The sequence below is a fragment of the Manacus vitellinus genome, unplaced genomic scaffold, assembly GCF_001715985.3.
Source record: "Manacus vitellinus isolate BGI_N305 unplaced genomic scaffold, ASM171598v3 scaffold_3_pilon, whole genome shotgun sequence".
NCBI lineage: Eukaryota > Metazoa > Chordata > Aves > Passeriformes > Pipridae > Manacus > Manacus vitellinus.
In genome coordinates, this window is record NW_021940535.1 from 23974687 (window position 1) to 24110801 (window position 136115).

General features: G+C 40.7%; 2 protein-coding genes across 2 annotated transcripts in view; both read left to right on the forward strand.

Moving 5' to 3' along the window:
• Nucleotides 1–21112, forward strand: part of LOC115307664 (rap guanine nucleotide exchange factor 5-like) — an 85686-nt gene extending 64574 nt beyond the window's left edge. The window contains exons 9-10 of the mRNA XM_029961773.1: nucleotides 1878–2003; nucleotides 20951–21112. Of these exons, the coding sequence (XP_029817633.1) occupies nucleotides 1878–2003; nucleotides 20951–21085 (261 nt within the window). The 3' untranslated portion in view covers nucleotides 21086–21112. The remainder of the gene's footprint in view (nucleotides 1–1877; nucleotides 2004–20950) is intronic.
• Nucleotides 21113–29199: 8087 nt separating this feature from the next.
• LOC103754588 (rap guanine nucleotide exchange factor 5) lies at nucleotides 29200–91720 on the forward strand. Its single transcript, XM_029961810.1, has 16 exons — nucleotides 29200–29413; nucleotides 57779–57857; nucleotides 59817–59961; nucleotides 61514–61611; nucleotides 62377–62407; nucleotides 63348–63426; nucleotides 66399–66548; nucleotides 69134–69231; nucleotides 70980–71102; nucleotides 72222–72400; nucleotides 75719–75809; nucleotides 78465–78515; nucleotides 79558–79645; nucleotides 83002–83066; nucleotides 87614–87668; nucleotides 91005–91720. The coding sequence occupies exons 2-16, from the start codon at nucleotides 57820–57822 to the stop codon at nucleotides 91121–91123; spliced, it is 1410 nt and encodes a 469-aa protein (XP_029817670.1). The 5' UTR covers nucleotides 29200–29413; nucleotides 57779–57819; the 3' UTR covers nucleotides 91124–91720.
• The last annotated feature ends 44395 nt before the right edge of the window (nucleotides 91721–136115 follow it).

Here is a 136115-nt window from a genome sequence, read left to right on the forward strand (position 1 = left end):
AGCTCCCTGAAAGGAGGTTGAAGCCAGGTGGAGGTTGGTCTCTTCTCCCAGGCAACTGTCAGTAAGACAAGAGGGTCTTAAGCTTGTCCAGGGGAGGCTTAGGTTAGATATTAGAAAGAAATTTTTTACAGAGAGGGTAATCAGGCATTGGAATGGGCTGCCCAGGGAAGTGGTGGATTCTCCATCCCTGGAGGTTTTTAAGATGAGACTGGATGTGGCACTTAGTGCCGTGGTCTGGTAACCACGGCGGTTTTGGATCAAGGCTTGGACTTGATGATCTCAGAGGTCTTTTCCAACCTGGCTGATTCTATGATTCTATTCTGTGATTCTATGATTAGGCAATGCAATTCCTTCTGTTCTCAGTGGGTTTCTGACCTTCAAACCAGTCACATGGGAAAACTGGGTTCCTCAGGAGGCTGGATTCAGGAAGAGCAGAGGACATGCAGGGTACAGGCTGTATAGGCTGTATCTGAAATCCTTTCCTTCACCAGAGCTGAAGTATAGATACAGGCTTGTGAGGAGATGTCTTCATCCAGACTGGAAGAATGTAGGCATGTACAAATTTATTTCAATGAATTCAGTAAGGATGACTCTTTGTACTTGGTTGTGAAGCCTATTTTTTCCATCAGTGTTAAAGCACTTATTCGTAAACTGGATTTGTTTTCTTCTTCAACTGAAGAAGTCTTAACCCCCACTTCCCTCTTCCTTGGAGAAACCAGCAGTCTGTTTGAGTGGGCACTCTCATACCTTCATGGGCAGGAATTTCTCAAGGCCAAAGAATTGGAGCCTGCATGGCACTATGGGTTAGCAGTCGGGGCATCCGTAGCTTTTAGGCCTGACTCACAAGATGTGTTGTGAATTTTGGAGTAGATAGCTATTCGTTTAAACTCAAGATGAATAGTAGCAAGAAAATGGTGAAGGAAGTGGGGAAAATTGTTTATTTGCAGATTGTCTTTGAAGTCTAATACCGTAGCTGTGCCATATGATGGGCCCTCCCAAAGCATATGCTGTTCCCACAGGAAACACCTGGGCTAATAAAAGCTGTGTGGTATCATCGCACCAGGTCTCAGTTATGCAGAGGCTGTTATCTATAAGCAAAGCATGGACAGTGCTATTAGCCACTGACTTTTCAGGGAGCAATTTAGCCCATATCAACTAACTTTGCAAAGGGTCTCTGTTACGCCTGCGTGCAAGCATGAATCCATCTTTATATATATATATATGGCATTTTTAGAAAACAACCAGTGCTCAATGTTTTGGCAAAACACTACAAGCATAACTTGAATAACTGTCAGAATATTAGCCAAAAAAATAACTTTTAAAGCAAATATAATTTTTTTCCCTAAACAAAATCAAGAGAGACTGATTTGTTATTTACGGAATAAATAAAAGTGACACAACTTATCTTTTGAGTCTTGCATACGTGAAAAATGGTTGGGGTGGGAGCAGAGGGAGTTGTAGCCTGTTATTTTTAGGGTTGCCTTTTGTTGCACTTCAGTCTTTTTCCAGAGCTGTTCCTGGCTAACTTTCCCATGAGTTTTTAACCTCTTGCTCTTGTTCTCTTATGTAACAGGAAACAGGCTGACAGGAACAAATAAAACACAGCATATCTGATAGTTGCACTCAGAGGAGCGGTTGATTTAGTTAGCCCTGCCTTCTTCCCTCCAAAGTAGATACATTTGGAGATTCAGATGTGCCTCCACTCCTCTCCAGTTGTTTCCTGGGAAGCAGCGGCTTGTTTGTGTTCAGCAAGCAGCACTGAAGTACCGCAAATATGAGAAAACAGATGCATTTCTTTTAAGGTTGAAATTTGTGGCGGTGTCATGTCCTGGGATTGTGGATTTAAGTATTTGTTTGCTCTTTCTCCCACCCTTAAGGCAGGAGTTTTATGCAAGCTTCAGGGAAGAGATGACATCGGACGGATTGAGCTGGTCCAGAAGCTGGCGAGAGAGAACTGCCAGTTTTTGCAGGCGGATAGAAAATCACTGGAGAAGGCAGAACAAGTAAGACATTTCTTGTTTGGTTTTTTTTTGTTTTCTTCTGACTGGGGAGGGAGATTTAGGTCACAAAACTGAAATAGCAAAGCTGATGGTCAGAATCCAGGGCACACATTATTCATGGAGCTGTAACTGCTCTCCTCTGGCATTTACATTTCTCTGAAGTGCGTTCAGGTCAATAATTGTCAACGCACTTAAATTATTATGTTGTCATTAGCTGTCAGTTGCTGTTATTAATATCTTAGACACATAGGATGTAGCAGATGACTTCAGGATGCTTTTTACCAAATTGTTGGGTTTTAGGGCATATTTAAATAATGTATAAGGTATATGAGTACATCAAGTACTTACTTTAAATTGTCTTAAAATTACTTTATTGCTGGTATATTTGGATGTAAGTATTGGCCGGAACTTTTCAGTGTGAATTAAAAAGAATGGTCTGGATAGGGAATTCAATGTTGTTTTTTTTCTTTTAAATTGTGTTTTCAATCAAAAGTTACACTGAAGAAAGCAGCATTCCATTGAATGCTTCTGAAAGTATTTATTCAGATGTTAATAACTGGATTGAAAATGCACTGAAACTTGACTGCTCTGCTTATAGCATGTCTCCTAATATTGTTCTCTTAGTAAAGATTTCTATTCTGATTGCATATTAATCTAAAGCTGCAGAGGATAATAACAGCAAGAAACAAAAAAAATCCCACCTAGTCCTCGTGTCTCTTGCCATTTTGTGTATATAATTTATTCCATATTCTGTTCACTGGACAGGAGAAAAAAGGCACGTGCTTTAGAAAAGAAATACTTTTCAGCTCATCTGCAAGCTCATTCCTACTGAAATAAAGCTGCACAAAGGAAAAGAGAATGATGAAATCTTATTTCAGAGCTTCATGCTGTTCTGTTCAGCAACGTATAAGGTCTGGTTTGGTGTAGTTAAATATGTAATTGTATCAGTAGGTGTGCAGAAGCAAGAAAGGTCATTAGCCAGGCTAAGTCCTCTAGATTGAATTGTTCCTCAGCTGACCCACTAGTCATGGACATCTGGCAGAATTTCCATATATCTTTAAACTCTATCTACAAAGCACAATTAAAGGTTTAGGTACTTAAATAAAGAAGATTTTTAAACCAGGGAATGTTTCTGTTGTGTTTCAGGATTTGGAAGCAAGATTACAGATACGTGGGCATAGAGGAGAGGGGAATGTCGGGACTGATACTCCAAAAATTCAGTGGATCTTTTTGCTGCTTAGTCCAGTCATTGCAAAGGGTGCTGTGGTGTCAGCTGCAGTTCTGTAGCTGCACAGATTACAGTACAGTTCCAAAAATGGAAAGGAAAAAAGCACTCAGCTTTTCTTCTCCTTTTGAAAAGTGTGGTACTTAGCAATTGCTGCTATTTAGGAGATGAGTGACTTCAGTTTAGCAGGAGCTAGAGCAATCTGCTCATATCCATCCTGAGCAGTATAATGCAGCAGTTACTGCTCTGAGGCAAGGATATGCCTTTAGACTTTGAGGATATGCTTTTAGAGGTGACAGCAAAGAGAAATGTTGTCTGAGAGACTGCAGAAGCCCAGGTCATTCCTCATCTGCCCTTTATTTCTGGGTAGGGAATGTCTTACAGCTAGTGCAGGCAATAATAAATCACGGTGTGCTTCCTCTCCCAGTCTACAATTTACTGGTTATTGTAGGGTGAGAGTGTCTCTTCCCTTCAGTCCAGGCAGCCCATGCCCAGATCTAAGAGAGATCTACAGTCCACAGTGTGGATGTATTTGCTAAGCCCCCAGCTAGACTATTGATTTCATTAGGAATAGTCTCCAAGAAGGCACTTATGAACATGGGTAAGGCTTGTCATAGCTTCTCAGTTTAGCTGACTCAGGTAAGTAGCTTTCCCTGGGAAAAATGCACACATTGCTGTGGAGGGGCGGTGGATTGCATACGTTCAGGAAGCTGTGAGCTTCCATCCCTTCCTCTCCCTCCCTTCCTCCCATGTGGTCTGAGAGCTGATCCGACGCACGTGCAGGTGTCAGGATTTGACTGGCTGGGCAGAGTTCACTGTTCCAGGCAGCGATTCCCCCTCCTTTCAAAGGAGAAAAGCAGCAGGCTGAATTGTAGTGAGTACTGCTTGGACCAGGGCTTTCAGACCTTCCCATCTCATCCTGCTGCTACAAAAGTGATGGCAGATTCATTGGCATTGGCTTACTACCCAGTCCCTTGGGCTCACTGTAAATGTTAGAGGAACAACATGTTCAGGGTGTGGTGTTCTTATTATGTGTTACATGTCCATGTGCTACACGTCTTTTTTTATTATTTTTAAAAGCATAGCTTACCTTGCTTTCTTAGAAACACGGGGTGATGGGCACTCAATGTAGGAGTGAAATGGGTATGCTCTGCATGTTTTCCACAGGACCCTCATTTCTCAGCAAGTACTCTTGCGCTAAAGCTTTCACCAGCTTTCCCTCCTGGGGAGCTCAAACTGTGTTTTCTTGGATGATCTGTCCTCCTCAAAGGGATGGCATGCAGTCTGTAAATCAGATGCCTGAACACCCTGCCAGGTTGCTCTCCCTGCACTTGGAGAGCTTGCTAGCTGGATTGGCCTCCTGGCAGCCCACGTCGAAAGCAGAAATGCTGCTGGTTTGCAGGGCTGTGTGTTTCTTTCAGCCTGGGCCAGTGTCACTGTTCAAAGCTGGGGGCTTTATAACCTGCCTGGAAGTAAAGCTGCTCTTTCCGAGATGACCAATGGGGAATTTTGCCTAAAGCAGAGTTCTAGGTTGTCCTCCTCTAGAATTATGAAAAAACCCCAAAACCCCAGCTTGAATGTGCATATGCATAATTCCTCTCTACATATACTCTGTCCCAGGCATGTGATGGGAAATGGAGTAGGGGCTCCCTTGGTGCTACCCACTGTGTTTCTAAAGTAGGTCTCTTCAGATTAGTACAACCTCACATGGATTTCCAACATCAGTAGCAAAAATAAATGTAGTTTAATTGGGTTTTGATGATTCTTGTACTTTCCCGTAAAGACGGAAGTGTTCTCAGCCTAATCACAGAATTTGATACTAACTACCCCAATAACTCTTTTTCCTGTACAGTGAATGAGGTGTGGAGTGTGATGGGGAGCTAGACTGGATGACTAAGAGAACTGATGAGCTCTCCTGCCATTCAAGTATATAGTCATTATCTTAATCTGAGTTTGAGGACAGAAGTCAGTGATTCACTTAGCCAAGGTTGATGACATGTGGATGCAGAAGAGATTTTTGGGCAGATAAAGTAGCTAAAAGTATTCTTTAAGGTGTGGTTGTTGGAGGTCTGTGGTCCACAGAGGGCAGGCGAGGCATGGATTGATTTGGATTGATAGTTCAGAAGGAGATGAAAAATAATTATTTTTTCCCAGAAAAAGCAGATGGTCTGGAAGAGGGAAAATACGTGACAGCTGGGTGGTTCACTGGAGAAAAGCTCAGTTTGGAACTATTGTGGGTGAGAGAAGGGATTCCTTTAGTCTGGCTGTGTTCTGGAGGGTGTAAAATTGGGGTGTGTGTACATGATGTACATGCATATATTTTTACTTCATACTTTAAGTACCCTTATCAGAAAGTCCATACTGCTTTTGTTTCAGTTTTCTGGTGTGCTCTCATTTCTCTTCAGATTTGTGGTCTGAATGAAAAAAAGAGCTTTGAAAAAGTCATATAATTTAAAAAGTTCTGTGCTCAAACTCTGTTATATGTGAGCTGCTTAATTGATTTTGGCACTGGAAGCTGACAATGACCAGGTTAGACTGGTATATTGGAACTGGTGTTTCTCAGTAGCTCACAGTGCCAACTTCTTCTGTGGTGAATATAGTGTTTGCAAAGTGCTCTAATCATATTGGTACTGTCAGACTCATAAAGAAAAACAAAAACTAAATTACAGTGATTTTTCCCCCCCATTCCTGCTTGATAATGTGTTAGAATAAGGTGCTTAATTAAGGCACTGAACCTACCCTAGGTGTTAGGTTTCCTAAACCTCAGCTTTGCTAGGGAGTAGAAAGTAAATAGTACTAAATAAGATTCTAAATAGGAAGGTAAGCTTCTTCTCTTGCTGTTGAATTCCTACAATGAGATACAATGTACTGACAAATAAAGAAAACGAGATGGTTGTCTAAAACACACAGAAATTATTTTAGTATCAAATGTGGGCTAGAGTAAAAATAACTGTGCAAGCTTGCAATTCTAATTTTATCATTGCATGCAAATCACACACATAAGTCTAGGGAAAAGTAAAACTGGATATTTGTATTTTTATGTAATTTAAGTATTTCATTCCCTTTCAAAAGTTGCTTTGACAGAAAATAGATGAAAAATCTGTATTGAAATATTCAGCTATAAAATGCGCCTGCTTTTTTTGAGAAGTTTGCTTATTAGTAGCATTAATTATAATATAGAAAGCAAGTTCCGTATGTAAAGCCATTTGAAGTAATTTATCATAGCTTTTTTTCCTCCAGCATACTTTTGAGATGCATTTGAGGCACATTTGCACTAAACCATAGTTTTTGAAACTCCTCTTAAGCAACTACAACTCAATTGAATAATGTATTTATAGTAGATGTGAAACTGTTTGTACAGTGTTTCCAGTTATTATTTCAATGAAGTGTTGCACTCATTAAGAAAATCACATCTGTTTATAGTGTCATTGTCTTAGTAGAGTTGGAAAAGTGCTTTTCATCCCAGCAACATGGGGAGAATATTCTTTAGATTATATTATCATTTTCATGGTCAGATCAACTGAATAAGCTGTCTACAAATTGACGGTAATGTTCAAAGGAAATTTAAGATTCTCTAAGGTGCTCATAAGAGAACTAAAGAATATTAATTTCTTTATTCAACTATATAAATTATGTTCTAGGCTGAGGCTTTTCCAGTACTTCCCTGCATTGGGGAGGGGAACATTTCCTAAATCCACCCTGTAATCCCTTTACAGATTAATGTATATATTAATTAGAATTACCTACTGTTTGAAAGTATATATGTACATACAGCTTGAGTGTATTGATTCTGTGAGAGTTCAATATGAAAGAGATATATTATAGGAGGCAGGTATGTTTTCAGTAGGACAACAGATACTGAAGAACAGTTTTGTTAATTTACTGGGTACTAACTTTTGTAATCAGTGGTCTCATTAAGAAGACAGATGATTTGCTCATTGAAGCAGGTTAGTGGTTGAGCTGAAGCTGTTAAAAGGCTTACAACAACAGAAGATTAACGACTTAGAGCCTTGGGTTGTATAGATTACTCACGACCAAGGAATTTCATAAGGAAATTCCAGCTGTGACACACCAAGGTTATTTTAGGGTGCATCTACCTGTCCAACTGGAGACAAGAATGAATGTCAGGACATGTCCAGAGCTGCTGTTTTTGTTAGCTTTTGTTAGACAAAGCTGTGGCACTATACTGATATGCTGTTGGATTGATGGTCAATAATCAGGGCTCTGATGGAAAAATATTCTTTAAAACATTGATATCAAATGACATCTGAATACAGGCAGTGACTGAAATTTTACTTTCTAAAAAATTCATCACTTTTGTTGTATCTGCTCCATCTGGGACAGATCTATTGTGTATCTTGAGTGCAGATTTGCTGCTTTTCACTCTTGGCCACTACTCTACATCTCGGGCAGAACTGTGAATCAAGTGGACACAACTATACACAGTTTAGCACAACTAAACAACTACACACAACTATAGCACAACTACAACACAGTTTTGCAGGAACTTTCATGGCTTGAATATCTATGAAGTGGTATAGATGTCTAAAGTCTTTTAAGCAGAATGGGTTTAGCTTGTTAGCCCAGGAGTTTGCTAGTTCTCTTAATACCTCTTAGATCTGCCAGTATTAGCAGAGAGAGCTGTACCAGGGTAAGATGAGAGTTGGCAATTTTGTTTAAGTCTTCAACTACAAGCCAAGAAAAAAAATGAATCTATCAATGAGGCTGTCAGTTTATATCTCTGTATTGAGTAAGAGTGACTAAGAGGTATGTACATGCTTGCTGCGGAGGTAAGCTGAAGTTCAAGACTCTGGTCTGAATGAGGGGAACAGGGACTTGAATCTAGTTCTGTCTTGTTCTGGAGAGAGTGTCCTATTCCAGATGGTCGATCTTTCATCTGCTGGAATGAATGCATAGCCCAAGGTGATCACCTGTTCTTTGTAAGCCAACCTCTTTATCTTCTGAGAAGAAAAGACTTCTGCAGGTCCTAGGCTTTTTTTTTTTTTGGGTGCAGAACAGGCACAGGCATCTTTTTGAAATGGAAAAAGTTTCCCAGAGTTATGGCTCCTTCTGCTCAGATGTAGGACTGGGATCATTTGCACGCTAGCAAAAGCTTCGTTTCAGTCTTTTGCAGCACTTCTATTAAAATAATGAGAAAAGTATTTTTATTTGCTATATACTTTTCAGAGGACTTACTATTCCCTTTGTTAAGTCTAATGTGGCCAGAGTTTTGGAGGAGAACGTCCTCTTGTCAGGGATGCAAAACAGTGGTGAAATTATATGGTCCTTCTCCCTGTAAAATAAAAGCTCTGCAGTCATGCTTGTGCTCACATGATATGTTGTGAGCTTAGTGTAGGAACACATTTACTGGAAACCTCCCTGTTTTCCTTTGAGTCAAGTTACATATTCCCACAATACTTTCCTCCAGATGCTTGACCTAGTGTTTGAAAGAAAAGAAAGCCTAATTTGCTCCTCTTTGATTTATTCAGTAACATTAAACTACTTTGTATAGAAGGAAATTCCACATACACATTTTGCACGCTGGGCTTTCTTTGGTGTGGAATGGTGACTCATTCTTGTATGGGACAATACCTTAGCTCCTGGGCTGAAAGGGGTAAAAAGGGCACATGGTATTTAGCAAGCTAAAACCTGAGACCCAGAACTTTGAATTTTTATTTTTGACTCCATTGGTTTTTTTAATAAATAACCTTCTTCAAATCTTGCTGCTTCTCTGCACCTTTGTTTACCAGGTATAAAATGGGGTCTTCAACATGTGGGACCTTGAAGGGTGCCATAAAACCTGCAGTGGTTAATGAATGTTGATGAATTGCTTTGGTATCCCTTTTAGGTGATTTGGGGATCCCAAGGAAGCTGGAAGTGGGTTGGACTTTGAACTGCTGAGGGCCAGGGAGATATTTTTTTAAATTCTTAGCATAGCTGAGGCAAGGCCAAGCGGTTTCAGTCACTATGCAGCCTCTGGGTCCTTGGGCATTGCTACAGTGGCTGTACTGCCCCAAATGCTTGTCCCCAGCCCTGGGCTGTCCCATGTAGTGCAGCTTTATGAAGAGATACAGGGAATAATGAAGCTGAAAAATAAAATAAATACACCTTTCTTGTGGGGTTATTTTCCAACTGGTTCAGTTTCCTTCACATTATGGGGATATGGATATGGGGTGAGAATGAGATATGGTGTGAGGGATGACCCATGCAGGCTCCTGATGAAATACAGCCATCCTCCTTCATTCACAAAAGCCTTGTGACTTACAAAATCCAGAAACTGAACTGTGTCAAATGAAATTTCCTTGCATTTTTTCGGCAGCCAGTATTTTAATCTAGGTCCTGTGCTTCACCATGTGGCTTCATGAAGGCATGCATGCACAAAGAAGGGTGTGAATGATGAGTGGAGGTCAGCATCCAGGAGCAGGGAAGAGGACAGGAGTGCTGTTTTTCATGGGAAGTTGGACTACACAGTTCTGGTGTGGTGGTACTCTAGTCCTGGGAACTCTGAGTAATAAAGGTGCCTAGATCTCTCTGTCAAGTTAGGGAATTTGTTACCTAAATTCAGGAAGATTAAAAAGAAAAGTTGATAATACTCTGAATATGTATCATGCAAAAGTATATTTTTTCTGAATTCTGAAATTCAAGAGAAGTAATTTTGTCCTTCACCTTTCAGTAGTGCAGATCTTTTAAGTAATTAATTGTTTTACTAGACTCTTCTCTTAGAATTGAAAACAATCAAGGATATCTGGCTTTGGCTTGTACTGTGGACCTGGCTGAGGAGAAACATACAAAACAACTGGAAAATTTTTTGATAAACTAGAAGCTGATGGCTGTCCACTACAGCATCCTCTTTGGAAGTTGTCTGAGATTTGGTAGCTGGCCCAGAGGTCAGTCATGTTAAAAGGATTCAGTGCAAAATGAAGATTTGGGCCAGTAACACAGAAGATACATGGTTAGTGTTATTACATAGGTGAACATATTTCTACATGTCAAGCTTTGCTCTTGTTTGGAGTAGAAACTACAGTGGAGCAAATTCTTTAGTACCATCTGCTTTCTATGCTAAGGTCAGCGTGGTTCCAATGGCAGGATGCTCTGAAGTCAATGAGGCCTGCGTTAGGACCTCACTGGACTAAATGCTGCCAGCATTTGTTGGTATTTGTTCCTGCAGGCATGCTCTGGAGACCACCTGGAGCATGCTGGTGTGAAGACTTAGCCTTTTCCTTATGTTCAGCTGTCTTTCCTGTACCAGAGTGGGGCTATCTGCAGTGAGGGCTTTTTGGAAAAAGGGCAGCTGTAAAGTGTTTATCTCTTCCTCCATTGCTGAAGCCACATCCACAGCAGGAATGTATTTCTTGTAGGCTTCTTCCCCCCGCCCCCCCCAGGATTTATTTATTTTAATCATGAGACATCTCTAAAATCTCAAAAAATTGTCCTTTTGCTATGGCCATTCTGTCACTCACTGTGCCTGCTTTTCAAAATTTAATTCAGCTCCTGCTGATGTTAATAGATATTTTTTTGTGAGAGCAGGGTATAGCCCTTAGGGTCTAATACTTTTGTCACACTGTAGCCATGGAAGGTGGTGGCATTTTGCAAGATGTGCTTGACACATGGTCACCCGTGGAGAACGCTGATTTGGTAGCAGTTAATACACCACTCGCATTCATTTTTCTTGGTTGTATGTGGCAGCTCAAAGAGCAAAGGAATGAAAACCCAGGTGATTAGTGGTATTTTTGCTGACTGTCTTCCTCTGAATCAAAGCAGGTATTCCCCTCTCCTTCCTCGATTAGTGTTCCTACTGCTGTGTGCAGCACCTCCTATGTTCTAATTCACAGCACATGAAAATGAGGTCTCAAGTGCATATGCATGGATTTTGTTTTAACTACCTAGTGAAAAGTTTTAATTAGATGTTTCATGTGGAAACATGAAACAGGGTTTGAAATTAGCAATGACCTTGTGGCCTTCCTTGAATATATTTTCTACTACCATGTGGCAGGCAGTTCCCGGTTCTTTCTGTCACTGGCTGGAACGTGAGCATCCAAGCAGGGAAGGCTCTGACATGGGGGAGCAGCAGCAGCTGCTGGTTGCAGGAAAAAGTACTTTAGCCTCATTTGGTGACTGGGAAAATAATAGGATGACCTAACTCAGGAAGAGCATGAATAGTAGCTGGTATTTCCTTTAACAGCTTGCTGAAGGTCAAATCTTCGATGGATTTCCAAGCTCTGAACCAGAATAAGCCCTGAACAGGGGGTGATGCTGAACTACATAGCCCTGTTTGATCAAGGGAAGAGCCTACAGCTCACATGCCTTTGTAGGTTGCTGTGTGTCAGCTCTGTCCCCTGGCTGATGCTGCTGTCTCACCTGGAGTGGCTGGACTGAGAGCACCATCCCTTATTTCATCTCCATTTTCCCTGGGAGGTGAGGGGAGTAGACCTGTGTGTGGTATATCAGGAGCAGCATTTCTACTTAATCTGGTGCTAGGAGAAACAAAGGAAAACCTGCTCTTTTTAGTAGAGGAGGAGACAAGCACAGAATGCAAACGTGCATCAGCTTTATAGGTTGGTTCCAATATCACAGTGTCTATTCTGTTTTTAGAGGCACTAATATTTGTTCAGTGAATACAATAACAGTTGAGGCCTTTTTACAAAATACTTTTGATATTGCAAGTAGGGGATTATTCACCACAGAAAAATTTAAAACATATATGTGGATACAAATACAGCTGTTAAATTGATTTGCTGTTTATAATATATACTGTTTGGCCACACTTAGCAAGTTAATAGAGACCTGATGTGTTCAGGGTCAGAGAAGACACTAATCAGAGCTGACTGAAGAGACAATAATTTTGGTTCTCATATGCAAAGCCTGGTTGTTCAAGCTTTGAGCTAAAAACCAGACATATTCAGGTCTGGGCTTCCTTGTGTGGATGGCAAACAGCTGGAAAGTGTACCAACACTCTGGCTTTGTCTCCTCATGTGAGAAACCTGAATCTTTTAAGTGAAATCCACACATAAGTTCAGTCTGTCTAAATAATATGCAGTACCTATATTGAGCTAATAATTTGGCTATATTGATTTCTTTTCTGTTTCTTAGATTTGATGAAGTTGTGTAAAAGAAGCATGTGGCTTCTAAACAGAACTCTATTTGCAGTGAGTTCTTTACTCCTATTTCATGCAGAGGCAGAAGAAGTAGATTAAACCTGGGCAGAAGATTTTCCTGCCTGCTTTATCATTGGCATCACAAGATTCTTCCAGTAGAGTTTGAGCAGTGCCCAGTGCCCCACTGGGAACCTATCAAATCCTGCACATTGTAGGGGATGGCCTCCTGCATCTGGGGCCTTTCTCAGGATTTCACCAAGGACATGGCAGAATCCTTCTCCACCAAGGAAGTTCTGGCACTAATGGTCCACCAGTTCTGTTTCTGTAGATATATCTGCCTATGTGTGCATATGCTGTATTTATTTATTCATTAAACAGACTGCAAATCTTGCTAAAAGCAAAGATGATCACTTACAAGGACTACTTATGGAACCTTTTTTCACTCTGAAGAAAGAACCAGTCATTTACACACAGTCTCAGTTGTTAACGTAAAGAAGGTGCTTTCTCCTGGTGACCCATCTGTTCTGACACTCCTTTCCTTCTCCTCCTCTTTTCAGATTGCATCAGGTTTTCATCTAGCAGATTCTGAAAAGTTTCAACCTCCTTTTCAGTTGTTCAGATTAAAACCTAAGTCTTGGTCATCACATTCGAGACCTATACAAACTTCTGTGCCCCTACCTTGGGGACGTCAGGCTGTGAATGTCACCTTTCCCCCTCTCCATCTAGTGCCTGCTGACAGAAAAAGCAATAGATGCAGGCTGTCTGCTCCCTGGCTTATCTTGCAGGTAACTCCATGTAGGTACACACTACCTGCCTTTCTGAAGAGGAGGGGTGAGTGGTGAAGCTGAGGTGTCAGATGGGGGCTCAGGAGCTCCCCATCCTGCACGGGCTTCCTCCAAGACCTTGGGTTAATGACCAAACATATGTGTCTCAGATCCTTGTTTGTATATGGAAGTGCCACTTCCCTGTTTTCAGGAGCACTGTGAACGTTGGCTCTCAGGATGCTTTCCCACACTGATGTGGCGTTTGAGTAGTCAGAGTGCACTGGCTGGCTGAGTGATACTATAGATAGGTTGAAGCAGCTTCCCATTTTATGTCTGAACACCTAAACCACATGAAAGTGGCTTCAGGTGGCAGATTTTTGTTGTGGGACACCCAAGTCAGGTACTTTCTTAAAAATGGCCCCTATCAATTTTTTTTTTTCAGAGTGTCAGCTACAGTTTTAGTTTCAGGAGACCTCTAAAAATCTGCCTCTCTTATTTCATTTTAGAAATTTCCTTGTAGAAACGTGTGCAGAAACTGAAGGAACATGTTCCAATTTTACAAAAGAGCTGTGGGTATATGTGCTAATTTGTGTGGGATCCGCAGCCATCCTTAGAACAGAGTTGCTCTGTTCTTGCACTGGGTGGCCGTATGCTCCCTGTAATTCATCTGTTCGCACTCTCCCACCCTCAGCTGTCACACAGACACACATATGTATATGTACAGATATGACTGTCTCTTCCCTGGTGCAAAACTTAGTTTTGTACTGTGTAGAGAAAAAGGCTACAGTTTCACTACACCATTTTCCTTTTCAACTGTTGTAGCAATGCACTCAAATTCTATCTCATATTTACTGGTTCATCAATTGACACATACTGTTTTCATTGCAGTGACATATAAATAGTAAATATTTGCATTAGACAAAAGCCATACAATAAATCATGCATATAACTGTTGTTTTAAAATGTATTAGTTTTTAATCCATGTGATGTTCAATATGTATTAAGGATCTCCTAAGAATAGAAACAGAAAAAAAATAGCAATTTACTCACTTAATTATGTTAGAAATTCATGTCTTACCTGCTGTAAGAAGAAATAAAGGTTTAGCATTCCAGTAAAAGTATCAAAAAGCTGTAAAAGTTGCTTGACCATGATAATGTGAAAATTGACTACAAAATCATAGGCATTTGCAATTTTCCTTGCAATTCATTAATGCTGCAGTTTCCAGTGTTCCAGTGCTCTCGTGCGTGGAAAAGATCTGCATCAAATGGTTGGATGCCCAGCCTGTTTGAAAAAAATCCTATTGATTAAGGTCTAATAATACTTCCCATCCTGGAGATTCTTCATTTGTGCAATTTTGCGAATGCAGCAGAACATGCAATAACAATATGTCCATATTGCTTTTGCGTTTATGACAAATACTTTGCTCCAATCCTTTTACTTTTCTTTCCCCATGCACAGGTTAAGTGCTTGCTATGGCAAAACTTCTTCATTTTTCTACCTTAGACAATATATTTAATGAACTTTATCTGTATTGCATTGTTAAGGGCAAGGAGCTAGGAGCTAGTTCTAGTTAGACAAGGGCTTTTACGAAAATGAAATCCTCAAAGAGTTGCTTCATCATGGGAAATCACTGCCAAATGTCATGTGAGCTCTTGCTTTCCTGGCACACACAATATAGAGAAACATTTTCATTTTTAGCATCTTGACATTCAACTTTTTGACTTCTAATGCTCCACTTTTTAGTATATGAATTTTTTAATTTCCCATTAAAATGCATTGTTATGAATTTGCTTATATTGAAATAACAATTGAGATAATATAGAGATATAGATAATTAGAGGCTTAGATCATGTTGTACAGAAGCATCTTAATAAGATCAAATAAAAGCTGTCTTTTATTTTTAGCATAGTCTAATGTTTAATAATCTAAAGCTTAAAATCTGATGAATTGGCAGTGATTTTGTGATTTGATATTCAGAAAGAATGCATCCTGAATACCAAATGAATGAAAGTTACTGTGGACTATAATTGCTACATTTTTTCTTTTGACCTTGAAAACTGTGTTAGCTTAGTGTTTTTACACTGTTAACCTTGAAACACATTACTTGGAAAAACAGTGCTGAATGTTAGCAGGGCTTTTACTTGAGTTATCATAGGGGAGCAGTTTGAAGTTTATGGAGAGAAATTGTCTTCAAAATCTTCAAATAGCCTGAAAGTTTTGGTGATGACAACCCTTTAAATTATCATTATCCTAAAAATGTCCTGTGCTAGTGAAGCCTCATATAGCTAAAAGGAAAAGTGACTGCAGAAAGGAGTGTAAGTAATACCAGGAGGATGGGGATGCCTAAGAAGCTGCTTACCGATCCCTTCTGTTGCCGTGCAAACATGTCCTCACAAAATATCCTTGGTGCAGCATCATTTTGGTAGGTCAGGTAATCAGCTATGTGTAAAGATCATACTTTTTATGTCAAGTAAACGCTCATGAGCCCAAATCTTATCCCCCTCTTTTCTAGTTGTTAGCAGGCAGCCAATGCACCAGTACAGAGTAAGGGTATATGAAAAACATGCTTTGCACAGGGAGATTTTTCTCTGGAATAGACAGAGGTATAAGTCAGAGACAACAGCCTAGTGTTTTCATTTTTTGTCTTTACTGAGTGGGTATTTACACTGTAAACTGCACATTCATTAGTTGCACTGGAAAAAAAATCCTAACAGATTTCAGGAAAGTTAGATTCTGATCATTTGTATTTTAAGGGAGCTGAAGAATATGTAAGCAACTTCTGCTTAGGATAATCTGAAAATATAATTAATTTTATGAAAAATCTAACAGAAACCTAATGTTTTAGATAGGATTTTAAAGACTTTGGTTTCACTCATCCCCTTCAAATCATTGTGGTCTCTGTTTCAGATTGCCTCCAATGCCTGTGTTAAAATTCAAGGCATCCATAAGGCACATATCCTCCTGACCTAGTGCTGTAGTTATGATGATGCATAAAATAAATCATTGCAATTACTGAGGCAGTCTCAAGCACTTAGTAACTCAGGCAATTGCTTCTTGAAACATGACTGAACTGAAGAAAGGATCATTAGTTATTTCCCTGGAGTACTTGGATATTATAACCCTCTCCACAGGGTTCTATTAAGGAGTTAAGGCCTGGCCATTTGTTCACACATCTCATTTTGTCTTTCTGTTACTCAAATGCTCTGTGACATCTGGTGAATTCCAGAGTGTCTCTCTTCTTCACCCATGGCATCTCCTTACCTGTCAAAGTTCAGGTCAAATAGCAAGTGGCCAACCATGTGGAAAGGAAGAGCCCAGCAATGACAAAGTAAACAGGTTTAAGAAGTCATTTCTGGAAGGACTTACGAGATAGGGTGAATTTATGAGACGCATGACATAAAAATAGTTTCCTGAGTAAGGAGAAAGAAGTTGGTTAGATGAGATCTCGAAGTTATACATGAAAAACAGTACAAACCTGCAGAAAGCTATATAAATCATTTAAAGCCATGAAGGTCAGGAAGGAATTAAAGCTGGAAACGGGGGAAGGGAGGCCAGGATCAGAGATATGGGAGAGTTTCCATATATCTTGGGTGGCATAATAGGTGTTGGCAGTGTCTAGATAGTCTGTACTATGCAATCTGAAAGTAATGGGATGTGATGAGAGGAAGAGAATGGGATCAGAAGATATGTGTCAGTGGACAGTTGTATCCCCCAGTGGAGCCTTTGTTGGCTGAAGAAACCCCTGGGCATACAAGGGTGTATCAGAAGCTGTCAAGTGGCATCACAGTGTGGCTCTCACTCTCTCTAGGTAACACCAGGTTGCTCAAGAGGTCAAGAAGGAGGAGATACTTTGAAGGAGGAAAAAGGGAGCGACCCAAGGGAGATTTTTGGGGAACCTGGTGTCGGTGCTGCTCCTCATGGTGAATTAAAGGGATAGGGAATGAGCCTTATGTGGGCATGATAGTGGGCTGAAGAAGAGCTAGAAAAGGGTAGCAGGGAAGTACAGTAAAAGCCCAATGACTGATGGATGGGCTGAGACTTTATGGATGGGACTGGCAGTAGAGCAATATGGTTTGAGGGGGTTGTTCTGGAGAGAGCTGTCCTCTCTCCTGGGGAGGAAGAGAGGCCCTCTCAGGGAGAGGTGGTGTGTTAGATGATAGTATCAGAGCCCAGCAAGACATGCAGCAGCCTGGTTCAGGGTTGATTCAAGGGTAGATCAGATGTCCTTGTTTTGGAGGCAGCAACATCCCTCAGAAGGGAGGGGCAGATGGCTGGAGGCAGTAACAGCTCCCACGGCCCCAGCAAGATGTGCTGCTGCATGTTTGGCAGCCTTCATGCTGTCAGGAAGGCTTTTTTTCCTAGTGCTGTTGTGAATGATCTTCTGATGCAAGGGTACAAAGTGAGTTTGAGAGGCACACTGTCATTTGCAAGGTTTCATGGTATTGATTGAGGCAAATCCTAGCAAAACATTCAACATTTGATCTTTTTTTTTCTCAATATTTCTTCCTATTCTAATGGTTAGATCTGGTTAAATCTCCCTGAGCAAAAATAACATTTTGGATTACTTCCATTAACTTTTTTGCAGAAGAGACAGTGAAATCTGGACTATGCCACACTTCTGCGCATGTTCCTCCCCAAAGGAACTGTTCCTTGTGGAGGAGACCACACAAGCACACAGATGAGTGTTTACTCAAGATGCCCTGCATCTCATTGCAGATACCATGTGATTTAACAGTTGCCATGGTAACGATGCATTTTTCATTCCATAACTTGAATAAATGTTGAGATTGTCCTTGGTTTAACTAACTTATCTTATCTCCCTTTTAAAGTTGGCCATGATTGTATTATCTAAAGAAAGCAGAGAGGAGACTCCCAACATTCATGCTGAATTTTTAGAGCATGTAGGCAGTTAAGAAGTAGGTACGTGACTCCATCTGGAACAAAATAAAAGTAAAGCAATATGTGATTATTTAAAATCATAAAATGGGAGAAATATTAAATTGTACTTCATTATATGGTGTCATTGTATATGTTTCTGTAATTTTTATTTTTTGTGACACTTTTCTTCAATACATGAAATTTTAATTAAATTTATCATTTTATAGGATTATTCTTTATGTAGGCATGCAACAAAGCACTTTTCTTCTTTTTCCTTACTGTAATCTTGCAATAAAATTTCTTTATTTCTTGTGTGCTATAACCATCACTTTTGAATTGTTGCTGAAAACAGCTGGTTGTTAACCCCTCTTTCCTACCTGCCTTATTCTTTAACGTTTTCCTTTTGCTAAACGTGGACAACAAATATTTTACCAAACCAAAAAATCCTGTAATTTTCTCCTGTGCGTGTAGTGTTAGAAAATAGCATCCATATAGAAGCAGCCTGATTTTTCTCATTTCTATAGTTGATTATTTGTTGACATCAGTGAGTATTTTGTCCTGCATGATAAATGCAGAATCAACTCTCCTGCTATTAGGTGGAAGAAGTAAGTTTTATTTTTCATTCTAACTCCTTTTTCCTTTCCTTTTTGGCAGCTTTATTGCATGTTCTATGCATTGCTATCTACCTAGGATCTGTTATCAAGACTGTGAGTGATTAGTGGCTTATCTATCTGTGAATGATTTAGATTCATGAATTAATTAGCAAGGAAAGAACCATTAGAAAGCGTTAATAGAAAGACTGGTGATCTCAGACTATTTTGGAGTGAGTTAAAACTGTCATCCAAACCCAAGAAAATTGGAGCCATTGTGATTCATGCTTTTTTCAAAAGAAATCGCTGCGTTATATCTAACTTAGCTGAAAACAACCACCAAGCCACAAGATATAAATTCTACTTTGTGACAACTACTGTTGGTCTATAAGTTAAATAAATTGTTTTGATTTTAAACATTAGCTTTGGATTTTTTTTTTACTCCTTTACTCAGTGCTTTTTCACACTAGCTGTTTGAAGACCGTGTTAAATGTCAGTGCATTTGAGAGAGTTTGATTCTGGACTTCTTGAGAACGAGATTGAGCTTTATATAGTATTCTCAGTTTTAAGGGTTTATCTTAAGCCTTTTGTGAGACCAGAACCAGCTCCTGACCTTTGCTGAGTACTTAGCTGCATCCTTCTGTGAGCATAATGCTTCCACAAAAAGATATATGCCTTACAGTGATAAATGTAATGAGCAGCACCTCAGTTTAATAGGCAAGTTTTAATCTTCCTAGTTTGTAATTATGACTTATAATGTGAATAGCATACATATTTTAATTTTATTTTTATTAGAGTGGTGGCATTGGCAGCACTGAGAGGTCCTATGGACATAAGTTAAGAGACAAAGGTTTCTCTAATAGACAGTAAGTGGATAAGTCAGTTTTTTTAAATAATGTTTTGCTACACACCAAGTATAAATTGGAGTGAAAGGTAAAGAAAGGAATCAGCAATCTTGTCTGTTTGACTTAGAAGTTGTATGCATCCAGAACTGGTAATTAGAGCAATATAAGGCTGACAGTGTCATATATTTACTGCCATCTGTCCTCAATTCCTTCAGGAGACCTTATTTATCGCTGCTTCCATTATAAAGGTTCTAAGGCCTTTGTACATGTGTCCTTACCAAGGTGAATATTAGTCTACATTAATAAATTAAATCCACTAATGTTAGTGAGCTGTATTCTGCAGTTTTCATTCTTGAGTGAAAGCTGTATGGGGGCTGCCAGAGAAATCAAGTTCCAGCCCTGTTAGATGTTAATCAAGTTGTTATCTATTTCCTCTTATATTCCAGTAATTTCTAGAATTTCACCCTTTTGATGTTAAGATTATTCTCAAGTATAACTTCTGTATATCTACACAATCATCTTCAATTTTATTTTCCCTGACCTATATGGTAATAGTAATATGGTTTTTCAGTCCTGGGGTATTTGGGTTAAGTCTGCAATCCTTCTTGAATCCTTGGCACTCCTCCCTCCCCTTCCTGGACAAAACATAAGTCCTGCAATTTTTATATCATCTCCCTCTTGCTTTTCACTGTAGTTAAGGCTTGACCTACTGTCACTGACATCATGGAAGACACTGTTTCAGTGTTTTCCAGTGTATCCCCCAGGTAACTGGAGTATTGAACTGTTGTTTCATCTACATACTCCTATTCTATTCTTTTCTATGCTATGCTATGCTATGCTATGCTATTAACAAAGGAGATACTTGCATCTAGTGTTTGCATTTTTGTCCTGTAGGAAACTTTACATTCTTGGGAAGAAAAAAGTTGCAATTCTGATTCTGGTGAAAATAATACAGTTGCAAAACTCTCTTAGGGCAGAAATACAGATTGAATTTTCCTGACACTTACCTTGAGACCTGGACCTCCAGGCCTGTGGAGCTCCTGGGTGGCAGGGGATGCAGAAGCCCTGCCAGCCTGGGGTGGGCAGTATGTCCAGGCAGTGGGGGAAGCCCAGCAGGCTGCTTTCTGTTCAAACTGACATGTTCTGGCATGGTTTCAGTGAATGTAGTAGTGAATCCGTATTTTTTCAGTAAAAGAAAAAAAGTTACATTGGAAAATTTGCAATCAGCTTCACATCCCACCACATTAATTGCAAGGCCACTGGAAGGGACGGTTGGCATCTGCCCCTTTTGTTCTACAGTCATGTTAATTTGCCCCGGTGTGGTGCAGGTTTTTCTAGAAATACAGATGCTCTGAGCCTGCAATTCTTCCATATACTGGTATTTTTCAAGTAAGTGCTTTCCTGCCAGCTGTGAGAGAATGATAACAATATTAATACCATCCTCACGTCTTTTCTCTCTCTCTCTCTCTCTCTCTCTCTCTCTCTCTCTCTCTCTCTCTCTCTCTCCACTCCCTCTTCCTTTTTTTTTCCTTCTGCTTTTGTACTGTTACAGAGAGAAGGCCTCCTCAGTTGTCCTTGCCAAGGTGGTAGCTCTCTGTCAGGCTGTCAAACTTACCCACTAATAGCTATGAAGAGTGTGTGCTCCAAGAAAAGGAAAACCAAAATGCATAGCCTTCAATTGTTTTAAGAAGACATTTTTCATTATCCAACAGAATCGTGGAGTGTTAAGGTTATGATAACGTTGCTTCAGTGGCTGTGATACCAGTAATGGGTTTTTTTACATTGTTTTAGAAAGTGTGCCCTTTTCCCTGTGTTAAAAGTATTACTTCCTTTCATTAAAGCCCTATCCTTAAAGTGTTCTCGCCCTAAATACATTTGGAGGAAATTTGGGGGCCAATCAGGGGTATGGTCCATTTGTTCTCCATTTAGGGCATTCTTGCAGCTAACCTGCTATGACATGGCCAACACTGTGTCTTCATCTGTACTGCAGCATGGCACTATCAAAGTGTGCCAAAGGAAGTGTAAACCAGGATTCCCATTTCAGTTGAGGATTTTATGCTTCTGTTGTTTTCCAAAGAACATTAAAGGTTTTTTCCTTTTTAACTGTAAACTTTCCGGTGGTTGTATTCAAAGGTCTTTTCCAACATAAATGATTCTATGATTCTGTGAAAAGCTGCATGAGGTTCCTCTTTTCTCACTTCCTTTGTCTTTCTGTAACTACACAAACTTTTTTCACGTTTTTAAGTGCCTGCACAATGAATCCCTAACCTCACTTGCCGTGGGACCCTTGCTTGGGAACCTCACACAACTGAGCTTTATTTTTTTGCCCTAGGACCTAACTGCAGCCTTTCTGCTCACATAGGGACCCGTATTTAGCAGTGCCCTATTCTCATGAGCGGTTTCTTTCTTCTTAGTAATAGGGAAAGCAGAAATAATCCTACTCTCAGCAGTTTTGGGATTACAGGCAAAAATTGAGTTCCTTGATGTATGACTGTGTAGGGATATTAATCTTTTCCCTGATGCCTGTTGTCTGTCATCTCTGTCTTACCAGCACTGTCCTTTTGACCCCTCTACAAGGATAACTCGTTATTAACGTTGCCTTTGCTGCGGATACTCAGTATGCAGATGACAGCACCAACAGTTTTTCTAAAAGGGCTTGTTCTGTGCATTATCAGATGCAATATTCAAAATTGGCTTCAGCAACAAAGGATTTTGATTCTTTATTCCATGTTGTGGCTTGTGCTCATTTCACCGCAATTTGCAAAGTTGATAAATGCAGGGAAGGTTGTGTTGAGCCGAATGTCGGCTTTTTGTTGTGCATCTCTGAGAGTGATAGCTCAGTGTGAGACCACTAGGAAGTTTCAGTACAATCCCTGGGTGCCTTTTGCTGAAGGAGGTGGTGGTCAAAAAATTTAGAGTGTTTTATGGTTTTACAGCCCAGTCAGAAGTTAGTGAGAAATCACTGTGTGAGGCATTAGTTGATTTTTGTTTCTACCAATATACTGTGAATTAGCCCATGTTTATGAAAGTGGATTTAACAACTGAAGAGAAAACCAAAAATATTAGAGTACAAAAACGAACTGGACAAAAGATGACATGAGAAAAAATAATAAAATATGTCTGTCCTATGAGCTGTATTTTATAGTGGAATAAAATAACACAGTCTTCTGTAAGATTTTTTTTTTATTCTTAAGAAAAGCTGCTCTTGATGGTCTTGCAGTCCTGTAAGGTAATTTTTCCCTTGAAATTTGGAAAAAGTGGTGATCATGCAACTACAAAACAGGCAGCTCACTGAAAACATTTTGTGTTGTGATATTTTAAATAGAGGTAGAGTAGTAAATATTTTTTTATTTTCATTTTTCTGAAATAAAAAGAGAGTAACCACTGCAGAAAAAAAATACCAGTCTCCTCTTTATATAGTTGGATTAAGCTGTGCTGGTGACTATGAAATGCTTTTGTCCTCTTGTAGTTGAAAGAAAATCAAACATCTTAATGCAGGTTTTGGTTTCTCTTGCAACGCTGTGAAATACAGTAACATATTCTGAGATGGATTATCCACAGAGATCAGAGATATTGTTGTCCATCTCCACGTTAATTGTGATCTGTTCCTTTCCATCTTCTTGTCAAATGAGGAGGAATAGCCTGCAAAGAATAGAGTAATTTTTGTATATCTGTTTGTACTTTGGTGACTTTAAATCTAATTTTGCCATTTCCACAATAATGGATTCCAGGGAAAAAGCATAGTGAAGTGTAAGCAGGTCTTTAGTCCTGATGGATGCAGTCTGGATGAGTATCTTATAGAAAGAGCTGTTAATAGAATGTTGCATTTTGTTAGTTTTTTTTAACTTTCTATCATGTTTGCAATATAAATATGTTTATATTTTATAGCCAGGGCTCATCTCTATTGCTAGCATTGGCAAATGTCTCACATCATAAGACTTAATTTTCCATTGCTTCTAAGAGTTGTTGCATCTTATCTGTTCATTCTGAAAGGTGTCTGCTTCAGCCTATTTAATTTTCTAATGAAAAATGAAGCCAACATGGTTCAGACGCAGCTAGGAGGGAAGTTAGGGGTAAATATGTTTTGCTATGTTAAAAAAATTTCTGGCAGCAGTTCTCTGAGAAGCTCTAATGCCCTTATATTTCTGAAGTAGGATCTGAAATCCCTTTGGGGAAGAGTCTTTGGTTTTTTGCCATCTTCATAAATATTTGCCCAAATCTGACCCAAGTTGGAGGCCAAAAAATGCAGTTTGTACAAGCTCTCTAAAGAGTTTCTAGAGCTTTGAGGTTAATAGTTGAAGGCTCTGTAAGCTCTGAGCATGCTTCAGCTTGAGCTGCAAAGGGTTTTCTTTACAGCTGTACCTCTTGGCTGTTACAACCAGATGTGCTTGTAGGATATAATGAGCCTGGATGGAGGTGTAACTATCACTTTTGGTGTGTCCAATCTAGTTCTCATTCTCTCAGTGTCACACCTCAGAGGCAGGTGCTTCCAGCCTTTGCAATCGGTACAGCAGGGTCCCAACAGACAAGCACCTTTTTTTCTTAGCTTGGACCCAGTCTCAGAATGAAGTTTTAACATAGGCTGAACAAGGCAGAGGTGTTTGGGCAAAGCAGCAAGACATAGCAAAAAAAACAAAAACCAAGAAACCCCCCAAAAATTAGAAGTGGTTTTTTTTAAGAAACTACATAAAGAATACCAGCCATTTTTTTCCAGGTTTTGGGCTTGACCTTTCTGTCTTCTTCATGTTCTTGTAATTCTTCTTTTGCATGGGTAATATACACCAGAGATTGATTATAACATCCAAGCAAAAAGACACCTGCCCAGCAAAACAATCAGTCTTTGGAAATGAGGATCTTGTTATTTTGAGGCTTTTGTCCAGCTTTGTCACCTATTGGAGCACTTTCCCTGCACAGCAGTGGAAGCTTCTCTACGCTTGTACTTCTGAGCCCTCTTCCCAACTCTGCTCATGTATTTTACACCATTTGCATGGAAATATTCGTGTGCACAGGGAAACTCCATGGATTCATTGAAGGGAGCAGTCTTCTCTTTAGAACACAAACAACCCTTAGAATCATTTTCCCATACCTCTCAAGGGCATGACCTGGCACCAGCATGAAAAGACATAGAGGCAGAAGTGATCAGCCTTATCTGATTGTGTTGAGTCAGTTTTACCAAATTATGCTATGAAAACAAAATGTTCCTGCCCTCCATAGCTCATAGATGAGGCAACTTCTTTGTTATTTGATGTGATTTTGAAGCAGTTAGCCTGTGTGCAGTTGGCTTTGTTGCATGTTGTCCAAAGAAGATTCTCTTTGCCTTTGCTTTGCTTGGTTGTTTGGCAGCAGGAAAATCTGTCTGCAGACTGGATTTTCCATGCTCCATTAAGTTTATAGGTGCCTTATAGGTTATCTCTTAGTTGTTGTATTACTTTTTTATCCATTGAAACCAGAAATATGGGAGTCTCTCTGGATGTGGGGTTTGCTGGATTAGCTCTGTGTCTGGTCTCTTTTTTAAAAAAAGCAGGTGAAGAGATATTGGACAAAAGTTCTGTCATTGGGAAATGCATAGTGTGCATTGGTGCTTAGGGGTGTTCCAACTTACGTACTTCAGTAATGGGTAAGACAGATAAAGAAATAAATCCTTGCACAGGTGTTCTGTCCTTTGAAGAAATTACGTGAAAATGTGTTTTCTTTTCAGTGAAGCAGGCTTATGAATATACTGTCTGTTGCAGACCATACTGGTTTTTTTTCTATTGGAAAGCTGTTGGAAAATACAACATTTTTCAATGCTATTTTGAGCAGTGGAGGTTTCTCATAGGAAGAGGAGAGGCAGTGCATTCTGGATGTCCATTCCTCTTTTAATTACTTAAAAGGCCAAACTCAAGAATTCAAGGAACACAGAAATATCCCTGACTGATACCAAAGTTACTGGTTGCTTTGGCCAGAGATTGGATTCTTCCCTGCCAATTGCAAATAACCCTGAAAGCTAATGCCTTCCATAAGGAAGCTGGCACGCTGTGGCTGTTTTCAACACTGCATATGTACCTCTGCTTTCTTACACCCCTGTGGTAATTCAGAGGGTCATATTCCTGCTCATGCAAAGCATAACTTCCACAAGTTGAGGCCCGCTAAGCAAGGACTTCCAGCTGTTTCATTCCTATAAGCATATAAATATTTATACCACCCCAGGGTTCCTTTCATGCTGAAAATAAAGGTAGCACTTGTCTTCTGTTAAAATATATTACCCAGGAGATAAATGGCTTACCTCAGTGTTAGGAAGATGGATGAGAGGAGTGGAAAATTGGCCATAATATTGGTTGGAAGATCCACAGAGTCCAGAGGGCCTTGCTGTTTACTTGAAACTCCTGCTGGGAACTGACATAGAGGTTGATAGTGCTGTGTTTAGCTATCAACAGATGATTAATTAAAAGCTGTAATAAATGTGAAATATAATGGTTGACAGATGCAGAGCTAGCTAAATTTCCTAGTGATGGGTAATGTGCACCAGGGATTGATTACAACATCCAAGCAGGATGTGAATGGTGCTTTTGAAGGGACAGCTGAGACAGGGAGAGTCTGCACAAGGCCACATGCAAAGTGAGACAGCGATTCAACTCTGTGGTGTCTCTGGTGCTCTGCCCCTTCCTGTACTACCTCTGTGAAAGCACAAGTCCAAATGTATTCTGATCCAGGCTACTGAGAGTCATTTCCTACCCTCTGCACTGGAGTGAAATAAATGTCAGATAGGCAGTGTGGGGGGCTCAAAGCTGAGGTGCTGGTGTAGCATCACCTGAGTGAACTGTGATTCTGCTGTTGATCTGGAGCGTGACCAGTGGTAGCCTCTCTGCCTCAATTCATCTGCCCAGCCATGAAATGAGAGAGGTGGTAAGGCTGAGCTGCTGTGACCCCGCGTGGCCAGCACAGGTTGCAGATGTAAGGGTCTGAAAAAGTGATGTGAGGCTTCATTATTAATTGAAAATGTGATGAGAATGTCTCGAGTCAGTGTGCTGACTTCTAGGGACTTAGCTAGGATGCTGCCTTGCTCTTCAGTACGCGCTGCTTATCACTTGGGGGCCCCTTGCATCCTCCTTCTCATCTGCTACTGTATTTAGATGGAGCATGCTGAGAGCAGCCTGGTTTTCTTACAGCAAGAATTAATTATTTCACAGACCATTCCAGATTCTGATAAATGAAGCGTGCCTTGATGTCATTTTAGAGTAATATCTGTAGTGAAATCAGAACTTGTGAAAATACATAGGACATGTCTTTGTGTTTTGCTTTGTTCAGGTTAGTTGTTGTGGTTTATGATATGACTAAAGGGCCTGACAACATAAAAATAACTTCTGCAGAAGTGGGAGTTTAATGAAATAATAATTATTCCCTTAAATTATTTTCAATATAAGATAGCAAAATTAAGAAATTCTCTATCCCTCTCCTTTTTTTCGCAAGTATTTATTATAGGTAATGAAAATCCAAATTGAACCCGACTGGCCTTAGTTTTGCACAATTTTTGTCTTTCCTGATAAAATAGGTTGATTTTTCTCTTCTTTGAAATTGCTAAAACAGGCAAGGACAAGAGGAAGAGCCTTATGAAAATCTCACCATTGGGGCACTTTATGCTGTTAATTCACAAAGAAGTACCCAAAAGGTTTTTTGAAAATGTTTCTGCTTAGTGAAATGCTGAAGGGGAAACACCATCATCCAGAACAACCATTGTTAATGTCCTTTCAGTGTGAGAGAGCTTTCACCCTCCCAGTGCTCCCTGTTGACTTGCTGCCAGCTGCTCATGTATGTAATGTATATGGGTGTGCTTAAAATCCATTCCCATCTATGTGGAAATAGATGGTTTGTACGAATACAGCACCATACATCACATATATGCTCCATATGTGCTGCAGTTTGGAATGTCAGTGAGCACAGGGCTATTTTAGAGGATGCCAGAGAAAGGAAAGAGAAATGGAGCAATTTATTTGTTTGGATAAATCTCTCTGTTACTGAATTGTTTTAATGCTGCGCCTGTTTCTTGTTCTTCCTCTCCTTCTCTTTTGCTGCTTCTTTCATTGCAGTTTTTCAAATATGTAGGCAACAAAAAACCATGGCCAGTGGAATGGAAGGTTACAATTATGTATCTGTATTCCTGTAATGCGGCTGCTCAGTAATGTCTCCTGGGAGTGTTACAATGAATAGCTGACATTAATTGGCTCAGTACCTGTACGTCTGACCTTGTAGAAATTTAGTAGATCAATTCTACATTGTTGTTTACTGATAAAGAAAACTTTTTCAGGGCAGAGACTGCGTCTTCACACGTCTGCCACAGTGACAACCAGAAGTAGCAGTCAGATTTACCGGGTCTTAGAATAAGAAATGAACGAATAGAAAAAGGAGTCATAAAGCGATTTCTCTCCCTTGTTTTGTCAAGACAGATCTGTTCCTCATCAATTTTTAGCCCACTTGAAGTCTTTCTCACTGCTGGACCTACTCTTGATGCACAAATGCTGTTTTCTGTCCTTTGAGTAGTACACCTATTTTGCTTTCATAGGTGTGTTTGACATACTGAACGATATAACTAAACCAGGTCAGAATTAGAGGAACAGCACCTGGATTTACTCGCACTGCAACAGCTGCCTCTTTTGTTTCGCTCACCCTCCGGTGACTAAATCTGCCAGGAGGATCTAGCAGAGCGCTGGGAGCCGCTATTTGGCAGCCGCCGTGTTTCAATGCGCCCTGCTCAGTCAGCAACAACCTCTCATCTCCCGCACTGCTCAGTCAGCTGGCTTTGGCTGCACTGGGGATGCGGGCTGCGTGTGCACAAATGGATGATGGTTCAGCTCCATTCTGTTTGAGGGAGCACGGAGGGAGAAAGTTAGTGCCCAAACTGCAGCTTAGCCAAGATTCACACCCGGGACAGTCACTGGGCTGACCTTTCTGTGAGGGTGTTTGTTTCCCGAGTTAAAAAGTTGTTGAAAAGAAGGGAGATCTGTACACGGAGTATTTTAGGAGATGCTCAGAGGAACACATTGCACGCCTGTTCCGCTGGTTTTATTGCCTTTATTGAAGTACAGAAGGTGTATTCTGCCCCTGTACTACTGGCGTGCTCGGGAGCACTTACCACTTTCAGACTATTGTTACCTGTCCTCTGCTTTATTTGATCGGAAGGGAATTAAAAAAGCCACCACGCTGGAGACACAGAAACCCGCACAGTCAAAGACCCTCTCCCATCCCCACTGGCTTCTGTGAATTAAAATCCAACACAGGGAGCCCAGTGCTGCTCACAAAGGGGAGCCCGTTCCTCCTCTCTGCCCCGCGGTGTAAAGAGCCCCCTCCCCAGTTTAGGCCTCCGGCAGCGGTTCCCCCCGGTTGGAGCCCGCGGCGGGACAGCAGCCGCAGCCCCAGCCCCGACCCCGGCGGGCACTGACCGCGCTTCTCTCTTGTCGCTTTTCCCCCCCTGCGACACGGAAGGCTGGACGATTGGGGCGGCGGCGAGAGCGGGCGCGGAGGCGGCCGGCGCGGCGCTGGTGCTGCGGAAGGTGTGGATTCCACGCAGCCCGGCCCCCGAGACGGCGCGGGACGTAGGGCTTTCCGCGGCTCCGGGCGTTGGCGGGGCTGGGCCGGCCGGCCGGGCTCGCGGCGGCGGCGGCGGCGGGGCGGGTGGCCCGCGGCCCGGCGGGCGATGGCCCCGGGGGGCGGCGCCTAGGGCACGGGGCCGCGGGGCGCGGCGGGCACGGCGGGGGAGCGGGGCCGCCATGGGCGCGGCAGGGTGCGGGTGCCTGGAGGCGCTGGGGGGTCGCGGCGGGGAGCGGCCGCTGCCCACCTTCGACGCTGCCTACTTTCAAGTACATCGACGAGGAGGACGAGGAGGATGAGTGGAGCAGCCGCTCGCAGTCCTCTACCGAGGATGACTCCGGGGACTCTCTGCTTTCTGACAGATACGTGGTGGTGTCGGGGACGCCGGAGAAGATTTTGGAGCATCTCCTCAGCGACCTGCACTTGGAAGCCGCCCAGGACAAAGAGACGGGTAAGGAGCAAGCCTGGCGGGGAGGCGGAGAAGGCCGGGGAGCGTGTGTCCCCGGTCCCGGGCGGGAATGGGGGAGAGGTGCCGGTGCTGGCAGAGCGGGGCGGGCCGAGGGTCGCTGCCGGGCACCGCCGGCCGCAAGGCCGCTGCCAGCCTGATGTGCAGCCCGGGGCGATGCGAGGAACCCGAGAGCGCGGCGCGGCAGCCGGGAGGTGGCGGAGCGAGGCGCCGGCCCCGGGGCAGGGGCACCGTCGTTACCGGAGCCGCTCGGCAGATGCGAGCACAGCAGCAACTGGGGCCGGTCTGCGTTCGGCTTTGGCTGCCGCCTGGGTAGCGCAAGCTGTGGCGGGCTCTGTACAGCACCCATGTCTCTGCAGGCAGGGCTGCCATCCCTCGTAGCCTGCAGCTATTGATCAGGATACTTGCAGTGCACCTCATCTACTGACAAGCTACTCGTATTGACACCACCCCAGTACTTTGACACAACTGCTTCATAGAAACGGCTTATAGCCCAGGGCACAGCATATCGCCCGATGAAGACTTGCATGTCTTCAATCAGAGAGTGTAGTTTATTCCAGCCTCGAGCAATTATTCTATAAGGTCGGGCTACTTGACATGCAGTTTAATTTTCAGCTGGATTTCTTGGCAGTATGCGCAGCCTGCTGTCACCAAGAGCTCATGGAGTTTATCAGAAGTGCCTGTAACCTGCAATTCATAGGTAGTTTTAATGAAAGCACCCAGGCTGGTGAGACTTTTGGAGGTCCCAAATACCGAAGAGGAGGGCAGATGGCTGTCTGTGGAGCTGTGCATTTGGTCGTCCCCAATAGGGTTAAAATGCATACTCCTGCTGCCTGTATATATCTTTCTCTACAAATGAGATTACTGAGAATAAACACACTTTAATCCTTTTAAGTGTCTGAAATTATAAATAACATCTGCGATTCCCAGAGGAACGTCTCAGAACAAGTCATTAGTTTAATGTGGGACAATAGGCATATTCCTAGTGCTGATGTGTCAATGCCCTGAAGAAACATATAGAGTGTCTGCTGGTGATATTATTACGGTGTTCCTACTGCCGCTTTTGTCTGCCTAGACATTAATATTTAGTGCTGAGAGAGGCTGTGGTTGTTTTCCTTTCACAGATGCACTCAAACTAGTTCGGAGTATAATTTACTTGAACCAGCTCATAGGTAGTGTAGTGAGGATCCTTCATTGGCCTTTTAAGGTCAAATATTGAATCCAGAATAAGTTTACCCATTAATGTTTATCACACACAGACTGGGGGACATCAGCTGCCAGTCTTTATATTCTGTTTCATCTTATTTTATAAGCTCACAATCTTGCTGGAAAACAGTGAGAATTTCACTGGTGATATTCATTATATTTTAGTGTTTGTAAATGCAAAGCCCTCCTGACATAAAGCATTAGATACATCCTCCCGTGTGCTGCCTATTCTTTTTTTCTCTTTGGTCTCTCTCCCTCCCAAAGGCTGTTCGTAAGCCTGGTCTTATTGTTAGTGAGAGGGGCTGGTAAACTGTTCTCAAAACAAATGCTAAACCACTGCCTGGTTGTCAGCAGATGGTAAAGTATTTAAAGGTTGATTAGCTTCCACTCACCTCTTCTGCCTTATCCTAACTCCTTTTAGAAAGAAACAATTAGGCTCTGCCCTGTAGCCAGGGTTAACTGGATCCCAGGGACAGAAAAAAGTAGCTGTGCCTTCATTTTTTTGCCATCACAGAGATGTGTGCTAAACCTTGCCCGGCAGCTCTTCACCCCCTCAAGGGTAGCTTCTCATGCCATTTTCTTCTGATTTTATTAATCTGGTAATATAGAACTTCATCAGAATAAAAGACTTTGGGAGTTATGTTTCCCAGTGGTTTATGAGGAGGAGGCTCCTGTAATGGTTTTTATCAGTTTGTTTTGCAGACTCAGTGACATTTGTCATGAGGAAGTATGGGATGTTGACTGTGCATATGTACCTCTTTGTGTGTGCACCTGACGGCATCCTTCTACCATCCTTGTGTGCTTGGATTTACTGGTTTTTGTATTTTTTTCTAGTTCCAATCTGGCCCATATTATATCAAGTTGCAGAGTTCCACAGGCTTTTATTTTAGCAGACCTAGCTTTGTGGAACAGAAAAGGACGATGTTGTACTCAGCTGCTGCTCCTGCTGTCTCTTTGCCAGTTCCAGGGTGAATTCCGTGGCCTCTCGCTTTCCCTGCAGCCCCCAATGCAGTTTGTTTATTTGTGTCTGTAAAGAACATGAGAAAGGGCTGTTCTTACATATGCTGACGCACAAGGGGCTGTTGTTCCGTTTGACCTTTTGCACTGTTTCCCAAGGAGGGATGCTCTGCATGTTATCATTCCCACCTTTTGTATACCAAATCATAACTGCAGCCCTCTATGGTTGTTAACAAAAAACTCCACTGTCCTGGGGCTAGCATGGTCATGGAGCTTCTTATAAACGCTGACATGACTGAATGATACACCATGCATTGCTTCCAGCTATCCTCCCTTTTCTAGCCCAAGTCAGCAGGTACTGCTTGCACTTGGAAGAGTAAAGGAAGCTTTGGGGCTGGTCTGGAATAAATTTAACTAGGGACCAGCCCAGGCCTTAAGACTTCCTACAACTGCTGCTAAACCTGTAGCAAGGTACCTTAAGCACTCAGTTTAATAAACTCTGCTATAATAAACAGGTAGGGACCCAACCTGAAGATTTGTGCCATTGCCTGTGACATGATAAAGCACTGTTATAGCAGCTGAGGACACTTGAAGAAGATGCTGCAATCTGCACAGCTAGACTAGTCTGTTGCTCAGGTGACTTCTGTAGGCAGGATGTCTTGAAAGCCTGAGGTTTGCAAGACTCTTTAGGCTTAACTCAATAGCTGTTTAATGACTGAGGGCTTTTTGTGATGACTGTGTCAGGGAGTATGTGCAAGATCTTGAGACATCAGCTTAAATTTGGGCTTGCCACTAACAAAGGGTTGCTAGCTTCCATCTCGAAGTAAGTTTTTGTCTCACTGAGTTACATATAATCGGTAATGTACCAATTCCCAAGAACACTGTTCTTGTTCCCTACCATGAGATGGATGGAAATTTTAAATTTCTGTAATGAACTACTTTTCTGAGTCATCTCTCAGGTTGTTGAAATCAGTGGGGAATGTCTACTGAGTGTGTATTTTAGAGTGCAGTTTGAAGTTTTGAGAACTGAACAGAGTGAGACACTTCAAATATGTCAATATCGAGGCAGAAAAGGCAAGGCATACCTCCTGGGCTAATCCTCATCAAGGATGGGGATTTGAACAAGTAATCTCCAAGAGGCCAAATCTTAGTGTCTTAAGATCTCTAATCCCTTCCCATTGACTACAACATTTCTTTCAGATTTTCTGCAAAATCTTTTATTTCTTGGGCGTTAGCAGCATTTTCTTCTCTGGATATTATTCTGATGTAGTCTTCGGAGTATATTCTGCCTGGTCTCTATTCAAACATACTGTGTTGGCATGTGGTGATTGCATTCAACATTTGGCAGCCTCTGGAATGACATAGTGATGATCACATTCACTGCTACTTCTCCAGGCCTGTCTGGATCCCTCAGATAGTTTCCTTCCATCCACTGGGCCACCTCTCTCAGGCAGCTTAAACAGAACACTGCTGAAGTAGAACATAATCTCCCTCGTTGCATCTGCTGGCACCACCTGTCTTTTATCTCCCTGCTGCGGGATTCATTTTAGAGAATGAGTAGAGAGAAGAAGAGATTGATTTGTGAAGGTCTTTGAGAGCAAGAAGCAGTGGGAAATGGAGATCTAGAGAAAGGAAATGAGGAATGGTATGGCTGGAGCAACGTGACAGTGTCAGTCTTAACTGATGTATCTTTGTAGTGGACTGGGTGAAAGGGATTGTGGCAAGGAGGAGGCATGATATTTTTGTTAGGCTGTTGCAGACATTAGGATGGCAAATGATGGAATGCCTGGAGAGGGATTAAGGGTACAGAAAAAGAACAAATTCTCATGATGTAGCTAGAAGAGGTACAGAATATGGTCTGGATATCTTCAGAATAGGAAAAGAAAGGAGTAATGACCTTTGTGTCATGCTGTGTCGCCTTATCTGGGACTGTGCATGATCCCTGGATTACTGGGAACTCTCCTCTGTCCCACAGAAGCAGTGTGGCAGCTTATGATCCTAGGTTTAGGATCATAACATAGGCCCCTCCCCCTAGGAGGGGCCTTCAGACCGTGTCCATTTGTCCTAGAAGTGCTAGGGTTACTAGTGTAAGGGTTACTTTTGTTTAGTACATTCTGTTTCTACACTTGCATCAATGACACTGCTTTGATGTTGGACCATGACACCTCTGTGGAACTGTACATAACCTTGTATGAGAATGGTACTATCTTACATGAACTGATCATAGTCAGCTGCTAAATGATGATGCAAAAAAAAATGGATATAGCTCTGCCTTTTCCAGGTGGCTGTATTTTATTTAATGATCCAAGAAAAAAAATCTGGTTGGTTTTTTTTTATCTTTTGTTTCTTAGCTATGATGGTTGTTGTTAGGTCTTTTGCTCACTACGCTATTTACTGATGATTAAAAGGTATTAAAAAATGTACTCCTGTGACTGACTGCCACATAGTCAATATAGGTGTATCTGATGCATGTGGACTGATGTCAACAGGAATAAATATTTGCTCAACACTTTGTGATCCTACCTTCCAGCTTTTAGGACAGATAGAACAAATGCCTGCTAACCCTTCCTCTTACCAGTCCTTTATAATGAAATGTTGTCGGTCATAATTTTGAGGGATTTTATAAACTTTCCCACAAAGTTTTAGGAAAATTTGGTGAACTGAGTGGGCTAAATGCATATTACTGCCGTGTCCATAGGAGTGGATCAAAAGTTTACTGGAGTACATGAGTGTAAGCATTGCAGAAAAGCTAAAATAATAATATATCTCAATGATCAATGTGAGAGAACCTGAGGAGGTTCTTGCAGAGGACCATTGCTTTGTGCAGTATGAGTCTAAGCTATCTCAAATTGGAGTGTCAGTAGAAGTAGGTTTAGAATAAATCAATAAAATAAATAGTAACAAATCACGAGGATCGCATATTATTCCCCAAAGACTTCTAAAGGAACTCTGATATGAAATTGCTGAACTCCTAACAGTGGTGTGTAATCTATCATATAAATCAGCTTGAGTGGCAGGGGAAGGTGGAAAATGTGATGCCAATTAAAAGAAATGGTTCTATTTGGGGAACATCTAAGTAATAAGGTTGTCATTTTACCAATACATTATTCCAGCATCAACTGGCGCTGTAGTCAAAAGAAGCAACTCAGCCTTTCCTGGCCACTCACTCTTGCCACTGTACTGGTACCTCTGTGCCTCTACAGCCTGTTGTGTGATTCTTAGCAGACCCAAGTACGGAGCTGGTTCTAGTTGATACTAACCTAGGAAATATTAAATCGTTAGTTTTAAGATGGATCAGTCTCCTGGTCCGCTTAATCTGTTAGTGACACAAAGTTTACCCCTGATTCAGATGGCAGCAGGAAGTGGGAAATGCACAGGTGAGGACAGCAGGAGAGAAGGACTGGTGTCTTTAGCAGCTGGACTTGCTTGCAGGAGTTTGATTAGATGCAAAATTCCAGCATGAAGTTATGCCTTTGTGCTGGGAAACTGGGTGGTAGTACAGTAAATGCAGAAGAAAGAAATGTATGCAGAAACATCGTACTGAGAAGAGAGAAATGTGGGGATTTTTTTTGCAGGCAGCTCAGATCTTTTGTATCCTGAAGAGCTGTTAAAGATATGAAGCAGTGTGAGGATATATACGGTCTGGTCTGCCTGTATCTTATATTTCCAAAGAGCTTTTGATAAAGTCCCTTGCCAAAAATCCTTAAAGAAACTTAAAGATTGTTTTGATAAGGAAGAAGATGCTTTTCAGGACTGATCATTACTTAAAAGAGAGAAAATTAAAGGTGAGAGTAAGTTGTTAGTGTTTAAAATGGAGGGAATTCGCCGTTGGAGACTGGGTTGTGGAATGAAAATCTGAGGTAACATGATGTTCTGATGTTATTAAACAGTTGAGACTCTTGTGATAAATAAAGCCTGGTTTCACCTTTGGTAGCCATGCAAGGTTATATTCTTGTACACCCTGTTATCCCCACCTCTGTCTGTTTGAGTTGTGATAGATCAGGAAGCTGATCCAACTCAAAAATAGCCTCATGAAAGTAGTAAGAATAGGGCAGTGTAGAACTGGGAAAATAAGTTGGGAGTGGGTCCCTGCAAACTAGCCCTGTGGCTGAAGAAAGATGAAAGGAATAAAAATCTGCATGACTGCAGGATAAAATTGCAGATGGGATCCAAGTTTGAAAAATGCAAAGTAATGCGTTTTCTACCATGGAGAAGAGGAAATCCTTATTATACATATTCAACAGAAGTGCCAAATTGGCTATTATCATGCAGAAAATAGGTCTTTGGAGGTAGTGTGGGTAGTTCTTGGAAATTTTTTGATCAGCATTGGTAAAAAAGCAAATGGTATTTGGGCTAATTAGGACAGAAGACAAGCAAGAACCATAGTTATAATATTGCATAAATGTGTAATATGGTACGTATAATGTGATTCCTTCTTCTCCCCCAGCTCAGAAAGGTTGAAAATGAAGTAAAGGGAAGCAGGGGTGATTAGAGTTATAGATTAAATACATCTAAGAATAAATAGTCTAGGTCTGGTCTTCATAGGAAGGCAACTTTGGTAAAGGAGGCATATAAGATCTATAGGACTGAATTGTGTGGGGAAGGTGACATGGAAAGATTGTTCATTGTTTCTTATAATATACCAAGTGTTTTGTAACACAGTGAAATTATTTGGTTTATAAATCTTGAAGAGAAGTAATTTTCTGATATAATGGACAGCTAAACTGTGAAAGTCATTGTTGTGAGGATTTTGGGGAGGCCAAAGATCGGAAGGGTTTAAAAACAAATTAGGCAAAATCCTGGCAAAAACTTCATCACTGCAGTAATGTCGATACAACTTCCCATTTGGAAAATCTGCACTGCCAGTTGCTGGAAGCTAAGAGGGTGTATCCTGGAAAGATAACTGTCTTTTTCTTAGTTTATTTCTTCCCCTGGGCATCCTCTTTTGGCTGCTGTCAAAGACCTGGTTCTTTTTTATTGGGGGTCTTTGATCTGACCTGGTCTATCACATGCAGCACATTGCAGTTTGAAAGGAATCAATCAGAATCCAAGATTATAATAAGATACTAGTTCTTTCAGGTAGGACAACTGAGTGAGTTATCAGTTCAGCTGGCAGCAGAGTGTGAAGAGTTTTCTGCTGAATGGCTTTGCAAATGACATTGTGGGACCTGAAGCTGGGATAAGAGAAGCAGGAGCTCTAGGGATATCATGAAGTTGGGACCAAAGCTGCCAGCGCTGAACTGGTTTCTGCTCAAATGGGAAGATCTGACATCCTGTAGTTTTCCGCCTGTACATTGCCGTGTAACCCCTTCTCCTCAGCTATACTTGGTTTGACCTTGTTCCAAGCAGGTTTAGGTATCTTAGTAGGAATCTCTTTTTTTCCTCTTTGATAGGATTATTTTCTGTCACAGTAGTGAGCTGAATCAGTTTGCAGAAGGAGCATCGTGTCTGGGTCTCGCTGCAGACAGTGTGTCACACGCTGCGGTGCCTAAGCTAATGGGAAATGCCAGTGAGGGGAATCTGTCTAAGGTGCAGTCTTGCATCAGGAGCTCAGACAGTTTTTCTGAGAAATGAGGATGCAGAGCCTGAAAAGGGTTTACTTGCACTTGGGCAATAAAACTTGTTTGGGCAAACTTTCGGAAAGGCAAAGTCTGGCAATGCTGCTCCTGAATTGTCTCACCATTATGTCCAATGACTGGGTAACCAGAGTCAGCACGGGGAATGATAAACATCCTTAGTGATCGGGACTGTGTCTTCATGATCAGGACTGACTCTGTAGATACTGATGGCATTTTTTCAGTTCATCACCACAAATACTTTTATGCTGTAGAAACACCTAGCAATTTAGACCCTTTCAGGGAGAGAAAGGAACTGAGGTAGCCATCAGACAAACACATGGTTTCGGGATGCCCAGCAGCACCTAGGCACCTAAATAAATGTTTTTGTACTCTGTGTAAGAATAGCTGGTAGAACCCAAGTGTTTAGTGTTTTGTGTTTGAGTAAAATTTGCAGAAGAAAAAGCTACCTATTCTATATGACAGTCAATTAGATCATAGTATTCTTAGTTTCTCAGTCCTTTCTCTGTAATTCTATGATATATTATAGCTAGTTTGTCACCTTTTGCTATGTGAGAAAGTGATGAGGAGCTGTCATGAAAGCCTGGTGTGAAACCATTTAGTATGAAGATGTGCATTGTAGATGATATCAGGGATTTTGATGATCTTAGTTGTTTAAGCAGAAAAGAATTGGAAAGTGTAGGTCTATCAGGAGAATATTTTTAGGGGTAAGAATAATTTTCTTTTCACAGTGGAAAAGGCTTTTAACTTTTTTTTTTTGAAGTCAAAAAAGGCAGAATGTGTTCATTTGTTGTACTGCAAAATAGGTTTGGGTCATATAAGCATTTTGATGAGGTACTTGGAAGATAAGACGTTATGATACTGGGAATTTGGTAAGGTTTCTGGAAACGTGACCTTAAAGAGGTTTAATCAGTTATTTGTAACATCCATTTTCCCTAATGATATTGGAAATATAGGTGATATGAATTATCAGATCAATGGATTAAGTATTTCAAATATATGAAATTATATGTGGTGGTAGATATATCTAAATTAACAGATAAATTACTGAGATTATAAAGATACATGTTGGTATATTTGAGAAGCATTTATATAGAACTTTTTTCAGAATGGTGCTTTCAATAATTCCTAATTGTCTGGTGCTGCTAAGCAAGGAAGTATATGAAAGGGATAAAAAATACTTGCAAGATATAAAAATGCTTGTATTTTAGTGGTGAAAGGAGTAGCAGAGTTGCCTCTTAGTTTCTACCTTAGTCTGAATCCTTTCCTAATCACTCAAGTGGGGCTGGTCAGTGTCAGATGTAGCAGAAATAACTTGTGTTCCCAGGTCAGAAGGTTGGGACTGAGGGCCATAAAGTCAAAGGGGAAAACTGAGTCACTGCACAGTGGTCATGCCAAAGAGATCGCTCTCATCAAGGGAGATGTCATCTTAGAAATATGCCAGCCACTTGGGTTGATTCCCCATCTGGCTCAAATGCTACGCTGGAGGTTGGGTCAGTTCCACAGCTGCAGGTCTGAAGAAAGAAGCAGGCCAGGTCCCTTCTGTTGCAACTGATGTCATACTGGCTCTAGTGAGCCATAAAGACATCAAAGACAAAGCAAGTCAACATCATCTTGGAAAAAACTCATAGCCAAATTCTGAAGTGAATCTAAACTGTGGTAACTCTTGCTGACTTCTGTCTACTAGAGATCCGTTCCCAAGTGTGAAATGTATGAAGGGAGAGGACAACCCCTACTGCGAAGGTGAAATAACTTCCAGATCCTCTCAGCCCCCAGATACAGCCCTGTCTTCATGTTTTCCCAGAATAAAACATATACAGTTATCTCAAAAGTGCTGTTTCTAGTAGATGAAAAGTGAGACCTGATTTGTAAGAGGGTAGCATAAGAGGAATAGCAACAGATGGTGTGTGGGCTGGCAGGGCAGTTATCTGTGAGAGTAGGAACTGGAAATGCAAAACTGAAATATCAGTGCTGCTGCTTCTTATGAAGTGTCCACATGTCCTACTCCTTCAGCTGGATCCACAGAGTACACTGTCCTTCAGAAACCCCAACCATAGAGCCTTTCACCACAGGTCCCCCATCTTTCCTGCCCGCTTATCATTCTTACTGCTTACTCATTGCTCTCCTTTCCTTCCTTCTAAAGGCTGATCTGCAAACTTAAAAAACTGGGCACTGTCTTCAATACTCTTTTTGTGTTCCTCTTCAATCACACAGGGATTCCCCACCTGCTGTTTTAAGTAGGTGTGTTTGTACATTAATGACTCCTGTGTTGCTGTTGGCACTTAATGCAATGGCTGTTAAGATGGGAACTTGTTCTCAGGACACAGCAAAGCAGTCTTTCCTAAAAGCAGAATCTGTAATGTTATAAAACTGGGAGATGGTGCTCTGAAATTCTTTTTTTTTTTTTTTTTTTTTTTTAGAAAGCCTTTATGTAGTGGGGAAGTTTTTATGTAAGAATACTGAAAACATAAAACTGAATCTTGGCATACTTGGTGCATCTCTGAGTCCAAGAATACAGTTCACACACTGTCTTTGGGGTTTGAGTTCCAGTGCTTCAAGTTGCTATAATACAATGATTTTTTTGTGAGATTAACATTTTCTGAGAAATATAAAGAGTGCCTTCATTCCCCGCCCACAGAGTGGAAGGATGGATTCACTGCAGACCTGTGCTTTGAGGTTGTGTATTAAGAATCTGAAAGAAATCTGCTCTTCAAAGCAGCTTTTTTCCCCCTTGTGAACTAAATTTACTCTCATGCTCTTAATTCCTCCTTCCCCCACAATCCTTCTTAACATGTCCTGAGTTCAAACAGTTTCACGATACTATGGAAGTAGCAGCCTTGGTTTTTTTGTGAGCAAGAGTGGGACTGGTTTTGGCTGTAGCCAAACTACAATTATTGTTTCTTTATTAAGCTCGCTGTCATACTGCCTGTTACTACCGTTAGGTGATACTTGGTTGTACAGTGTACTGATGCAGTCCTTTTCTTTCCCATTTTACTACTTTCTATAAATCCCTAAGCTCAGGGGTCACCTGGGGAGATTAAGAACAAAAAGCCACAACCCAAGACCTATTTGTGAACCATTAATTAGTATAGATTTCTGCCTATTTCCCAGTGGGTAGTGCCTGATGAGGGTTTTTGTGGGCTGTTAAGCTTTCCCTTAATAGCTGCAGACTTCGAGCTGCATTACTGCATCAAATGCCTCTGCTTGCTGTATAGCTGAATAAACACCATTGCTTGAGAAAGCCTGTCTGGGGCATTGGCAGACTGGTGCCAACACACTCTGAATTATCAGGTGCAGCAGAGCTCTGCTCTACCTTGCCCTAGTACTGGCTGCTACCTTCTCTAGCATGTCCGAGGAAATAAGAGGGGAAAGAGCAGATGTGACAACAGCTGCTGAAGGCCAGATTTGTTGTGTGCTGGAAGAGGTTTGCAGGGCATTCTGCTGTGGTTTGTGATATCTTGCTAGGTTTTGATTTTAGTGGGCAAGTCAGAAGATCAGCTTTTGGACGTAGGAATAGATGGTTGTAGTAGGAATACTTCAGTGAGAGAGGAGGGGCCTGTCTGAAAAGGAGATAATAGAGCAGAATGAGCTGAGCATAAATTCAGAAGACCTGTGTATTAATTGCAATTAGTAAACTCATAATGCAGGCTTTAAATTGCTGTTGCTTTTTTAGAGGGAAAGGTTTGATCTAGTTTGGTATAATTTTGAGGTACATAACACCTTTTAGGAGACTCTATGTGGTTGGCATTGGAGACAGTCCTGCTTGTTTTTTTAAAGTCAATTTTGATCCTTTCAGAGATTGAAGTAGGAGTGGAATTACAGCACTTTGACAGCCAAAGGTTTTTCATGAGATGTCAGTTACCCTCATGGAGTATAGCTGGCTCTGGCAGAAAGAGCTTTTCAGAATAGCATCAGTTACTGCAATAAAGTAAATTACTTGTCCTGTCTTTTAGACAAGGTGAAAACCACCAATGTGAGCTGTAGCTGTGGCAGCAACTCACATCACTATCTCCCAAGCCAGGCTGAGATTGTGAGATGACCTTGTCTTAGTTCAGAAGTGCTTGTGAGATCCTTCCAAAACCCAACCAGTACTCTCTCTCTGAAGTGAAAATGTAATGTTTTCAAGGACATTGAGAGCAAAAATATTCTAGGGTGAGAGTTTGGGGAAAATAGATGAATGTAAATAAAATGGCAGCATTGATGGATCTAATTTTGATGGTAGCTAATAATAAAAAACTTTGGCTTTCTTGTGGCAGCATTTGGCATGAACTGTGATTTTATTCCTTTGCTTGAACTTGAGGTTTTGATGGAGATATAAATTGCCAGAATCAGGAATGTAATCATGGAGAAATCATGCTGTCTGACTTGGGACTGCTAGAGGCTTTTATACCTCACATTTTATTGCTTTTCAGTTTCTTCCCTCTTTTTTTTTTCCTACACCCTGCATCCCCCTCCTGCCATTATCCTTCCTCTTCCCACTGCCCACAAGGTTCTACCAATTCCACAAGCAGCCTTTCTTTAACCCTCTCCACCCCCATTTCTTAGGATTTAGGGCTGGTTGACCTCTCTCTAGGAACCACTGCAGTTAAAAGCAGAAAGCCAGATCCCGGTTTTGTTCTTTTTCAGCCATGAATGTAGAGCCCTGGCATCAATACAATAATGAAACCCTTGTGTGGTTTCATTCCCTGTCCCACAGGAGCCTTGTCCATGGGATTTTGTTTGTTGTTACTGTTAGTACATCATGGGGGATACACAGCCACAAGCTGGAAGCAAACAAACAACAGTGAAAAGCAACCACAAACAAATAGCATTTGTCAGATCCTGGTTGTCAAAAGGTTTTCATTCAAAATCTTAAAGTGGCAGTGACCATGTAGCATTGCTCCAAAGTATGAAAACCACCAATAATGGGCAAATGCAAACATTTTGCCTATTAAGATGACTACAGCTTCTACTCTTAGTGTCTGTAGAGGTTAACTGCCTTCATTGCTGTCTGTAGAATTTAACTCTGTAACAGGAAGTGGGAAATTTCCATCCTGGTATGTGGCAGCAAGCAGTAGCAGAGAGGCAACAACTGTATGACTTAGCAATTAACACACACAGATGCACCCCACTTCCCAGCAGGTGAAACACATCCTCACCTCCACCTTCAGCTACGCAGGCATTGAACAAAGAGGCTGCTTAGAGGTGGCCAGGTAATTCTTAGGACAAACAGGTGCAGACCTCTGGCCTGCCAGAGCCCGGCCTGATTGCAAGGAGGCAGCCCTAGCCCTGCTGCAGCCTCCTTGCTGTCCTCTTCCCCGACCCAGAGAAAGGATGTCCCCCAGAGCAGGGCCACAGAAGCAAAGGGACATTGTCTGTTCCCTGCTTGCTCTCCTTGTTTCTGCACTGTAGGGCTCCTGGGCCACACACAGCTTGCAAACACCTAGAAGACACCATCTGTGCTGGGGCTACAGTGCTCTGTGCAGCAGGGATGCTTGGTGGGCAGGGAGCCCTCCCCCAGGGCAGTGTGAGATGCTGAGAAGCCATTGCCATCATGGGGCCTTCTGGAACCCCGAAGTTTACTGTGGGCAGAAGCCCAAAGCACACACAAGGAGATTTTGGGATGTGGTCATTAGGGAAACCTAGGCACGCTGGGCAAGCTAAGTCTAAACTTGGGCAAAGGAAGGTCTCTGCCAGCTGAAACTGGGCTTCTCCTTTTGCAAAGCCACAAGGAGACATTTTCCTGAGGTCTGTCCTGTTATGGTATCACTGGGTTGAGGGAAATTTTGTTAGGATCTCCAGCATGATGGCCCATCTCTCCAGGCAAACATCTCGTGGGTTACTTGTGCAGCTTATGTAAATATTTTGGACAGGTTTTTTTCTTTGATGTGTGAATACAGATCTTGTTAGTATTAATGAGAATCTAATCTCCCTGCTGGGGTGAGGGTTTTGACATGCAGATGGGCCATAGGGCATTTGATTTAACATCATAGTTTAAAGTATTGGAAATTTGTTCAGGGAATCGAGGTTAGTAAGATGTAATTTGGGAAGTTACAACTATGTTCTTGATTACAAAGAATGATAAATATTTAATAACAATTTTCTAAAAGCATCTGAAAAACATGAAAATGCCATCAACTTTCCAAGAAGCTGCTATACTGGGTTTTCTTGACAAATGGAGAGCGTTCAGATCCTCCTGGAGGGTATGGTCATGTAGATCTGGGATGAGGGAGTTTACAGCAAAGCAGTTGACCAAAGTGCTGCTGTTCATAGTGTTAGAAGAAAGCCAGGGGTCCTTTGAAGAATCACAGGGGTCCTTTGAACCCCTGTGATTTAGGGTAGTCCTGAGTATGAATCAGGCAAGTCCATCATTAGACCATACACAAACTTGGTTGAGGTGAATGTTTGGCAGGATTTTGTGTTCCCTAATGCAGAGAACATCAGCTCTGTATGATCAAGCTCCAAACTGAACAAAAAATTTAAAATGGAAAGTGATTGCACCACTTCCCCTGCTAATCTGTGAATCCAGAGATTCACAGCATTTGGCTTGACTATTCATGATCTATTTACTTTTTAAAATTCAGACATAGGCATGTGTGTGATGATTTATTCCTCCTTGTAATTGGATGCAGTGATTAAATGAGCTTGCGTATTATACTTCATTGTCCTTCTGGGATGTGGGTTACTGTGTGCTCAGCACAGCAGCTCCTAATGGAATTGATTCCAGCTTTTATAAATTTACTGTAATCAGTGATGTGTTTCTAAAAACTGATTTGGAAAATTGCTTTTAAATATACGTTTTATATATGAAGCATTCATCTAGCTGTAGGGTGGTATGCAATCCTCAGAGTCTTCCTTTAAGATGCTTTGTTACCTTCTCTGACAGGCACTCTTTAAGAAATATAAATATATGCTCACTATTTTGTAACCTGAAAGCTGTAGGAAGTGTTACACCTAGCAGAAGTGTTAACTGGGCTGCAGCCAAGGACAAGTGATTGCAGTTTGAGACTGTCATCACATAATTTATGATTTTCCATGGGTTAACCAGTGGTGATATAGAAAGGATACTGCTTCTTAGCAAGGAAAAAAACCCCTTTTTTAATAATTGCATTTAACAACTAATTGAATAAGCAAAGCAGTTTAATTAAAAAAAACTCAATCAAACAAACCCCAAATACCCTTTTGCAGAAAAAATGCAGAAAGGTAATGAATTGTCATTTTATATATAGAGAGAGTAATTCAGAAGCCACAGTGTTGTGCAAACACAGAGACAGTGATCTGCTCTGGGAATTTATAGTCCACTAAGAGAAAACTCAGCAACCTGGTGCAGCAGAGAGATGGGAACAGCACTGATAGGAAGCCTTGTTAGAGAAACAGGGTATGGACACAATTTGCAGAATTTTAAATAAGGAAGATATCTCAGTGATGCTAGTAGTCCCAGTGTTTGAGATTATATCCTTTAATAAAATAAAATAAAAAAACATTCCTGCCAGATGCAGCTTAAGGCACTATCACTGCATCTCCTTTGGCTGAGTTCTTTTATGTCTACAGCCATAGCTGTGCTTAATGGCAGCCCTTACTTCAGGTGCACCTGTGGAAGAGACACTATTGTCTCCCTGAAATAAAGGCTGCCAGCTGTGTCTGGAGAAAGTGTCAAATACCCTATGTTCTTGTGAGCAATGAGAGTAAGTTTACTCATTGCTTATAGGAACATAGAGTCTTTGACAATTTGCTGCTCTGTCTCAAATTTGGTTGAAATTTGTCAACAGATTCAAAGTTTACAGAGTTAAGGGAGAGCAAGATAGACAGTTGGACAGACAATTCAGTTGCAAAAGTCACTTTCCTTTGGGGAACAAGAAAGAAAAAGAAATGCTGAGGGAAAGTAGAAAGTATGCTGTTAGCCTATTTAATTTGAAGAGGATTTGAAAAATTGTTAGGGAAAGGCAATTTGTAGAGGGATCACCATCTGACTCACATTTGATGGTGTTGGCCAAATGCACTGGTATTGTCTGCATGGGACTGTGGAAAGGTGAGCAGAAAAGGAGTGAGGGCACTGGATTTGTGCACTCAGCCTTGGCAGGTACCTCCCACCTCTCCCGAGCCCATATCTGCCTCCTTTTCTTTGCACACTGAAAAAATAAAGCACATTTTATGAAAACTGTGTTGGCACTTATGGCCTAAAAGAGCTATAGAAATGAAAGATGGCAGTGAGCACTAGTCACAGCCAGATGCTGTTACATGTAGTGGTGAAACATGGTTGTGGAGCAGATAATCCAAGAGGCACAGTTTAACACATTGTCTTGTGCGTTATTACAGTTTGTGATTTTTACCTTTATCCTTAGTATTGCATCAGACTCATATACACTTGTACAGAAAGGTAAGGTTTACCTGTCAGCCAAGGAGATTCCTCTGTGCCCCAAGGAAATCCAGGAGACAGCTGGCTGTCTTGATGAAGAGCTAAAAACTGAACAAACAATTTCCATGAGATACAGATGCATCTCTTGCATTAAATGCTTTCCAGTGTGTGCACAAAAAGTACAGTATTTCATAAGACTTGTAAAAGAAAGATACAAAGGAAGAAAGGCATAATTTTGGACTGGTATAGTCCTGCAATCTAAGAGTTGTGTTTTGGATCTTTTTTTTTGGTGACTAAATCAATAAGGAATACTAAAAATCCAAAATAACGGGAAAAGTGAATATACACCTTTAGCAAATTACTCCAAAAGGCTTTCATCCAAAATTGCTTAATATCTCCTCTTTATTTAACTGAAATAAGTAAGGCCATCAACTACAATCCCTGAGTAATTACGGTACAGCTGAATCCAGGATCTAATGCTGAGGTCCCTAGTAAGTAAAAATAGTTTGAAAATTATCAAAATAAAGGTGTTCATTCTTAAAAGTCTAGCATTGAGCTACTGTGTATTGCAAGCAGCCAAAATGCACACAAACACAGTTGTGCTGCCATGGGGAAATATGGCCAAGAAGGTGTTTTACTCCCAAGCAGCTGAACTCTGGATAATATGTGTTCCTCATGTCTTACCCCTGAATAATCTTTAAACAGGGCAAGCAAGAAGCTTTGTTATTTCTTTCATTCAGCTGTCAGCGCAGGGTTGTACTGACAAACACAATAGTTTGAAGTTATTAGATGTTCTTAATACAGACTATGTGCAAGACATTTTTTATTACTGTCTTACATTAAGATGTAATAATAAGGGAAAAAGCTATCTTTAATTACATGTTAACCTGTCACTAGAATGATTTGAGTGTCTCAGTATAGCAAGTACAATTTCAGGTTTATAATTTAAGGACGTATATCATGTAAATAAGTCTACAATTAGTGTAACAATGTATTTTAACACCACTATCATGAAACTTATCAGGTTTTTTTTTTTTGGAACCCGTTCGCTGCAAGAGGAAGCAAAATGTAGCTGCCTTATGAGCGCTCTGATGCTCTTTGTTCTGGTTTTAAGCTGTGAAGCCATGCTTCACTGCCCTGGGTAGGGGGGAGGAAGGCAGGTGTGGAAATGTAAGATGCACGTATGGCCCTGTTTGGTTTTTGGATGTTGTGTCTCTTGTGCCATCCCTCTCCCAGCACAAGGAGGTCTCTGCTGTGTGTTACAGCTGTTTAGATAATGCATAAGTTATTTCAGAGTGTGCCCATCAGCCTGAAGTATTGTACACCGTGGGCAAAAAGCTGGAAGTGGCATCCTTCAGTGCAGCAGGGACACTGCAGTATGCTAATGTCTGTCTGGGTCTCCTGTGGGTTTGCAAGATGTATTCCCTCCTTCCCCATACCCCCTGCCCAGCAGGGCCTGTAACACATGGCAGCCATGCAGCTTCTTTGCTGGACCTTTTGCCTCCATGTGTCAGAAGATACTGGCAGGTGACTCTCTGCTTAGGAGGTTACATGACAGTGAGCCACAGCTGTGTATGTGCAAGACCCTAACCTAGTGTGTGTGACCCCATACACCAAAAATATCCCACCACTTGATCTTTCATGTGCTGAATGAAGTGCACAGTCTGTTCATTAGTCTAGTGCGTGCGATTCCCATCTTCTACAGACATTTGGACCAAATCCAACAGTTCTTGCTCAGATGAAAATACCATCATTCCCTTTATAGGCAGTTCTGCCAAATCTACAGAAGCCAGGAGTGTTTTGTCAGTGGAGGTTTTGTTGTGCTAGGCTTCCCTGAAGAGATGCTGTGATGTTTACTGCACATGTTCTAGTGCCACATGTTGGAGAGCTTGAACTGCTTAGCATATTTATGATAATTTGGCTCCCAGGGGCAAGCAAGATTCTCCTTATATCTGTTTCCCCAGGCTGAAACACAAAGAAATTTCCCCTTGTTGCTTTGTAGGGGGAAAATAATAGATTAAACCTTCTTGCTAAACACTTTTAAAAAACATACAACACAGATCCGTACATTTCTGTTCCCTTAAGGGACCAGTCCCTCTGGTCAGTATGGAAAGCAGTTAGGAGCAGGAGATGGGGATAACACTGCACACTGAAGTCTAGGCATTATATCTGACCTGCAGAGCTCTAGATGGTGCACTGCCATATATAGTTTGATCTGTCCTTTATCCATGTCATGTACCAGCATGGAATGTATTCTGGTCACTGTACTGACTACAGCATAGTCATAATCTGCTGGACTGGATATTGTCCAAATACACCGGATTTTGATGCCTGTAAGTAGGTACTGAAATTAAAAATGTTTAGTCATATATATATATATATATATATATATATATATATATGTTATTTTTATGTTGCTAACAGAAAATTTGGGTTCATGTTCTTAGAAATGTCTCTGAAAGGTAGGCTGTTTTAAAGCATTTCACTTTGATAATCCTGAAATTAAGAACTCACAATCTTTGAAGATGTGTTGATTTTTTATATTTATATATAATATTAGATTTGAAGATTACTGTTTCCTAGGAGTGGATTTTCCAGTTCAGCAATGAGAAGGACATGCTGAATTTGAAACTTGGCTATTCTTAAATGCCATATAAGTGTTGGACAGCAAAGACAAAAAGAGTAGAGATTAAATGCACATGCCTTAGTGTTAACTTTCTGAAAGTTGAATGTCTAATTTTTTAAAGTTCCCTTTTGACTCAAATGTCTGCTGAGCTGGTACACCTGGCAAAAGACTTGAGCAGCCATGGGCACCTTAGAGTACCCACTTGGTAGGACCAGGCTTGCAGTGGCAGAGGGGACAGATGATACAGCCCCTTTCTGTGTGCTGCTGTCTGTTGCTGGCTGTGTGCTGTGCTGCCACCAGGTAACAAAAGAAGGCACAGAGGCAGTGACAGCTCTGGGTGGCACCTGGAACTTGTGCCTTTGGGCTAGAGAGACTGCATCTCTTTGGGTGCTTGGGGAGGAGCATGATGGCAGAGATGCAAAGATGTTAGGTGCAAGACAGAAGCAGAAAAGTAGAAGCTTGCCTTGCACTTGTTCTTGCAACTTTCACTGAGCCACAATAGTGCCTGGGGTGCCAGGCAGCGTGCAGGCTGGAGTTGCAAACCCATGAGGGCAGATCACAGCGTGCTGTGCTAAGGCAGCTGGACTCCAGGCTGAAGGATGAAAGGGAACCATTAAATCTTTTATCCTCTGTCCTGCTGCTACAGGCAATCCTGGTCTGGCTGTCTTATTTTAAGCAATCAATGGAAAGAGAGGATGGGTTTTTCTCCTAAAGTACTTTGGGAGGTGCCTGATGCAAACAAGGAATGGCTGCCTTCTGCAGCAAGACTTGTGTGAGGACTTCACATTTCACATGTGCATTAAAATACCTCCATTTACTGTCAAGTTTTACTGCACGGAAAGCTTGAGTGTTTTAGTTACAGCAGTCAAAGGCACTTTTTTAACAAAAATTGTCAATATCTTAGGGTGACTGCTATAGGCAGCGTTTTCTAATGCTTCAAAATGTGTAAGGCGTAGAGGATTTGTTCAATAATTTCAAGTAACCCCAGCCATTATAGCTGCACATTAATCACCAGGTCTCCCTCCTACCTGGAGGAAAAAGGGAGCTTCAGATTTCTATGTGGAAAAATTAGTGTCTCATTAAAGCTGGACAAGTTTGACATTTGCTCTCTGCCTGTGGCTTCAGGGCTTTCTGTCCCTCAGACAAAATAAGAAACTGCTCCAATACATGTGATAGCAGCAACTGGAATGCAACTTTAGGAGGATCTTTGACCTTACCAGACAGACTGTGTTTGATTCATTTTGCAGATGTTAAAATACTGCCAGAAGTTTCTGGGAGATGACCTTAGAAATCATTCCTAGTTCTGACTTCTGTCCTCTAATAAAAAATGTGGTTGTACAAGTTAAATATCTTGCCCTTATGTATTTTCATTTTCTAACCTAATGGCAGAAATAAATGGCTTGCTCTTTAGTCCTTTTTGAATTGATTTTTCGGTGCTTTGGTGGTTAGGTGACATAACTACTATAATTGTTTTAATACATTAGCAGCAAATTATATATTGATGTTCTTTTTTTTCATTGACCTTTCTTTCTCAACATCATTTTCATTTTTTGCTTCATGCTGTGTCCATGGTGGCATAGCACTATTAGAGGATTTGATTTTGAATTAAGGGCTAATTCTGCAAGGTCCTGAGCACCATTGCTATCTGCTAAATGCAAGGGAGGTCTGGGACCGCTCAGCACCCTCTCAGACATGAGCAATATCTTGCTAGATCAGATAGTAATGATAGCAATTTGCATTTACTGTTTGTACTCTGAGATATCTCGACATTTTTAGTAAATTGCTGTGAAATTACAGATTATTGAGAAACTCCTATCTTTGAAAAGAGTTGCCATCAAATCGTTTTTCCGTTTCTGCAGAATAAGCAATTTTCTGATTACAATTAGAACTCACAGGACACAATGTGTTTGCATTGCTGAAAGGTTTCAGAGCATTGCATAGTATTATGTGAACCAAACCACACAAAGAATCTGCATGTAGCATTGTCTGCCTTGAGGTGTGGTTATAATTTTTCTCATTTTGCAGAAAGGAGTAAGAGGTGTGACAAGAATTTATTGAGCCTACAAGCCTTCAGCACCGAGAGGCTGAAAAACTTGAAAATGCTTTGCTGTAGCCGTCATTTTGTTTAATTTGAACTCAGTGACTGAATATTTAAAATAGCAAAAGTGTTTATTCCCTATAGAATAGTAAGCAATCAACATCCATTTTACTCATGCACAGGGAGCTCATCTGTCTGTTTGCCCAGCTGTAACCCCATCTCATAGGGCTGCTTTTCTTGATGATTGTGAGACATGCAAGTTTTAACTATTTCTGATCAGTATGGTGTTGCTAACCCCATCAGTGAATATTTTCTGCAAAAAAAAATGATTTCCAATATGTGTGATGAGGTCAGAGGTGCATTAGTATTATTGATCCCAGCTTTTCAGTCATAGATAGGAAGATAAAAATTCCAAAGGATTCAGTTGGTTTAGCTGTTTGGGTTTTTTTCCCCAAATATACTCTGAAGGATGAACCTCACAAAATAGATAGAAGTGGCTGGTCCTGAAAGGTAGGGATGATGCAGAGAGCAAATTTTGGGGTTGTTGGTGATTATTAAATTTGTAACTCTGGGTAATACTGGTAAGTGTATTAGCATAAGGGGATGTCAGGACCTGACCACATGGTCATCTCATCATCTTTGCCATAATCACAAATGGGAAATGGCATAGCTGAAGGGTTTTAGAATTTATTTTATATTGTTTAAAATACAGTTATTTCCCTCTTCATCTTTGTCAAAAATATGCTCCCCAAACACCAAAGAGACATCATTGTCACACAAAACAAAACTCAGAGTTTGCAGCGATGTTTGAAAAATGCCTGTGTAGCCCCCATTCGTATTTCATGCTGCTGGAGTTTCTACATGCTGACCATCAGTACATTGTACTCAGGTTCTAACATGCTGCAGAATGAAGAAGATCTCATGATCTCCTCCTATTTATTATATTTCTGAAAGGTAAATTGAGCAGGAAGGGCACTTAGTGATTTCCTTGGCTTGGAAAGCAGAGACTTTAGAGTGTCATATTTTTAATTCAGTGCATGAGTTTTCATCCTTTTACTGAGTTTAATTCTCTCATACACAGTGAAAATCACAACTGCTGTGTAACATGACTAAGGGTCGCCACTACAATGCCGAGAATAGTTTTAACCTATGAGTTAACTGAATTCCAGTGGCTTGTTCATTCAAGCAATTTTTTCTCCTTTTTTTTGTTGTTGTTTTGTTTTCATTTCAATCTCCATACATGTTTGGCCTCCACCAGCAAATCCTTGGAGAAGGCTGAATCACTACTTTGCATAAAATGGAAAAAGACTTGCATTCCAGTGCTTTATCTATATTTTCTTATAATCCGATTTAGTGTGGAATACAAGCCTGAAAAACCCTTAAATCTTTCTGTAATTCTTGCACAGCCATTCACAATGGATTTGTACTGTGCAAAGTCGAAGAGATTTGGGTTCAGAATGGTGATAAGTTTTAAAAAAAAAAGGAACAAACCCAAGATTACTTGTTTTTCTTTGCAGTTTAGCAGATTTCGCTATCAGTACCCTCTTCCCAACTAACAGTACATGAGAGACAGTCTGCAGATAAAGGAATATAGAGTCTGTATGCATGGAGTATATATGCTTATACTCCTCTGTATAGAGGAAGTTACCTTTTATAAACCACACAATTGTAAGAAAAAAGCTCAATATGTTGCATATTTTAAATCCTTTCTGTTGCCTTGTTTTGCATAGCTTCATTTTTTTTTCTTAACAATTAAATAAGCATGTACCAGACAGAACATGGAAACAGAAATGCTATAGAGTGGAAAGAACAGTGTCTGAAAAGTTGCTCTGTAAATGAAAAAGAGAATAGTTCTTGTCATTTTAGCAGTCACAGGTTGTCACTGAGAGTGGGGAGACTAGTTTGTCTTATCTGTCAGCAGGTTTGGTTTTCTGTTTAGTTTTTTGCTTGTTTGTTTGTTGGATTTTTGTTGTTAGCCATTGAGAAACAGCATACCAAAAACTATTCAGGATGTAATAGTGTGATCAGAAAACCAGGACAAACTGGAATTTGTCTTCAAGTTGTCTCTTCTTGTGGGTATAAAGGGATTAATGACTCAGGCATTAGGAATAATTATATCTGGCATAGCTGGACAGTGAGTCTAATATTAGCAATAGAGCAATAGGTGTATTCTGAATATAGTCTAAGCTGTTGGATGTGTTTGTAATGTAAATGTATATGCAGTATTGATTTAGCTGTGATGGTCTAAAGATGCTGGTTGATGCACATGCATGCTAGTAAATAATATCCAGACATACAAATTGCTGAGTGAGTAGTTAAAGAGATGTATCTATCTGTAACACTGGAATATTTCCCTACTTTTCCTTCTTTACTCATTCTATGTGATAGCTTTTTAAACATTTTCTTTTTAAAGCTGTCCTCAAATGTATTTAATCAAAAGAATTTAACTTTTAGTCCATTTGACAAAGGCATTTCCTTTAAATTAAGTCTCTTTTCGTGTTTACATTACAAGTTATTCATGTGAGGCTGCTCCACTGATGCCTTTTACCACCGTGGTAGTTAAGGAAAATGCTCAATTTTGAGAAGAGGTTACAGGTGTTGGACATGGCAATGTCCAACCGTGAAGTGTACCACCTGTCCTGATTTGTTAAATGTGTGCCATGGACAATTTCTCTTTCCATATCTGTATTAATTTCTGTCCTAAGCCTTAGTAATTGATACCTTGCCTAGAGAAGAGGGTGAAGAAAGGAGAAAAGAAACTATTGGAGAATAATATTTGGTGTGTAAACCCACGTAGGAAACCCATTCTTTCCTCCTGGCATTTACAATTGCACCATCACCTTGAGTTAGTATTTGAAGAGTTGTTTTCTTGGAGAGAAAGGGTATGATCTGGTTAGAGGGGTAAGTGGACACATGAAAAGCAGCAGGGAATACTCTTGATTTTTTTTTTAAGTAGGTGGGAACATATGATGTGTTGTTCATCCAAATATATTACCATTTACTGTCTCTGGGACCCTAGATCCTCCTGTCCCCCAAATACACCATTGTTGCTGTTGGCTATCATCACCCTATACATGCAACACAGTTCTTCTCACATAGATGTATTGCTGAGTCCTTTAGTTACCAGCTGAAAGCAAATGTTCCCTGGATATTTCACAGATGTGAGAACATCCCATATCTATATGCTGTGCTTTTCATCCCTCAGCCACCCTGAATGTGTTTTGCAGAAGAACTTGTACATCACAGAAAAGTGGGATGAGCAGTACTAACTGCTCCTGGTAAAGCTGGTGTCCATGATGCTTTATTTCACTTGGGGAAAGGAGGGGACACACATCCTGGGAGAAACTGTCTCAGCAGAAGCTGATGTATCTTGATTATTTAATAACAAACAAGCACAGTGCCTGCTTTTTTATTATTTTTATGCCTATGGAACTCGCACTCAATTGGTGTGGTGAGATTACTGCCTAAGGCTGCCCCCAAAGAACTGCAAGAGCAGGAGCCCATTGGACACATGCTGCTCTGTTGCATGTCTTAATGAAGCTTTAAAATGCTTGAAATTGTTTTTGAAATGAATTATTGCATGGCTGCAAGTTAACTGCATACTTTGTAATAATTGCTTAGCCAAATAAAGGAAAATTGTGAGGAACAAGGAAAAGTTAGATTGATGGCTAGAAGAAAAAGATTATATAAAAAAATCATAAAGAAGAGAAATTAAAAAAAAAACCCATAGCATCACAGACTTTTACACAAAGACTTTCCTTCCAAAAGGAGCTTTTCTTTTCCAGCAATTACTGTTCATTTTATTCTGCCTGTTTGCTGCAAATCCCAGAAAAACTTTTTCTATGGGAACAATAGGGAAAATGGTCACAAATTTAGGCAGAAACTGGAACACAGTGTAAAATTTAAAAGCAGGGCTATGCGTTTCACTGCCATTCTGAGTGGGGTTATGATGGACTGTAAATTATTAATGATTTGACTGGAATTGCCTTTTTTTAACTCTTAAATCAACTGTGACTAAACAGGAAAAAGCACAAAAAGCCTTCTGTGTGTAATTGTCAGCTCAACTTGTACATTTAGAGCCCTTCCTCATTCAAATTTACTGCTCTTAGTGGCCATTAGTAACAGAATGAATAATATGCTGTGAATAAATCCTCTCATGGTTACCCTTTCTCTCAGTAGATTAAGAGCAGAAATTATAATTTGTGGACATGTGTTAGTGTCCAAAAGCATCTGACAAGTGTGCAGTTGTTTGTTTTGAACAAATTATTTTTGAAAGATTAGTACACCCTTAAGTTTTGTATTCCTGCTATGGCATGAAAAACCATTCTGGCATGATTTTAAATTACGGGGTATTTAGGAAGAAAATACAGAAGGTAGTTACAGTGAACAGTAGGACTTTAGGGAAATACCTACAAGCTAGTGCAGGCATTTAAAAATACGAATATTATTGTAAAGTCTTTAGGTGACGTCTGGTAATAGATATTTAATCTAGCAAAAGCACTTTCATTGCTTACTTGTTAAAGTAATTTAACGGATGAGTGATGCTATTAATGGACCACATGTATAATCCAGACTTTTTTTGTTCAGAACATTCCTTTAGGGTTTAAATTTCTAAACAAGTTCAGAAGCAATTTGAAGAAATTTATCCTATATACAAGTCATGGGAAACATAATTTATGAACTTTTCTTAGCATTTCCACTGCATTTAGAGGATAAGAGAAACCACTATGTATACATGTGTGCAATTTCCAGTCAGCTGAGTGATATACCTTTTTTTGTTAGAAACTGTGACTGGAGGGATGTATGATTGAGCATGAGAGAGAGAGATGAACAGAGGGCTTAAAAACAATTGTAAGTTATCTGAACAAACATAAAATGTTAGGCTTCCCTTCACTATTTTTTGAGAGAATTGCATTAATAATGTCTGTAGCATAGTTCTTGCAAGAAGTTGTAGCAAAAAAGCAAAAAACCTCATATCATAGCAAAACCATCCTTTCTTTCCATCCTGACACTTTGGGATGCTGGAAGAATTGAAGAATTGAAGATAGACATCTGGAAAACAGATAATTGTGTAATAAAAATAAACCTATACATTGTTTTTTTATCACCTGTTAGTATGATCAAGTCATGCTATTTCGAACAATTGCAGAAGTTCATTGATAAGCATTGCAGTTTTGTTCAACTAGGACTTAATTTCTTTTCTGAACACATGGCTATGTATTGCTGAAACTCAGATATCACCTACATAGAGTAGCAAGTTAGGGAAATAATCTGTTGTAAATGTCTCTGACTTTGTGAGGATCACTGCTCAGTCACATGGTTCAAGAAAGAACTAAAATGTAGTTGTTGACTCCAAGCTCAGCTGTTTCCAAATAAATGTTTGTGAAACCTCCAACTTTAATAGTTGCATTGTATCATCCAAAAGACGTGCAACAGAATGAATAGATGACCTTTCAGATAGAGAACAAGCTGTTCACCATGTCTTTTCATTTACTGAGACAAAATACCCTTTTTATGCAGAGATAATACTTTCCATCACTTTTAACAATGTTGATGAAATATAAAGAATTTAATTGTTTTGTTTCTGAGTGAAAGGGGGATTTGCTATGCGTCTTTAGATCAGGACTCTTTCTAGACCAACTGTGTTAAATGCATTGATCTAGATAGATCTATTTTAATTTTTTAAAAAGACAATGGAGGTATTTTGAATCCCATGCTCACAGGGTGGTCTGTCATTAGCTATCCATCCATGTGATATCCGCATGATATCTGTTCTTTGAATGATTTATGGATGAATTCTTATTGCCATCCTGCACCACAGCTATAGGATCAATAATTTGCTGACAAGGAGATCCAAGGCAGCTGTAATGGAAATTGGTGTAAAGTATTGTGAAATTGCAGCCTTAGCATGAAAAGCTGCTGGGATGCCCTCGACTGCACACTCCTACACAAGCACTAACTTGGACTGGAACACATTGTAAACAAATAGTGAGTAAATCAAGATACAGAAATCAGGTCTCAGCCTCGTCTGTCCCGTATGAGGTGTGGTTTGGCCCTTAGTCTTTGTAGTTGTAAGTCCACCAGTTAAATCACAACTGAGTATAATTGGTGCTAGCTGGTACCAACTAGTTATACCGCTAGAGTGTTTTTGCTTTGCAACATAACCAGAATCACTTCTGTTATTGTTTAGCCTCTGTCCATGTTCCTATTCTTGTAGGGAAAAGCAAACATGTTCTCTTGTGTAAAGGAACACAGTGTGGTTGCTGAAATTAAAAGAAATACACAGAACAGGAACCCCTCAAAACTTGGAAATCTTACCATTTGGGGAAGAAAAAATAAAACCAAACAGAAACATTTTAAATTTGTGGTTAAAAAGACCAATATAATTGTCTGTTTGCAGAAAAGAAAGGATTTCGTCGTGTGAACCAGATATGGATTCACTCCTAGACCATGCATCATATCTGAGTAGTTTACTAAAATTGGAAGCAAATTTGTTTCAGAATTGTATAATAATTTCAGTTGGAAGGGATCTGTGAAAGCATTGGGTCCAACTTGTGCTGGAAATAGGTCCAGTAAGACCAGGATGCTTGGAGATTTGCACAAGCAAGCCCTGAATATACTGATGTTGGAGATTGTGCAGTTAACCTGTTGACCCTCCTCACAGAAGGAAAAGAGGAAATCCCGTGATCTAGACAAATTTTTCTTTGTTGCCATCTCTGATGGTTGCCCCTTGTCATTTTGTAGCACATCTCCAGGAAAAATCTGGCTCGGTTTTATCTCCACTCTGCCATTGGATTGTTGAAGATCACCATGAGATTACCCCTGCACCCTGGCATCCTAGACCAAACCCAGTGCTTTCAGCCTCCTGCTGTGTGCAGTCAATGCTTGGAAAAATCCTAAAAATAGTGTGACATGGGAATGAGGAATGAGAAACATACACTGACATCCAAACTGGCCATTCGTCCTGGCAATCTGAGGTGCTTACAGCTGCAGTGTGTAGGGATGGTCTATTAGCAAGTACCTTTATAACAACGATAGAAACCAGGTGAAGAAAAAGCCCTTCTGTAATGTGATTAAATGAACCTTAGAGAAAACTTCTCAACACTTAAGTGATGCCCACAAGACTAACCAGCTAAAGATTTGAATATATTTATTTCATGGTTCTCAACTACTTGCATAGATATTAATCACAGTACATGGCAATCACAGTTTTCTCTCTCCTACTACTAAAAGCTGTTCTTCTGAATTTACAGAACAAGTTAGTGTATGGAAAAGTTGCTTTTTGTACAGCTCAGCTAACTGGGATGGTGGTGTTTGCGATAAGGACTCTCTCTTACTGATCCCTGAACTGTGACTTATTTGTGCATACCTGTGCCTGTTGGGGCTTTGGGAGTTGAGAATGTGCATGTTAAATGAAGAGACTGATCTCTGCAGTGGCAACATATTGTTAACTTTTTGAAACTTAGTTTCATATATTCTGTATTCTTTGGACCTTATTTTTTTTTTTTCTTAGGGTTCCCAATTCCTGCCATGCACAGTAGCAGGAATAGATACTCTCTTCCTGCTCTCACTAATGTATTGCACCTTGGGCTTTTTTTGTCTTCCTCTGCAGAAACTCTGCTGGATGACTTCCTGCTCACATACACAGTCTTCATGACGACCGATGACTTGTGCCAGGCACTTCTGAGGCAATATCCTTTTACTGAGTGTTGTGGTCACTGGGGTCACACACTTTCTCCTAGTTTTATCTGTCGTTGTACCTTATATCAAAATTGCATGCCTGGTTTTGTTCTTTGCATAACATGATTGAGTCCTGCATGATTATTTTGAGGTTGCATGAAAAATTAGTAAGAAAAGAGAAAAATTGTCAAATATTTACTATAGCATGCTTAGAAAGTGGACTGCACTTGAGATTTTGACATCACAGCCCAAGAAATGCATGAACAAACTGGAGAAACTTCAGAAGAGAGCAATGGGAATTACCAGTATTCTAGAAAAAAGATCTACAAAGAAGACGTGAAAGAATCAGGATTGTTTTACTGAAAAAAGGGAATCTATATGTAACTGAGACAGTCTTTCAGGTACCTAAAGAGGAATAGAAGAATCTGTTCCCATATCAGTGCCAGATGGGACAAAAGGCGGTGAGAATAAATTGCTGTAAGACATTTTCATGTTAGATACTAGGAAATATTTTGGATTTTTTTTTTCCTTAAGAAAATAAATGGTGGAGTGGAAAATGTGTAAGACAGTAGAATCTTTTATATTGGAGAGTATTAAGAAGAAGAAACCAGAAAATATATTCCAGTGGTATATTTGAGCCTCTCTTAAGGTGGACTACTTGGGGTGGATTTGGATGGACTAATTTAGCTGATCTTTCAAAGTCTCTTTTTCTCCAGTCCAGTTTTCATAAGGTTTATGATACTTGGAATTTGACTCAAATCTATAGCTTCCCAGAGTTTAGGTTATATTGTATTCTTAACTCAAATGGGTTGAGGATGAAGAGATTCAAACTGGAAACATTAAATTCAAATTTGGATATGAGTTCCCCTAATTTGCACGTGCCTGTAACTAGGTATACACACACACGTACCCTTATTAAAATATTTAGAATTTGCATAGCTGGGGAATCAATAAACAGAAAATTCTTGCACTGAAGTCAAATATACAAAGATAAAGCTGCCTCTGAATAAACCTGTATTGAAGCAGATGCCTAACTCATAACAACGATGCAATTTTTGTTTTTGTTTAAAGATAAATAAACTTTTATAACTGTGATGAGGTAACATTAAAGTGGGGTTAAAACCTCTCCAAGTTATGTTCATTCTTAGAATACCTACAAAGAGAAAAAGTATTTTCCAATCTCTGCTCCTTTTATCATGCAATACAGGATGTAAGTCTTAACTCATTCTGAGATAGAATTATTTTCATGTATTTCCAATGATTTCCATAAGCTATGGAGCATTGCTTAAATAAACTTGTGGCTCTAAAATAAACTTTCTTTGCTTTTTTTCCCCCCTTCTTTACCTTTTGAGACGAAAACATCATCTTTTTACCTCTTAAATGAAAGAATAGAGAAGGGATAGGAACAATGTACAAGTGGGTATTGTCTGTCATTTGGCATTTCTGCTTTGTGAATAGAGAACAGTGGTAGAAATAGTTGTTCACTCTTTTTTTATTTTAATAGTGTTATTTTTGCAGATACTGTAATTTGTGCAGACAAAAAGAAACTGACTTCCTTTGCCTGGTTTTTTTGTTATTGTTAACGATGCATTGCCCTCTTTCCCACAGACACTCTCGTAGCTATCGATGTGCAGGACAAAGGTTCATTCTCAGTTCTGCAGAAAAGATATGACTCATCATTGTATAATTCCTTTTGAATTGATTTTATTTGTATAGAATCACCTCTCTAATTTGTAATGAAGAAAAATCCTGTTGGCACAGAGGATTAATTGTCACGTCTATTACTGAGAATTTCATTCCAAAAACTTGATGAAACTCCTGAAGCACCAGACAGGATAAAACATTTAAAACTGAGCAATGTACTGAAAAAAAATCTTTCATTAGCAAATGAGATGATTGCAAAGTCTTTGCCATCAGTTAATTTTAAAGTTTATGTGAGACCTTATTATTCATTCCTTAACCTACTGCACCTATTGTGCTAAGAACCACCAAGGGAAAGAAGATGACTCTGATGTGTCCTGTAGGAAGCGGAAAGTCTTGCATTTGGTATCTCAGTGGACTTCTCTCTACAAAGACTGGTTACATGAAGATGAGCATTTAAAACAGTTTTTAAAGGTATCGAAACACTTTCTGATGCACTTCAGCACTGTTTAATTACTTACTGTGTCTAAAAAGCCGCAGCAGAAAAATCTATAAAACATCTTTTCTCATACTTACATTTTTCCATGAAATCTATAATATAAAATGATTTGCATGTGGCTTCCTTAAATGCTTTAAAGATGGTCAGTTTGAACAGAAAATCTGTATTATCAATACATTCAATGTCAAAAACATTAACATATGAAACTTATAGAAATCCCATGATCTCTAGAAAATGGGAAAAGTTAAGAAGATAAGAAATAAAACTACAAAGATTTGGAGGTTCCTTGGACACACTGGTCATGTCTGTCAGAACAGGATCTACAGTCAGTATCCAGAGGATCACAGACTAAGAATTCTCAGGTCCCTGTAAGAAATGCTACTTTGATTGAGGAGTGAAATTGTATTCCACAGTGTTTTGCTGAGTGCACATGGAGAGCAGCACAAATTTATGTCTTTTAATAAATAAAATTTTGTCCTTACTTGTTAGCAAAGATATTCTGATATTTCTGTATAAATTCCAAAAGCTCTTGTAATTCCCTTGTAAATTTGCAAATAGCCCATTGTTGCTGACCAGCATCCATCTGGTTGTTGATTTTTTAAAAAATGTATTTTTTTTCCCTGCTGGTTAAAGATAAGAGTATTTTAGGAGACTTTGCAGGATCTTCCACTTTTCCTGATGAGGCTCTTTCTATGCAGATGGAGATCTTCCTAAGGGCCATGGAGGTGTGACTGTGCACTGTCACACAATTTCTCTTCTTGAAGCTTCTGTGCAATATTAATCAGCAGTAATGTTAACAATGGTTGCAGTTATACATGCAAAAACAGCGTCTAGGGTTGTAGGCTAAAATCATTCATGCAGAAATCTGTGAATATAGGAGTGTTAATTGGGCGATAGCAAACCTGATGACTCAGCTCATACATATTTGTCATTTTCTTAGAAGAGAAAGAGAAGGATCTGTGTGCAAATTCTGAAAAAGTGTAGAGAAAATATTTCCTACAATTTCAATCATGACAATGCCTTCCCCCAAAATTAGAAGAGGAGAGTTATTGGAGTTTGTGGAAAACATAACTCAATTTAAAATGTATGCAAATGTGAGGAAAGGTGACGTAAAACATTTACCATTTTAAAAGTCTTAATCCAAGGAACCTGTTTATTATCATTTTGGATAAGTGAAGATGGTGTGGTGTGTTGTCTTGCTTCAGAATGTGTTCTTCTGACCTAACCTAGATTTTATGTAACAACCACAAGTGGTGTTTTAAATTTTGCCATTTGTAGAGAAAAGAGGATAAACATTTTGGACTCTCACTTGGTGACAGTACTAAGAGTGTTTCTCCAAAGACAAGCTGAATATTGACCAGTCTGGAAATTTAAACAGGAACATTCTCTTCTTATGGGTTTTGCATAAATATAATGATGAAAGTTGTTTTAGTAGGCTAGTGCCTGAATTGATTTAGACTGCTGATGTGATGCCTTAGATTTATGTTTGAATTGTCAGACGTTTGCAGATACTGTTTTATTTTGTAGACAATATACAGAAATGTGCTAGATGATGTGTATGAATATCCCATTCTTGAGAAGGACCTGAAAGAATTTCAGAAGATACTTGGGATGCATCGCCGTCAGTAAGTATTGATTATATTTGTGATCAAGTCTCCTTTTATTTAGAGTGTAATTTATTTTTGTCACCATCTTGCTGTAATTTAGTAAAGTGATGAGTGATACAAGTAACACATTCATTTTTATGAATAATCTCTTTTTTAAACTAAAGATAAATTATTCAGTTTTCTCTGATGTTTGTTGGGCTTCACTTCCATCAATTTTATTTGCGATTACTTTCAAGAAGAGCAATACTTTGTGGAGAAGCTGGCAAAAATTCCCTCAGAAGCTGCAGTCTGTGTCTTCAGATGGTACCTTCATTTTCATTCTCTCTCTCTGCAGTTGGCAGTACTGAGAAGCAAATATCTTGTAATAGTCATCTCAGGGTTATTATTTTACTAATAATTATGGTATTTATAATAGATCTTTCCTTGGCATTTTTTTTCAACAAAGGAGTTTGTTTCCATGGTTTGACCATTGGGAAAGCAGAAGGATCTGTGTCCTTGAGGGTGACCCTGACTGCTTACCTTGGGGCCTGAGCTGTGTTTGTCTACTCCAACAGCTCGTGGGCTGACAGCATTGCTTTTCACTATATCAATTGTGCAAGTCAAAGAAAAGCTTTCTGGCTGAGCCAGATGCCTTTAGTTTTTTCTGAAGGAGCTCTGCAGCCCTTCTGCAGTGACCATTTAGTGTTAAAAACTTTCTGATGTTGTAAACTTTGTTATAGCTAAAACTTCCTTTTCCTAAGCTTTGGCTGGAAAGAATAATTTGGATTTTCCTTTTTGTTTCAGCACTGTAGATGAGTATTCACCTCATCGAAAGGTAATGCCAGCCTGATTGTTGCTGGTTGCTAGATAACTTACCATCTCACTTTCTTCCCCTTTGCCCACTTCCCTCTCTTTTCTTGGCTTCTTAACTGAAAATGACTAGTGGCCAAAAACATGACAGGACACATCAGTGAGGTTAGACCTGCAATGCTGCTTAAGGAACTTTTTTTCTTGTGAGTGCATCCTGGATATCAACTGTGTGAGCTAACCTGCAGTGGCTGTGGCAATGTTAGCATCTTAACGAGATGCTTTGAGATGTCTAAATTCAGGAGAGGTCCAGGAGTGTGTCCCCACCAAGCTGGAGAGATGTAGCAACCTGGGCAAACCAGGCTGAGCACAGGCACTGTCACACATCCATTGACATGGATGCCAGGTAAACAGAGCAAAGGGCAGACTTGTGACAGGGACAGAGAAAAAAGGAGGAACATGAATCTGTCCATTTAACTGAAGGAAGGAGATGCAGCCAAAGTTGGTGTACAAACTTCTCAGAGGTGAATTGCTGTGCTTGTCAATTTTACTGCACTGAGGCTGAAGTGTGTAATAAGCTTAAAATGTTACTGCAAAAATGTGGAAGGCAGAACATGAGATTGTAGTGAAATTGCTAAGTAGGCTGATTGGTACATGAGAAACATATATAAGAATAAGTGTATTAGAAACAGGCTTTGAACATGAGTACAGAAAATCTTGAATCGTGCAGGCTGCTTAGCCTTAGCATGTCCTGCTTCCTGCAAAATCTCCACCTTGGTCATTATTTAGTAAGGCAACTCCCAGTTTACTGGTCCAAGAAAGGGTGGGTGGATTTCCTATATGGGAACCTTTTGGCCAGACATATGGGTTGCATGCTGTGTTCTGTGAATTACTGCTTTGTAAAGGGCAGGGACGCAAAAAGTCACTGTTGTGATTTTTTTCTTTCTTTCTTTCCTACTCCCTCACAGAATAAAACCTTTTTCCACCAGTTCAGTGTAAAGGAGAACTGGCTGCAGCACAGAGGAACCATGAATGAAATAGAAGAGAGTGAGTATAAATGAAAAAGTGGAGGACAAACTCAAAAACTATGAAATTGTTTCTCAAGGGCCTCAATGTAAATATTTTTTAACTGACAGACAGCTTTTCTACTGGACCTTAGGGACACAAAAGAAGAAATATTATGGCTGTGTAAGTTTAACTTTCTGCCTCCTGCTTTGCAGTGGTAAACAGTGCTATGGTATCTCAAGGGGGTTTTGCTCTGTCTGGTTCCTCCAGCACCCCTGCTCCAGAGCTGTGTGCCTCCCAGGCTTGCTGGCAGCCCGTCCAGGTGTTATTTCTGCTCCATTTCATGCTCTCGGTCCCTTGACCTATATCTTGGTTGTGAAAGGTGCATGTATAAGCCTGTCACATGTAATGGGCCAGGATCTACTAACTCTGGGAACGTCCCTTAGTTCCTTCTCTCCTTGAAAACATCTCTGATTGGAGTGCAAGGTGCCACTTCACTTTAATGTCAGCCATTTCCATCCATCACTACTAATACTATAACACAGTGAGGCTGTCACCCTCCTGTAATGCCTGTATGAGGAAGAAGGCAGAGAGGAGAACACTCTGTACACGAGCAGGGAACAGGCAGAAGAACCTCCTACCTGGCAGTCTCACCCTTTGACAGTATATCTTTGTTTCCTACTGGGAACAAAACCCTGGAAGTTCACTTGAAGTTAGTATATTTTTAGTGCTCATTTGTAACAGAATAAAAACTGAACTCCTTCAATGCCAAGTCTTTCTGCACAGTGCGTGTTGCTGATAGATAATTCTCTTTTTCTGTTTCAAATATAGGGGGTTTTGAGGTTTATGTTATCAAGGCTGCTTCTAAAAATGTTATTTCTGGATGAGAACCCCCCCAGTCATTCTTCTTAAAAGTTGGACATATCTTTGGGGTGATTGGGAAGGAGAGTGTACTGGCTCCAGAGAGGGGACAGGCTGTGGGACTGGGGACAAGAAAGGCAGGGCCCAACAAAGCCAGTTGTGATGGGTTAAATTGCTTTTGTCTCAGTCCTCTGAGTCCTTGAGTCCTTGAGAACAGTCCTTGAGATCATGGACTATGATGGGAGTGAAGGAATGAAATAGCAAACATGAAGTTGGAGAAGGGAGAGACGGATGCTGAGGTTGGACGTCCAAGCCTGTGTGGTGGAGCACTGCCCGACCAATGGTGCTTGTGGAGGATGGGTGTGTCCAAGCCACACCATGCCACTTGACCAGAGGCATTTTATCCCCTAATGAAATCATTACCAGGGAGGCTTGCAGCCCATGGCCACTTCCTCCCACTCGCATTCCCTCCTTCTCACAGAGGAGCAGCATAAACTCCTGAAAAAGATGGCATGGTCCATCCCAATAGATACCACAGATAGAACTTTGGAAAGGTGTGAGGGGACAATCATTATGGTGGTTGTGCTCAAGGACCTGACCTGTGGGTTGATTTAGTTCAATATTGAAGAAAGGATAGATCAATAGCCCTTTTATAAATTAACATCGCTGTCATTGTCCCTTTGCAAATGAAAGAGAAGGACATTTCAAACAAATTAACTGTAAGCAAGTTGTGTCTCTTTCTGCATAGGAGTCCAAATATTCCTGTCAGATTTTTTAAAATTTATTTTTCTACCTAGTAATTTAAAGTGCAATTGGATGTCTCTGTCTTCATGAGTTGTATCCACTCTGAAGAGAGATTCTGCTGCAGGATGAGCATCCGATTTACTGTCACCAGAGACAAGCTAAAAGAGAATTATAAAATCAAATGACTTTTCTTCCCCAAGGATCAATGTTAAGTTCCTCCTTCATTCTCATCTTCGTTTTTGTTTTACTACAACAGAAAAAAAAGATATTTTTGAGGATGGAGTTCTTAACTGCTTCTGGCATGGCTTCCTTTAATGAAGGTACCCTGAAGCCATGAAGATTTGTAGGACAAGCAAAGAGCTGTTGCTCCATACATCTGTCAATAAAACTAATTTTAAAAAATACAGCATTTCTGGCGAAGAAAAGTTTTATCCTATACTGGCATGGTAGCAGACTGTTTACAATAAGAAGTGCTAGAGTAGAAGGAAATGGAAAGTTTAATTAAGCACCAAAGTGAGTATGAAACCAAGAGCTGTGCTGATTCTGATTAGCAGATGTTGTAATTTTTGAAATATTTATGCAAGTCTGCAGGTCTGTTTCTTCCCCTTTAAGCATGGCAGCTGTATTTCAAAGAACTAACTACAGCAAATTTGGCAAAATACATAATCCTAAAATTCTGGCAAGCAGAGAGAGAGTACTTCCCTTTTGTAGCAGAAAAAAAAACACTAGCTGAGCTGACCACTGTATTACTGCTAGGAATCTCCCTCTCAGAGCCAAACTAACTCATGGACCTCAGTGGAAGTGATGAGCCCGGGGATTTTCTGCAAACCAGTCGCTTTTATGTGTGCTGCAAGTGATTCAGGAAAAGAAGTGTCAGAATTAAATGCATTGCTGTTTGGGCAGCCTCTGCTGCTGCTACCATATTCTGGCAATGCAAGTAGTTTAGATGTGTAGACAGATAAGCTATGAGGAGTGGTTGAATACCGGGGAGCACTGTTCTTGCTAAGCCTCCTGTTCCAGGTGGAAGTGGAGGTCCAAAATAATTTCTGCAGCAGATATGAAATGTACTGAAAGGACAGTGTTTTATCTGAACTGAAAAGGAAGGGGGAAAAGATGGTGACAGCTGGGTTTACAAGGAAGATAGGCAGTGATGGAGGTTGTCTGTGACAAATCCTCACAGTAGGAGGTCTTAAATAGATATTGCTGTGGGAGTCTAGGTTTCCATCTGTTTGACTCTCTCATTTCCCAGGGAGAGGAGGTGGGAAGGGGAAAAATGGTGACGTTTATTCTTAGTTTCATGTCCTGCATCTCAGGGTGCAGCAGCTGCCCTTCCTGCAGCTGCAGCAGCCACACAGCTGAGGCATTGCCATGGTCGGGTCTGCTGAGCATGTCTTTCTTCCTTTGTGCAGTTTTCTGCCGTGTGTATATAACGGAGCACTCCTATGTCAGTGTGAAAGCTCAAGTATGCACTTCAGCTCAGGAGATACTGAAGATTGTGGCAGAAAAGATCCAGTACCCGGAGGAGGAGTTGGCACTGGTGACTGTCACGTTCTCTGGTGGTAAATAGCTTCCCTTCATCTGATTAATTACTTTTTAGTGCATCACGTAAGGGAGAGCTGACATTTTCTGATGCAAGGATGCAGCTGTTTCTGTATGGGCCCACAGCTGGATGACCATGATGAACAATGAGGAACTCCTTCCCAGAGACTTGTTTCCATGGCAACAGCTCATTCTTGGGTACCGTGGGATACGCATCTCCTGACTGGGAAAGGGAGTGTAAAGAACTCTGTCTCCAGCAGTATTGCAAGGTTTTATTTTTTCTCCACAGATGAATCTCCTACTTTGGTCTTTAAATTAATTTTGAAGGCAATGAGCATGGTTTGCTTTAAAAATATGAAAGGGAATAGCAAATACTGTATGCGTGTCTGTTTCCTCATTTACAGCATGAGTGACAAATATTATCCAGCAGAAAGGAGGAAGACATAGATTTGCATAGTTGAGATGCTGAGAGCAATCTCAGCAATATTTTGTAAGCAGTCTTGCTTACAACTGACATCTTTTACCTATTGTTTTAGTGTTAGTTGAACAGATGGACTTACTGTCTTTTTTAAGGAAGACTAGACTGATCATGGGCTGATACTAGGGACCAGAGAAACCCCCAAGATTTTCTTTGGTGATTGACAAGTCTCAATCTCATTGGACGTATTGTTTTACTTATTGTGGTGTCTTTCAGAAGCACTTTAAGTAGGTACATAGAAATGCGAAGCTGTATCTATAAAAGGGATTAGGAGTGTAGAATATCCTGACCATATTCTCAGCTAACATTAGCTGGTGTTGATCCCCTGAGACAAAGGATGCACCTTTAGATTTCTAGCACTCATTGCTACTTCTTTGTCAGTCTAGTTAAATGAAATACACTCAAATGCTGGCTTGTCCTGTTTATTTATTCAACTCAGAAGTGGAAGGTCACATTTTTCTCTCCCATGCTGAGCTCAATTAAATAATCATATTTTTGAGGGCACTGATGTGGGTGGCAGGGAGCTGGTGCCCTGCTCTGGGTATTGAGAGCCTTGGCATGGAGCAGCCATATGGGAGCATTACACATAGGTGTCGTGGTCAGCCAGGCTACATTATTTCCAGGCATACTCTTTTTACCCTCGTGTGTACCCAAACTTGCCTCCAGTGCATTTCCCAGCACTGCAAAATCACTGTGCTGCTGTTGTTTTTCAGGTCTTGCTCTCCTGTTCAAGAGCAGGGCAAGTTTTACTCTGATAGCAATAGATCTGGTGCTAACTGTTTGCTTAGCTAAAGAAAACCAACAATTCATAAATAATGAAACACACTATTATCTTTAGACCACATTGGTTCCTAGAAAACAATCATTAAAATGAAGGTACAGTTGGACTGTCATTTGTACATGACCACTGTAACCCCTAAAATGTTATTTAGTCACGTTGCCTGAATTAATTTGAAATGCAACAATTTCAGTCTCTTTCTTCTTATGAGTTGTGACTCCTGTGCTGTGAGTAACACTTTTTTTTTTTTCTTTGTTTTTTTGCTATTTGTGTGACTCAGAACTCTTGTCTTCTGTCCACTTAGAGGGTAGCAGTGTGAGCATTGGAGAACTCATTTTTTTTGTACTCCACTAATGGATGAGCAAGCTCTTTATTCGAAATTACCTTGAAAAGTATAATGGTAATTCAACATCAATGTATCTGTTTATCAATGTGAGCATGGATAAGAGGGCAAACTATATGAAATTGTGTTTGGCACTCAGACTCCTCCTAGTCCTACTGCTCCCTCATGGGCAATGGAAAGTCCAAGGTAGCTGTCAACATGTTTTTAGTGTTGATGGGTCTACCATGTGTCAGGTCTCCAGAGTATTATTTGGAGCCCTCAGGAGGAGACAGTTTTCCTAGGGCAGTTTTTAAGCAGTGTTTTGGGTTTTGCTTTATTTTCCCCCATATCTTTCTCCAGTGCATCCAAGATAGCCCAGAGCTAAATCAGTACTCTGAGGTGGAGAAAAAGAAGTCCTTTCTCTTTGCTATCAGTGTGGTGTGTCCGGCTCTTTTATTCACGTTTCCCACATTAATTATTCTGGGTCTAGAAGAATTTCTGTAAATACTGAGTTATAAAAGACTCTTCAGCTGTGCTCCGTGGGGTGAATTTAATGGTGTTGGTATCCTTTAAAGTTCTTTTCCTGTTGATGAGCTGTGGCTACTGCTGACATCTCCACCTCTGGTTTTGTCTGCCAGTGACATGCAACAGCTCAGTCTCTGGAGGCTGAGACACTCTGCTCAAAAAATTTACTATATTTACAGTAGATACACTGTGTTGCAATGAAATGTTCTATAAGGCACAGGAGGTTAGAGTAGATGATTTAAGGGTTTATTTCTGTTCTATCCTATGTGAAGTGCAGGTTGAAAGCAGAAGCAGGAAATTTTTGTGCTCTAGTCTATCAGAGACATCTTGCCTTTATTGTGACTGAACAGGGTGGAGGTGATGGCTCCCACTGGGACTGAATTTGATGCTGTTACCTTCTTAGAAATTGATGTGGCTTTACAAATATAATTGTACCTTTTTTCTCACTTATAGCTTTTACTGCTGTTCTGAAACTTTTGTGTTTTGTTTGCCGTTTTTACAGAAAAACAAGAACTACAACCAAATGACTTGGCTATCTCAAAATCTTTGGAGTCATCCAGTCGTATGTTTGTCTACCGAAAAGATCTAACTGATTCTTTGGTAAGGATCAGTATTCTATACTTCCCATTTTTTATTTGTCTGACTGCAAATTATGAATTTAGTATTCCTCTCAGAGGGCTTTTTCAATGCAGAATTTATTTCTTGCTTCCTTAGTAAAGCTTACTGTGCTGTTCTACACCTAAAAAAAAAAATCTGTCATTGACAGAAGGTTTTTGACTGAACAGTAATGGAATTTGTTCATCAGTTTCAAATAGACCAAAGCTTCTGTACAGCTTAAATCTTTCAATCTACATCAGCCTGGAAAAGCTGACCTGTGTTTGTACAGAAATGGATGGGATGAGGATTATTCAGGGCTCTTGTGACTTTTCCCCCCCACCCTGCCTTGTGCCTCTGTAACACTTAAAGTGGCTGGTACACAATCATACAAAGTGGTGGGCAAAGTCCATGGAATTACATGTAGAAATGGATGCTGTGTGAGTTCCACCAAAATTACTAGGTGTTAGTGTGACCCCAGTGTTGTGGCAGCTACATCGTCAGTCTGTGGCTGGCATATATTGCTGGTGGTGTGTCCTCTTCCTTCTGTCTGTCTGTCTCTCCATCCTCTCACTGGGGCTGGGGAGGGGAATGGACTGGGAGGAAGCAGGTCTCTTTCATCCTTCCCTCTATCTTCAGAAACAGGGATTGCAAACTCTCTCTCTGCTGTGATTTCCCAAAACCCTAGTGAGGCAGGCACAGTCAGACACTGAGAGAATTGCTCTTTCAATAGCTTTCTGCTAATTATGCAGACATTTCAAGGGAAGAGCAGGAACTGTATCACAACTGACTGTTATGTGTTGTCAGTAGCTCTAGGATCTGTGCATTCATCCTCAGGATGAGAAATGTCTATTTACATTTTGTTGGATCAATGTGCCCCGAAGAGCTGACATTCCGCTATCATTGTAATCTGTCATCCCCATTATCACCAGCGTTCAAGCCTCTTCTGAAAATGTGAATATTAAGGGAACGTTTCCAGTGCAGACAGGTGACAGCCAACCTAGTTTCATTAGCTACGTAATAAAAATTGCAAAACTTGCTGTAACTGTCAGAAATGTAGCACCAAAGTAATGGCTTAACCGATAAGAACAATTTTTCATGTTGGCAGATGGTTCGTGTGCCAAGTTTCAGCCTGATGAGGTTAAAAAACCCAAGAGAAATGCAAAACTTTGAAAATCCAAGCTAATAGTGGAAATGTCAAATGACCCTGAACACCAGTAGTACCACTGCTCTCCACATTAATACACTAAGTAACTTTGATGAATCAGGACACACAGTGTTTTTATTCTTTGTTGATTATATTTGGCATAGATTAATCATAAAATGTATGGATTTATGTTATTTGTAAAAGTGGATTGGAGGGCAAGTTGTGTGTATTTATTCTAAATCTGATGTGTTTGCAGAATGATTCTTTTATCTTATAATTCAAAATTTCCTGGTGTCTGAATTCAGATTTTATTTTCTGATGTTTTCAGGGATTTTACTTTCATTATGCAGTCTGCTTGGTCAGTGTTTTATATTCAAGGTTTAGAGAAAGAGGGAGAAGGAGAATGCCTTCCTCTCCAATAGCAAACCATTGATCCTATTGACCCATTTCCCAAGCTGTTTTTGATTAGTGGGAAAAAAAAACCCTTAAAGTGTACTTAGAGAAGATGACTTATTCGGCTCTGTTTGGTACCTTAGGCCAATAGCAATTTCATTGCAGAACTTTTGGCATTTCCTGAGGATTTTTTTGCTCTTGGCTGTTTATTTAGAATCCATTTGCTGAAAATGAGGAATTGCAGCAAAGGTCTGTGAGGATTTTGGGAATCAACACCTGGGATCTTGCATTAGAATTGACAAATTTTGACTGGAGCCTCTTCAATGCAATTCATGAGGTAAGAAGCACCTCATCCACTTCCAGGTATATTACTCTCATAACAACATGATTTGGCAGCTGTCAGTAGTGGTGGGTGGTCCAAGAGATGTGTTGCAATCCTTGATACTGAAGAAAATTGTCAAAGGTTTTTAACTTTCCCCTATTGGGGCATTTCATATATTCACTGATATACCTGGTGCATTTTATTGGATTTGCCTCAAGAGAGTAAAAGACCATGATTATTCTTCAAAAAACGATCTGTCTGAATATGTTGTATATGCAAAATGTCTTATGCACTTCATAGTGTTTCAGTACATACAGGACTCCACAAATAGTTGTCTTAGATACCACTTTATCCACAAAAGAATTGACAGTTTCAGCATTTTAGATGGTCATGTCACTGTTCTTGTTAGGCTTCAGTGAGATGAAAAATACTGGGCAGGCTTTACTGAGCTAATGGCCCACTTCAGGGCCCATTGGATTGTTTCAATGACTTCGATAGGTTTTGGTGTGAGCTGCTGAGTAAAATGCACAGTTAACAGTAAAAAATGTCACTTGAAAATATCATTCACTGAAAAGTATGTGGGTTTTCTGACAAAATGAATGGAAAATTCCCTTGCTTCTCATCAGATGCTTTCCATGATCTTTTATTTCAGGTTCTTTTATTCAGGTTAGACACTTCAAATTTGGAGCAGGCCAAATCTGGGGGTTTTTTGCACAGAAATGAATACCCCCACCTCTGTTGATGAAAAATTGGCTAATTTGGAAAAAAATTTGAATGGAAATTTTTCAGATTCTACAATGATCTGATATGGATACTTTTTCATACTGTAACAGAAGTAGTGAAATACAGAAAAAGATTGTTTATGTCTTATACCTGCCTGTAGCCAGAAGTGGAATTGCAGGAAATCTTACAAGAAAAGCGTATATTGCAGGACTTCCAGTCCACCTGCCATCTGTAATAGGTCTCTAGACTTTGCTAAGACAAACCTTAATCATTTGTGATTGGCTCATGGATAATGAAAAAATAGTCATTTGTGACCAGATCTTGTTTCAAAAACGTGCTTCTAAATAATTTATAGTTCATTTACATTTAAATTGTTTTTATATCCCTAATAATGCTGTCAATATCTTCCAGCAAGAGCTGATATACTTCACATTCAGCAGACAGGGCAATGCTGAAAACACTGAGAATCTCAGTCTTCTGCTTCAAAGATGCAACGAGGTCCAGCTTTGGGTTGCCACCGAGATACTCCTCTGTAACCAGCTCTGCAAACGTGTGCAGCTAGTCAAAAAGTTCATCAAGATTGCTGCCCAGTAAGTTACTAAAGTTGCAACAAAAATCCTTGAATCCACATGCTTTATTTGGGGAGGGGTAGGTGCAAAAGCAATGAAAGAAAACTAATTTGTCATCCTGTGTTTTGTTAGTGTAGTAAGCATACCTAGATAAAACAGTCCATAAATAACAATAGCAATCACTGGCCAAAACTAGACCTGGTAGAGTATATGCTGCTCAAAGCTTTCCCTGCAGTTCAGCTGCTGTATCTGCAGTGTCAACTGCAACATCCCTGGTGGTGCAGAGATAGCTCCTTTCTTAGCCGAGATAACCTGAGGACCATTTGGCAGAACTATTTGAGCTTCAAAACAGTCATTTACCAAAAACTACTTGGAAACCAAAAAAAACTGCTATCAACTTGAAAGCCCTACCTATAAACTTAACTGCAGTATGCTGGCTGCTACAAAGGGGCATTCCCTTCATAACCCTTCTAATCTTCTCTGGAATACTTCTATGTATTGGAGGGGTGGGTTTCCTTATTGATTAGATTTGACAGTCTGTTCTTCCACTGGTATTGAATAGTACTATACCTTGCAACAGAATACAAATATATACTATTCACAGAGAGTTCTTTTCTCTGTAATCACTCTGTCTTAGTAACCAAGGAAATGGAGCAATTTAACTATGTGCAACCATCCTCACTTCTCTCTCCACTTGCTGGACTTCTACAATATTTGAGTATGCATGTTCATGGAAAATGTATAATTTGTTCCCTTCATCAACTGGTTTGATTTAATTTGCAAGGCACTTACATACAAAGGACTGTTCTCTGCCGAAGCAGTGCCATTGGAGAAATTAATTCTTCTAATCTAATCTAGTGTAACTCATAAATGTGATCTGATTTAGTTTGCAAGTTGTATAGTATCCAGTAATATGTTCATTTTCTGCCATATCGATGGGCAAGTTTGATCCAATTACATCAAAAACCAATTGGTTCTGTGTGCCTTGCTTGCACCACAGTAGCATTAATTTGCATCCCAGGAAAAATTTCATGTCTGTCCCACATGAACAAGGACATATTTGTCACCAGACTAATATGTTGCTCTATTTGAATTGATTCCATCCGGTTATGTGAAAAGCCAAAGTTATGGATACTAGATACAGTTGTCAGTAAATGGTAGACAGGGTCTCCCAGTGTATAGCAGAAGCAGCCATCATTGTAGCATGTAGATGATAAAATGAGTGTGTAGTTTTCTTGAGATTTTTTTTTAATCAGAAAAGCTGCTTTCTAAAAGAACACATTATCATATCTCATCAGTTCTGGAAGAGCTGATGAAAGAGGAACAATTAGGGTGGAAGGATGGTGTGCTGAGCACAGGACTCTCATCCTGAGGCACAAGCCAAGCAGCCCTGCTGTTTTGTTTATGACTTAAGGCAGAGAGGTAGGGAGCTGTGAACAGCTTTGGCTGCTCCCTAATCTCTGCTCCTCCATTCAGCCAGGAAGCTTTGTCTATGATTTTCCTCCTGTCAGGAGAGCACCAGGACTAAGATTTCATGTTCAACATCTGTGTGTTTCGCTGTTCAGGAATGCCTGAAGAAAATGGAAGGCTTTTACTCGAGTGCGTCAATATATAAAAGGAAGACAAAGTTTTTGAAACACAAATACATATGCTTCTGTTGATGAGTAGTCTAAAAGAGAAAACAAATGATTCATTAAAGAAAATTAATTAGCATGTTATTAGAAATTAATATCCTGAGGAGTTACAGAAACAAGTCAATGTAGGGTCAGAATAAACAGATGACAACAGCAGCCTTCTTACTCCCCATGCAGTGTCTCACTGTAAAAGACATACCTTCTCTCTACAGCTTGCTGTGAGAACTGGGCCCACCCAACAGACAGTTTATGCAGGCTGCATTGGACACCTTCCTTGTTTTGAAATGAATTGTCTTTGGGAGCTGTGTGACTTTAATGATAAAAGGACTCTAAGCAACAAAGTTAGGATTAACTTTAAGACAGCTGAAGTGAAGTGAGAAATACACCATCTCAAGATAGTACACAGTGATAAGTGCAGGCTTTATAAAACTTGTAACAAGTGCTGGTGATTTTCCAGGCTAAGGCCTTGGCATGTACTTTTCCCTAATGATAAATCCCAGTGGAGACAGTGAATTCATTGGTACTTAAAATTATCCTAAAAGAGGATTCTCACTCTCACGTGCAAATGCGCATGTATATTTATAGTGGTCTTGAAAAATCTGCACGAGAAGGGGGGAATCTTTTTGTTTGAAAAGGACTCAATGCTTCAGGATTTCAAATTTCCTAATGGACTAGAAAATGGACTAGAAATAAGCATGGTCTAATTGTATATAGTAAAATGTCAAAGAATAGAGGTATCAAGCAAATTCCGTAGGGACCTGTACTGGAACCAGTACTAGCCACAACTAGTTTAGAGGGATATGTAAATTGAACATTAATCAGATTTTCAGACAATAAAAATGATGAAGGATTGCAAATGCACTGGAGGATAGGAAAAAAAAAGAATTATCTAAGGAGTCTAGTGGCATGTGCAAACAACAGTAGGATAAGATTTAATTTAGATAGATGCCAAGTAATTCAGCTATGGAATGCTAATACTGAGCTGAATAAATAAATGCATGATTGTAAAGAACAGTACTCTGACAGAGGTCCTTGGGTGATAATAGATGACAAATTAAAAGGACAAAATGTGATGGTGTTTCAAATAAATAATTTGCTGTTTGTTTTATGCTTGCATAAGAGAAAGGTGTAAGAACTTCGAGCCGAAACAGTAATTATGTTTCTCCTTCCCTTCCCACTGTCTCATTACATGAGAAAGTAGTGAAGAAGGAAACACATAAGTTAAAATAAATTACAAAGAATTCAATGAAGGATAATAACAATATGGAAAAGCAGATTGCAGGCCAAGACCACAAAGAGAAATCAAACGAACCAGTAATGTACAATTTACAGAAAAGATTAAAAAGGGGAGGAAAATATTTATTATACAACAGAATAGAGGTCAGGGAATTATTCTGTATGGTAAAGGACAGCTGGGAGTAACTTGAACATTGAAAAGGGAAAATTACTTTTGACAGCAAAGGGAAAAAAATAACCTGCCAACAACAGGGTTGATGAAACACTAGAATGTTTTCTAAAAAACTTCCTAGAGACCCCATCACCTAGACTGCAGGTGGTTATGAGAGGACATTTAATGACTTTGTTATGTGGAAGATGATTGTATGTTAGTGCTGAGGGTTGAAATGAGACTCAGTAACCTAGGATACCTGTGCATTCCATTTATCTCTGATTCTGAGTACAAAAAAATCATATTTTTATTCCTCAGCTGTAAAGCCCAAAGAAATCTGAATTCATTCTTCGCTATTGTTATGGGTCTCAACACTGCATCTGTCAGCCGGCTGTCTCAGACCTGGGAGGTAAGACACATCTTTATGTCTTTTAGACACCATCAAAACCATTTCTCACAAAGGTTGCATACTGGAGAATTACCTTCTCTTTCTAATTATTGGTTTTTCATGAGGAAATCAAACATGGAGTGAGTGTTGATGGAAAAAATTCTCTGTGAACTGAAAGCTTAGATATTAAAAAAAACCCTAAATGTGTCCTTCCAGAGTTTTAAATAAGAATAGAGCATGGAGATATTATCCTTTTAAAACAAAATAAGTAATGTAAATTATCTTAGCATTTTAAGTATGTGTCAAAAGTATATGCAAAACAGAAAGTCTTGCAAAGGTGGCTCCAAACAAACAATACTTTCTTATGGAATAATTTAATTTAAAAAATCCATTGATGTTGAAATAAACCTATATCAGCTAATTCTCCTATATCAGCTCTTTTGCAGCTGCTCATCTTGAACAACAAAGTTAGGAAATGGGCCATGAATAAGGAGCATACTGGAGAACAGAGATTATTTGCTAAAGAAACTACCATTACTAGACAGGACATGGGTGTGTTTAGAGGAGGATCCCACTGAGATCTGTATTTATATTGTGGCTTTTTCATTTCCATCCAAGTGGTATCCGTATTGAGTCACGGTATCCATATTGAGTCATAGTATCTGCAGGCTTACTGTGTATCTGCTGATGAACCAAAATTGGGAAAGGAGTAATTGAGTGTAATGGGATGAAGCCTTATCCCTCCTTCATGCCCCCAACACTACAAGTGGGCAGTGTTGAAAAAAAAATCAATCTGTAATACAAAGTGAAGAGAAGGGCTGTGATCTTCTGCCTCAAAGACACTCTTGAGCACCAAAGACTGAAGCCAAATAGAAACCTAACACTGTCCAGAGCAGAGTCTTCCCCTTTAGCTGAAACTATGCCTATGGAAACATAAGTCATATGTCTGTGGCTTCAACACACAGAGAAACAAGGACAGTGGCTGTTTACAGGAACTCAGATAGGCAAGTAAGAGCTAACTTTAAATAAGACATAAAGTAAAAGTTTTAGAGAAAAATACATACCTGAGAACGATGATACAGAAACTCCTTGTCTCTGATATATTTCTGAACCACCTCTCTAGGGAACATTTGCCCTGGCCTGCTGTTACAGGTCGCCTTCATCCCATTTCTCTGGGCTTTGGTAGAAGAGTGGAAGAGACCAAATATTGTATCAAAGGCACCGAGTGGCAACAGTATTGGTCTCTCCAGCACAGAGAAATGCAAAATTTGCTGTGTGCTGAGACCTCTGGAGCTCGTGCGCTACAGGTGGACTTCTCTCAGGAAGAACAGAATATGTTGCTTGTCGGAACAAAGAGTGCATCTGCATATGTATCATTGTAAATATGTCATGTTTCTGTGTGTAAAATATTTATGAAGTCATGCTTTTTTTTATTATTATTCATAAAAATTCATTGCACTGGAAATTTCAAAAGCAGAAGGTTATTTGCATTAGTAATGTGACTTCTAGAAAGTAGAGCAATGTTTATAAATTAATTATAATTACTTACACATGTAAATGAAACAACCTAAATTTAAGCAGCCATTAAGATACTAAATTATATTGGCTCCACACTTGAATTCTTAAACAAGTAGTATGCTCCCAAGCATTTTCTTCAACTTTTCTTTTTTACTGAAGAAAAGTTGACTGACTGAAGATATAAAAAAATGCAATTGCGATTCCATATGCAGTTATTTTAGCATTTTAGTCATACAGCACATCCACTTAACCTAATTGTTCTAAATCTCTTTTCTCTTGGTAGTGTTACTGGGGCTGTCAGGATCTCAGGACAAAGACTAGGCAGGATTTGTACTAAGAGGGGATATTTTTACTAGACTACCTAATATGGTTGGAAAAAAATAAACAGATTTTAAGGTACACACACCATTGTTCAAGTCCGAAATACTAGTTGCAAAATTCAAATTGTAGAACATTGTAGTGTGTAATAAGGTGAATCCGTTAAAACATCTTATAGAGAAAGGAAGTGGATGTTTGTGGAGTAGAGCAGGTGTTGGCATGTGGGGCAAGATGGTACTTTGTGTCTGGGCTCCCTTAGAAAGTGCTTTATGCACCTCCCTGTGAGATTAGGATGAGATACCAGAGGTAATCAGTTTGTTAAGGAAAGTTCTCTCTCTTTGGCACTAGCATGTGGCAGTAACCCTGGTCAGCACTGGGGTGGTGTATCAAACAGCACTGAGCGTGATGCCTGTTAATTTCTAGAACCCATATTTTAGGGGAAGATTGATTACAGCAAATTATTTAACCTGGATGTGATCACAGTTCCTGAATTCTCAGCCTGTGTTACTGCTTCCAAGTAGATACGGGTATTCAGATAACTGCAGCAGGCGTGGAAGGTAGGGAAGAAAATAAAACCGGAAGCTAACAAGCAGTTTCCATAAAAGAAGGATGCAGGGTCCCCGAGGCAAAGCTGTGGGGCTCAGTGCCTCACTGGCATTGCACTGAACATGGTCTGTAATTAGGGCTCTGGGAGCTGAGGAGCAGAGGTTAACTGCCTGTTGGTACTTTTAGCAGGCACTTCAGCCATGGCGGTCTCATGGAAAAAAAATGCCTCAGCATTTTTCTGCCTAAATCAACTTCTCTTTTTTTTTTTTCCCTTATCTGTTTTTCCCACTTCAGAAAATTCCTGGGAAGTTCAAGAAACTTTTCACTGAACTTGAAAGTTTAACAGTAAGTACCACGCTGACAGCAGAAGAGCATTGCTTGCTTTACTTGCCTTCTTTCTTCCTAATTTATTGTCTTGAGCTGGAACTTGTCTTGTCAGATCCATGATTTGCCCAAGGCCACGTGGCTCTCCAGAGCTCAGAGGTGGTCTCCAAACACAAAAAGGAAGGAGGCTGTATTCCTGACAGTTGGAGGAAGGGCAGAGAGAGGCAAATGTAGTATCAGTTCCCCAGCATCAATTTGGAAGCTCTTCTTTTACTCTGGTAGTTTATTAGCCTTTACCTGAAGCAACATGCTGCAAATCAGGAGAAAAAGAGGACAGCTGAAGTTTTAAAAAAAAAAAAAGTCAAAATCTGAGGTAGAGGATCTTTGTCAGCGTTATCAAAGCTAAATAAACAAATGTTTCCTCTGGCTGTCATGGAAGTGGGTGGGTGGTGAGATCCCTGCCTGGAATGGGGAACATGAGATTTGGCCCTTAACAGCTGTCATGCTTCTATACTTGTAGTTTGTAGTAAATGACTGTGTTTTTAAGCTTCTGTGTGAGCTAGTGTGCAGAAATATTAATTTATATGGGAAATTTAGATGAATTTTGGAATTTGAATTGCCTACATAATGCCACTGACACACACTCCCTTATTTTTTTATTTTATTTTTTTTGTTGCTGTTTGGGGTTTATTTTGGGGTTTTTTTTAAGAAGAAATTAATCAGCAATACATTCTGGGATACCTTTCATGCTAGATATTAAGAGATTTTGCTAATAGAAATTTGTGGGGAAATTAGAGAGCAGTCCAAGTGAATCTGTTCTGCAGCTTACTCCCATTTTAGCACTGCTTCATCTAGAGGAACATAATTGCTTTTGTTCCTTTCACTGTTTATGTTTCCTGTTCAGTTTAGCATGTCACCTAGCTTAGAAAACCTTGAGCTACCTTGTTTCCCAAAGAGATCTTTTATATCTAAATCATGTTCAGATCATAAGCCCATAATGGATTTAGAATTGCTCTTTTATAGCCTATTGATTTTTCTCTCTATTACTCAAATGGTTTTGTAGGACCCTTCTCTGAATCACAAAGCTTACAGAGATGCATTCAAGAAAATGAAATCTCCGAAAATCCCCTTCATGCCCTTACTTCTGAAAGGTAATGTTAAAGCTTGGCTGCTCTCTGTTGTCATTAATTAAAATAAGTGAAAGGTGATTTTTCCTTCAGGTGGTCTTAAGATACGTATGTGACAGATATAGTGGTATCTACAGCATAGCACTTGGTCTGGATAATAAACAACTTCCTTTTAAGACAGGAGGAAGATGGCAATTTTCACACAGGTTTTTAAACTTCATGTTGTCCTGTCAGGTGTGGATAGAGCTGTGTGCCACTGCTTTGGCCACATCTTCTTCAGTGGAGAAGTGAGACCCTGCAAGCCCCCCAACGGAGCTGCACTGGGTGCACCTGCACCAGTGGCTTCGGTCATGCTCCTACTCTGACATGCCTGTTCAGAGGTGCTTCCCTGCTTCTCTTGAATGAACCTACCTGGTGTCACCCAGAAGGCAGAACCTGCCCTGTCTGTCTGTCCTGAGAGGAGGGGATTTTCAAGTCTCTTGTAGATATGAAAGAGATAAATAAAAATCTTACTATCTAAAGTTATTTTTAAAAACAAAAATCTATTAAAAGAAGCTGCAACTACTTGCTAATGCAGTGAGGTGGGCAGCTAATTAAGTAGCAAGTGTTTAAAATTTTCCATTGTCTTAGGGTCATTAATTATTAACTGCCTTGTCTTTGAACATGGCAAATTCATTTGTTTATTCCTGTATTCTGAAAGCATTCTCTTTAGGCCGTGTATCCAACCTGCTGTTGCTGCTGCTGTAAAATGTTTGCAGGCAGTTCTCCAGATCAGTCGGTGACAGTTCGGGAGCCATCAGACACTTCCCCTCTTTGCACACATCAAAGCAGTTTGCATTAATTCAGATGGATACAATTATTAAGGCTTCAAAATCAATATTTTCCTGGTGTTCGGGAGTATGTCTTGACTGCAAACAAGCGCAGCAAACATAAACAAGTCACTTGTAGCAATGATGTCTGCACAGCACTACAATATGGTGTATAAGAACATGCACCTAAGCAACTTCTCTGTTTTAGCATGTACTGGAGATAGCAAGGAGACTTTGAAATTATTGCAGTAATTTCCTTCAATACAGTGGTCCATAAGGAGGTGTTGCCAAGGTTGGTAATTCCCAAAGTATTGCACAGTACAAAGGACTTTACTCCATATCAAACATCTTTGTATTAAGGTCATTTCCAAGACCAGTAAAATAGGCATGGATAGAAAACATTAGTAACTCAACAAATTACTCTATTTCAACACAAGAGGAACAAAAGTAGTTTCAATTAAAAAAATGAAGATTCTTCAATTACGAAAAATAACATCAGAGTGTCCTTTTAAAAGTTAATTAAATTTAAATGCAGAGCTCTCATAGCATACAGATACAGCTTTTGAAAATCAGGCAGATTTTTCAAATGTGTAATAAAATACTGTGATATACCCTTACAACCTAGTTCAGACGCAATTTTCTGCTCCACTGAATTTATCTAGACTCTTAGTTGTTGGCTGCAAAGCAAATTTCTGTTCCTTCTGCCCTCAGAGATATACACATTGCTTTCATTGACTTAAAAAGCTGTGTGGAATTTTCTGCTTCCAGTATAAGTTTTTCATTAGAAGTGATGGACAGTTTTTAACTGCATTGATATAGAGACAAGTAATGCCTGTGTCCTGAAATCATATCCTTTCTGTGTCCCTTTCCCTGGGTGCCCCAAAGCAGCCCAGCAGAGGAGGTGTAGAGGGTCCTGCTCCCTCCTTTCCCCCCGATTTTTAGGATGCTGCACAGGGACAGAGAGGTGCTGGAGGCATCACCAGCATACGCTGTGCTTTCTGCATTTGCTCAGGAGGGCCGGCTGGACTCTCGTGACCAGGCTGGCATCTTACCTGCCCCAGGCAGACCCCAGTCCAGCTGCCCTGGGGGCACAGGAGCTCTCCATCACCCCTGGGAAGAGTCCCAGCCCTGGGTTTCCACCAGCACATGAAGCCGTTAGCATTCCAATTCCAAGCAATTACAAAATGCCCTTCAGGCACAGAGTGAGTCTTTGAAACCCAAGGAAATAAATTAGGTGGGCTGTTTTGGGGGAGGGTGAAGGTAGGGGTGGGTGAAGAGTGTGTGTGTGTGTGTAGGGAGAGAGGAGGTGACAAAGCATCTTCCAGCATTTGCTGTGGGTTTCCAGTCCTAAAATCCCCCAAACCCACAAGGTCCATGTGGGCATCAGAGGGAGTACTGGGGATGAGCACAGAAGAAATACTGCGATGCACAGACTGGTGGGCTGGAGGTTGGCACCTCTGCGCAGAGGGAGATGTCCTGTTTACTGTGTGCAATTCTTCTGCTGGCAGACACAGCTGTGACTTTTAAGAAGTAGTGATATTGGAGTGCCATCTCATTACAAGAGTGCTGACTCCTCCTGGCACTCCTGGATACCCACACATCCAGGAGAGAGCTGATAGGTGGTGGTGCTCCTGCTAGTATTTTCAGTAATCTGGAGATGTACTGTTGGAGTCAGACCTTCCGTCCCCATGGGAGATCTATTCATGTTCTTTGTATTTCATGCCCAAGATAGTTCTGATTTCTGTCCTAATATGCATTAGAAAAATAGAGAAAATGACCTCCAGCTACTGTTGTAATTGTAGTGTTAACTTGGCAACATTTATTTTGCCTGCTATTCCCCCCCCCCCTCCAGTTCATTACACTGTGTTCAGTTCTCTTCCTGGAGTCAAATATAGACCTTTTCCTTTTCCTCTGACCTTTTTGTTGCCTTCGCAAATTCTCTCCCAACAACACTGCATACAAGTGTTTTTTCCTAGCCATAACACTTTGGTTTAGTGCCTTGTGTTTAACCTCTCTGGCTACCCATTGCTGTAGGGGGAGGACTTCAGAGTCAGTGTCCCACAGAGAGAGATGAAGGGGTGTCAGAGCCAGCTCCAGCATCTGGTAGCTCTGCCCCCATGGAGCTCTCTGCCTCCATGGAGCTCTGGGCTCAGGGACTGACCAACTCCAGCCCAGGCACAGTCATGGGCAGCATATCTGGACCAGTACCGCGGTGTGTGGAGAGCAGCCATGCCCCCCTGCAGGGCCATCCCTCTGGGTGCCCTCCTGTGCTCCCAACCATCCCCTGTATGTTATGCACCCTGGAAGTAACACAGACCAGGTTTAATAAGAAATCCATGCTCCCTTTTGAAAATACTCTTGTTGCAATGTGTACCTAGTGTTGTTTCTAATAATCTCTGCATGTCATCATTAAAACAGACTTTTGTTCCACTGTTATAAGGTATTGTGTCAATCTTTAATGGGATACTTTCCTTTTTTTTTCCTTTTTGTTGCTGTTTAGTCATTTTATTTCTTTGCATTAAACAACAAAACCATGAAAAGTAATTATTTTTCCTTTATTTTATTTTTCAGATGTAACATTCATCCATGAAGGAAATAAAACATTTCTGGATAACCTTGTTAATTTTGAAAAGCTGGTAAGCTAATTTTGTCCTTCCTGTTTTCAAAAGACTCACGTCCTATTCTTCCCTTTCCCTTCCTTATCTTGTAAGACTAAAAGGTTTTCTTTTGGATGAATCAGGAAGAAAAACGGGTAAAAAAGAGCAAGCATGAGAAAACAGTCAACAGTCTATCTCCCCTGCCCTTTTCCTCTGCTCCTCTCTCTTCTCATTCCTTCCTCCTCCACTTCTCTGTAAAATGTCTAAGCCAGTAATGGCCATCACACAGTCCACTCATTTTTTACTGAGTGAGATCAATTCCTTTGCACCACCTCGTGGACTATTTCTTATCAGTTAAGTTCTCCTGCTTCAGCTTTCTCTGAATTATGTTTCATTCCTTTTTTTTTCTCAAGGCTTCTCTAGTCTCTCACTTAAGAAAAGGTTCCTCTGCTTTATCCCCTGCCACTGATATGGTAATTCCAGGGATTTTGAATGAAAGAGAAGTTTTTTGATCTAGGTTAGATGATGAAGAAAATAATGCCTGAAATTTGAATTAAACTGACTGTAAATACCACTATTTTAACTTTTATGCATAAGGGCACTTACTGACATTGTATCTTTGGCCACATTCACTCTAGACATCATATGACATCTACTCTGGCATAATATTACTGATAGAGGTTTGATTTCCCTAATTTGCCTTTTTTTTTTATATAATATTTTCACAGCACAAAGCCAAAATTTGTATATCTGAACAGTGATGGAGTAGAGAAGTTTGGATTATTTTGGTGGTGAAGATGGTGGTGGTTTGTTTGGTTTGGTTTTTTTTTTGTTGGCCCGTAGTATTTGATCAAGAAACCAAAATGTTTTTTCCCAATTGCTCTAGACATGCCACAGGACAGATGGCTGTGCCTGGTGAATTCTTCCCAACTATTTTCTCCATGTGTTTACGCTTGTTTGAGAATGAACATGCAACCATGGAGTTATTAATGAACCAGATGTTGAACTTTTTTTCACATCCTATCATAATGTACATTGTCTTTCAACTTACAACCAGATGTAGAGTTTGACTTTTGAACCTGAGCTCCTTTTTTTTGTGTTTTCTATTTGATTTCTGTACCTTTTCTTGTTGCAGAATTTAGGAGAACACTGATTTGCATTTAACGAAGGGTTTTCTTGTCCCAAGTCCATTAACTATTTGACCTTTAGGTGTTTGCATAAAACTCATTAGCATGTTCTTCTTCATTGCCTCTTGGAAGTACATCCAATTAACATGTAAATTAAACTAGCCCTTGATGCACAATAATTGTTACTAAAATCCCCCCACTGGCCCATATATTTGTTTAGTGAATATGTAGGATCTAATTCTTGTTTCAGTCTTAGCAGACCTTGTTTGTTTGTTTGTTTGTTGTTTAATCATGTATATGGTTAATGTATGCTGGGCTTGCTGGGTGAGAATTCCAGTCCTTCCTGTCACCATTGTGTCTCCAGAGGCAGTGAGAGCTTTGCTAATTGACTTCAGTGAGCCAGGATTTCACCTTTTCCATTCAAATGGATAATGGGCATTTTAAATGGCAGGGGGGAGAGTCTGAGGTGATGGTCGTGGGGTAAGGGTTATTCAGATTGACACTTCCTCCAAATTATTAGTCAGATCACGCTCTCAGAAACGAGCTGTCTCCTGCAGCCCTGTGTACATATGAATGAAGGCAATAGTGCAAGCTTAGGAAGTAAGGGCTTAGGAGAGATTTAAATATCAGTGTAGTGGAAACTCAGGCAGTGCACTGGTATTACACTGGCTCATTTGAATGTTAAGGGATTTAGTCAGTGGGCATGAACTAACAAGATGCATCACACATTATCACATATACATCAGGCCATGTTTCTTTTCTAATTATAAGGGCTTTGTCCCAAAGAACAATGTCTTCCTTGGTATTCTGCACTGAACACTGAAGTGCTGAGCACTTTCTGGCCTTTGCTGAGAAAAATTACTATTGACATTAACTCCTGCTGGGTTTGGATCAAGCCACTGAACCTCACCTGCAAATTTGCTGTTGCAGAAAAAGAATAAAAGAATTATTCTACCATAGCAGATTACTGCTTTGGGGAAGGAACTTACTGTTATAAATGAGTAGAGTTTCTACTTATGAATATCAACACAAAGATGGTTTCTTGTGTCTCTGTTTGGATCAGTATTTTGAAATATTTCATTTTTGCATTGAACATCTCGTCTGAAGGAGGACTTGTCAGTTTGAGCCATTATTTTTTCCAACTATGTTAGTTGGTTTAATAAAAGATCTTATTTCTCCCTACAGTCCCCGCTTCTTTTATATTCTTGGACCTCAACAACCCTACCATGACTGAATTTGATTTGACATGATGTGATTGCAGTGGAGACAAAGTTAATTCAAAATATAAAGAAGGAAATTTGCAAAGAGAAGAAAGTGAAATGATCTTTTGTCTCAGGAATGTTACCTAGCTTTAGCAAAAAGTGAAGGGATTGTTGTGGCTTATTTAACTCCATTTTAGGTAAAATCTAGTCTACAGGAGCATTAGGTTGATTTTTGGTACCATACTTACTTCCTCAACTGAATCTGAAGGAATAAATGAAAATATGGTCTTATGCTGTTACATCTCAAGGTGCTTCCATGGTATTTTCTGAGCTGCTTGGTCAGAAACCACCGAAAGGCGGTTTCTTCAGGGTTTTTTCTCCAGTCAGCCACCAGCCATATCTTAGCAATGACATATCTTATACACACTTCAGCAAACTCTAATACAGGTCAGTGGCCATTACCATTTTTGATAGCACCAGCTTACCTAGCACCTTCATCTGTAAGGACTGTGTGCTGCAGCTGAGGGTTCTCAACCCCCACCCCCCGAATATCTATGCAACCCTCAAGCCTGAGTTTTTGCAGTTAAAGGTGTGTTACTCATCACACTAACAGTATGCACGCACCTGTTTAAACAGCCAGGAGATAGCATTTGCTTTGCAGATAAATTGGCTGATTTTCTGTATTGCTTTTGGATCCCAGAGAGCTGAAAACAGAGAGAAATTCCTAATTAGGCTACTAAAGCCGGGAGATTTGGGATTCTGCTTGAAGTGTTCCACAAAGAGGTTCTTCCCTTACCAGAGCATCACCTCCAGAAGCTGATCTTGGGATGGACCCTCACACTGACTGACTACAAAGAAGAAACAGCAAAAAGTTACAGTGTCTGTGATAGTAGGGCCTCTCTTACTTCTAAAATCCAAATGCGAAGGGAAATGCTGGAAAACATCACAGTAGCAGCATTGGTGGAAGTTGTAGCTCTCCCAGTACTCACACTATTGATCAGGAAATCTAGATCATCTCATTAGAACTTCATTATAAACAGTGCAAGGACATCAGCACAAGAGATTCGTGATTTCATGGCAAATGAATCACAGCGGGTAACAAGAAAAATTATTTTGATTCACTGATGAAAGGAATATGAAGTTTCCATTAAACGTGCTCTTGTGATAAGCTTTTCTGGGGAGAAGCCTTGTAAACCTCTCCCGGGGGTTGAGAGATGAGCTGTTCTGCATCGTTCTGGTCTTAAACATAGTCTGCTCAAGAGAGTTAATCCTTTCCACCTCTGATGATTTTTGAGGGAGATATGAGAAGAGCATTAGCTGTTTGCATGAGCTATCAGATCATGCCTGATAACTGCAATTTGCTTCAATTAATTACTAGATTTGGTGAAGACTTGCCACAGAAGCAGTGAAATTAGGAAAAGTAATGGTTTAAGAACTTTATGGGTAGTATCTAGGGAAAATGAACTCACTCCACTGATTTGTAGTGAACAGTCCCAGTTTTTGTAAGTCGAAGACCTGAGCCTGAATGACAAACTGAACTTAAATCCTTTATTTCTTCTGCGTAATCTAAGTGAAGATCCAATATCCCTGTTAGCACCAGCTTTTGTTAAAATAGCATACCTACAGGATAGTCTTATTTGGTACATGCCTGCGGAGATGTCAGGGTGCTTGCTCTGCAGCACTTAGGTTACGGGCTGCTTTTTTTTTGTGCTGGTTATACTGCAGAAAACTGCCTAGCTGATACTGGTACCTGATTGTGCTAGGCATTATACAAGTATATGCCAAGGGGTGTAGTCTGTGCCACAAAGAGGCTTATAGTCTAATTATACAACATGTGGAGACAGACGGAGAGGTTGCAGACTACAGAATATCCTGGATAATGCACTAAAGCTGGGGTTGAGCTCTGAGGACTCACCCAGTCCACAGGACTTCCTTGCTGTAGGCTTTCAGTTTAATAAAAGTCACTGGAACAAAAATGAGCAATTGTTTGATTATTTTCCATGACCACTTCCCATGGGCTCTTAAGGAATTGTTCTCATTTAATCAGGGTGGTACCAAGAAGACATCTAGAGTAACCCTGTTTCATCAAATGGTATCACTAAGATAAAGAGCAAAGTTTCTCCTGCTGTCTTCATTTTCTACCTTATTACAGTTTCTTTTTGCTGTACAGTGTAGGGCAAGGAGATTTCTCAGGCTTTTCTAATGACAGAATCTGTCTCAGGTTTTCGCACTAATGTTTTTTGCCTTTTCTTTGCAGCACATGATTGCAGACACTGTTCGGTCTTTGAGACATTGCAGAAATAACCAATTTGGTGAGTAGCCAAAACTTCCTACTTATTTTGCATTTGTACGCCCTTGAGGGTTTGTTGGTTGTTTTGTTTTGTTTTGGTATTTTTCCTCTGTTTCCTTTTCAGTTGCTCATGTTTACTACAGCAGCAAAATGTGGACAACAATTATTTAACCAATTGGCAAGAGAGGGCATAGTTGTTGGAAGATCAGCATAACAGAAATGGATGCAGTTTTACTTTACAAAATGTTTGTAGAAACAGCTTCCAAACTTTAATAAATTATTTTCCTACAAAAATTACTACCTCTTAAAAACCCTGTGTAAGATCTGTGCCAGCTGTACTTAATAATGGAGGCCTCTGGTGTATGCTGCTGTTTCTCCCTTTCCCAGCTATGACCAAGTTAACTCAATCTCCTGCCAGTCTGTGTGTTTTGGTAATGGATTCACAGCTGTCTTGGCTTCCAGTAGCTAAAAGATGGCATTAATCACCACAGCTTTTCACTTGGCTTTTCACCAAGAACAACTGTTTGCTTATTTTGGGTTCCTAATGTCATTTCACAAAATTGGAGAAGTTCAGAAGGTATGAAGATTCTGTGGGTTTCACAAAAGTGGAGTAGAAAGAAATGGGGGGTGTTGTGTTAGTACCTGTGCTAGGGGAAGCTGCAAATAAAAGTCTGTCTGCTTTAGACACTGGAGGATCTATGCTGATGGGAACAGTTGTGAGTGCCTCAGCTGCATAGAAGACTTCTTTTTATTTGCTTTGTTTGTTTGTTTGTTTTGTTTTGTTTCATTTTGTTTCTGCCTTGCTGGCCTCCAGAGAATCCAACCCTAAGGGACCAAGTCAGAAGAACCCAGCTTGCTGTGTTCCACTGCTCACAGAGGAGAAACCTCACTTTCTCCTTCTCAGAGTTTCTTATTCTCTGTGGAGAGGTTAAATACAGGAAGGGGACAAAAGCAACACTACTTTAGGAAGTGGTTAGTTTTTAAGCCAAACCTAGTAAACATGTCATTTATTGAGGCCACTAAAACCTCTTTTTCAAAGACGAGTTCAGAACTGTGCTGCAGCCTTGGGGAAAACAGAGTCTGAATCATTTTTTTTTTCCAGCTGAATTTTCAACAGCTGTCAGTATGGGCAGCAGCAAAAAGAATAATAATCATTTTGTGTATAAATACAGGTACCTTTGAGAATTATGGTTCCTGTATTATTTTGAGATATATGTATAAGAGAGGGAGAGGGAGAGAAGGAGCAAGATGTGCCTTGAGCCTTTTATCTTTTTTTCAGATAATGAAGGAAATATTGGTTAATCCAAACCATGCCTGTAAATGAAAATATCTCTTATTTGGCATTATAAAATGTAGCACTGGTTCCTTCTAATGGTGTGAGGGTTTTTTTGCACCTTCTCTGCACATCTTTCATCACATTTTTGCCTTTTCTTTTTCCAAGTGGTTTTCTAAGTCTTGCAACAGAAATCCAAGGTTAATACCTGAGATTTACCATATAATCTGGTAGTTTGAAGTACGTGATTGTTATTTTATTTTGCTACAGACTTGATTTATTGTGAAGCTGGCATTTAAAAAGCAGTTTATACAGACATCCCTGTAGGCACTTTTTTTCCTTAAATTCATTTAGGCATGAAATGAATTCACTGAATATTTATTGAGACTTTATGGACAGTTTCCTTTTCTAGTGGGCTTATTTTGCTCTCAGAAATGTGAGTCTTTCTACTGCATCAATTCCCAGATTGGCTTAAGAGCAGCAGGCATCTCACTGTAGGAAAGAATTCAAACAAAACTAAGCAAGGAATATTATTATTGTTTATGAACTGTATCATGTGTATTAAGCTTGCAGGCCAAAGTGTTTCTGGATTAGAAACTGGTTAGGTTCCAAGTAAGACTGAAATGCCTTTTTAATGGAAATAACATGTTTATGTCCTAAATGCTGAAAACAAATAATAGCATTTCCAAAGTGAGAAAAAACAGCCCTAGAAAATAACGTAATTCAAGCTTTTGTCATTTGAGGTGTTAATGAGAAATACAAATGTTTTTCAGTATGTTCAGCACAGCTGCTGAGATCCTGTTCCCTCAGAACAAAAAGGTCATTTCTGTGTTCTGACACAGATTTATTGCATTGTCCTGTTCTCTCTGACATTGCTCAAGTTAGATGGCTGCTCCAAAATAGCTCTTTAAAATAGTTGCCCAGGAACCCTGTTAGCAGCCACATGCAGAACTGGCTGCATTCACATCCCATGTTACCCACACAGCATCATGCAGTGATCTTCAGAAACAAGAGATGGTTGATTCCTGGAAACCTCGTATAGCTGGAGAGTGTGGAGAAAAGGGTGATAATAAAACAAAGGAGAAGGAGGAAGTGTGTGAGTTAAGCTAATTGGTTCAGGGAATTTTGAGGAGTTTTCTTTGTCCATTTATGGTAATATTAAAAATTCCTTGAGGACATGGACTAGAAGCGAGCTTTCCACCTTTGCTCATTTGTCAGCAGTCATCAGTGTTGCTTTCTCTGCCTGTCTTGATGGATCTCGTGGCCATGGGCTTAGTTTTTCCTTTTCCACTTCTGCTAGTACCAGCCATGGTGGAGCATTTCACAGACAACGAGTTCCCACAAGCCCATGATGGGCATAAAGCTTGTAACAGAAAACATCTGCCATTGAAGCCACCCTTCAGTTTGTCTGTTACACAGCTAATTCCTCTTGCTGTGTAAACTCCCATGAAATGACAGCATGACTCTTGCCTCTGTTACTAGATCAGAAATCAAAAGCATAACAGATCAAAACGTGAGAGCCTGTCAGAGCAACTTTGAAGAGCTTTCATATCCATCTGCTGTGCTGTCACCTTTCACCGGCTCTGAAGACACTCATCCAGGGCCTGCTGCCTTCTGAACTTGTGTTAAGATTTTTTAAAAGTTAGAGTCCCATGCATGCCCACCCATGCTTAAGGCCCTGTTAAGCATGCCCACCCATGCTTAAGGCTCCGCTGTGCTGCAAGAGCAGCACAAAGGAAACCCTTAACAGAGAATTGGACTGCCTGTACTGCCAGCAGGAGTAAGTCTTCCTCTTGGGAAGAGTCAGCTTCTTGCTGTCCACTTGTCCCTTCTTTGTGCATGCTGGCTGCTCAGCACTGCGTATGTATTTCTTCTCTTTTCTCTATCAAGCTGTTACCTTATGTATTGCACTTAAACAGCATTACTGTTGAAGTGCAATGCATAAGGTTTTGCATAAGATTACTGTCTGTCTTTCTTGTGACTGTCTAGCACCTGACACATGGCACACCAGTGACTTTGCAACACAGGACAGAGAAGCAGGCAAGGCACAGCTTTCTGATCCATCCTCTTTCTCCTGTCTTGCAGGCAATGAAGTTCCTTCGAAAGAGCATCATGAGCTGAAGCCATATGTCCATCACCTGCATGTCATCGACAACCAGCAAGCTCTGTTTGAGCTTTCTCACAGGATAGAGCCACGAGTGTGAGCGTACACAGCTTCCTATAACCTTGTAACTGCAGCACTTTGAATTAAGTGAATGTTTATGCCAAGCATGTTGCTTCCCTATATAAGAACAGTTTACTGAGTTTTATCAGTAGCTCACACAACATGCGCAGGAAAATCAGGCAAGAGCCAGCAAAGGAGCTGCTCACAGAGTTGCAGGGCAAGCTTGGTGCCATTCCCACTGGTCACTGGGATGTGAGGGAGCGGAGCAGCGTCCTTTGAACTCAGGAGCTTGGTTTCTGTGAAAATATTGTTTGGTCCTGTGTAGCTTTCAATGCAGATTCTGCCAGTATTAGAATGAAAGGAATCATCATGTCACAGCAGCAAAACATTTCAGCAAGCAACATGCCGCAAGGGGATTGATTCCCAGTTCACCACATATGTACCTCACTAATTCAAGGCTGCCAAAGTATTGTTGCCAAAAATAATGTGCAATCTCTGCAGTTCCTCTGAGTCCACTGGAGCATCATATTTGAGATAAGTGCAAACAACCAAGGATGGGAATATAACAAGGCAGCGCAACCAGATGAAACTCAAGTGTGTGTCGTGTTGTGGAGATCAGCAGTAAACAGTCCATGCTGTTACGGTCCCTTTAAGAACCTGTTCATCCACACTGTAAGAGCCAATCCACTTTCATTGCAATCCATGGACACAGTTGTTTGTATACTGAAAACATGTTATTTTCTTCCTTTTCAGTTATCTCAGATTTAGCACTGGGTCCTGCAGTTAACACGTTATAAATTATTATAGCAGAAGCTTTGTTTTCTGCTTGGATTACAGCCTCTTTGATGTCTATTCAGAGGCAATGCCTAGATCCACCTATATTCCTAACTCATCTCCTGGAAATACCATTTCAGCAGGTAAAACTTCACCTAACTTGCACATGCTTCTAGTTTTTAAAGAACAGAAAGGTGCACCTTACAGGGTACCACTGTAATTGCCTGCATACACACTGAGCTCTCAGCATCAGGGTCCCTTTACTGCTTTTGTCCCTCTCATACCCTTCTCCTAGCCAGTTCTCATGTAGCTACAAGTACTACATCTGGGCATGTACTGAGGCAGCATTTCTAAAGTCTTGTCTACAGTTGACCTACATCTCAAGCACCATCATAACCATAGCTCTGGTTTTCAGTGCTAAGAAGTTGCCCTGAAATAACCTAGTGAATGCTGCAGGCAGTGTGCAGAGTGCTGCACGGTCTGGCACGTGTTTGTACACTGACTCATGGCAACAGTCCTTTTGCACAGCAGGGAGGATACATAGCATCGCTTGCCCATCTCTATTGTATGTTTTCCACATGAGGAAGACTTCCAAGAAAATGCTCATTTACTAAAATATGGGAATACTGAAGTAGCATGCTCTTCATCATTGTGTTATCTCTGGTTTAAAGGGATTTTAAAAAAGCAGCTTTAACAAGTAGTCCGTGGGGGAATCTGTAGAATGCATTCAGTTTTCCCATCTGTGAAATATTGTATAGATCTATTGTAAAGGAAACAGATGTTTCAGAAATGTATTTGCTTGTACTTTGTTATTATTATCAAATACTATATGATTTTTTTTTTTTTTAGAAAAAAAGTCTTCTTTTTACCCAGTAAAAAGAAAAAAAAATAAACTCTTGCTGGCCATGGAGTAAAAATTTCCTATGTTCTTCTGTAGATGTGACTGCACATATTGTAAATAACTCTTTAGTGCAAACAGACCAAAACTGTTCAGATGAAGATACTAGCTGTGGTGGGCACCTTTTTGCAATGTAAGAACAAAAACCAGATGCAATTTGTTGCTTGTGTTATTGCAGTTCTTCCTCTGGCTACAACACTCAGAATTCCCACCCTAACTGCATTACCTGGGTAGTTTCCTGAGTTTTGAGCTCCCCCTTGTGAATTGTTTTTTAGTGTGGCATTATTTTTAGGAGCCTGTACGTAGACCATGCTTCTGCTCATGTGGTGTAACTCTTTAGTCCACAAATTGTTCTCTTGAAATCTGTGGGAGAGGGAGGATTAGAAGGTATTCAGGGTGAGAAAGTGACACTGTTTCTCAGTTCACTGCATTTGGCTCTGTGATAGTTTTGGGTAGTTACTGCTGATGAAGCAACAGTGATGCCAGAGAAGAATAAAAGACAAGGAAACAAAAGGGGGGGGGAATAACAATGACTCTGTGCTGTGGCTTTGATTTGAAAGCCTGCTAGAGTGACCTTGAAGGCTCCTCACTCTGCCAATTCAAAATGAAGTAAAGGGATGGGTTAACTTGTACCAGTAGGCTTCAAGCCAGCTGAGGTGTTGGCTATCTGCACCACTGTAATTTCACGCTAAATCGGCTGTTGTCTACCCCTTGCAGCTGGCATAAAATCGGTTTGAAGGCATATAGCCAGAATTAACCTTGTTATCTATGTTAGACTACTGTTTGTAACTTTAAAAACTAGTTTTTATAGTGGCCTGTATAACTTGGATACAAATTTCTGGTCGCAGGGTCCAACATGTCTGCATCAATTTCACGTTGAAAATATGGACCTTTTAACTGTTACCATAAAAGAAAGGCAAATAGCCTTAACCTGTAGCTAATGTCTAATTTAAAAAAAGGCTCTTCAGAGACTTCTTTCAACAGGTGAAGTATTGCAGAGCTTTGCTGCAGACTGGCAAGCAGTTTGAAGGTGAGGTGGCTGGGAGAAGAACTACGAGTAAACCCTGTGAAAGGGAAGGATAATACTATAGAGCCTCTGCCAGGGTCCAGCACTGGTGATATTGTGATTTATTTTTTTTTTACATCCTTCAATAATGCAATTAGGTTACATAGGATAAAATCTAATAAATCTTGTAAATTTGGTTTATCACAGTCACACCTAGGCTTAAATACTCTGCAATTTTTTTATAGTAGCTAGGAGGATCAGTTATACATAACAAAGGAAGGAGCTATGTCACTTTTTACCTCTTTGATGTGGGATTTTGTTGCAACAAATTTAGATGTTTCTATGACACAGCTTGTTGATTCCAGCACCATCTTGGATAGTAATAAATTTCATTTGCATAACAGTGGCAAAAAAAAAGAAAGATGTAAATACTAAACATTTTAGCAGAGTAATATTTATTTGCATAGCCTATTTATTGTCATCTTATACACTGTTAAACACTGGGATGAAGTCAATGAGCTGAGGTAAGAACACCTGCCTGTTCTCTCTGAGTGCCATAATGGTGTCAGCTTGCATTAAAAGTAATAAAATAGAAGCCCCCAAATCAAGGTATTTACCTGACTTCTCAGGGACTACAGCTAGTAGTTATCCACCATTATGAGACCTGGTATGTATGAAATAATCTGATTTGCCAGAATCAATGTTGCCAATGTTTTCCTTTGCATATTTCATGCTTGTTTGCCTGTACATATTATTGTGTCGTGTATTTATGAGAGCTAGTAAGCAATAATTTATATGTCAAAATGGCCAAGCAATACAAGGTTAAAACTTGTAGAAGCAACTGTTATGTTTATCTTGCATTTTCCAGTGTTTTTTAATATTGCTTTTCAAAATATAAAAACTACCTTAATGAAGTCTGGGCTCTGTGCCTTCATGCCTACCACACATACTTATTGTTCCTATATGGAATATTTTACTTCCAGTCATTCAGTTCCACAAACCCTCACTGCTTTTTTTGAGGTGGATGCAGACTCACATAGAGGCTCAGGAGCCTGACCCCATTCAGAGCTGCTCGTATATCTCTGGTCAGTCAGATTTGCTGGTACCAATGTTTCAAAGCAGGAATGATGTTAATGGGGTCTCAGCTGTGCCCTGTCATCACAGCGCAGTCAAAGAGGGGCCTCGAGCTGCCATGAGAAGTCCCTGTGGGGGAGGGGAGGAGTAAATCTGTCTTCATATCCTCTGGAGGCTGCTTATTGGCACTTGATCCTCTCACTGAGGACAGCAAATGCTTTCCCTGTCATCAGTCATCCCTGATGGTGCTGTTTCCTCTCCTTCCTCTGGGCTCGTCTGCAGCAGGGAATGCAAAGCTCAAGATGGGCTACAAGTGCACTGTAACACAGCTGAGGCTTGCCCTGTCCTTCCATCCTTTCCCCTTGCAAACCCTAGGAACCAGTAAGCCAAACCTGGCTATTTCAAACAGAAATAACACCTGGTACTTAGTAGTGTGATGTCTGTTGAAAGTGCTTTACAAATTGGCAGTACTTAATCCTCTGAGTGCCTGCACCTTAAGGAGTCTTAAGCCTGACCTACAAAGTGCCAGCGTTAATATACAGATAGGGTGAATTTTAATATTAGTATTTAAAACAAGCCTAAATTGTTGACACTTCTCTGTAATGATGTTTAAAGAAACATTACAGACAGACATCCTTTTCTAGATCCAGTTGCACAAGCTGAAGAATTTACAGTCCCAGCTGTTTATCACTCCCCTTTTTTGTATATCATTGCTCTCCACAATGTAGCCCAGAAGATCAGAGGAGAGTCTCCTTAACCTATTGCCACATGTGGCTACATGCAAGCAACTAACTTTGCACCAAAGGGCTCTCCTTCCATCCATCAGCCGTGCTGGGAGATTTTCATAAGAAGCTAGAGTGATGGTATCTTTAAGATGATTTGCAAATGGGAGAGTGTAGAGCTGAGGATAGCTGCCTTACAGCTCCAGCTGTGCTAGAAGAACCACAAGATGAGGCTGCTGCACTGCAGATGTTGTCCCTTCAGACCATCTTGCTAAACTATTCAAACAAGGGTTCCTCTATCCCTGTCCACCAAAAAGATCTTGATTGGCAAAGGGCTGCCATTTAGTCTGCTCAGTGGTCTCTGAATTTTAACTGAAGTATTCGGAGAGGCTTGTGCTGAGTCATTCCTTTAGGAGCTGTATGACTGTGATAGACAGCAGGTGGGAGCAGTTTGCTTGGGGGCCAGCACTGCCCTCTGTGCAGAGCAGGACTGACCTGCATGGGGACAACTGCTCTACACTGTGTAAAAGTGACTTCCTCTTCTCAGTAGGAGGAAGCATTCAACTGGAAAAACAAACCTCCTGAATATTTGCTGTGTTTCACACACCAACAGACTTTCATGCCACCCAGAGCATATGCCCCTGAGTCCTGCTGTCTTTTGCCGTGGGTGTGGCAGCTGAGTTGCGCACATAACAAAACCCAAAAAAAGGTAAGTCTTCCTCTGGCTCCACAGCTACAGTGTTCACCATTTCACACTGGAGACTTGTGTGATGGCACCCTCCATGCATGGCTACAATAATACTGTGAAATGCTTGTAGTTGTATCAGAGTTAAAAGAATCATGCAAGATAATTAATAAAGTCCAGAGAACTGAGGAGGCCTGTAATGGTGGGCCAAATGAACAACTGTTGAAGCAAGGAGAGAAGTGTTCTGCATTCCCTCTTGTCTGGAAGAAGATCTTTGGATCTTCAACATGTTTTTCTCCATTCCTTTCCTATGCCAGGGAGAGAAAGGGGCATGATCTTGAAAGCCTTGGAAAACTTCCTTTACTCTGAAGGGTCCTGATGACTTTTTTCAGGTCTGATATCCCCAGGGAAAATCCTCAGGGTAGAGTCAGTCTTCCCCATTTAGAAAAACACAACAATCCTAGGGAAACCAGGCAGTTAAAACCCAGGGAAAACCTCCTTTTGGGGTTAGGAAAGGCAAGAGTCATTCAGGGGGTCACCCAAATGCAGCAGGTGAGAGGGAAGCTCTTCTTTTGTGTTGTCTGCATGGGTCTGATTGATGGCACCTGGATATTTGGCTCCTTGGTTACATTGCAGGGAGAGGTGGGTAGTGCAGGGTTGGCTTGTAAGTAGGACTTAGAGTGTTGTTTCCTAACAAGAGGTCTTTGTGGGCTGCCTTTAGTGCTCTTTACAATCCTAGTGCCTCTAGTTCCTATTCGTAAGGTTTCAGCTCTCATCTCTGTGGTAAGAAGTCAGAGCAGTCCTGGAGGCCCTAAGAAATAGGGGATCAACATAGTTTAGTATAAAATTTGATTGGAAACCTGAACTTATTCTTTTTACCTGAAAATGTGATTCAGTAGCATAATTTGGAGAAGTATACAAGCAAGACACGAAGATGTCTTTAAGCAGAATCAGGTGAGCTAAACCACACTGAAGGACAGCCTGCCTTGATTAGATGGGTCTTAAATGATGGTTTGTGCAATAGACGTAGGTTATAGATTGCTTGATCTTTCAAAGGGATTGGCTTGCAGAAAGTTGTCAGGGCTTCTAAAACTTGCAGCTTTTTGTTTTGTTCTCCTGCTGTTGCTGATACCAATGCAAGTCCTTTCCTGCCTGCAGCATAGGAAGAGCTGTTTCAGAACAACTGTTAGTGCTCCAGGTAAGGTTATAAAGAAAAATAAGGGAAAGGAAATATCTTGCCATTGTCTGAGCTAATCGTGGAGCTGCCTCTGCAGGGAAATGGTTTAGATGAGAGTGTTACTTAGCAGTGAAAAACAGCACTGGCAGTGCTTGTCCATTTAACCTAAGTGGTGAAGTGTCCCTTGGGAAAGGCACAGCCAGCTGTGACAGATGGCTTGAAAGCAAAGAGCTGTGCTTTGCTGGAGGGAATTTACTAGCAAATGTAAACAGAGATGATTCAGACCTAGAAATGACAAAGGATGGTGAGGATCAAGCCCCAGATCAAGCACTTCCTTGGTAAGTTATAGAGGCTTCTGACAAATGTTTGTGAGAGCTCTCCGTAACACTAGGCAAAGGTTTCATTGCTTCACAGTGAAGCTGCTGCTGAGGTCATGTGGACTTGATTCCTGCGTGGGCTTGCCCCCAGCCAAATGTGCCTGTCAATGGGAGCGACTCTGGTACAGGCAAGGGTCTGCTGAGAAAGTTGGTTCAGCAGCTCCACATAACAATCCTTCAGCCGTAAAGCCCTCAAAAGTTTGAAGTCTTCAAATTATGTCAAGCAGCTTGGAAAAACTTTCATGAAAACAAGGCTAGCTGCTGTGATAAGGGTGTCTCTCCCTTTAATTTAGAAAGGCTGTGTGAAATCAAGTTGAGCTTTGGTTGATTTCCATTGGGTTTTTAAAACTCTGGATGCTCAAACGTCTGTTGCCAGGCTGAGTCTCTGGCTACACTATAAAACAGAATATAGTCTCTCTGTCCAAACTGAAACACTTTAAAGCCACAAATAACTGTGAACTGCTACTAAAGCTGGGCTTCGTACAAGGTCAGTCCCCTGGTTATGGTGCAGCATCAGAGACCAGCAGAGCTGCTGGGTGTTGGGTGCCCTGTCATACTTACAGGGATGAAAACTGTTGTGGCTGACACCAGTTGCCAGCACTGACCTTGGCTCAAGGCTATAGCTACATGCTCCAGATTCAGGGCACATTGTTGGTTGGAGGCCACTTTCTAAGGCCAAGTAGGTGATGATGTAATAGTAGAAACTAGAAGAGAGGTATAAGACAGGATGGTAAATGAATTGAACAAGTCCAACATAGTAGAGGTAGAACAGGGGAGGACTGCTAAGGGAAAATAACATGCAAATCTGAAAACTCACACGTGTCTGAAATTCATTTAGACCCTAATTTACTGCTTATTTGATGAGGTTATTTAATATTAAGTGAGGTAATTCACTTTACTTTTAAATAAGAGTTTCTGCTGAAGACTATAATGTAGTTTAGTCAATCAAATTTAATTCTGTGCATTTTGCTAGCTTGAGTTATTTCTCAAAGCAATTTGAGTGACTCCAGGGAACTTGGTCTGGCTTTATACAAGTGCAAATGAGGAAAGACTTAGGCTAAATGTTAAGGTTTTCAGAGGACACTGAGAGATACTAACATGGTGAAGGTAGGTATCATTTCCCAGAAATAAACAGACAAAAAACTGCTGGAGCCATGTGTTACTACAAGACAGGCAGAGTTTTTATTGGGGGCATCTCTGCAAAGACCACATCACCATCCTGTCCAAGAAAAGGGCTTGACTGTGGTTGGTTGAAGCAAAAACTGGTGTCAGCTGGAACAAACTTTTCCAGCAGTTAACCTGCTTTTAGCAGTATTTCCCTTTCAAAAGCTCAGATACCATTGACATCTAGTGGTGAAATCCTGTGTCTGGAGAGCCAGTTTATTGCATCAAAACTGCCAGTGTGACCTCAAGGGACTGCAGGATGTAATGCAGCGGTGAGGCTCCTCTATCATCTGCCTGGTCCACTGACCCCAGTTTATTAGATTTGTTGACTCAGATGCCCATTTAAGTGGACTGATGGGATTATCTGTTCAGCTCTTCTGTGCACGTTTCCCCATGGATTTAACTTTCAGGCTTTATGATGAGAGTGCACATTCACTTAGGATAGATGCTAATAGGAATAAAGACTGCTGCCTTCTCGTCTGTCGGTAGCCCCTGGAGTCAGCGTCTCATCCAAAGCTGTTGGCTGCAGTGTGAGCATTTGGTCTGGGGCAGCTTCTCCAAACATGCTGCAGAGCTGTCTGGGCGTGTTTGTCAAAAGCAAGCAAATCCCCTGCCTGCTGGTTTAATGGCATGAGGCTGAATTCCCTGTTTAACCAAAGGACCAGTTTTGTGAGCCCAAGGAGTAGATTTTCTCTGGAAGGTGCTGTTGTGCAAGTGCTCCTGGCAGTCTGGTGATAGTGTGTGGCTGTGTTCTCCACGTCAGTGGTACCCCCATGAGCACAGCTGTGGCCAGCCAGCTGCAGCTGCCACGTGATGTCACAGGGAAGCTGTGGAATAGGAATAGATAAGACAGGGAGGCATTTTGGAGTAATTTGTGTTATAAGTTTCTGGTTGATAAGCCAATGACTGCTAAAGTGAGCAAAATTCAGAAAGGCTGAACATGTCTGGTGTTAGTCAGGGACAGCTGCAGGCTGTAGGGTCTATGGAGAGAGTCAAGATTAATCAGATTTTGTTGTGACCTGGCAAATAGGAGGACTGTGAATTAACCACAGACGTATCATATAGTTGTGAAGAAGTATCCAAAAGAGTAAAATACTTGTTTAAGCTGTAGCGTTTGATAAATGTTGCCCACTCAGCAAAAGCCTCCAAACATCTATTATGGAAGTGCTTTAGGAAATGCCTTCATGAAGAGCTGACTTCAGCTGTGAGTTGGGACTAGGGAGAGCCCCAGTCAGTCATTCCCACCACTGTGTTGATGCAACTGCTCCTGAGCCTGTGCATCAAGCTGAATCATGCACCTGGGAAATGGTCATATCCAAGGCAAGTCTCCTCTACATAATAAACCTCCTATTTCAGATGCACACACAACTTGGAAATTGTGCTTTACCCTACCACTGGGCTTAATGAGTGCAGCTCATTGTGGGTTTCCCCAGAGACTAGTCACTTTGATATTGCAACTATGGTCACAGTGACAGTCTGGGGTCATAATAGGGACTGCTGACACTTGCTCTTTCCTGGACTGGGGAATAAAAGTGCTCCTGAACAGCACCTAAAAGAAACATCAACAGAACTTATTAATTTAGTGTCACTCAGAGGGCTTTGAAGGCAAAGAGAAAATGCTCACCAATTAAGGGCACCAGGAGGCAGAGAGCAGTTGCCATTTCACAGGTGATGAAACTTCAGAGAGATGCAGAGAGAGTTGGCCAAGGTCACACAGTGCTAGGACACCATGAAGATTGATCTTCAGCCATCTCTTAGCACTTCTCTTGCTCACTAAACCAGTTATGTGCTGAACAATAGCCAATGAAGGCAGAAGAGGCAAGAGGCTGATAGAGACAACTGGGAGCTGAACTGTGGCAGGGCACAGACTCCTCCTGGCCAGCTGCACATGGTCTCTCTGTCTCCAGAGAACTGCCCAATTTTCTGATTGGCAGAGCAGCTGAGGTGTTGCTTACACAAGCTGTTTATTCTGTGGACTTTAAGGCTTTTCATACTTTCTTTTGAGGAAATTAGTGTGACTTAGAAAATCTTCCCCTTCTTAAGTAGAGTGTCCGTCCCAGCTGCTGAACTTTCTACAGCTCCTGCTTATCTGCTTCCCCACCCATTCCCCATGCTGGCTGATGGCTGCTGGATAAGCATACTCTGAAGTGGCTTTATGCACAGGGAAGATGAAGTGCGTGGAGATAGATGCCACAATCTGCAACTGCGAGCATGGAGGGGGCATTTTGGAAGCTGGAGAAAGGTGCAGCACCTTTCTCAGGCCCCTTGGAGCAACCTGCTTCAGCAGACACATCCCCCTCTTTCTGGGGGCTGTTTCCTCTGCGGGGCCTCCTCACTTGCTACAGGTAGGCACATCTCCAGCCTGACTGTTTTCATCTTCCTCAATGGCTTGTCAATGACAGTGGCTTATTCACTGGGTCTCTTATTCTGCCAAGATACCAACCAGCTCTTAATGGTTTGGGCTTTACCAGCATGTAGCTTGTTTGGTTTAGTTTTTCTATGAATCACTTCACTGAAAGAAGAGGGCTACTTTTTTATTCCTAGTTTGCAGAATCTCAGATTGAATTCCAACAAGCGCATACTATGGCTGAAAAACAGGTAACTTGACCTAGAAAATTATGTCCTGTCTTGTGCACAGGGTTGCACTGTCGGTTGATTGATAGATTTTTCTTTTGAGCTTTTTTCTCCTTTATGGCAGCAGTCACTTCTGGAGTCACGGGCAGTACCTGTGGGAGCAAGAACTCACTAGTGATACAGTTGAGGGAAAAGAAGTTGTTTTAACCTAGTTTCTAAAGAAAAATGTCCAATTTTTTTGCCCTTTCTTAAATTTTATTAGGTTTCCACATACTTGAGACATTTTTTACCAAATCTGGAAGAGTCATGAAAGGCTCAGAAATAATTAAGTCTGTGAGAGAACTCAACAGGCAACTGGGAGAGATGAGGGGAGGTAAAACAGGAGGCTGCAGCACTGCTCCTCATCGCTGTGGTGCTCTGCAGCCAGCAGGAAGCTAAATCTTGCATGACGCATGTCAGTTCTTGCCCAGTGGAAATTTTGCTGGTCAAAGGAATCAACTTGTGGGCACACTTGACTTTTTGTACACCCTGCAAAGGTGATGAATTGTCTTTCAGTGTCTCAGGCAGGAGACTGACCATTTGGGAGTTCTGTAAATGACACCGATATCCTATTGTTCCTGCTACCCCGTTCCTAACTGATTGCTGCCAGTAAAACAGCAGCATCATTTTCTATATTTAATTGGAGGTGGGAGAGGGAGTAATTTTTGCTTTCTTCCTCCTTGCTTTTTATGTCTTCAGCCACTGTATGGAGAAAAGAGCAATTAGGGGAACAGAATATCAGTCCTATTTCTACTCTGGATATTTTACAATGTAAAGACTAATGGACTACCTTACAGCATCTTTTCTGAAGCTCTCTTAAGGAGTGTAAGCAAAGTGCTCTAGGAAGAAAGGAGCTATGGTGGTCCTAAATGTTGTTTGACCAGGCAAAACAACTTCAATATACCATACAGGCACAAACCCGAGGCAGAGCTGCTATTGCACAAACTGGTACAAGTGTACTTTTTGAGAAAGACGTATTGGCTTGGCTTTTAAGCAAAGTGATGGTTCTAGCTGGAGCAAGTTGGGAAGGAATCATATAAAATTTTCTGTCTTGAGTTCAAATACATAACATTGAAGTAAGTTCAAATAATGTGAACTGAAATTTGTGTAGTGATCATTTTGGTTTTGGGGTTTTTTTTTTTACAAAAAGAAATAGGTAAGAAAAATCCCATCTCAGCTCAGTGTTGGTGAGTGAAAGAGGAGTCTCTCAATGCCATCTAGGGGCTCCCTTGCTTGAGAGAGTACCATCTATACTGAAGTTCCCTTTGACTGGGAGCTGGCAGTGCATTTTAGCTGCTCTTACCTTGGCAAGAGCAGTTCCAAAAATGTATATGTTCAACCTCTCTCAGATGGGAGAGCGCAATACAATATTATAGTTATGCTGTCAAAAGTTATAGGCACTTATGCCCAGTCCATGGGAGATCTCAGGTAAATCCTGTATTTGAAAACCATGTGGATCAGTATTTACTATTTCCTTAATCTAGCTGCAAACAAGGGAAGAGAAATCTTAGTTCTGGCAGGGAACTGGATCAGCATTTTCTATTTCTTCATGCGGTAGCTGGGTCTTGAACGGCCCATTCTCCCCGGTAAAATTAGTCCTCACCTCATTCTGCTCCTCTTCTATGGCCTGGCTCCACATTTGCTTTGCTGAAAGCACATGGAGAGTCAAAAAACATTTATTTGTGAGGTGGCTGTCTATGGAAGAATTTGATTTGGGGAAGTGGCATCATCATAATCATTTGAAGCAAAAGTACTGGAACAAAGGCATCATATCAGATACAACTACAGCAACACTAGTGGCAGAGGTGTCTGTGGGTTGTGATGGTTAAACTAGAAGTGTGCAACATCACAGTAAGATATGGGTATTTGGCATCCTGGGCAATCATAGCAGAAGCTATTTTAGGCTATCTTTATTTTTATACATTAATGATTTTCCCTACTCTAATTCTGTGAGTAAGATGTAAGGCATTCTTCAGAGAGGCATCATTTTTGGGGTATTTGTGATAACCACTGTGATGTCTCTGAATAGGGGTAACCAGCAGGCTCCTACTGGCTGCTAAACATGTTCCCAGGACCACGTTTGTTCCCGGGAGTCTCTGTATGTCAAGCACCTGTGTTGTGATCAAAGCACATGTATGCTGGACATGGCAAAAGAGTGCAGATAACATTCTATAATGAGTGTCACACTCTTTCCAACATGCTTTTTATTGATACTTTGTTAAAACAGAGATTTACTTTTATTACCAGAGACTTAAGGTTAGATTCTGTGAGATTACACACACACACAGGATTAATCTTTTACAGGGAAATGGAGTGGAGAAGTAGCCTGTGATATTTATGTATATGTATAGTTAAATTCTGTGACAGGAAATATTTAACCTTGAGCTTAGTATGGGATACACTGTAGCTGAATGAGAATGAGAGAAGATTAATTTTCTGAAGTGACTTGCAGCATGCTGAACACTGGAAACAAATTTGTCAAATGGAACAGCACAACAATGACACCTTCTGTAAAACACTAGAAATGTCATGTCTTACCGTTTCAGATTCTTCCCTTGGAAATTCCTAATTTATATGCTGCCAGAGAGCTGAAGCAGGGATTTCTGAAGAGAAGTGGTTCCTATTGGGCTGTGCAAATGCACCCCAGGCTGACAGGTCACAAGCTGCAGCTTGTCAGTAATAGAAAGTCTTTTGCAAAAAGATTAGAAATGTGAAAACCAATCCATTCCACATCTTTTTTTTTTTTTTTTTTTGGTCCAAATGGGTGCTTGCCCAAATGAGTGAGAAGCTGAATTCCTTACCTGAGTGACTTCAGATTCACAGCAGAGTGCATGAGGGGCCCAGGCTTAGGTTAGACGTGCTTTTAAACCACATGGTAAAAATATTCCACTGTGTCATATTTCCTAAATTAATTTGTTAAAAGGAGAGAGCACAAGAGGGAGCCAGACTCTGCATCCTGGTAAGGCTCTTGGCTGTGTGTTGGGAGGTAAGGGGAGCCTGGGGCTTGGTCCCTGTGTTCCAAGCTCTGTCTGTATTTGTTCAGCGGCTGCAGCCTGAGGCTCACAAAGTCCTGTGGATGCCAGGTCTAGCCTCTGGGACTCCCCAGCCCGAGGTAGTGCCCAGGGACTTGGACCTGGGTTTAAAAAGTCAAATTAGTTGGGTTTACAAAGTCAAATTTTGTGTCTTTCCCACTGGCATCAAGGGAACTGGCAGAAGAGCTTCATTCTCAGGCAAGCTGCAAGGAGGTGTCAGATACGGCTTTGATCTTCTTCCCACGGAGAAGGAATCTCCCATTTCACACCTCTAGGCACTCTATTCTCGTGGTACAGGTGCCAAATGGAGAGCACTGGCACTGCTGGATCAGGTTTATTAATTTGATAAGAGGAGTACAGGTTCTGTGGGGTGTGTGGAGTGCAGGTGCTGTGGGGTGTGTGGGGTGGCAATGGCGCTCGCTTTTCAGCAGGGTGCCCAGCTGCTTGTTCCTGAGCCCTCTGCCTCCTGCTCTGCATGTGGTCAGCACCCACATTGCTCAGGAGATGCCCTCCCCAATGTCTGGTGCTGCATAGGTGGCCTGGCTGACAGCCAGCACTGATTTTTGGGGCAAACCCCAACTTTAAAGCCTCTGGAATTTTTAATGGTACTAGTTTTAGCTAATGTGTCTCAAATATCTCTTGCAGGGTATGACACAATTGGGAGTTGGATTTCTGCACCCTGACCCTCAGACCAGGGTCTTTACCACAGGTCAGCCCTTCAGTTGCCACACTGCATCCTGAAATAATCCACTGCAGCTTCTGCTTTCTGCATGTGTGGCTTTACTGAAAAAGGCATGAAGAGCTCTGGTTAAGAATGGAAAATCATTCAGATTCCTTCACATTTGGTTCAGTAGTTATTGAGGTACAATGATCTTAAACCAAGGTTCCAGAACTTTAACAGCTACCCACAGGATGTTACAGGGTAAATACACACCAGGGTAAAATACAGGGTGGTTGTATAATGGAAATACGGGGTGTATAATTCAGTGTACACAACCCATATCATACATCTCTTCCAGCACACGGGCATCAGAGTGGCAGGGGCAGCTTTGCTCTGTTAACACAGAGCAAAGCTCTGTTTCTTCCATTTGAAACTGGTCAAAAGATTTAGATCAGAGTTCCTAAAATTTCTTGCAAAGCTAAGAACTTGGGGTCTGCTCCATATCATATATCCTCAGGAATTTGTTTTCAGTGTAATTTGAATGACTACAGCAGTGCTAGTTCAGATAATTTTTTTCTGTTTACTTTCAAGATAATACTCCTACAACTGACAGGCTTGCACAGTTAAAATATAGATTACTTAATTATTTTATTAATATGTATTAGAATTCTTGAAGACTCTGCACCATAGTGCCCCAGGTAAAGTGTCTCCTTGCACATCAAGCAGCATTAGTTGTGTTTTACCTCTGTCTCGGTGACATGCACCCTCTTGAGTCTACAGGTATGATGAGAATTAAGCTGAAAGAAAGTTGAGAAGAAAGCATTGTTTGAATGGTCTGTCATGTTAACATATCAGATGCAGTGTCAGGAGAAAATTACTGCTGGGACTGCTGTCTGAAACCTAATATGGTGTTAGCTTTAAGTACCAATCCATATAAATTTGTGTAGGTGACTTAGTTGTTGACCAAGTCTCCGTTGACATCAGCAACACATTTGTATTCCTCAGCCTTTTGGATTTTAACCTTTTACTGCAGAAATTTACTTTTTGAAACTTAGACTCTTTCTGCATAGCCCTGGCTACACAGCCACACACTGTTGGTCCATTGCCTCTGAGGTTACTGCTTTCCCACAGCCAGTGGTGGATGCCAGACCAGCCCTAAGGGCAGGCAAGGTCCTGGGCAGCAGGTCCCACACCTCTTTGGCATTTTCTGTTCATTTTGTTTTGCTGTGGTGGCGGCCTTGGTTGAGAAACATTGATAGCCTTTGCATGCCAGCTTTCAGACAAGGATAATGACCCATCTGGGGCTAAGCAACATCTATAACATTCTGAATTTTCCTGTAAATAGACTGTATTTGCATCTATCTGTATTTGCATATCTCCTCCCTCTCCTAAACCAGCACACACAGGTGCTCACACATCTCTTATCTTAATAAAGAAAGGGTGAGCTATTCATAGGAGCCCAGCCGGGCATTGGGGCTTTTTGTTGGTGCTCCACAGGGTGCCTCATCCCTCAGCAGGGGTGGGCATCCACTCAGCCACACAAACATAGTGTGCAGTGTCACCTCAAAAAGAACATTAATTAAAGGGTGTCAGGAAAGGAAAAAAGAAAGGGTATTTTTTGAGGGGAGGGGGAAAGCAAGGACAATATATTGTTTTTAAGAGAAGAAAATAAGGAGAGATTTTGCTGCCACCTCTAATTTTTGGAGGGAATTTTTCTCTTAGTATTGCATATCAAACCTTCTGCCCATTTCCATGTAATTTAGCAGGGCGCTGTTTGCAGACAACATTGAAAATTGAACTGCTTCTTTTGGTTTATTTTTCATACTTAATGCAGCACAAATCCTGCTGGGTGCTTTCAGATCCAAACTGCTGCTCACTTAAAATGTCGCACACCAGAAGACAGAGATTCTTCAGTATTTATAAAAATGATGTCTGTTTTCAGTAGAGATTATTGATTTTTGTTAATTAGATGCTATGATGAAAAACCTATACATATGTGCAACACAAATACATGTATACATCTTTAAGGGAAAAAAATAATCAAATTAAACAAGTACTTTCTTTTTGTGAAGGGCCAGGAACTGGATTGTTAACACAGTACAGCAAGCTTGCTAAAGAATAGTGTCCACTCTATAAATTAGATTATCTGCTAGTAAATCAGAAAGTCAAAACTCCTGGGATTAATGACCCTTTTGAGCAGTGACAAAAGGGAGTGCTCTGCACCAAATTACTCATTGGTGCTGTGCTTATCTCATCCAAGCAAGCTGTAAGGGCAACCCTCTGGATGCCCTTCCTCTGTTTTGGGGAAAGGAGGGCAACAGTGTTTGTTTTCCTCTTCTGTTTCTTCTTTTCCTTCCGCTTCTTTGTGTGGTGCCTCTCACAGCTCCCTGAAACAGCAGGTTTTTGCAAAGTAACTTCAATATGTTCTGCTGGAGTGCATCAGGATCACAACCAGTTCTGCAGTTTTTTCAGAACTTTTCAGATTAGTTCCTTGTTCCTGCTTCCAAGACTTTAATTTTAACAAAATACCTACAGTACTGACTACTGGGGTTAAAGCTAGCCAGCAGTTGCCTGCAGTTTCTGCATGAGGACATGGTTTCCTTAATAAATGTGACTGCAAATGTCAATGCTGCCAATAAGGCTAAAGCTAGATTTCCATTAGCAAAATACAGTATTTTTAAGTAAAATTCACTTCTGTACATTTCTCCTCAACCCACCATTATAAAACCATTCAGTTGCTGAATACTAATTTCTTTATTAAATACTTTGTTCTGTGAACAGTGAAATTACTGAAACCTGGTTTTCAGTTAATTAAACTGGCAATTTCTATGTTAATTTCTATACTTTCAATCCCTTCATGTCCACTACGACAGAGCCTGCATCTTCTCCTCATGTTCCATTTTATTCTCAACCTCCCTCCCCTCTGTCCTTGGCCCTGACTTTCCCTGATGCCAGCCTTCCCTAGGGCTCAGCACCCTCAGCCCTGTGCTGAAGACCATCAGGCTATGGCCATAATGACTCATCCTTAGGTTGGCACATGCTGGACAGGCTCTCTGGTTGGACTCTGGCTAGGACAAGCCTAATGAACAACGTTGGTGGATTTCACTCAACAAATTTTCAGGGCAAGAGGGAAGATGCTAACCTGGGTCTCTCCTTCTCTCCAGCTATAACTTTTCAGAAAATGTATGACAAACTTATATATCAAATTTAATTGCAGTTGGCTGAAGAATTCATGGGTTAAAATTTGAGGATTGAGCAGTAAATGAATAATACGATTGGATCAGTCCCCTTTCTTTAGAAAAACAGGATAAAATGGCTTAGGAAACCTGAGCCCTGCATGTACATGAGCATGAGAAGAGCATTCGGAGATTTGCTGGTGCCACACTGACTGAAGAAAATAGATAAGTAAACTGGGGGGTTGCCAATGTGACACATTGGTAACATGAGGAAAGCTTAAGATAAAGCTCCACATAACTTTCATGGAACTTGGGGCCATTCATTCTGGAGAAGACAAGGCTCTGGGTAGACCTTGTAGAAGCCTTCCAATACCTAGAGAAAGCTGGAGAGAGACATTTTACAAGGGTATGCAGTGATAGTACAAGGGGTAATGGCTTCAAACTGAAAGAGGGAAGGTTTAGGTAAGATATTAGGAAGAAATTCTTTACTGTAAAGATGATGAGGCACTGGAACAGGTTACTCAGAGAAGTTGTGGATGCTTCATCCCTGGAAGTGTTCAAGGCCAGGTTGGATGGGGCTTTGAGCAACCTAGTCTAGAGGAAGGTGTCTCTGCCTGTGTCAGGGTGCTTGGAACTAGGCAATGTTTAAGGTCCCTTCCAACCCAAACCATTCTAGTATTCTGTGATTCTATAAGTACATTTGTGAAGCTGGTTTTTTTTCTCCTCAAACAGCAGCCCCGATGAAAGTGTTTCTCTTGGGTATAGCACTGAACTTTTTGGTGGTAGATGACAGCGAGATACCTGGCACAGCAAGAGAGTGGAAAAAATGTGTGAACTGCACATCAGAGACAAGGTCTTCCTGGTATTTATGTCTATGCTAGAATATTTCTGCTTTTCCCTTTTGTTGCTTCCCCTGTGAGGTACCTGGACTCAGGGAGGTACTCCTTGGGTGTGAATTTGGGTTCTGATGGCTCTGAGCTCTGGGCATATAAAAACAGGCAGAATTTCTGTATCTTTGGAGAGACATAGTCCCAAATGTGTGAGCAGAGCAGAATGCATGGTGGGAAAGTAAATGAAGATAGGCTGTGTTGGATAGTGACAGACACATATGCAAGCGCTGCTTGACTTCAAAACAGTTGCCTTTGTAGGGAAACTGTTGCATAGGCTGTCTCCTATGCAACCTGAGATCAAAGTTGGCCATCAGGTAAAAATAGCTAAGGTCTTCATCTCTGTTTCCACTGACTGTGTGGGGACATTTTTGTATAATCCTTCTTATCACTGCTAACAAGTTCTGTCTATAAAGATTTTGGGGAAGACACTTTCATGCAGCAGTTTTTTGGCTATCTGGAGGAGGCACATGCCCTGTTCAACATTCCCTGTTGAACTCACCATAAGAGGAGGATGTCTTCTGTGTTGACCAGTTAAATTTCATCCTTGAACCTCCTGGCACAGAAAGACAGCATACATTGAGAGGCAAATCAAATAACCTGTCACTTCCTTTCCTATCTGTTTGCAGGATTAGTGCAGTAGTAACTCTGTAGCAAATCGTGCCATAGCAACTCTGCATTCAAACCCTCCTAAAAACCTCTATGGGGACTGAAAGGTTTCATGACAGTTAGGAACAGGCAATCTGACATTTCCAGTCCCAGGTGTACAGTCTGATATGATCCTTTTTCAACCCTCTTGCTTATAACCTCAGTTTTGTACAGCACGCTCCAAGGATGCTTGTACAAAACCAGCCACAAGATAGCTGTATATTTCATTAGAGTAGATGGAAGGGCTGAAGGTGTAATACCAAATGGACAAGACCAGTGGGGCTGAAATGTTGAAAGCTTTCCTACTAAAGCAGCAATTTATTACTTGCTTACACAATTTGATGTTGGTAGGGCTTTTGCAGAAAATATTTCTTTAAACCCTAACTCCCCCCCCCCAAATGTTTCATATTATATGTGTTTGTTAATAATAAAAAAAACCCAAAACCTGAAAACCCAAGAAAGTGTGGCAGACCTCTTTATGCACTTAATTATGTAGCTGATGCAAGTTTCTTTAATTTCCAAATCTCATCTGCATAGATACAAAGATCACAGAACAATTTGGAGACTTGTTCTTTAACCAAGGGGGAAAATAACAACAAAGGGAGTAATTAAACCACAAAAAGTATTTACAAATAAGATAGTATCTGACAGAAAGCCATGGGGGGCATCTTCCTTTGTAATTCTTCTTTTTAATGGCAGTATTTAAAAGAAAAGAGAGAAAGAAACAAAAGTCACTAGGAAGTATCCCAGCATTGATTTTTAGTTCACAGTGCTAGGAAGGTTTTGTAACATATTTTTACCTTGTATCGTCCCATTTTACCATTCTTTATTCTATAAAAGGTTAAAACGATTCTTCAGAGATGCAATATGTGGAAAAGGTACATCATTAATATGTACTTCTGGCATACTCTCTGAATCTGTACCAGATATCAATATATGTCTGGATAAACATGTACTCAGATAAGCTTTAATTTATTGAATGGCACATGCGACATTTGTTGCTATTGGGTTATTTGTGCCTTTATTTTCCCTGAGGAAAAAGGGTCTGAATGAGACATCTTGTGTCAGAAGTTTCTGGGTTATGGTATGATAAGGTAAAATTGCAGTAGAAACAGCCAATATATATTATTTTTTCCTGTTGCAATGGCTTAAACAATGAACAGCAAGCCTGGGAAAAACCTCACCAAACTCTTCCCGAAATGTTTGATTCCTGAAAGGCATCTTTACAAACAGTAGCAGTAGCTAAATACCATGTGGAAATTGTAGAATTAGAGTGACGTCAATAAATAGAACCAAGTCAGTGTGTCTTTAGTTCACGTGGAGACTACTGAGGTTATAATAATATGGTAAGCTACAATATTTTTTGTATTTTTCCTGCTCTTTGGGATGCAATAATTTATGCCACTGAAGACAGAGTGTTTTAAATTTCTATAGAAGAATAGTAGCAAGGTATCTCACATCTGTAAAATTAATGAATTAGAAGGTTGTTGGCTGGAACGTGTATTGATTTTTTTTCTGATATCTGCAACAGTACATGGTGAATTGGTTGCCTAAACAGCCCTTTGAGTTAGAGCAAATTTTTGCACGTATTAGTCAAATTGATGTAAGATTTATTAGTGGCCCACAACCCTCATTACATCATTGTAATTGTTAGTTTTCCTGACAGCAAAATCCATACCCTAAATATGTTGGGTTTCCATTTCCAGCTTTTAGATGTTATTATTGTCTTTGATTGCTAGTTTGTTGCCACTATTCTGCAGGGCTTTGGGCACTTTCATGAAAGAGAAATGCACGGATGATTGTTAAATGCATTGAGAGAGTCAACATGAGGTCCTGGAAAGTCCCTGAAATAAATATGGTTTTGGGACAGGAGAGTTTAGAGAGAAAGATCACAAATTTCCTCTGTCCTCATACCCTCTTTTCCAAATGTCTGTGTCTGGTACTGTTAGAGAGGTATTTGTCTAAACTGATGTTTGTTTTGATCTGTAACATTAGGATTTTATCTGCTATTTGAATATGTAGATTGTGGTCTCTGGCAGATTTGATTGCACGGTGGTTTGTTTGATCATTATGAATGCATGGGTCTTAAACTGTAAAAGAACTGTAGGAAGTGTTTCAGTAAGAAAAACAATATAAGTTTTCTACAGCTCTGTTACAGCCCTTTCTTGAAATACACACAGGTCACATTAGTCTTTTGCCAATGGTAGTATGCTGAGAAGACATGTACATTTTCGCTGTCCACCAGGACTCCAAGGTTTTACTCTAAGTTAGTGTTCTGTTGAATCCTATCCCCATTCAGTAAAGATATACTGTATATTTTGTTTCATATTTATTAATACAAATGCATATTTCTTGCTTGTACCTGTATCGCAAACCACTCAAAATGCTCTGTCTTGAGAAGCACAACTTTGTACTACGTTTGTCTCAGAAGGATGCTGTGGAAGGTGGTCATCCACTGTGATATGCAAAAAGTACCACCTGCTCCTGCTTTGTGTTTTTACTGTTAGATGATTGATATGTAAGTATTCATGATCTTCCCCCTCTAAATTGTCAATGGCTCAGAAAACTGCAAAGCTACTTTGACAAAGAGGGTACCCTTTGACTGTTTGATCCTCATTAAGAATTAGTTTTGCATTCTAATTATGCAAATATTTCCATGAAGTTTGAGAAATGGTTGTGGGGTGACATATATGCTGGCAGATGAATGAGTCCAGTTCTTTCTTATCTAGGCTCCTGACAATGGTACAGGAGCAACTTCAGAAATTCTTCTTGTGTCTTCTCATTAACTATGATTGCAACTTCTCAAAGCCATGGTTTGGGTTAATGGAATGCATTTATATTCTACCTTTTACCATGTTCTTGGATTTTCTTGATTTCTGACTTAAAACCAATAAATTGGTTTGAGTTCTTTTTATTCTTGTGGGTTTTTTCAACTCTGAAAAGGACAGGTAGAATTCAGGAGAGAGGACCCTTCATGTCCATGCTGAAGAAGTTAACATAGTAAGCTCAGAATTCTTTTTTGTTATCTTCTCAGTGAGATGTGGACAGCATGTAACTCTGAACTAGCATATTACTACAACAAAAATAAAACCATTCAGCTAGCCAGTTAGGGAATGGCTTTAGCTACAAAGGGCCTTTATTTAATATTATCAAAATTTTAATGATAGCAGATGACATTATTTTGTACATTTGACTTTAATGTTAAACTTTCATATATTTTTAAAATTTTTATACTTTTTAATGCAAGTGTTAAATACTATTAATATTAAATATGTTGATACTAGTGTTGCTGCAAAAAATAGCATTAAAATCAGTTGAAGACATTTTGGGCACAGAGAAAAGAAAGATGTAAGTCTTATTTTTGCATCTGTATGTCTTCCCACTGTAACTATCAGAGATAATTTTGCTTAGATCTGCATAAAATATGCATCTTTGGGGAACTTTTAGTTAAAGAGCTGTGTATTCTGTCTCAACAAGCATTGGGTATGTTATGTATATTTTGGCGTTGGTGATCCAGTAGTCATTTCTGTGATCCATACAAACAAAATACCCAAACCAATAAGGTAACTAAACCTTTAATTACTGTAATGTATGTACCGAGCATTTCTCCTCCTCTCTACTTCCCTTCACCCAAACCATCCTTCGTTCCCCTGGGCATCGTCTGGTTGCTAAAGCATCGAATCCGTCACAGCGCACTTAAACTGCTGCGGGAAATTTGTTTTACAAGGCTGGTTTTAACTGAACTACCTGCTGTGCACCACATTGCTACTGTTTGTGAAATGAATGATGGGAAAAGCAAGTCTGTGATTTCATTTGTTCAGACCGATTAGTCACACGTTGCATATGGTATCATTTGCTTGTCACTTAATGACTGACCAGCCTGCCTGAATCATTAGTGCGGCAGTGCAATGAAAGGAAGACATAAACATAATGATGAGCTCAAGGAAGTGGAGTGCTGTTTTACCTAAAAGAAATGGTGCGCAGAAATCCAGCACAGCTGCAGGTGCTCCGACGACAATGTGGGAAGCAGTTAGCTTCCAATTTAGCAGAAAATTAAGAGCGAAAAAACTGTTATTTGTGAGAGAAGATACTCATGGCAAGCAATCATCCATGCTCTATACCCACAAGATGAGCATTCAGCTGTCTTTGTCGTGACTTAAAACAATTGGTATCTTGGGCAGCATTCAACACCAGATTGGTGCTTATTATCTGCAGTTTATTCTTTCTTGGGATATTTTGTAAAAACCCCCCTTTATTTTATGGTTAATTTGCTTGCTTGAATGTAAAGCCATTTAAGCTGAAAAATCTGGATTGGGGTTCATCATTGTGCCGGTGCTCTGAGCTGTGTGATGCAACATAATTGGCAATTTTCAAATTCATAATCCATTTTGTTTCATGCATATACACACACACACACACACACACATATGCACACACATACCCTGCCACCCCCTCTCTTCAAACTGGTAAAAAAGTAAGATTAGAGCATGTGGATTCCTTCAGTCAAATAACAAGAATCAACAAGAGGTGAGTTTTTATAAAGTTAAATAATGGATTTCCATTAGCTAGGAGAACATAATTTCCTAAGAAGAACTATGTAAGTATAAATGGATATCAAAATATCCTCATCCTTAGCTAGGCAAGGCTTCTACTGCTTCAGCCGAGCTTCACAATGTACAAAAATATTGGAGAAGCTGAAATATTTAATTATGTCACTTTTAGTGATTTTGGTAGCAGGTTGTAGAGAAAAAACATGTTGGGGGGAGGGACCGGAACTTTTCACTGAAAAGAAAAAAGCAATAATTTCTTTAATACATGGCTTTTTATACCAATACACATTGCTATTGGTTCAGCAGAACTTGAAATTCACCTTTTCTAATTGATGATAAAATGAAAAACAGGGAAAATGCAGACCCAGAGTCTGAAAAAACCATTTTGTTTTTTCTCTCCTGTTTCGTGTCTGGTTTTTGTTCCTGGAGAAGCTTTAATTTCTCTGCATTTGCTTACAAGCCTTGGAGGCCAAGGGATTCATGTCTTACCATCTTACCATAACGTATGGCTCTGGCAGGGTTAGTTATTTTTTTAAGGTTTATTGCTTCAAGAGTAACTTGTGTTTCTACATCAAATTTTGTCCTGCTTGAGCTTGTGATTTTAGTACTTCCTTGTGCTCCCTTTCTGTTCTCACCAGCTGGCCATAGCCAACACTCAGCTCCACTCTATTTCCCCCGGCCAATGGCCAGCAGCCTCGCCTGCCAACTCTGCCTGTGATCCTCTGGTTCCTCTCCACCCATTTCCAACATTCCTGTCAGCTTGCGTCCTCTACTTCATTAAGCATATCCTCTGGTTTCTCAGAAATGAAGGAATCCTTACAGTACTGGGACAGAAACTATCCTAGTCCACCAACACCAAAGCAGTAGGTACCAGGTCTGCAGGATTTACCATGTTGCACCTACATGGGAGGAGATGACACTGAACTGTTCTCCTACTAGAACCTGTTACCCCAGCATGAAAACCTTTATATCTGAGGAGGTTAATTTCACCTGCACTTGGTAAAAACATTATAAATTTTGAGTAAAAATTTTTCAGTGGGTATTGTATATCCCTTGTTTGAAGACTTACAGGATTTCCTTGTTCTAGTCAGTTCGAATTCACTAGGCCTACATGCTCTGAATTTCTCTGTTTTCTAGGAATCCATCAATCTATTTTTCAACGGGAAAGCGCTGCAGCCTTTAGACAAGTGACCTCATGTGAAATGTCTTTCAGCAGCTGAGCACTCAGAAGGTAAATCCAAAGCTGGCAATTACTGGGAAAATCCAAAGCTGGCAATTACTGGGAGAGGAGCTACGAGCAAGACAGAAACCACCATCTTGCTCCTCTGTAAACTGCAGCTGTGGTCATACCTTGGACACCGTTTACCCACATAATTGGTCCATCACAGACAGGGCAACAGAAGGTGTAGAGAGGGGCAGCAGAAATCCCAGACTTGAGACCAGGATTTCCATTTGGGAAAAGAGACACCAGGGTGAAAAACAAGAGACCCATATGATCATAAACAATGCAGTTATACTGCATTTCTCACCACACAGGAGCAATATGAGACAGCACTTTTGAAACAAATAAAAGGTAGTGGCACAGTTTCACCTGGAACAGGGAACTCTTCTCCAGTAGTTGCTGTGGAGGGCAAAACAGAAATACTAATGAAAAAGGAGAATCTTTTGTTCTTATGTGTTCATTGGGATTTGGAGAACATGAGTGATGGGGGTAATAATGGTCTGCCTAGAGAGTTTCAGCTCACTGCTTTAAGAAGTTCTGTATAACCTTTCACATATATTTGCGACTGGTTGTGTCTTCAATTGGCAGTGGAGCAGCATCTCGCCAGCACAGCATTGAAAAAGGAAAAGTTCAGCTTTCCAAGTTAAATGAAAAAATTATGATGATGCTGAAAGTCTGTCGGTTGAGACAGGCATTTGTAAGTACTGCAAGATGAACTCTATAAAGTCTAACTGAACACTTGTTTAACCCAAATGTTAAAATTGTGAAAGTTGTAAAATATTTAATAGACACTGGCTCGTGTTGAGTTTGTGAGTTTCAGGCATTCAGATGGTGAGGTGCAGTCTCTGCATCCTAATTGATGGCAACAAACCCGCACTGACAGCTGTCTGCGTATAATGACTCATATTTAAGAAATGTGTTTATAGCTGATTTATTTACTCATCGAATTGAGAATATATTTGGTGGCAGAGTTCCTTTTAAAAAAACGTTTTTTTTAAAAAAGCAGTGGACTAAGCAAAAGAAACATTGCAGGATGTACAGACCATTTTCAAAATCCTAATGAGAGATCTGTCTGGTTTCCTCCAACATTTTTTGTAGTTAACAAAATTAATGAAGGAATCAAACAAAGCTATCTGCAAGCTTCCCCCTCCAAAAAAACCCCCAACCCCTCAAAAAACCCTGAAAAACCCAAGGAAAATTATTTTGATATTTTTGTTTCAAACTTCATTAAGAAATAAATCTGAATTTAATTCAAAATAAGTCAGTGCACCATCCACATTTTTCAAGTCTAATGGTCTGAATTCAAAATATTTCTGTTTAACTCCTTTTTACTTTCCTAACAAAGGAACTATAAATAACATTCTTTTCCCCTACCAGCAAATAGAAGCCGAATAGTTTAAGATCAACTTTCAGTATATTACATATCACTCCATAACCCATCCTCCTCTTGCATTTAGACAAAGAAATGAGTAAAACCAGTGTGTACATCCAGAGCCTTGTTTTTCTTTTTTCTTTTATTTACTTGGTTTCAGAAAAAAGAGTCATACGGAGATTAGCACTGTGAGCCAGCATGGGGACCAACAAAAACTAGAAAAAGCAATTATGCTGCTGTTGCTGCTGGCACTCCTGCACAATGCTCAAATTGCAAGGCTGTCAGTGCTTCCTGCCACATTTTGGGTTTTTATAAGCTACTTCTGTCTTCAGCTAAAAGCATTAGAGTATTTTGCATCTATTCCATATTCTGTACCCTTATAATTTAGAAAAAAAATCAGGTATTTGAATAAGTCTCTTAACCATTAAAAGTACTATATAATATGAAATAACTACAGACATGTTTTTCTATATCCAGCCTAATTCTATAGCTATATGAATATATTCTACTGTGGGTAACTCAAGGAGTCCACCAGACACTGGATAAATATCAGCATTGCCAAAGCTATTCACTCCACAACTCCATAAAGTTGCTGAGAGAAGTTGTGGATGCCCCATCCCTGGAAGTGTTCAAGGCCAGGTTGGATGAGGCTCTGAGCAACCTGGTCTAGTGGAAGGTGTCCCTGCGATGGCAGGGGAGTTAGAACTACATGGTCTTTAAAATCCTTCCCAACCCAAACCATTCTATGATTCTGTGATAGCATAGGAAAGTCCTTAATAATTGTGCAGTTTGGTGAGTAAGCCATCCACTGAGACCCTGCATGGCACAAACTGCTTATGATCAAGGTGTTGGGAGGCAGCTGAGCCACCCTGCCCTTGGAGCCCAGATGCCCACACAGTAGCATACAGGGGACCAAGATAGTCAACATGGCCATAGTGGCCATTAATCATGCCTCTTTTTAGTTCAGAAAACTAAATGAAGAATAAGAAAAATCTGGGAGATGAAGAAGGATTGTCTAGCAGAGTGTGGCTGTCCATCCATATTGCTGGAACCAAACCAGAAAGAAACACCAAATTTGTGTGGGACACTGGAATGCTCTCTTAGATACCTGAAGGAAGTTCTCCAAGTCCGATAAAACACTCATTATTGGTGTTCTTCCTTCGACCTCACCGCTGTAAAGGTCAAAGCTGCTCACTCATTTCTCTGGCTTGTCTTTGCTAATGGGTTACAGCTACAGAGCCCCGTGGGAGTAGGGAGTGGGACTGCCACACTCTACACAGATGTGTTGTGCTCTGCCCCAGTGTCCTTTCTGGGATGATGGGATATCTGTATTTCAGTGCCTGCACTCCAGCAGGTAGGTGACAAGAAAGACTGATTATACCTCTTTAGTAGGTCACACTAACACTTGCCTTCATTTTCCTGGTAATAACATGAAACAGCCACAACCTCCGGGAAAAAAACCTAAAGCCACAAAACCTCTGATCTCCCTAAGACTGCAGCCTTAGGCCACAGGTAATTGGGCTGGAAGCCAAATTAACATTTGTCATTGTTTTACTCACAGAAGTAGTTTTTAATTATTTTTTTTATTAAAAATATAAATGTGCACTTTCAAAGTGGTACAAAATGTTATGAAGTTTGCATACTTCCAGCATAGTGCTTAAGGCACAAGGATGAGAAAGGAAGGGTAAAATCCTAAAGAGACAAGAAGGGATTTAAACTCAAGTTTTCTTTGTTCTGGGGTTGGTGCATCAGTGCTTGAGCTTCTGAGGAAACAGGATTCCTTGTTTCCTCCTCTTTTGAGAATCCAGTCATTCTTTTCTTTCAGGAGCCTTCAAAGTATTCCATGAAGAACTGAAAGGAATGTTTACAGCCAGGTGAATTTTTGTTTTGTTTGTTTTAGTGAGAGGAAAGTAAAAAACTTGATCCAAGCAAAGGTGATCTATTTTCACCGTCGCAATCCTGCATTTGTTCAGCCGAATCAGTTTCCCTTTCTTCTCTCTACAATGTCTCCAGGAATCTCCTTATATATTCACTGTGGTGAAAATGTAATGGCAGAAAGTTCAGTCCACATGGCCACCCTTTCTGTGCTGGAGAGTGATAGCATCTGTGGCCTCCTCTGCAGCCAGTCTCTCCATTTTCACAGGCAGAGTTTCAGTGAAGGAATTGAGAGGAAAAAAGTTGCCCCTGCTGTGATAATGAAAAGTCAAATGAGGCTCCAGGAAAGAATAGTAGTTCCAAGACGGGATTTTCCCACAGAGTAAATTGTTCGTAGGAGTCCCAAGGTTTCATTGTTATGGTCCCTGAGGCAGCACTCTTCTGGCGGATTGCTGTTGTGAGTAAGCCTAGCAGGAAAGCAAGCCTTGCAAGGAGGCAAGCAGTCATTAAACTTAACTCTCGCTCATTAGTCAGAGCTATGCTGATTTAACAAGGCCTTCTTCTGTAGCTGTCTAAATTCTCACCTTTAAGAGTCTGTTGAAAGAAAATCTCCCTCCACCCTCCTCCTCCCTAAGGTCGTTTAGAGTCACCAAATATCAGAGAAAAAAGCCTTTGTTCAGCTCTAATGTAGCTGCCCTGTGTAGCGTCAATACTGATTTTGATACCAGTGTCTTCATCTCCTGCTTGGGCCCTGCAGGAATCAGCAAGATTCTGGTTCTATCTGCACTCACAGGAGCATAAATTCAAGCTAGCTTTTACACCTGTGAAGCTGCCTCAGATTTAAAGCAGGGCCTTTTAAAGAAGACCATAATGACAGATCTTTTATTCCTGCTGCAGATCCTAAGGGATGAGCTGCAAGCTATGTGGAGGGCTAAGTGTCCCAGTAAGTATGGCTGGGAAACTTTCCTTCTGTACATAGCTCTGCCACCAGCCTTCTAAGGGTCCAGTTAGTGCAGTCTCATGGGCCACTGCCTGTGGAAATAACAATACTTGTCTTTTCTCTGAGGAATTTTTAGATCTACATTAAAAATGTATATTATGCAAGTGTTGCTAAAATATTTGAAATGAGGAGGATAATGTGAATTTTTTTTAGTAAGAAATTCAGTGTGAATTTTGATTGTTTTAAACTTTTATGTCAGATGTCAAAGTGGAAGAAAAAAGGTAGATTAACTAAACTATTACATAAAATAAATTTAGTTTACCTGCTTATTTAGTTTACCTACTTTTTTTGTTATTGTTACCTATCTATCATATATAGACATATTATTTTATCTATCCTATCGGTCAGTCTATCTATCTATATGTAGTTATACACCTACTATTTCACTACCTCAATGGTGAAGATCTGCAGTAGCACCAATATTGTTTCAGGATGCTGTCATCTGGCACACTGCATAGCTTTCTATGGAAAAAACCAAATCTGACAGCAATTGCATGAAAGAATGTGTTTTGTGCAGAGTCCTGACCTGGAGAACTTGATTACAAAAATAAAATTAGGCAATGTGTCCAATGTATGTTATGCAACAGCAATATGAAGAATTAGACGTGACTGATGAATTAAATAACTGAAAATTGCATTGTCTTCCATTTGACTGGATGAAAACACCTAAAAATTGCACAGAATTGAGAGAAGAATTAGTGAAGTTGCTAAAACTTCTGAGGACAGCAAAAGGCAAGGATACCTGTGAAGCAACAGTGCAAATGAAAATTTGAAATTGAATATTGTTACATCAAACACTGTATATGTTGTAACAGATGGTGCACACCAACTGTATTTGATGTGAATGTAGGGTTAATTACAGTATTTGAAAAAGCATTTGGACACCCTTTTTTGGCATCAACAGACACTGAGGATGAAAATAATTGAGCAAAGCCTGAAGAAATGAGAAAATTGCAACAAAAATATTAAACTTCAATATCTCGTGCACTGAGCATTCACCATTTCCAAATATGTTGGAAATAATCATTATACTCTATTCTGATTGGTGAAGCATAACAATATATGGTGGTTTAGCTACTGGTGGGCAGATTGATATGTCATCTATTGTTCAGAGAAAGAGAGATTGCACATGGCCTCCAAAAATCAGAATAATCCACAACTGACTTATTGGCAAAGGCTCATGACCTAGTGGTTTTGTTTATTTTGATTTGCATTTGAAACACATTCCAAACTGCTCGAGGAATTATAGATTTCTGAGTACAGATGTACTTTCCAATACCCAGCTGCATTTAAGAAGCATGGAGTATTTCAGGACAGTGTTATCACTAAAGAAATATTTCAGAAGATAATAGATTATTTAATTCAGCCTCTTACAATATATTTAATTATTTTTAAAAGCAAATAATCTAGCTAACTACAAATCTAAGCCCAGATTCAAAACATTTCAGAGCTTCTTTCTACTGAACACCTATAAGACAAAAATGTCTTCAATTCTAAGTCAAATTCCATTTGACAAACAAAATAATCAAATTCAGCATACAAAAATGAGTGATCTGAGAACTTGGTTAGGAACTCTTGAATGTGAAGAACTGGTAGTAAATAGGGTCAATCTTGAAAATGAAATTCAGAGCCTGAAAATACTTGACGACTTGCTCAAAGACAATAAGGTGCTTATAACTACATATGTCATTATTTGTATAGCAACACATCCTTGAGAAGTTCTTTTCACCTATGCAAGTACATGGAAGTTAGACACAAGAAACTTCTTCAAGTGAAATGTGCGTTGTATATGCTGAACCAAAAACAAGTCAGGATCAAAAAATAAGTACATTGATTACCACAGAAATGTGAAAAGGAAAAACATTCTCAGCCAGGGAGGGTCTCACAGCATCTTCATATGAGTGCACAAACTGCAAGAACAAAACAGTTGCCATTTGTCAGGAGCAAAACCAGTTGCACCAGTAGCATCTACAAGTGAACCTGCACTCCTAAGGGACATCCCGAGCAGTGATATGTGGTTTAGAGAACCATGCTCTCCCTGTTGGCCAGGCTGGTTTTACAAAAAAAATCAAGCAGTGAAAAAGAATTCACAAATGTTGAACACACCTGCTGATCTCTTCCTGGTAGGTGACAATGAATAAACCAGGTAAAACAGCCCAGATTTAGATTCACAAGCTGAAACAATCTCAAACATCATGTCCATTTATGGCCCTGAAGTAATCCAGGGCTTTAGCTTTGATGGTGTTTCTATTTTTAGATGACAAAATATATCAAATTTATATGATTTCTTAAAAAGAAAAAGAGGATTGGCCTTTTATAGCTACAGCAATGGCTCTTCCAGTGCAAAAGAAACCCCAAACAACCCCCAAAAACCCGAAGTACTTGTTCATACAACTGTGTTTATATAATCCATGGTGCAGCATAGGCTACTTTGTATTCAAGCAGATGATTTGGCTTCCAGGCAAGCAAATAGAGTAAGCCAATACAACTTTCAGAGTGGTGGGGCAATGAGGAAGACATATTTCAGAGAGACATTTGGCTAGATTTTTTTCTGGAAAAGTGAGTGACTATAAAATATTTTTTTTTAATCCTGAAGTCCCTACTTTACTCGGGATGATAATAATGATGTGTCAGCTTCGAATTACACCTGAAGAAAGTGTTGTATCATGGAAAAAGAGCACTGTGGAGCGCTGCTCCACTCTCTTCTGCAGCTCTTGGGACAATAGTGTAGTCCCAGTCATATCTATGGCACAATGCAGCTTTGCTGTAACTGGTGACCATGCAGTCACCACATGTGGCTTTGTGACTCTAACTAATGCTGGGGACAGATGTAGCACTGTCCATCTGGGTGAATCTGACAATGGAAACCTGCATGAAGCAAGAGATCTTGGGAAATCTCTGTCTCCAAGTATTTTGCTTTTATAGTGGTCTTTATCTTATTTCCTTTACGTCACTGTTTCCTTTATGTCACTGTTTTCTTTTTGTGCCAGTCAGAGGCACATAACCTGTCATTATGTTTTGAGGCCATTAAAGCATTTTCAGCAGTACTAGGCAAATCTACCTATGATCAATGACTTTATTTACCAGAAAATGGTTTCTAGGGAAACCTCTTCTATGTTCAAAGGAGAGAAGAAAAACCTGCTGCTCATTAGAAAGGTTCACAGCATACCTGCTGAAGGTGAGAGTCTCCTGTACATTTTGCTTATCACCTCCCTCTCCGGGGGGGAAGATGGAGCCTTTTCAAAGACTCTTCATCGTTTGAGGAACTAAGCCTCAGTGTATGTTTAGGTGTGCCAGACTGCACATAATCCTCTCTGAAAGTTTTTTTAATACAAGTCTTATCAACAGTGATGAAAAAGATACAGATAAACAGATAGAAAAACAGATAGAAGCATACACTCCATTTACAAATGATTTGACGGTGGATTCAATAACTACCCTCAGGCTTTTTTATTAGTTCCTATTTGGAAGGCTAAGCAACTCTTCAAAACAATAGGACAACATTTTCTCCTTCCTGCTTCCTTCCCAGGTTCCTCACCAGCCTTTCCCCCATCAAATAGCTTTCACTAAGTACAACTGTGTCCCCAAGAGAAGGGAACAAGATTCTGTCCAAAACTCTGCTGGCTAAAAGCAAGCAGATCATTGTCTCCCCTCTGCAATCAGTTTTCTGTACCAAAGGGACCAAAGGCTGTGTGTGGGGCAGAACACAGTCTCTGTGTTCTTAATATCTGCTCCTGACCATATAGTACCAGCAGCCTTCCTCAGAGGCTTTTACTGCTGAGTGGAAACAGTAGCTGAGGATGGACTTGTGGCTGAGTATGTGTAGTCTACCAAGAAGCTGAGGCCAGTCCCTAGCACAACCACTGCTTTTTGGACTAGTTCTCACAAGCCCAGTCCAAGTGCTCAGCTTGGCTGAGCAGGACAGGAATTATAGCACATTGTGGACAGCAGCACAAGGCCCTCCCCAGACCCAGCTCACCAGAAATGGAGAGGCATCCTCCCTAGGCAGAAGCATGACCATAACATCTCCTGGCTTCTGGATTTAAAGGTTAAGAAGATGTTCAGCTGTGTGATCATTGAGGCTCCGGGGCAGCTTCTGGGGGGGCTGTGGGGCTGCCAGGCCTGGATAAGGGCAGAGCTCAAACCCACTGAAAGAAAGAAGGGCTGCAGGTTTGCTAGAAGGTGGCAGAAATCAGTCATCCACAAAGTCCTTTTCAGACCCACAGTGTGTGTCTTCCCCATCCCAGAAAGCTGAAAGCCCTAGGACTCTTCAGCCAGGTTTAGGTGGGTGAGTTAAGGACTGCTAAGCAATCCCCACGGTATTTAGTTTGAGAGAGATTAAATTATGTTTCTCACTTCATTTTAATGTTTTTAATGTTTATTTCTATATGTGCATGAGCACTTAATTTAGCATAATTATTGAGATGAATTGCAGCTAACATTACAAGAAAATTGTAACTTGTCATAAAACAAGTGGGCCATATTGTAACAGAGCTGCTACCACACAGAAACACTCTGATAGAATAGCTTAATAACACAAATAAATCCACACTCCCCAACATGATACTTCTTTGGAGAGTTGATTAATTATTAGGAAGCAAAATGGCTAACAAAGTAGCATATATAAAAACATCTTCTCACATCAATAAGATTGTAAATTTTAAATCTATTGCATGACAGCAAGTGTAAGCAAGAATTACACACAATGGAATGAGCTCAATGAATTAATGCGCTTAGGGCCTTTGTTGCTAGAAATACTTTGCTCTGTATTATAATCAGCCATTGTAAATCTGCTCAGCTGCAATTTAGGTTTCTCCTCACAGTTTATAAGTGACAGACAAGTGTTTGTTGGAAAGAGAGCTTCCAACAGGGTGCATCTTAACAGCCTTCCCCTCATGTCCGAGGCCTGACATTCAGGATGCAGCATCTTTTCAATACATTAGACAACTCTGGATAGAACTGCTGCTTTCATTTCTTTTCCAGTTCTTATCCCTGCCTGCTGAAGCCTGGTCCTTGTTGTCCTTAGCCCCTGTGGTGCTCCTGAGTACAATTTAGCTACTCAGCTACATTTTCTCATGGAGTTGAAGAAATCAGAAGTACTGATCAAGTTGTTAAGATGTAGGGAAGAATTTTCTGCAGGGATTTGCTCACCAACAGGCAGAAAAATTTGAAGCAGATTATGGAAATTCGTCCCAGATCTGCTCACTGCCAGGCAACTACTTGAATTGAGAAGCTCAACTTTCCTCCTCTCACCTAGTAGGAACAGAAGATGAAAGGTCACAGTGCTTCTTTGACTCCTTAGACAACATGTGTTGAAAAACTACTCTGAGGTAAAATCTCTGCAACCACATGGGTTGTATTTTTCCAGGTGGATTATGATTCAAATCAACCCAGGGAATCAGTGACAAAGATTTGTTATCAAATGGTTGTTTATTCAGAGCTTCGGGTTGTTTATTAAGAGCTTACTCTATAGTGACTTCAGTCACTGTAGAATACACGGTTTTGTGAATGTTAAGGAGATAAACAGAGCATCCATGCAGAGGATTTGCTTGATTGGCTGCTAAGAGTTACTCTTAGCAATATGATAATTTTCCTTAATAGCAAATGTAGCTCTGAATACAAGTTTTGTTATCAAATGTTCAAAAAGATTTCTCAGCCACCAAAAATCAACTACTTTGCTTAAAAGCCATGAATTTAGAAACAAAATATCTTTTAAGCTTTTGTATTTTCCTTCCACTTGGAAAATATGGGTTTAATTTATTCACAGCTTCAATCTTTTCTCCCCAGAAAGGAGGGCTGGAAGTTTGGTTTTTTGTCTAAATAAGTGTTTTGCAGTGCAGTCACATTAAGCTATTGAGATGCTACATGAAGCAGCTTTCTGCTATGGAGTAAACACTGAAATCCCCACAAAGATGAAACACAAACTAATGGAACACATTATAACTTCTTTGCTGTCACCACTATGACTGTAGGTGTACTGCTACTTTCAGATTTTTTTTCTTTTGTGGGCTGATTTTCACTATTATTGAGATGGGCCAAGCACACAAAAACTGTGCTTTTTGCCAGAATAATGGTGCTGTCATATACAGTAGCCACCCAAATTTGCCACCTGAGGCTTTGCTGCTGGGTTCCACTCTCTGTTGAGTTGCTGCCATCAAGGCCCCTGAACTTTCTGCAGACAGGGCTGCCATGGAGTCATTAGACCCCAACATTTGTCCAGGCTGTGGAGGGTGCCAGCACTCTGCTTTGGCACTCTATTGCATGGGCATCTGGTCCTAGTGTTGCTAAGTGGCTGATTTCACCAAGCCAGTCATGTGTCTTCTCATCACTCATTTATTCCAGAAGTGGAGAAGGATAAAAAAAGCATTTTATGACAAAAAAAGATACTATTATGCGAAACACAATCTCCTCATTCAGATGCCTTTGTGTTAAAGTAGGAAAGACAGCTATGTTATTAAAAAGATATTTTAAATTAGCTACATTTTATTTCCTGCACCTCTGCTATTAGCTTTTTTATCTCCATATGTCTAGCCAAAGTTGCTGGAAATTGTATTTTATGGATGCATCTCCACCTTCATTCCATGACTGCTTGATTTTCCATCCGAGGTGAAAAAACCACTGAAATCCATACTTAATTTCACCTTCATGTTTGGGATGCATATACAAGCTTAATGCTGCGTGTATCGGTCTTTTAACATACTTAATGAAATGGCTGCTTATGCTGACTATTTCTACCACAGCTGTGCTTTCTGTTCCAGCCTTAGGACACATCAATGCCCAGTACTTGCCCCGAAGTGTTTTCAAGCTTAATACACAAGGCTGGAGAGGAGTAGCATGATCCCTGTTTTCAATGTCAGGGCCCAGGGCTGATTTTCTTTAAGCAAAACTGGGGCTTAAGCCCACATCTCCTACCTCTCAGGTTGGATCTCTGATTTTCTGCTACCATACTAACTAGATCTTGATATTCTTAATCAATTCATTGCTGACAGGAAGAAAAGCATGTTGTGTCATAAAATATTGACCCTATCAAGCCTAGTGGGGGTTTGATGCTTCCAAGGCAAACCAAAAGAGACAAGAAAGAGCAACCCAGCTTAGGCAACTGCACATCGACAAGGATTTCTTCAATACTTATCTTTTTTGAATCTGAGATTTACTTCATTATAAATTTTACCCACATCTGATGAGAAAAAAAGGAATCACAGGTGACCTTGGGGTGACTTTGTTTTTTCTGTGGTTTTTTTTTGTTTTGTTTTGTTTTGTTTTGTTTTTGGTTTTTTTTTTTTTGTTTTGTTTTTTTTGTTTTTTTTGTATTTCTGCATTTTGAGGCCCACTGGATATTATTCAAGGTACTCCTACTGAAACATTATATGCATCATATTGAAAGTCTTCTATCGTAAAACAAAGATTCACTGATGCTTCTTTTCAAAGCAGGGATGACCTTCTTGAGAACAAATAAATAATGACAACTCAGCAAGATTGAAACCAGATGACCTCATGGAAAAATCCAGTGTTTCATGAATTAGGATAGTTCCTCTGGAGTATACAGGATTATATTGGCTACTGCAACAGATACCAAAATATAGACAGCCCTCTGTGACAGTGTTACAACATGAACAAAAGGTTAAGAAAAGGTACTTTAAAAATAGGTGATCCTCAAGGCAGAGAAGTAAATGACACTGCCAGCTTTGCTGGAGCAGTGAGTCATATGAAATGTTGATGTAACACAAAAGACTATGAGTACCTCCTTACCAGCAGCCTAAGTGCCCCTCCATCCTCCCATTCTGCAGTGCTCTGCACAAGTCAAATTCAAAGTCATGGGATTTCATCTTCAAGGCACTCAATAACTCAAATGTCACCCCAAAGCTCAGGATTGTCTTTGACAACTCCTGAGATCCAAATGACAGCTTTTCTATAAGGGTGAAGTCCGCAGTAGAGAGATTTGGGACAAATGTTTTTCAGCCTCAGGTGTAAAACCATGCAAGGAGCTCCTGAGGACCAACCCAAAATTTTGAACTGCAAAGTTGATGAGTGAGGATAAAAAAGAACAAGTAAATGCATGAAACAGTAATCTGTCACATTCAGTCTTAAAACTTCATAGAAATGTGCTTGGGTAAGGGCTTAATGGATCCTTATAAGAACCTGTAAAGCACAGACTTTGGGCACTAGCATGGGCTGAAGCATCATGGATTTCACTGGTCACATGTTTCAGATAACTCATGCTCAAAGAAATGGATTATACTTTTTGAGACATTTGTGGACTTGCAGAAACCTCAGATGAGAATTCAGGCCTAGTGGAATATGGTACAATCTGCTCTGAACCATCAGTCATGAAACAAAAGGATGCAAGTTAAATCCAGACAAGTGCACGGAGAGCATCCAAATAAAAATATTTTGGTCATATTCTCTGAGCTAGAAGGATATCAAATCAACTTCTGCTAAAGCAGAAGCTTTGGTTATAATAAAGGACACTACAAAACTGTCTTAAGCTAACAGAAAATGTGTGGTAATGTGATGTGATTTGAGGAGTTTATGTTACCCCTTGCAGAACATATCATACCTATAAGCTAGGTTTTTGAAAAAAATCCCCAAACAGTTGCCCAATCCCCCAGAGATTTCAGCATCCTTCCAGAAAGATCATGCCTTGGTAAAAATCAACAACTCATTTCTAATGCAAGAACACTGGTGTATGCACATAAGTGTAGTTGGTGAAATGAGGTAACCAAAAGTATCTACAGCTTTGCTGGTGCAAGGAAGTAGGGAAGTTTCACATGCCAGAATTACCATCCAAGCAAACAGCTTCAGCAACACACAAATATGTGCAAGTGAGGCCTGAACTTACCTCCTACCTACAGATTTTGCTGGACAATACCAAGCCCAAGCCTTTAGTTGGCCTTTTGCCTCTGGTTCTCTGCACTACTGTTTTCTCCTTGCCGTTACACTGAGCTGCCTTTCCCTTGTCCCCCAACACTGGTTTGCATCAAAAAGATGAGCTGGTTACCCTTCACTGAGTTTTCACTGTTCCAGGTGTCTGTCAGACGCTCTCTGGCTGCAGCTGAGCTGGGTGAAGAGGCCCGAGCTGTAAAAAAATAAGCTTATGAGTCCTTTGAAGCTCTCTGCTATTAGAAGCAGTTAAACTGAAACAGGATGTCTGGTCTCAGGGTATGACAGCAGTAGTGATCACTGTCTGGTTTTCAAAGCCTACCCTAGAACTGAGGGTGCTGAGATACGCTGGGCCAAAGGCAGGAAAAGACTCTGTCCCCAGTAATGAAGAGCTGAATGGCTGATGAGTGAGCAAAATGATTTCCATGGTGAGGAAAGAAGGATGAAAGAAAAGTTCTGCATAGACTTTAAAAGCCCTTCTGCCTCCAAATGGTTTTTATTCATGGTAACTAGTGCATGCCTGACCTACATTTTAATCCTTTTAGTTGACAATAGCTTACATATGGGTGCAGAGATGCTTATGATAACTTTAGGGAAATCTAGCCTAGGTCCAACCACATCCATTAGCTTATATCTGGGACTGCTGTGCAAATGCCACAGGACTGCTGAAGCCAGTAGTCACCTGCAGGTGAGTGGCATCAAGCCCAAGATAAGAAGCTTTGCCAGTGCCTGATCCTAGCAGGATGGCTCAGTGCAGCCTCAGTGCTGGCTGGGCTGGAGCCATGTGTCTGTCCCCACTCTGTAGTCCTGCTTCTGAGCACAGCCTTCAGCCTGGCGTCAGTACAGAGGGCATGCAGCTCCGCCGGTCCTGGACCTGTGCTGACGCTGTGTCTCTACCTGAGCCAAAAAGCATGTGGTGTATGGAAGAGGGTGAGAGGCATCACCCCAGCTGCCATAGCAGTGGCTTGCTTCTGTAGTGTTACCCAGGTTACCTGATTTTCCCCACTCCCTCACTTTTCCAGAGAGGTAGCAGAATCTACACCCAAGTAACCTGACATGCTGCTCTCTGGGATGTTTATTTTGATTCCTGATTTGCTCCAATCGTCCTTCTTTGCTCCAATCCAACCCTTCTTTTTTCCCCGTTCTCCTCACTGGTGGCTTAAAGTACTGAGGCTTTGCTGAAGCCAGCTTTGAAAAGCTAGTGCCAATCTGTTTTTGCTTTGAGCATAAATGAACAAATGAATAATATGGTTACACAAGACTGGCGAGGTGCCATCAGTCACACACAGTAGCACAGTTGTCTGGTGCCCTGCAGAACTGGTGACTAGAACTGGCAATGGTGACTAGAAAAAATAATAAAGACATTTATATTTTTATTAAGGAAAGATCAGCTGAATAACATCCTGGTGATATACCACAATGCCTTGACTGTCAAAGAAACTCAGAAAGGTCTAGACTCTGATGAAAAAGAGTTAAAGCACACTAATATTCAGCAATCTGGATGATACTGAAGCAAGGAAACAAAAGCTGTCTAGACTTTTGTGATATGACCCTTTTTCTCCCTCTCTTTTTTCAATATTAAATTCTTCCTTACTTGTCCCAACTGTTACCTGCAGTAATAGTGTAGCTTCCTGGGTTTACTTTGGCCACTTACAATGCTGGATTCTTATCACATTCCAATATCTGATGCATTATACAGCACGCAAAGCAGGAAGTTAAGGACTGTTCTTAGCTATGGTTTTCTAACTTCAGATACCGGAGACACTCCAGAACACTCTGGCTCAGGTTTTTGAAAACAAATCTCATTTTGAGGTAAAATTAATTTGAAAAGGCCCCAAGGGTCCTTTGAGTGGAATGCTGTGTAGTCTCAGATGAGCTGTGATTATCCACAGCAGAGCCAGGAGTCAGACGAATGAATCCTTCATCAAAGAGTCCCCAGGGTTTTTCAGGCTGCGGGGTCAGGACTTCAGCAGCTGCTTTCCCCAAATAGGGCATTGCCATGCACCTGGACCCATGTTAGCTGTCAGCTACCTCACATCTCCCTTCCTAAGGAAGAGAGGGATGGGGACACTGGTGGGTTCTACTTTATGCTGCTGAAGGTTCATCTTTTTCCCAAAGTATGAGGAGAGTTCTGGGGCAGGAAGCAGCTTCTTGGGCATCTCTGCCCAAGGAGGTGCATCTTGCATTGCACTTTCCTCCTAAAAAGTTTGGGCAGTATGTGGGCTGGTGCATCACCTGCCCGAATCCATTATTCCTCTTGATAAGGTAGCTATAAGGCAACTGGTGAGATATAAGATCAGGCTGAGGGAATGAAATAAAGGGGGAGGAGGGAATGGTAACTGACAAGCTTTGTATTTTTATTATGTTGCACAGCTGTTGCTCTTTGTCTTCCTAATGCTATTGATCTGCCTTCGTCTTTTTAAACTGTAAATTCTTTAATAAATGGGGCTTATTTTCATTCTCGGTGTGTAAAGACAATACATATTGTGCCTAAATAGCATGTATGATAGAGGAATACAAAGAGTCTTTAGGAGTCTTCCCTGCCTTAAGATTATCCATATTTACATGAAACAGAATGATCTCTATTCCTTTTTCTAAGCTGTAGATTTTTCCTACACATTTTATCCCAGGACTCACCTTAGATATCCCTGCATTTACATGTACAAACATTTTGCAGATTACAAAATGCCAACTTCTGCATTTTTAAAATCTCTCATGGGAAGTAAAAGTTCCCTATGCTACCTGGAAGTGTACAGAATCTTATACCTTGGAACTCAAAAAATAAAATTTTTCTTGATATTTAAAAACTGAAAAGTGCATGAGAAAAATCTAAATCAGAGCACATAGGAAGAAAGAGTTAATTGACATGAAGGCCAGCCTAATCCTGACCACATTGATTGTAGTAAGGTTTTCATTAGCAAGCAATTAGCAACACCTACACCAAATAAAATGAATTTCTAAACAACAGGTAGTAATAACAAAATACGATACTTAGCCAAGAGTCATTAGAAGGTAGAGAAGGATTATCCATAAAGAGAGGATTAGAAAAAAGAGAAACCCCTGATGTAGCCAAGGAAGCCTCAGCAGGCCAGCTGGCTAGATCGAGGTAATAATCCTGCATTTCTTCAAAGAAATAATAAAAGTAAAAAGAAAGATCAAGGCCAATAAAAGAACTGCTTTGCATGATACAGTGTGCTATGGATAAATGCGTGTGCCTTTTTAACAATAATTTCTAACAGGCAAACAAAGAAGAATCAGCAGTTGGGTTCAGTAATATTTAAAGAGACCCAGGAACTGATAATACCACTTTTATACCTGTGTAATTCTGCTGGCTTCTTGATTTATACCAATCTAAGTAGGAGGAGAATCTGCATCCACACAGTACAGTACAGTGTGTGTGCTATAGGACAAATTGTTGCTCACTGTTGTTTCTCTGACTGCTGGGGGGCAAACAGAATGAACTAATAGGTCTCTTCAGTTTTTTTGTGATTTTTATTTTTTTCTTAGGAATGTTTTAGATCCCAGTTATTTTCCTGGCTTGGTATTAATCATTGTTCCAGCTGCTTAGTGCAGGGAAGAACACAGTGAAAGTTTGCCTAGTCTGGGCACCCCAGCAAAGTTTCCCATCCCTTCCTAAGCAGCATTGCTATGGTAACTCGGAGAGGGGGGAGAAGTAGTTCAGGGGCCAGAGCCCAGGTATGAGGGACCTCTTTGCTCAGTAACCAAAGCCCTTAGTCCCAGCTGGGATGGCTCAGCCAGATTTTCAGTGTGATGAATTAGGTTCCAGCAGTCTGATCTCCTCTCAGTTTCACAGGACTCGATCTAGCAAAGTCCAGGAAGCTACACCAGCACACAGCAGAGGAGTTCACATCCGTGTGGTTTTCACCCGAGCATCTCGGATCCCAGACTTCCTCATGGGAGTTCCTATGAGGTTTCAGGCTGGTGAACTCGGCCTGCTCGCCCCGAGGATCTGCCTTGGCTGACATTTTCCCTGTGCCCCGCAGTCCTGCCCTTTCTACTGTCGCCGTGCCCTGGGCCGGCCTGTGCCCGCTCGCAGGCCGGTTCCCGGCAAGGCGAGTGCTGTGGCGGCGAGGACATCGCTTTCCCGCTCGCCCCTCTCCCGGTCTCCGGGCGGACCCTGCTCTTCGCGTCGGCTCCATGAGATGGCACCATTGCCGCGCCCGCCGCCCGCAGGCACAGAGGGGGAGACCCCCGGCGTAGATGGCTTGTTTTGTTCCTCCTCCCTGGAGGTTTGGTTCAGGTGAGTCTGAGGGCATAAACGGTGAAGCAAAAACCAGCGGCAGATGGCAGGAAATGGATGAGGGCACCTTTACCTGTGTGTACCTGAGAGGAAGGATTCATGGGGAAAAGTGGATGTGTTTTGTGCCGCGTGGCTTTGACCTAGAAAAGCAGGTTTGCATATGACATAGTCAGTCCACAAGGTGCGAGCAGGATAAACTCCAGCCCCATGATATCCCCGGATAACCCCAGCCCTGGCTGCTGGTACCACTTTCCACAGCATCCTCCATCACACCTCCATCACATGGCAATGTCTGGGGGGGCAGCAGTCACTGAACTGTCCTTGCATGCTTGGTGCTGCTGGAAGTTGTCATCCCTCAGCCACTGCCACAGAGCCTGTGTCTGCTCCTGCTCAGGTCCAGGGCAGAGCCATCCCATTGGCTGCAGTGGCTCACAGGAGCTGTCATTAACTGTGGCTATTACAACACCTCACCTGTGGGGAAACAACTTCAGGACCAAAGGTGGGAAGTGAAGAGCTACTAACAAAGTTTCTCAAAGCATTCATCTGCACACCAGTACCACACTGCACCCTGCGACTTCTGCTTGTAGCATTAACTCTGCACAAGCATATGCTCAGAATTATGAAGACATCTGCCAGATTCCTTCAGTGTCTGCCACACTGAAATTGTAGGAGACTTTGAGCTTCACCTGCTCTCACAGCTCTAATTTACAATTAGGGACTAAACTAACAAAAGGTGCTAGTGAGAACAAGCCACATAGATATCCTGAGTTAATCCATGGCATAGAAAACAGTAAAACTGTGCTCTAGAAACAGGCAGATTACTAACACTAGAGTCAAAACAGGGTCACTGTCCTACCACAGAGTTTTGGCCATGGCCCAAGAGGATCCACTGCATGGCCATCAAGCCCCATAACTCCTGGAAAGAGAAACAGACATCGCTGTGGTAATGATGCTGCGCTTCAAGATTGTCCTTTCAGCACACGCAGTAAACCACAAAGACAATGGCCATGCCAAGAAGAGCCCATATATCCTATCTGGGCCAGCCTGAGACCCTTGGCAAAATCTCTTCCAGGTGAAATGTCTTTTTACGTGTCCATTCAAATGCATGGGAGGAGAGGGCAACCTAGAGAATGAGCAACTCCACTCTCAGGCGAAAGCTTAGGCACAAGGCAAAACTTCCTGGAGATTTCCTCCCACTCTGTTCCCTCCTATGGCTTCTCTTGGAGGAGGGGGCAACCAGGCCCATTATTTATTTAACACCAGATTTCTCAAAAAGAGGTTTGAGCTGACTGTATAAAGAAAAGTAGGTTTCATTACCTATAGTGCTTCACATTTCAGAGGAGCTTGTATTGTTACACAGTTTGAATTGTTTGACAGTATAATTATTATTATTAGTCCATAATGTACACTAACAGGTCTGGTGGTGAAAGGCTGTATATTAATGCACAGTAACTATGTTTCTCTGGAGGGGGTTAAACAAAACTGTAACTAGGGTCAAAGCTATGCCTTTTTGCCTCTTTGTCTGCTAGAAAGCAGACATAGTTGCTTAAATTTTAATTATGAATTAATCAGACAAAAATTTGCACGGGAGGGCTAAATGTTAATTTTGCAGCTAACCATGAAATATCTAATATCAGAATGCTCTAATGTTAAAGGTTACTGTAATTTGCCCTTGAAAATACACCTGATCCTTGAATCGGAACTCAACACTAAAAATCAAAAGAGAATGGTATAGCCCAGTGAACTAATTTTTACACCTTCTCTCTTTCTGAAGGTTCAGATAATTTCCTGGCAGGAGTTGTTAAACCAATATTTTTTTCTTAGTAAAAACTGACAAGTTTCTGGAGCTCTTCTATAGCTGCACTTGTTTCTGGGAAGGAGAGATAAGCCCTTTCCTATTTGCCAAATAATGATGGCAAACAAAGCAGTATTCTACAGGAAGCAAAAGGCTTTTTTAGAAACGTGGTTTATTGGTTTGGCTCAAGGTAGTTGCCTGCTAGACTGAACAAGCAAATACATTTTACTCATATTTCTCTATAACCCATGTTTCAGTGCAAAGTACAGGCATTAAAGTGCAGGTACAGAACTGGTTTCAGGATGATTGGTCTGGTTTTTTTCACAGTAAAAGATTTGTGTGGTAATAACGCTGGAGATACAGCATGCTAATAAGAGCCTTGAAGATATTCTTCCTACTTAGCCTCCAGTCAGGGAAGCAACTTACAAAATGGCCAACTCTTGGGAAGTGCAACAACTAGTGGCTGTGACTGCAATGCACCATCCCTTCTTCTGGGTATCAAAAGCACATAAAACATGATGCTTCCTGAAAAGAAGTGGTACCCTTCAACAAACTAGTGAAACTCAGCCAGAAATGGGCAGCAGGAGAAAGATGGTGGTTAGAATATAAGAATCCAAGAGACGGTGAGTCAGACAGACTCTTGAAGGATCTCTGTCAAAATACTGGTGAAACTTGACTTTTAGCAACATGCTTATGTTTAGGCCATTGCAGACCTTCATTCTTCCTAATTTGTTCATCATCCTGCTAAAACAATATTTTACTTCCCTACATTTGGCAGTGCACACACACAACCCAATTCTCCTCTGGCAGAGCTGGAAGTCATGCTGCTCTGGACTGTGCTGAACGTCTTAGGTAGCCAGGGCATGCTTTGACATTGGAGACCATCTTGTGCTCCTACTGCTGAACAAGTTTTGCTGTAAAAAATGCACCTTAACTCTGCAAAGACCAGAGGGAAAATGTGTGCACTAGTGATGATTTCCCCATTACCCACTTATGTTCCTTCCTGACAGGCTCTCCTGTGAGCATAGACAACCCCAGTAAACAAATCTGAGTTTCTTCAAATCACAGTTTTGCTGATGCCAAGCCATTTTGAGGAGATATAGTACTTCTGCTGTGGCTGTCACCACATTCTCTTTGCTGGGACGTGAGAACTCAGCTTCTTCTCAGTCTGCCAAAGTCCTAC

Bases quoted from the DNA above. Each gene is read 5' to 3' on its own strand.
- LOC103754588 (XM_029961810.1), top strand. From the start codon at position 57,820: ATGACGACCGATGACTTGTGCCAGGCACTTCTGAGGCA. The intron at 66,549-69,133 runs GTAAATAGCTTC...CCGTTTTTACAG, and splicing joins GACTGTCACGTTCTCTGGTG to AAAAACAAGAACTACAACCA. The intron at 69,232-70,979 runs GTAAGGATCAGT...CTGTTTATTTAG, and splicing joins AAGATCTAACTGATTCTTTG to AATCCATTTGCTGAAAATGA.